Source organism: Candoia aspera, chromosome 12, assembly GCF_035149785.1.
Source record: "Candoia aspera isolate rCanAsp1 chromosome 12, rCanAsp1.hap2, whole genome shotgun sequence".
Classification (NCBI taxonomy): Eukaryota; Metazoa; Chordata; class Lepidosauria; order Squamata; family Boidae; genus Candoia; species Candoia aspera.
Window position 1 is genome coordinate 17,736,600 of NC_086164.1, and position 144,179 is coordinate 17,880,778.

Here is a 144,179-nt window from a genome sequence, read left to right on the forward strand (position 1 = left end):
TATCATATGGAAATCTGGATAATTCAGGAGTTGGATCCTAACCATCAGGGACCTGTAAAGCTTTCCCCAAATTAATATCTTCCAAAAGGTTGTGGTATAACTTCATTCATGTTGCAACAATATTTGGCTGGCGTATGCTGGGACTTGCAATCCAACTGATTTGGAGGCCTGAATGCTAAAGAACTCTGCTAAATTATTAAATTTTATTTTATGGCCGTTTTCTTCTCCATTCATGCCATAAATACACCTTCTCTTCTGTTCGGCCCATCCAACATTCATTCATTCACATTCATTCATTCAGCTTGCTTACCACCCAATCTTAAAGTCCTTTGTTTTTGAATGGCTGCAGTCAGACAGAAATGTGACCCCCATCATATTCTGCAACCAGCACTTCTCTATGTACAAAGAAAGGCTGGCCATTGTCAAATGTCTACATTTCACTGACACTGATAAAAAATGTAAAACATCTGCTGGTGGAAGGTGGGGATCAGGATTACATCTTTTAAATTGTGTTCCTTAAATGAGGAAGAGAAGAAATCCAGACTGATTAGCTTTTTAGCTGTGGGAACATATTTCCCACTGGGAAAAGACAATTAACAAAAACAATCAATACCAAATACGCTGTTGTATTCTGCTCAGGTTTTTCCACAGAAAACAAAGTAGAAGAAAAAAATGGGCTTTAGTCCAATGCATTGTAATGGTTTCAATGGGTTCATAATCAGAGGACATTCACTTGGCTTGAATGTGACATAAATGAATGGGATTTTCTTCTGGGTGGTGGAGTAGACATTAATATACAGTTTATCCTTTAGATGTCAATTAGGTGAGCAGAGTGTGTTCTTGAGCTTTGAATAGTCTACCAAGGATACATTTCCAAAAACGTTGGGGCCAGAACAAAGAAGCGGCCAAGGCCACATCAAAAGTTTGTTAGATTTACATCCCACCTTTAGTTCTGGCGCTAAAGTTCTGGATAATTCAGGAGTTGGATCCTAACCATCAGGGACCTGTAAAGCTTTCCCCAAATTAATATCTTCCAAAAGGGTTGTGGTATAACTTCTTTCATGTTGCAACAATATTTGGCTGGAGTATTCTGGGACTTGCAATCCAACTGATTTGGAGGCCTGAATGCTGAAGAACTCTGATAAATTATTAAATTTATTTTTATTTAAAAAGGTGGTGGCATGCATAGTGCTCCCTCCTCCCATTTTTCCACATAACAAACCTGGGCTAAGAGAGAGGGACTGGCCCAAATTCTACAGACTGGTCTGGGTCTCCCTAGGCCTAATCCAACATCTTAGCCACCACACCACACACCCCTGTCAGCCCTTCCTCCTGGATCTCAGTATTTAGGCAGCAACATACTAGGAAAAACTCGCCTACAGGCATAGGTGACATGAATAATTAAGGATCTTAAATGCCATTACTTGAACCACCAACTCCAATCAGCAATGTATTGCCAGCCAGTACAATTCTTGGTTGGGCTGGGGAAAAGTGGCTGGTCCAGAATCACTCAGTGAGGCTTTGCAGCTGAGAAGGGGGGACTGGAACCTGAGTCTCCTGATTCCTAGTCCAGCATCTTCACCACTATACCACACTGGCATGCGATCTTCTGTTTTATGGGACCAGTAATCAGAGTCAGTCTAAGGCAGCTTTATACAATTGTACCATGGGGGGAGGACTATGCCAAGGAACACTTGAATCTCTCTCTATCGTGGCTTAGTCAATAAGAAGAATATAGTTTTGTCAGGGCTGAAGGGTCACTGTCTTCAGAAAAATCTCACACCATGATACATGGCTTGGTGCATCTGCCTCATCCAAGAACCATGGAAGGTGTGCTTTTCTCCCATGGTGGAAGACAACAGAGAATGATATTACCCACCATGGCTGTGTTCACACAGCATGCTAGGCTAGGCTAACCGAGTCAAGCAGATGATCTTCAGCAAGTTGCAGAACCATTGATAGCTTTAGCAAACCAGGGCATTATGCTAAGCTATCATATGGTTTATTGGGAGGCATCACAGTTTACCTGAACACAGCCATGGTGTTTTGTTAACACCAGGAGTTGGGTGAAACCAGCCTGTGAGTGGGCAAATGGTTGGCCTCAAGCTGCTCCAAGATACAGAAAGTGACATTTGTGGTTTCTGTGTGCATGTAGAAGAAGGGAAGTGGGTATGACTTGTGCATCGGTGCATTTATGCCCTGCTGCAATCAGTGCCCACTCATGCAGCCTTCAGTGCAGAAGACTTATCTGTCTTTAATCCACCCACCACAGGGTCTGCACAATGCTCTTTTTGCCCTTGTCACATAGACCTCCTTTCTTCTTTAAATGTATATGTTTGCAGCTCACTCCAGCGAAAGGAAACAGCCGGGTTGGGTCAAAGGAAACCATTTTCCCTCTTCCTTCCTTCCTTTTTTGTTTGGCACTGCATTTACAAAAAGCACATTTGGTTGTTAACATCACTGGTGTGTGTGTGTGTGTGTGTAGCCACCTCAGGGGTCAGCTTTCCAAGCAGTCCTGCTGAGAAACGGCTCCATTAGTCATCCTCGTGTGGCACGGAGGTGTCAACGTCTTGTGGGCACAGCACAAAGGGACTATTGAGAGACAAAGCCCAAGGCCCTTGCATTTCTGAAAAGAACAGTTGAAGTGCAAAACCCTCTGAAACGTTCATTTCAAATAACAAGGAGAAATTATACATCGATATTAAACCATCAGACAGAAATGGAGCGTTAATGCCAGCAATAGAACACCAAACCATTTCATTACTGGCATTTATCAACATAATACTAAAATTATAAAGGGAGCTTTTAGTGAGGAACAAAACACAGTTGAATGTTCCGTCCACACGCTGGCAGAGGGGGAAAAAGGGGGGGTGGACAATAATTACTCCTTATCGCATTAAATAAACTGCTGCAAGGGTTCAATAACTGCCAGAAGCTTGCTTTTCTGAAAAAAAAAATACTTCCACTGAACAGGTTTCAAAAGTATACACACTGTTTATGCAAGAAGCAGACACAAAATAGTAGAGATCCAGGATGCTTGTCTCAAAGGTGAGTGCCTATTCCCATTTTTCTCCTTTTCCTGCTGTCAGCTCAAGAGACAAATTGAGTGATGGCTCCCTCACTAGAACAGGAGTCAGATGGCTCCAAATTTCCAATCAGAGCTAAAATAAGCAGCTCTCTGGATTCTAACAGCCGGTCTTTGAGGGTTTGAGAGACTGAACTAAAACCCAACAACATTTAGCCTGCAGGAATGAAGTCTCTCTCAGCTGACTGTGCTCAGTCCAGAGCATGCTAGGCAATAACAGTGAATCTTAAGGAGGTGTGAAATCAATACAGCCAGATTTATCTGAGATTAAGAGTCAGGATGCCTATTTTTTATTTAGATAGTACTTATGCATGCTTTTTGCATACCACCCATCAGTCAAAGAGTTCCTTGGGCAGTTTACTGGGGATTGAAATGAAAAAGTAAAATCAATACACCACCTAGATCAGACATCACATTAAACTGTAATGACCAATAATTCAGAATGGTAGGTTAGAACAGATGAAATGTGGAAGTTGGGAAGCCTGGAGGACAGTTAGAGCTCTCCATGGTGCTGAAAGGAGAGTGAGGTATACGCCATGTAAAGGTCTCTAAGAAGGAAATTGTAGGGTGGTCCTTCTGTTGAGCACAATGACCCAATGGGTCACGGGTTGCCTAGTTTAATATAAAATCATATTATGTATCAATCATCAAATCCTTTAAAGCATAGCATACCAATGTCTTTCATACAAGATTCTTTTTTGGAACCTAGAGCTTTTTTTAAAAATCTGTTTTTGGAAGGCTCTGTGTTCTTAAGTGAAAAATACACCTGAAAGGATGATTAAAGCAAATGTTCTTTGTGGCCATAGGTGTCCAATAACATCATGGGCATTATGATCATTATGCAAATCATCGTGCAAATGATGTTACTATATGATTTGCATGAGTCATGATGCACATAATGTCACTTTCCCTTTCCTTCCTCCCCTGCAGATAACCATGTCTGTGATCCTGTTGCATGACAGAGGTTAGTGTGTTGTGCTAATTAACCATAAAGGGAGTTATTAGGCATATATTGTATCTATTTACTACGCTAACATACTGCCTTTAATTCAGGAGCTCCAAGTGGCATATTTTGCAATATCTCCTGTTTTTCCCAAATATCTCCTGTTTTAGACCCACAGTCTAACTGTGAGTTAGACTGAACTGAAAGAGGAGACAATGGCCTACCCAAAGTCGCCTGGTGGCTGAGAGTGGACTAGAATCTGGATTCCAATAGCATCTTCAGGGGATGATAAAAATCAGCCAAATTGTGCAAGGGGCAAACCCTGCCCCTTCTGAATATTCATGGGATATTGACATTTATTTATTCATCATCAAATTTATATGGCCACCCATCTCACAAAAAAGTGGGGGGGGGGTTGCCTTGCTTTCTGTGATAGAAACCAAATCCTATGGAGTCTCTGTGAAAATGGGTACTTTGTACCCTGGTTATTCCAGTTTCCACCCTACTGTGGCTCGAATGTTGGTTCAAGAGAAGCATAAGAAGTGAGGTTGGACATGACCCTTTCTATCCTGTTTTCTGTGTCCTCAATCCCAATTCCTCTGGGGATGAGCCAATAAAACAGCAAAAAGGGTCATTGATAAGGAAGTGACAGCTTCCCTGACTCAGCTATCTCAGCTGTAGTGTGGCATGCCAGCTTAATGAAGTAGCTCGATGACACAACTCATAGGACAATGGCTATGTTTTCATAGCACGTGGAATCCCAAACTTCCTAACCCCACTCAAGTCAAGTCAAGCCTGCTCAACATTTGGAATGGAGGAGAATCAGCATAACTTCATTCAAATCGCCCAGGACTTTGGGAGGATCAATAATGTTCCTCACAGATGATTGGCTGAGTTCACTCAAAAGATCAGAATCAAAGAAAATACCAACACTGTATGAGAACCAGTCATAGAACATTAGGTAGCAGAGTGTGCCTAAACTGGCAAGGAGGAGGAGGAGGAGAGAGAGTTGCGGTGCAAGGCCTATCTCTTTTCAATGTCTGTGTGATGTTGATGCATAAAGATGCCCCATTTTCCCTCTTGCTGTTTGGGAGTTCCCCCTTCAGACACTGCTAATATTAGTGAATATCTGGAGAAGCTCCTGCTTATTAATGAAGACTTGGAGTTTCAAAATGATTAGTTTAGGTATGCATAGTTTATTCCTATATCTATTGAGAATGTAAGAAAGAATTCCCCAATGTAAAAGCAATCTACATTTAAACAAGTGCAGGACAAAAGTTCAAAACAAAACTGGAAAGACAACAAAGAAGGGTGTTGATTAGAAAATCACAGAAATAATTCAACACAGTAGGGAAGCAACCAGCCTTCTACAATTAAGAAGCATTCTTCCAGAATTTGGCCAACCATTAAGAGGGCCAAACGGGGAGGAAGATTAATTGGCATCTGTAACAAGAGGGCTCACTCTCTTGATTTTTGTTAGACAGCTTTCTGGTGTGTTTAACAGGGGCCCCACATTCTTTTGTACCGGGAAGAGGATCACTATGGTAACAGGGAGTAACTAGAACATGTATTTTCCTACCATCATACTGTAAATTAAAAAACAACAACAACAGTTAAGTATTCTGGAGTTGCTGAAACAAGAACAGTGTAAGAAACAGTGAAGAGACTGATCCAAACGTGCCTGCCAAATGTTCCTGTTTAATGCCTGTGGGATCATCTTGGGATATTATTAAGCACACGGTGCAAATGAAAACAAATTGAAAGATTAAGTAGTAGCATACAGTATAAGGTCTGAATCTCGCTTGGTGGGTGGGAGAGAACTGAAGAAGGTCCATCTAATCCAGCTTCCTTTGTTACAGAGTGACCAACCAACCAGATTTATTTAGGAGGTTCAAAAAGTGTGGATAGGAAAGAAAAAGCTTCTTCTGCTATGTCTCTCTAACTCTAGTAACTAAGCGATGTTGCCTGAGATTCTGGAAATATGGTACAGCCATCTCAAGCAGGAATTATTGCTAACCCCATTCTTCATGAATTGGTCCAAACACTATGAAAAACATCTGAACTGGTGATGTGACCATCCTCACTTTTCATGGCAGCAAATCTCCCCATTTAACTTTAAGGGGTTTGTGTGTGTGTGTGTGCGCGCACATGCATGTGCCATTGAGTCAGTGTTGACTCCTGGCAACTGCCTGGACAAGTCCCTGCAGTTTTCTTGGCAAGATTTTTTGCAAGTGGTTTGCCCTTGCCTTCTTTCTAGAAGTGACTGAGAGAGAGGGACTGGCCCAAGGTCACCCAGCTGGCTTCGTGTCTAAGGCAGGACTAGAGCTCCCAGTCTCCTGGTTTCTAGCCTGATGCCTCAACAGCTACACCCAAATAGCTCTTATTAAAGGAATGCTTCCTCTCATTTATCCTAAACTCTCCACTCTACACAACTGGGGGGTTAGGGGAGACAGTGACAAAATGGGCATCCACATCACAATGCAAACTCCACTCCTTCCATTCTCTTAAGGAGAACGGATATTTTAATGGTGACAGAAGAATCTATGTGGTGAGCTGTTGGGATAGAGCAATGTTGGCTGGGGAATTCTGGGAGCTGGAGTCCACCCATCTTAAAGTTTCCAAGGTTGAGAAACACTGGGTTAGAGGAGTGGATGGGAGATGACATAAAAAAGAATAATAAACAGCAGTGACTTCAAACTGAAATTTTTTGGTACAATTCCCTACTTGCCATAACAAGGATCCTTCATTTTGAAAGAGCATATTGCAGACTCAAAGCACTTCCCATGCAATGCTCAGCTGGACTCCCTGAGGTTATCCTGCATGTAATTCAGTCATATTATCCTCAGTATTACAGAACTGGGAGTAAGGAACTGAAGCTTTCAGGAACCTGCCAAAGGGGACCTCGTCTGTCCGTAATACTGTAGAAGTGAATTTGAAGTAGTGATTTCCTGATTTACCACTCCGTCTCTTACCCATCATGGCACATCTGCTCTATGACACCTGAAAAACAAAAATGATAAAGAAGAGTCTTCGTTGGCTTTGCCCTAAGAAATGAGGATTGTGCAAAGCAATTATCTCTCTCCAGATGTTACTTCAACCAAGACCGTGGCTAGTGGTGGTGTTTCACTTGGCAAATCTGGTTACTCAACACAGCTCAGATTAGAGGTCAAAGTGAGCCAACTCAGTTTGGCTGGTTGCTGCAGACTGGTGGGAAAAGGGCCATTTAGCATCCAGAACCAAGTAAGGAACAATACCTATCCTGTGCTTTGAGATTGAGCACTACTGTAATTCAGGGTTTCAAGTCAAGAGACCACAGGCTGAAGTTTTATTGAATCCAAACCTGCATCATCTCACATCCATTTCAAGTCTTTCTCATTTAAAGACTTCTTCAAGCCAACTTCAGCTTCTGGAGACTAGATATGGGTAGTCCTTGCTTAATGACCACAATTGGGACTGAAATTTTGGTTGCTAAACAAGGCAGTCATTAAGCAAATCCAATCTGATTTTACAACCTTTTTTCTGGCAGTCTCTGAGCCAATCACCATGGGCGTTAAGCGAACCACATGGTTGTTAAGCAAATCACGTGGTTCCTCATTGATTTTGCTTGCCAGAAGCTGGCTAGGAAGGTCAAAAATGATGATCACGTGACCACAGGATGCTGCGATGGTCATAAATGCAAACCGGTTGTCAAGCACCCAAATCGTGATCACGTGACCATGGGGTTGCTGCAACAGTCATAAGTGTGAGAACCGGTCATAAGTCATTTGTTCCAACACTTTTGTAAGTCTGAACCATCACTAAACGAACAATTGTTAAGTGAGAAGTGCCTGTAGACATGCTCTTTTTTGTTTTAAGATGTGGTTTGAAATTGCCCTCCTTCGCAGTTTCCCAGTCTTGCCCATAGCTCTAGGATTTCCTGGCAGTGTCCCATCCAGGTCCAACCCTGCTGAACTTTTCAAAATCAGTTAAGGTTGGCAAAATAGAGATTCTTTCAAGTTGAGCTTGACTCCTGGTGACCACCTGGCAAAACCCATGTTGTTTCTTGGGCAGCTGTTCAAAAGTGACTTGCCATTGCCTTCTTCTAGGATGTTTTTCACTTCCCTGTCTAACTCATAGCCCTGGGATATTCTGGCGATCTCCTGTCCAGGGGCTAACTGGGTCTGATCCTGCTTAGCTTTTAAAAAAAAGCTTTAAAAGTCCAGGAAAGGTTAGATGCTTTCATATACTTTCAAGGTAGAACATCCCCCTATAATCTCACCACCTCTTTTTAATTAGCCTGGCATTTCTGATCTGCATGTACCAGTCCAGGAATGTGTACCACAAGACAAGATGCAGAAGCTTCTTTTCATCCATTTATCACTGCTGACTGGGGAATTCTGGGAGTTGAAGTCCACACATCTTAGAGCTGCCAAGTTTGAAAAACACTGCTCCAGAACATGCCTGTAAGATGGAATGGATTTCAGCTTCTTGGGAAGCATTTCTCAATCCTCTGGTAGCATTTTTCTCCACCAGGATCACTTTGCCTCACCTGTCCAATCCAAAGATCCTCAAAGTGGACTTACAAAAAACAAAAGCCAAAACAAAACCAGAACTGTTCCTCTTCGGTTTGATGGAGAAGGAACTTGAGAAACAATACGGGACTCTGCTTTTATATATGATTGCAGCAGCAAGACTTTTATCTGCACAATGATGGAAAGATTCACAAATGCCTACAGTGGAAGGTTAGATTGTTAAACTAATGGACTTGGCCCAAATGGCTAAGCCAACAGTGTTAATAAGAGAAAACATTGTTTCTGGATTTATTTCTGCTTGACAACCACTTTTAGATTACTTGCTTGTGCTAGAAAAAAATGAAGCTTTGATTTTGGGTTTTAGTGATTAAATGGCTTGTTTTGATAGAAACAATGTTACTAAGGTTTAATTAATGGTAAGAGATTATATTTGTAAACGGATTCATATCTGTATCGGAGAAAGTCAGAAGTCACTCTCTGTTTCTGTTTTCTGTCCATTTTGCACTTCTATAGTTTTTTTCTTTTTTCTTTAGTCCTACATTCTAGCTTTTCTATATTCTATATTCTATATTTTGCATTTTAATTTTAATTTTACTTTGCAAATTAATAAAGTTCTTATTTTAAAAAGATCACTTCTTCTTTGGAGCCGCTACGGCTCTTAATAAGGAAAGAAGAATCTAAATTAATCAAACTTCAAAACAAGTCCTTTTTCAAAAGCTAACCAAGTAAGCACATGAGGCTGCTCATTCAGCAGAAATGGATAACCTGGCCCCTTCCCACACAGATATCCAACTCCTACCTCATTCCTACCTGAATCATGAAAAAAGTGCTTCTATCTGAATTCTGAAATTGCTTTTTCTACCATTCTGAACTTAAAGAAGGCCCTAGGGTGGAACAGTGGCTATCATGTCCCCCAAGAACCATAACCATTAATTGATTCATCTATCGCTGGTGTTTAATACCACATCCATGAAGACTTTGCCTGCAGACTTTACCAGCTGGTCAGTGCTAATAAATGTGTTATTCTATTAACATCTTGACTGTTTCAATCAGTTGGATTAATCTGTTAAAGTCCCACTGAACCTGCCAAAAAGCCATTTTAATCAGGCAACTCATTTCCAAATGTTTAAAAATAGATGCAGATCTTAAGGTGAGCAACGCTGCCTTCCCCTTCCATATTTTTACACAAGAAACACTTTCAGTCTTAGTGGGACTTACTCCTGTGTTACGATGTACAAGCGTGTGTCACTAGGAAGGTAGCTTTGTATCATACACGTGCAATTACGTATCGCAAGTGTGCATCTTAATACAAAAGCTGCGCTCTTCTTCCTTTCCAAGCTTCTGCTTGTGCTCACATGTGCCAATGTATGCAGAGATAATTGATGAATGAGTAAAAATCTCATTGACTCATTGGTAGTGTCATCCCTTATGAATGCTGGGGGAGGGGGGTGGAATTCTCCTGCATTGGTTTTCCTACTGATTCACTTTGAGAACCAAGAATTGTTCTTTCAGCATTCTTTCACCACACCTATGTAGTGATGGGGTGGGCAAAGTGTGTGTGAATGTCTTCCCTTCCATTGCACAATCCTCTCTCCATAAGCCTGTGCAGCCTTCTTGGCCTCCCATGCTTCCATTCAGTCCTGAGGGAAGAGATCAAGAGAGGACCCACCAGTTTACCCAATTTCTCTGCTCACCCATTGAGGAAAGGATTTTGAAAGGCCATTGGTGCCTAGCTGTAATGTTGTGAAATAGTCACCTTTTCTGTCAATATCCCTTCTCACAATAGCTTAATTGGGACTTGTTAGAAAAGAAATTCTGGGGAACAGAGATAGAGAGATGGAGATGGAGATGGAGATGGAGATGGAGATGGAGATGGAGATAGAGAGATGGAGATGGAGATGGAGATGGAGATGGAGATGGAAATGGAGATGGAGATGGAGATGGAGATGGAGATGGAGATGGAGATGGAGATGGAGATGGAGGGAGATGGAGATGGAGATGGAGATGGAGATGGAGATGGAGATGGAGATGGAGATGGAGATGGAGATGGAGATGGAGATGGATAGAGATAAAGAATCTTATGCTCCATCACAAAGTTACTAGAAGAGATCAAGCGACAAATGGACAGTCCCATAAATTGTTAACTGGGTTCATATGTCGCTCTTGAACAAAATCAAACAAACTACATGATGACTTAGTAACCCAATCCCTGCGGTAGTGCTCAGGGAGTCTCAGCACGTCCATAGCTGTCTTCTAATGTCTGCTAAGCTACCTGCTTCCTTTAATGTTTCATATTTTTGGCAAAGTTCTTTTAATCATAAGACAATAAGACCATTAAAGAAGCCTGTTGCAGGGCAAACGCCCTATGTCCAACATTATTTCTGAGAATTCCCTTGGCTCAGACTAAGATTTTCCAGAAAACAAAAATGATGCAGACCTGGACAGTTTTGGACAGTTGGAAGGAGAAGGAGAAGGAGAAGGAGAAGAAAAGAGGAGGAGGAGGAGGAGGAGGGGGTGGTGGAGGAGGAGGAGGAGGAAGGAGGAGTGTCCTATGGAGAGAAAGCTGGGGGAAACAAGAATTTTGATTAAGTCACAACTTTGTAACTAGTTATGTTCTGCCTGGCAGCATTTCTGTGAATGAACACATTCCCCAAAATTTGGTTGGAGAGAGCATCCAAAATTTGTGTTTCTTTCAAATTCCAAAAGTGTCCATCAGCCCCAAATGGTGGCTATCCTTGGTTTAGCTCAGTGTCACTTGCTCCTATTTGATGAAAATAACCAAGCCATGGTAGAAATGGAGAAGAGCAGTCTTCTCCAACTTTATACTCTCTATGTGTTTTGGACTACAACATGCATCTTCCAATACTGGGGCAAACCAACTAAGAGTGATGAGAATTATAAGCCATATATTAGAGGGGGAATTTGTCCTAATGAGTATTATAAATATGGTGAAAAGGTGAAAGGTCCCCTGTGCCAGCACCGAGTCATGTCTGACCCTTTTGGGGGATGCTGCTTTCATGATGTTTTCTTGGCAGACTATAGAGCAGGGTGGTTTGCCATTGCCTTCCACGGTCATCACTGTGCCTCGTGTGGCGCAGAGTGGCAGGTGGCAGCATTGCAACCAAAACTCTCCCTGTGACCCGAGTTTGATCCCAGCAGAATCTGGATTCTCTCTCGGGTAGCCGGCTCAGGTCAACTCAGCCTCCCATCCTTCCCAGGTCAGTAAAATGAGCACCAGCTTGCTGGGGAAGGTGACGACTGGGGATTATAAATATATTTAGACTAAGTATTTTTCCCATTTAAGAATTCTACAAATAAGAGCTGGGATAGCTGAATTATCACATCATGCTAACCCATTGTTGTGGGAAAATGTTTAAATGCTATGAAATGTCCACACCGTGCTTTGCTTTAACCATGGTTTGTTGAACAAGTCTAGTTAACCTTACACACTAAAACTATAAACCACAATTTAGGGGGTTCCATACTGATGGGGTTCATATATGAGACTAAGGACAACCCAAGCAATTATATCTTCATGCAAATTGTGGTTCGGCTCAAAATGTATTGTAGTATTTGCAAAGAAAAGTCTGACTTCAGCGTTGGGTTGGGAGTCGATGCTCTGAATGTGTACAGCTAGTAAAGTACAAAGTTTGTTTTCAATTTCTAGGCATTGTCATCACACTTTCCAGGTGTCAGACAGATGTGATGTTGCCACTGTTTTGCAGCATCCAGCTCCCAGTGCAATGTACATTGGCAGAGAAGGAATTTGATTAACCTTGATCAATTATTTTGTACCCATTGAAGTCATTAGTGGACAGCTAGGACCACTGAATGGAGCAGAGCTTAACACAGCAGAGAAGCTGCACACAGAAAAAAGAATATTATCTTAAATAGCTTTAATGAGCATGTCAGAGAAATACAGATTATTGATCTTACACACTTAGCCCTCCCAAGCATAAAGAATCACATGCTTAGACAAAGTAGGTTTAAAAGTAAAAAGAGTCTTACTGATTTTATTCTTGGTTCAGTTATATCCATCTTCGGTGGAAAAATGAAGATTCTTTGTTTCTTCTGTTCCCTAAACTTAATGAACTCTTAGCCCTCTAGCTGTTAAGAGCTGCATGGAGAAAACAGGAAAAAGTCCTTCTTCAAAGTCCAAGCATGTGGCCATAATGGAGGGAGAGAGAGCAGAGTGCATGCTGCCTCCTTGGTCAGTGGAAGAAGGAAGGAAGAGAAGAGACAGAGGAAGTGGGAGTGGGAGTGGCAACAAACAGCTTCCTCGCACATACATATGCTAAATGAGGCATGCTGATTTGTTAATATCTCCAACACCCATTTGGTCAGAACAGAACAAGGAGAAGCCATGTTCCTTTGCTCACCTACCATTGCCAAACAAAATAGGGAAACATTAGAGCCATGATCCAAGTGTGATAATTAAATGTGGAAGCATAGGGGGGATAAAATAACCTCAGGTATGTTTACCTCCAAGGCTTTGAATCCACTAATGTTCGCATGCAGATATATACTGTATGCTTTCCTCCATCCTGGTGTTACTGTAAGGGAGGGCATGAAAGTTAGCCACTGAACTTACAAGAGCAGTTGGTGCCTGCTGAACTTCAGCACAAGCACAAGGAATGGTCTCCTGCTAGGCTGCACTTTACAGTAGCATTTCCTCATCTCCCCAAATTTTCCACATAGAACAATAGAACTCCTGGTGGGAATGATTGGAATTGGAGCTCCAAGATCTGGATAGAGTGACAGGTTGGGGAAGTCTGTTTTAAGGAAATTCTATGTGACTAGAGAGTCCCAAAGGTCAGTTGCATTTTGAGTAAAGTCATGCCAACATCTACCTTGCCATTCTGCCAAGGTTTTATTTCACTTTGAAATAGTTGTGTAATGTCAGCCAATTGTGGCTTATCATCTAACCATCATTTTATTTATTTACTTATTTATTTACATAGATTTAAAGAAGGCCCAACTCCAAACAACTCTGGGAGATTAACATTATAGAAGGCCATAAATTGATCTCAACCCCTTCAGGGTAGGCCAGATCAAGAAACAGGCAGGATAGAGATTCCAGGAATGCCCTTTTTTGTATTAAGATAGAAGAATGAAACCTTGGAAACTGGTCCAACTTTCTCTCTGTCTTATTAGATACTAAACAAAATCAAGGCAGGGTTATTTTGAGTTTCTGTCTCACTCTTCCCTCACTCTTGGATTGTGTAATCTGTTCTCCAAGTCCCTCCTTAATGACTTGCTCATACCTTCCCCAAGGTCAGCTCTAAATATCTTGACAGAACTTTATTTTAGGAAGAACATTGACAAACTGAAGCATATCCAGAGGAGAGTTACATAAGGGACCTGGAAGGACAATCATGATGAACTGTTGGAACCACCTGGCAGGTTTAGCCTGTGGAAAAAAATGACAATATGCAGACATGATCTTTTTCTTTGAATATCTGAAGAGCTAAAAACTGACATGGAGTCAACAGGAAATGAGACACCACTGCAAATAGATGGAGAATAAATAGTAAGACACTTTGTATTTCCATGCTTGAAAATTCATACGGATAGCCATGACATAAAGAGATATCGGCTTCCTGGGAGAAAGATTATGACAAATCTAGACAAAATATCAAAATGCAGAGCCATCACACTGACAGCAAAGGTACATATTGTCAAGGCTATGGTTTTCTGAGTCACAAGTTATGGCAGTGAAAGCTGGATTATCAGAAAGGCTGAAGGAGGAACATTAATGTCTTTGAATTATGAAGCTGAGGAAGATTATAGAGAATACCTTGGACTGCAAGAAGAACATATAATTCAAGACAAGCGGGTGTAAAACCAGACAACTCATTGGACGCACTAAAAATGAAGCTAAATCTTAATATGTTGGACATGTAATGTGAAGGCAATCATCACTGGAGAAGATCCCAATGCTTAGAAAAATGGAAGGCAATCAGAACAGAGGCTGACAGAAGACAAGGTGGTGAGATACTATCGCTAGTAACACAAGCAGGTGTTTTCAAGAACTCAAAGAAACAGGCGCTGACAGATAATCTTGGCAAACTGAGGATCATCAGGGCACAGAGTGGGAAGCCACAGAATGATTGAAAAACAGTAACATATAGAAGACAGGCAGAACGGTTCCATTGCTTCAGAAGACAGGACAAGAAACATTGGCTTAAATTATAAGGAAGTAAATTTTAGTTGAACATCAGGAAAGCATTCTAATGATAATTGGAATGTGGTGGAAGTTGGAGAGTCCCCTTTGCTGGAGGTCTTGAAACAGAGCCTGGGTGGGCCTCCATCTGGGATGCTGTCATAATGGATTTCTGCACTGGGCAGGGAGTTGGACTTGGAGATCATCTTTTCCAACCCTTCCCTTCGATGAATTGTTGATACTTCAACATATGACAAGAAGGTAAAGTATCAGCTGCTGGGAGTTTTCTAGGACTGCTTTGCATCATGCTTTAGATAGCAGTCAAGAGTAGATCTCTCCTCTGGAGAAATTGTTAAGAATAATCTGGTATCAATAGTCTTTTTAGTGAGCTATACTGATATACTTCATACTCTATTAAGTTCTGAACATCATCCACAAGTGTTAAGACTCTTGTCATCAAAGTTTTCTCTTTTTTTGTTCTTTGTTTCCTCTCCTTTTCTTTTCAAGGGAGAAATAACGTTTGGTGTTTGCAGAGCAAGATTCAGACATCTGTCAAAACTATTTGTGTAATTATCTCTTCTTTAGAGCAGCTGCATTTATATAAATTTTATTGTGCATTCTTTGCACTGGAGAAAGGAGACTTGCCTTGCCAGACAATGAAGTTTGCAATCAGGAGCAGCAATAATAGAAATCCAGAATAGCCAGCATATAGAAGTTACAATAGATTGTAAGAAGAAATCAAGATCTCTCTCCCCCTCCATAATGTCTTCCCCAAATACTGTTTTTCACACCATACAGTTTTCCCTCATCAAGCAAGGCAAAAGGTTAAAAATGTAACAGGAAGCACCAAGCTGTTTAGACAAAATATTCCTTTCCAACTTAAATAAAAGATCTCTCCTCCCAAAGAAAGGTAAACAATCTTCACAGGTGGAACAGATCTCCATAATCGAATAAAGAAAGATTTCTTCCCCAGGAAAGTTAACATTCCAATCTAGCAGCTCAGTAGGAAGCCTAACTGCCCTAGCCCAGGGTTTCTCCACCAGGGTTCCGTGGCACCCTCGGGTTCCGTGAGAGGTCACTAGGGGTCCCCTGGGAGATCACAGTTTATTTAGAAAATTATTTCAAATTCGGGCAACTTCACATTCAAGAAGTCAGTTTCATTCTTAATTTTCAGTTTAAGAACACTGTGAATACATAGATACAGGACTACCCATGAAACAAATAGAATAATTTTGTAATTTCTGGCCTATATTTGAGCCTGAATGGGCAGGGCTTCCCCAAGGCCTGAAAAATTGGTCAAAAAATGGAGAAAGGCTGTCCTAAACAAAGTAAACCACAACTCAGCAGGCTGCCTGACCACAGAGCGCCTCCCTTCTGAACTCCAGGGAATTGCACTTTCCTGGAATTCCGAGCGAGCGCCCCCTTCTAAGAAATCAGGAAAGTGTGCTTTCTCAGAAATTCCTACAGGGTGGGAACAGTTTCACATAATAGCAAAGGTTTTCTATATAAAGGGCTTCCAGGAAATTTCTAAGTGTGGCCATCTCTGACCAGCAGACTTTGTACCACGCTCTCGGAAAATAAAACTTCAACCTCTGTTCAAGCAATTGCCCAGGCATTTTTTATCCCTGGCTCAGAACAAACTTGGAAGATTTTCTTTCAACAAGATTGATTTTTTTTTAATTGACAGTTATCTTTTCCTATAGCCAGACACAGTACCGAAGACTATTTCTGGAAACCACTAGCACATCCTGTATATGGGGATTTTTTGCTCTATTATATTATTTTTAAATATTTTATTTTGAAGCATAGACCAAAATGGGAAAGTCAAAGATAGCAATGAGATAATATAACAAGCAGAAATTCATAGATCAGCATAAAACAAAACAAAATTAAATTAAACTGAATTAGAATTAAATTAAAAGAGGCCAAATTCTAACCCAGAACTTCCTAATGGAGATAGCTAGCTACCAGCCACGGGATAATAGATTACAATTACCAGAAGCCTGAGCCAGGATGTTAAAGGGTTGTATAGTCCAAAAATGACTAGAGGCCAGAGATTTGCAGTCCTTCTTCTGTAGATGGTGACCTTTACAGCAGCCAAAACATGACATGAGCTTGATCTGTGATCTTCAGAAAAATGTTCTAAAAGTCAGTATGGTGGACTAGGGCTGTGAAGATCTAGGTCCGAGTCCATGTTCAGCTACAGAAGCTCACTGTCTTTGAACCAGTCACTCTCATTCAGCCCAGCCTATGTCAAAGGGTTCCTAGTATGAGATGAAGTGAAATGAAATCTCCATGTAAACTGCTTGAACTTTTGATGAAAAGCCAAGACCGTAAACTGAATAAAATAAATGTTGCACATATAATGAAAGCTTCTGCCGGTCAATACTCTACAACCCAATTTCCTTTTTTAATGCGAAATCTGATCATAATCATTCACAACATGTAATGCAAATTGCATTTAAAATCCTATTTCACACATTAATATATTTACTTCCTATTAAATTATCCTTCAGAAGTAACTAAAGATAAACGTCCATGATTTATTACCAGCAGTCCTTATGGGTAGATACAGTTCTCTTTCATAAGTTCTCCATTTCTCCAAAGCTATTATATCCGCAATTTAAATAAAAGCTTTGTGGCTGATGATTTGTGTTGGCTGTCCCAGTGTGGGTGAGTAATAGCCCTACTTGGAAGTGCCAGGCAAGACTCACTGCTTATATAGAAGCCTCTTCTAGGAAGTGCCAAGGAGACTGTAGCAAATTCCGTCCATGCTGTCTCTCGAGGTGAATTGCAGCCGCCCCATTCAGGTCTAAGTTATAACATTGCTGAGAAAACTCTGAATTCAGAAATAATTGAGATATAATGAGTGGTAAATGGGGAGAATTTATTTATTTATTTATTTATTTATTTATTTATTTATTTATTTATTTATTTATTTGAATGCATTAGCTGCCCAATCAATCAATCAATCATATTTATTTGGTCAATGACCAGCAAAATTTAAAAACAGAACCAGAGAGAAACAAATAGATGCAATAATATACTATTGACTGACAAAATAAATCACATAATAATATAGCATTCACTATTACTATATTGATACATTTGTTACCCAAGCAATGTAAATCTAAAACATTAATAAGTATAAAATAAAAATATATACAGTATATACCCTAACAATTTATTAATTAAGATATATCAATTTAAAAGTAATATTTAAAACAAAAGTGATTACTTCTTTAACCGGGTTTGTCTTACTTTCATTGTGGCAACGCAAAATTTGGCTACTGCACACGTAATGTATGGCTTTAGATCCTGAAGAAGATGGTTCATGTAAAAACTATCTGGACTCCCAGGGAATTTATCTATTGGGGCAAAATGTAGATTGACCTAATGTCCCTGTAAAAGTTCAACAAGTCCAACAGACTTTTGGTGGCAGTCCTGAGTGTTCCTGAGCACGGCACCCCAAAATCTATCTATCTATCTATCTATCTATCTATCTATCTATCTATCTATCTATCTATCTATCTATCTATCTATCTATCTATTAATCTATCTAATGTATAGAGCTGCCTATCTCACAGTTGTGACTCTGGGTGGCACACAATAAAACCAACAAAATAGCCATTTAAAAACTCTTGCTGGGATTGATGGATAGACAACTGGAAAAGACTCACAAAAGATTGTTTTTGTACATTGCAACTGCAGCAAGATTATTATATGCACAAAGATGGAAAGGCTCTGAAATACCCACAACGGAGGAATGGCTGGTGAAGATGATAGAATTAGCAGAGACGGCAAAACTGACTTGTTTGATTAGGGAAAAGACAATAACAACATTTGTCAATGACTGAAACCCCTTTATGGACTTTTTGCTGAAAATAGAAAAAAAACCGAACTTGTGATTTATGGGTTTAATGATTAGAAGGGGTGGAATATGGGAAAAAAAGGAGCCATGATGTAACCTTAGAGGGAGAGGATAAAATATAAATGCATTTATAACTTCTGTAAAGAAGATCAAAAGCCACTCCTTTGTATCTTTTTTCTTTTTCTTGCTTCCTTGTCTTTTTTCTTTCATTGCTTTCTTATGCATTTATCATTTTTGTTTACCTTACTTTCTTTTTTCCTTTAAATTTGCACTGTTTTTACTTGGCAAAAAAACCCCTTCTTTAATAAAAATTAATTAAAAAATAAAAAGTAACCATTAAAAAACCATTAGACATAAGTATATACAGGATCATGGGAGAATGCCTCAGAATCTTACACATAATCCAACCAACTCAGATCTCTTCCTTCCCCTCCCCTTCTTTTGAGTCCTCCTTAGATTTTTTTTCCCCTAAAGAGAAGTTAACTCCTGCCAACAGGGGTGTCTGTGGGGAGGTGGTTGTCAAAAAAGTCAAGATGGCAGCTGTGACTGCAATCAAAGCCCCACCTCTTTTTATGTGTGTTGTGCATGCAAAGCACTCAAAATGGAATGATGTTTTGATCATACCTGTCAGCCTTCCCAGGTAGACCAGACAAGAAACATGCCCAGATAAGCTAATTCTACTTTATTGTAAAGCTACTTTAACAAAACCCAGAAGTCTGAAAGTACAATTCTCCCTCCCCACCATCTCCTTTATAGTCCAAGAAACCAGGGAGGGTCCCTTCTGAGCCTCTTGTCCCACCCACTATCCAGCTGGGGGCTGTGCCCCCTCTTATCTGACCATTCTCCAGCCAGCATCTCTTTGCCCCTTCTCCCAAGGTCTTTCCCACATACCATTGCAATATTGTCATGACTGCTGCCTTTTTGACGTTTTTACCCCTCAGCCCCATCATGCACACCCTGCCTGCAAATCTAATAACTTCCAGAAGCCAGGTGTTAATCCTCTAGCTACAGAAGCACTGGCACACTATCGAATTAGAAAGAAATGTAATAATAATGGATTGTTGATCTTGGTTATTTGAAGACCAGATGTGAATCTAAATTGCTCTGGAGTAACTCTCTGTTGTGAGCTGCCCAGAGTCACTGGTTGAGATGGGCAGCTGTAGAAATTGAATAAATTGAATGAATGAATGAATTAAATAGATAGATAGATAGATAGATAGATAGATAGATAGATAGATAGATAGATAAATAAATAAATAAATAAATAAATTTCTTCTCCATCCTTCAGACACCCCCACCCCCCTACCTTTCAGTATTATGCCTAGTTCTGGGCATCTCCCACTTTGTGATAGTTTCAGTTAAGGTGAAACACTGGACCATCCATGTGTGTGTGTGTCTGTGTGTGTGTGTCAAAAAGGTGATGATGGGGACTGCATTGAAGCCCGTTCCTTTTTAGGTGTGTTGACCTAATTGTTTGTGAGCTGCTAGAGTCTTCTATTGAGATGGGCAGCAATACAAATTTAATAAACAAGTAATATTTTTAAAAGAGGTGGGGCACTGATCACACTCTCTTGACTTTTTTGACACCCCCCCAGTGACACCCCTGATAGAACAAATACAAAGAATGGATATAAAGGGGCTAAAAACTAAGACCTGTTGGCGTGGGGGAGGAAGGATGCATGTTTCCCCTTGAGAAAAGAGGGCAGTCTGATTGTCTTCTTGAGAATGACAGAAGCAGGGTCTCTCACAGAAGAGGGCCATGATCTGTCCTCCATCATCGCAGGGTGGAGGAAGCAGGTTACGCAGAAACGCAGGCATACCTAATTTTATTGGCGCCATTTTTCCAATTGATTAGAATTGTTTAGCAACGAAATATTTTTAATTAAGGTATCTACATTGTTTTTTCAGGCATAATGCCACTGCACACTTAATAGACTACAGTATCATGTAAACATAACTTTTATATGCACTGGGAAACCAAAACCATCCGTGTGACTCACTTTACTGCGATTCTTGCTTTAGTGCGGTGGTCTGGAACCGAACCTGCAGTATCTCCGCGGGGTGCCTGTGTTTCCTCATGCTAAGAGAAATGGGATAGCGGACTCTGTTACTAGGAGGGTGTGGACTAGCTCCATTCCAGTTCAGATTGTCAGTCTGATCCAGTACTGTCGGCCCTTTGTGATAGGTCAAGTCAAGAAATAGATACTGCAGGGACACCAAAAATGCTTCCTTACCTTTGTGGAGTACCATAAGGAAGGCTGAGCGAAGGAAGACAGATGCTTTGGAACTGGGGTGTTGGAGGAAAATTCTGAGAGTGCCTTGGACTGCAAGAAGATCAAACCAGTCCATACTCCAGGAAATAAAGCCAGACTGCTCACTTGCGGGAATGATATTAAAGGCAAAATTGAAGTACTTTGGCCACATAATGAGAAGACAGGACACCCTGGAGAAGATGCTGATGCCAGGGAGAGAGGAAGGCAGAAGGAAGAGGGGCCGACCAAGGGCAAGATGGATGGATGATATTCTAGAGGTGACGGACTCGTCCCTGGGGGAGCTGGGGGTGTTGACGACCGACAGGAAGCTCTGGCGTGGGCTGGTCCATGAAGTTACGAAGAGTCAGAAGTGACTGAACGAATAAACAACAACACCTTTGTGGAGTACAATAATGGAATCTCGGAGGCCCCCCAGAATCTTCACTGCCTCTTTTGAAGGGTAACTGTTTGGTGTAGGGGTGAAGGTCTGGGCTAGAAACCAGGGGCTCCATGAATTCTACTTCTGCCTTAGCAGGAAACCCAGTTGGGTGAATCTAGGCCAGTCCTTCTCCCTTGGTCCAACCCATCTTACAAGGTGGTTGTTGTGGGGAAAATAGGGGGTGAGAGTGTTATGAACACTGCCTTGAATTGTACAAAATGAAGGTGGGATATACATCTGGCATAGAAATAAATCAATAACAAGGTCAAGGTGGTGCTCATCTGAACCGCTTTCTCGTGCTGTCTACTTTCCCAGGGCTGAGCAACCATTTCACCTCTCCCAGCCAGAACCGGTTTTCCAAGGCCAGAACTACATTCCTCTACAAATATGGAGATTCAGATTGAAGAGTCAGAAAAGGGTTTTGCTTCAATTCAGTTTTCCAGATGGATTGAGGAAAAAGAAGCCCTTCTCTTGAATTGATTTGGAAGCATGCAATCTGGCTCAACAAACGGATCTCTCAGTTTATTTCAGAGTGCCAATCAGATCGGCTACAAATCGGATTTCCAGATGGAAGCTTCACATAGACCTACCACTTATTGGCATAGCAGGGGGGGGGCTCTCTTTCCCTGGATGAATCCAAGCAGAGGCTGGACTGCCACAACTGGATTTTGCACATAGCATAGGGTAGAACTCATATTGTCCCTTTCTATCTGAGATTCTGTGAAATTATCAACACCCAACAGTGCCACCAGGTCAGGACCAGAAGACCAGGGATGAAAAGTCTCCTGGGAGATCTCCCAATTCAGACCCTGGATATACCCCCTCCACTCTCCCATCTGTGCTTAATACATTGCCAGTTTTAATCCCTTATACATCATACTGCACACTGGGTCAGTGAGGCTTTAATCTTCCCTTTTATATAGCAACAGGAATTAAAAGGGTCCAGATGGTTCACAAACCTCAAGAAAGAAGCAGATTTCTCTATATCTTGTATGTGGGGTCTCTGTGTGTGTGTGTGTGTCTGTGTGTGTGTGTGTCTGTGTGTGTGAAGGAGTGTGAAGGAGAGGGAGGATGTGTCCACATAGTATTTTAAGTCAACCTGTGGTTTAGCATGTTGAAGCAAGCAAATGTGGTTTACAAATTGTGGCTTACAGTTTGGCATTTAGATACAAAACTTAGATTGAGCTGACAGCTGTCCCAACCTTGGTAGGTGTCAGCCCTTCAAGGTAGGCCAGGTCAGGAAACAAACACTGTATGAACTACTAGAACTTGATTGTTAAAGAGCATAATCTTGAAAGCCTGTCAGCAATTCTCTCTCTGTGCTCTAATACCAAAGAGAATCAAGATGCGGTAATCTTGAGTTTCTTTCTCACTCCCTCCTTGCTTCAGGCCTTCAGCTAACTTCTGTTGAGTTCTTTCTTCAAGGCCCTCTCCATACTCCTCTGCTGAATGGCATGTTGGGACTCCACTAGCAGACAGAGCAGGGCCACATCAATTGATTTAAAAAGCAGTAGTGTAATGATTGCCTATCCTAACATACTCAGACTCACAAGCAGAAGCTTAATAATATCTGATTTATTAAAGAATAGCATGCAAATACAAAGAAAGCTGAGAATGAGCAAAAGCGCACCAAATACAAACTAAAAACCCTCGGTGCAAACGTAATCCCTCCCCTCTCCCAACCGTTTCAAATCCCCCACCCCAGGTGCTGGTAACGAGTTCCGCTGATCTCCTGGGAAGAAAACCTTGAACACACTGGATAACCCAAACACATTCCATTCCCCTGAAGACAGACAACAAACCCAGCAGAAAGAGTCCGCACAGCCCCCCCCAAACAGAACACGCATCAGCAACTTAACTTGACATGCGAAACGTTATGATGTACAATGCACATTGAAACGGTGAACATGACAAGTAGGAAATGAAAAATAATGACCTAGCCTTAGCATGTTATACAGTCCTCTGCACCTGTGGCTCATTCAACAAACCTCTGTTAGGTCAACCAAGCAATGCAAACTTAATTAAAGTATCTGTATTGGGGAAGAATTAATTGTATGTCTAAATGTATTTGTTATGTGTTAAATGTTTGAGAGAGGAAGAATAAGACAGACCCATCATGGATGATAATCCCTGAGGGAGTGCAGATCTCGGCTTCAAGGCAAAAGGAAAGATGCATGACCATTTGTAAGGAGACTGCAGGAATCCTCTACTGCATCTGCTCCCACAAATGCGGTCTGTTCTGGATTCTGGAGCCTGGCTAAGAGAAAACGTCTTATATAGACAGTCTGGTCAACAAAAAGACAATCTTACATATGGCCGAGGATGGGTTGAAAAGGGTCACACAGGCAGAATGGTTCCCATACACAACAGCTTCTCCAACGGCATGGAGATAAATACCTGCTGTCAGGGAGAGATAAGAAATGAAGTGGGTGGAGAAGAAGTATCAGATTCAGAAGGAAGGAAATGAATTAAACCGTTCCGAGACTGAATAACTGAGTCCTCAGATTTCATTGGTAAATGTGAGGCGCAGTAGGAAACCTTGAGTTTTTGAACTGGATGATATAATAAAAGGTTTATTTCCCATGAAATGAATAGTTGATTGGACATGTTTGTTTCTTTTCTATACATTTGTTGCTTCCAATAGTCTTTCAAGGGAGTCACTTGGCTGCTTCATGCAAGAATTACAATTACAATTCTTAGCTGGTAGCTGGAAGCTGGAAGCTTGGCCTCATTAGATATTGGATTCCAGTGCCCCTTAGTCACAGCCAGCAAGTCTATGGTCATGGACTATCAGCATTGCATTCCAGCATTTAAAAAGCTACAGGTTTGCCACCCATACCCTGCTGCAGCATTCCATTCCTCGAGTTCAAAAGCTGGTAACTTTAATATAAAAATGTAAAGGATCGCACAGTTTGTGATTCGTAGGAATGAGCAGATTGGGCCCCATCTTTCTAATCATCAGTTCAATCCAGTCTGAGTATTTGAACTGGTTCAGAAAATTGGTTCAATCTGATTGATTTTCCAGATTAATTGTGGGGGGGGGGGAAGCCCTCGTCTCTAAGTTAGATTGGTTGCATCAGATTTGACTCAAGGACTCCGTTCCATTACCAATTAGATTCAGAAAGTTACTTTGATTTGGAGATTTGAGCAGAGAGACTCTGATCAAATCCAGACCCTCCTTGTCTTTCTATGCCATGACATTCCAACTCCACCCAAAATTGTGTGGTGATAATGGCCACGTTCAGGGATGGCAGGAGCAAAGAATGTGGCAACAGTGTCACAGCGCTCATTTTTAAGAAATAAAACACCTCTAGTTCCTTTTACTGTAAGCATACTCTAGAGCTAGTCTGGTGTAGTGGTTAAGGCATCAGGCTAAAATCCAGGGGACTCTGAGTTCTAGTCTTGCATTAGGCACAAAGCCAGTGGGTGACCCTGGGCCAGTCCCTCTCTCAGCCCTAGGAAAGAAGCAATGGCAAACCACTTCTGAAAAATCTTGCCAAGAAAACTGCAGGGACTCATCCAGGCAGTCACCAGGAGTCAACACTGACTTGAAGACACACACACACAAAAAAAAAACCCTGCTGTCAGGAACTCTGGGAATTTAAGTTCCAAATCTTTCAATGGGTGAACCTGCAAAAATTTGAGGACTCCATTTCCCATGCTAATTTGTGTCAGTCTGCACCTTTCAGATTTTTTTTTCCCTTGGTAAAAGCTCAGAAAGATCATGGGTTGTGAATAGACTTATTCATATTCAAGGCTGGCTGTCCAAATCAGTGGAATTTGGATTTTGAAAGGGAAGGCCATGCTGTATGTACAAAAATACAGTATACAAAAATACATATTGTAACTGTCTTTTCTTTGGTGTGAAAGGTCCCCTGTGCCAGCACCAAGTCATGTCTGACCCTTTGGGGGGACGCTGCTTTCGTGACGTTTTCTTGGCAGACTATAGAGCGGGGTGGTTTGCCATTGCCTTCCCCAGTCGTCACCTTCCCCAGCAAGCAAGCCGGGTGCTCCTTTTACCAACCTGGGAAGGATGGGAGGCTGAGTCGACCTGAGCCAGCCACCCGAGAGAGAATCCAGCTTTCACTGGAACCAAACTCAGGTCACGGGGAGAGTTTCGGTTGCAGTACTGCCACCTACCCCTCTGCGCCACACAAGGCTGCTCCTTGTCTTTTGTTTAGTCCAGTGTGAAATCATGGAGTTCACTCTTCCAAATATTTTCTTCCAGTGTCTTTTTTTTTTTTTAAGAAAAATTCAGTTCTACAAAAAGTCCCAGCTAAAATAATGTCTCCACTGATGCCAATTGAGGGTTTTGTTTTTAAATGAGCTAGCAAGATTTGTGCACAACTGTTTCTAAACAAGAGACCTGCAAAGCGGGGGGGGGGGGAATCTTGGCTCTCCCATCCTCACACGTAGGGATACCACTCCAGATCAAGCCTTTATGCATTTCACCAAGTGTAAACAAAAACTGGAAGAGCTGCTTCACCTCATGTGCCTCATATATTTCATAATTCATTCCTAAATCTGGAAAGCATTTGTAAGGTAACCTGGGGCGATTTAACTATACAATCATGCTAATTCAATTGCCTTGGGAAATATTTCTTCTGTGCTTAAGAGGGACTGGGACACAGACAAGATCCTACAAAACAGACATCCTTTTTCCTGGTTGATAAAGAAACGGCTTCCATAGAGAAGAAAGCTTTTAAGTACTATAGAATTGGATTCACATATCCTCTTACGGCTGCATCAAATCGCTCAAACATCCCTAAAGGTTAAGCTCCCAGTATTATGAGAGAAGGATTAGAAGGATTATGTCTATGGCTTTTGGTGCATACTTATAATAAAATAGACAATGTAAAAAAAAACACCCCTCCTTCTAGAACCCTATTAAAAATACTGCTTATTTACTGAAGATTTTGAGATTTTTTAAATTTGCTATTGTGTTATGAGTTTTCTAGTTCTTCTATAAAGAGCTGTCCCAACAGCCAACAGCAACGATTTTAAAAAGTAATAATAAAACTCAGAGTTTTAAAAATGAAATGAAACATTAAGCTCAAATGCTAATAAAGTCAGCTGCAAGGAAGAAGGGAAAACTGGATCATTCAGGTCTCAATCAACAGGGAATCCATTTTTTTCCACCTAAAACAAATTGTATCTGTAATTTCCCACCACTAATGACTTAAACTGAATCAATGCCAAGGGTACCAATCATTTTTATATATTATATATTATATGCTTTATATATTAATTGCTTTTTATTGTGTTTTCTGCGGGTACTGTTTTTATATCACAAAGCCAGCCTGGGTTGCAAGGAGTAGGTGAATTAATTAATCTACCCCTGTGACTGGATGTTTATGCATTAATTATGCATGGATTAATTAATTAATTGACAGGATACCAAAGGAGAATATCTAGCCATACATTCATGAGGTACAGTACATCTGTTAAGAATTGAATGAACTCTTGCTCAGCCTCATTGGAGGATCTTCAGCCCCACTGGCCCATTGGACAGCTCCCTGTGGGAACAATCGTTGCATCCTATCAGGAGAAGACCTTAGGAGACATCTGCCCAAACCTCCCTCTCCTTCTATAGAACAGGAATGGCCAACCATGATTAAGAGGAGACAGAAGATTTGGGGGAGCTTCTCCTCAATAGAGTTTTTTCCTCAAACATCCCTGGGTTTTTGAGGAAGTACTGGCAGCACCACTCCATGTGATGATTCTGAGTTCAGGAATTTGTACACCTCAAGATGTCATGAGTACTGATGGTGAGCAGGAGGGAGCCTCTATCCAGGGGGGAAAAACGCATGCGTAGTACTGAGGAGTTAAGCAGCCATTCAAAGAGACACAGATCGGACCCACCTTAACCTTTGGGGTTGATCTGTCTGGGTTTTTCCCACGCTTCTTCAGTTTGTTAGGATTTTCTGTCTAATGTAGCAGTAATAAAGCACTAGAGACCTAATCCTTGTCTCAGCGTGGTTCCTGGCTGTTAGGACACAAGGTCTTGTTTTGGTTTGTTTTCCTAAAGATAGATCCTCCAGGGATTTCATGAGATGAACTATCCTAGGCATATGCAGAAGTGGAGTCCAACAGCTATAGGCTATATTCGCTTGACACAAACCACAATAAACCACAACTGGCTGGGTTCATACAATGTATTAAACCACAGTCATGATTTACAAATCCCAATGGAAGGCTTTCACAATTTGCTGGATGGTCCTGTGGTTCTTTCCAGCTCCACAGTTCTATGAGTCTATGAACCAAGCCATCCTTTTCCACAGATAAATCCACCAATGTACATGAAATAGGGTGGCTGCATTTGTCATATGGCAGCTATTTTATTAATCGTCTTAGCCACCTTAAGAATGGCAGTTCCCTCCCAACTTCCTGCCTTTATGTTATGTTATGTTATGTTATTATATGTTATTTTTTAATGATGATAGTGCAATTGAGTTTGGCAGCAGCATGGATGGACTGCAGGGACCTGACTCACCTCAATCATTTCTACACCATTTTCATTTCTGTGTATTGTTGCAGAGATAAAAACTACTAATGAAAGAGAAATAGACATTCCTAGAAAAGCCTCATCTTTGGGGAGTGAGGATGTCCACTACCTAATTTACCAGTAATTTTCATGACATAGCGAGGACCAATAATAGGGACTTTATTTAGCCTCAAACAAAACTAGGCCTTTGGGGGCCCAAATCAAGCCTTCTTTGAATTAGCCATGCAGGTTATTTATCCATGTCAGAGGGTTAGTTTATCACTACCAACCACATTTCAATAACCCCATGAAAGTGGGGCTAAGTGAGATTGGAGTGTGGAATCTCTTGGCCGCCATCTAGTGGTCATCCAGTGTTTTGAAGCCCAGACCTGGTCATTCTTTAACGTGTCATGCAAGCAAGATTGTAAAGCAGGGTTTCTCAACTGGGGTTCTGTGAAACCCTAGGGTTCCGCTAGAGGTCACTTGGGGTTCCCTAGGAGATCATGATTTATTTTAAAAAATTATTTCAGATTTGGGCAACTTGACATTCAAGAGGTAAGTTTCATTCTTTGTTTTCAGGTTAAGAACACTGTTAATGCATAGAGACAGGCCTACCCATGGAACAAAGAGAATAATTTGGTAACGTATGGCCTGTATGTGAGCCTGAAGGTGCAGGGGTTCCCCGAGGCCTGAAAAATATTTCAAAGGTTCCTCCAGGGTCAAAAGGTTGAGAAAGGCTGCTGTAAAGAATGGTTATACATCTAGAGGAACAGGTTTATAACAGGAATAACTGGAAGGTGAAAGCATATAGATAAGGGGTACATGAACATTGTATGGTACACAAAACACTTTCTCTGCTCATACAAGCAAGCTATAGTACCGGAATTCAGATAAGTCTTCCTGGGAAAGTCTTTTAAGCTTCTCTTTAGCTGATTGGTTTATTTCTTTCAGCTCATTTAAGGTTGGCCAATAAGGCAATATTCTTGCAAATGGGCACCGAGTCAGGTTTTTAATTAACAAAAAGTGCTTACAGGGAAATCAAAACTGATTCAAATGTACAGAACTCTTGGGTATTTTGACAAGATGATTGTTTCTCTCACAAAATAAAGTTGTCCCCTGCTATGCAATTAATAAAACCAAAATTGAATGTGAACTTTATCTGAGGTGCATTACACTGCCTCCAAGAGACACTCGTGAGACTAAGAATTTCCAGGAAATTGTGTCAGCAACCAGAGAGGGCTGATTTCTTAATATCCCATATAATATGAATTTCTGCCCATGTTGTAAGAAAATTAGAGAAGTTTTTACACATTAGTTATTGTGCTGACCTATTTCCACTTCCTTCAGCAAAGGATTGTTACCTTGTCGTGGTGCTGGAGCTTGAGCACCTCAATGATGCCATGAGCTAAACCGTGAAGGGCCACCCAAGACGGGAAGGTCATGACAGAGAGGTCAGACTAAATGCGATCCCTGAGGAAGGTAATGGCAACCCACCTCAGTATTCTTGCCGTGAAAACTAAATGGATCAGTACAACCAGAGATATGTCGGTATACCATCGGAAGATGAGACCCCCAGGTCGGAAGATGGTCAAAATGCTACTGGGGAGGAACGGAGGATGAGCTCAACTAGCCCCAGACGTGATGACGCAGCTAGCTCAAAGCCGAAAGGACGGCTAGCGGCCGACGGTGCTGGTGGTGAACGGTGAATCCGACGTTCTAAGGATCAACACACCATTGGAACCTGGAATGTAAGATCTATGAGCCAGGGCAAATTGGATGTGGTTATGGGTGAGATGTCAAGATTAAAGATAGACATTTTGGGCATCAGTGAACTGAAATGGACTGGAATGGGCCACTTCACATCAAATGACCACCAGATCTACTACTGTGGACAAGAGGACCACAGAAGAAATGGAGTAGCCTTCATAATTAATAGTAAAGTGGCTAAAGCAGTGCTTGGATACAACCCAAAAAACGACAGAATGATCTCAATTCGAATTCAGGGCAAGCCATCTAACATCACAGTGATCCAAATATACGCCCCAACCACAAATGCTGAAGAAGCTGAAGTAGAGCAGTTCTATGAGGATCTGCAGCACCTACTGGACAACACGCCTAAAAGAGATGTTATTTTCATCACAGGAGACTGGAATGCTAAGGTGGGCAGTCAAATGACACCTCGAATTACAGGTAAGTATGGCCTGGGAGAACAAAATGAAGCAGGACATAGGCTGATAGAATTTTGCCAAGACAACTCACTCTGCATAACAAATACTCTCTTCCAACAACCTAAGAGACGGCTTTATACATGGACTTCACCAGATGGACAACACCGAAATCAGATTGATTACATCCTTTGCAGCCAAAGGTGGCGGACATCTGTACAGTCGGTAAAAACAAGGCCTGGAGCTGACTGTAGTTCAGATCACAAACTTCTTCTTGCACAATTTAGGATCAGACTAAAGAGATTAGGGAAGACCCACAGATCAGCTAGATATGAGCTCACTAATATTCCTAACGAATATGCAGTGGAGGTGAGGAATCAATTTAAGGGACTGGACTTAGTAGATAGGGTCCCAGAGGAACTCTGGACAGAAGTTGGCAGCATTGTTCAGGAGGCGGCAACAAAATACATCCCAAAGAAAGAGAAAACCAAGAAGGCAAAATGGCTGTCTGCTGAGACACTAGAAGTAGCCCAAGAAAGAAGGAAAGCAAAAGGCAACAGTGATAGGGGGAGATATGCCCAATTAAATGCAAAATTCCAGAGATTAGCCAGAAGAGATAAGGAATTATTTTTAAACAAGCAATGAGCGGAAGTGGAAGAAGACAATAGAATAGGAAGGACAAGAGACCTCTTCCAGAAAATTAGAAACATTGGAGGTAAATTCCAGGCCAAAATGGGTATGATCAAAAACAAAGATGGCAAGGACCTAACAGAAGAAGAAGAGATCAAGAAAAGGTGGCAAGAATATACAGAAGACCTGTATAGGAAGGATAACAATATCAGGGATAGCTTTGACGGTGTGGTCAGTGAGCTAGAGCCAGACATCCTGAAGAGTGAGGTTGAGTGGGCCTTAAGAAGCATTGCTAATAACAAGGCAGCAGGAGACGACGGCATCCCAGCTGAACTGTTCAAAATCTTGCAAGATGATGCTGTCAAGGTAATGCATGCTATATGCCAGCAAATTTGGAAAACACAAGAATGGCCATCAGATTGGAAAAAATCAATTTATATCCCCATACCAAAAAAGAGAAACACTAAAGAATGTTCAAACTATCGAACAGTGGCACTCATTTCACATGCCAGTAAGGTAATGCTCAAGATCCTGCAAGGTAGACTTCAGCAATTCATGGAGCGAGAATTGCCAGATGTACAATCTGGGTTTAGAAAAGGCAGAGGAACTAGAGACCAAATTGCCAATATCCGCTGGATAATGGAAAAAGCCAGGGAGTTTCAGAAAAACATCTATTTCTGTTTTATTGACTATTCTAAAGCCTTTGACTGTGTGGACCATAACAAATTGTGGCAAGTTCTTAGCGGTATGGGGATACCAAGTCATCTTGTATGCCTCCTGAAGAATCTGTATAACGACCACGTAGCAACAGTAAGAACAGACCACGGAACAACGGACTGGTTTAAGATTGGGAAAGGAGTATGGCAGGGCTGTATCCTCTCACCCTACCTATTCAACTTGTATGCAGAACACATCATGCGACAAGCTGGCCTTGAGGAATCCAAGGCTGGAGTTAAAATCTCTGGAAGAAACATTAACAATCTCAGATATGCAGATGATACCACTTTGATGGCTGAAAGTGAAGAGGAACTGAGGAGCCTTATGATGAAGGTGAAAGAAGAAAGTGCAAAAGCTGGCTTGCAGCTAAACCTCAAAAAAACCAAGATTATGGCAACCAGCTTGATTGATAACTGGCAAATAGAGGGAGAAAATGTAGAAGCAGTGAAAGACTTTGTATTCCTAGGTGCAAAGATTACTGCAGATGCTGACTGCAGTCAGGAAATCAGAAGACGCTTAATCCTTGGAAGAAGAGCAATGACAAATCTCGATAAAATAGTGAAGAGCAGAGACATCACACTGACAACAAAGGCCCGCATAGTTAAAGCAATGGTGTTCCCTGTAGTAACATATGGCTGTGAGAGCTGGACCATAAGGAAGGCTGAGCGAAGGAAGATCGATGCTTTTGAACTGTGGTGTTGGAGGAAAATTCTGAGAGTGCCTTGGGCTGCAAGAAGATCAAACCAGTCCATCCTCCAGGAAATAAAGCCAGACTGCTCACTTGAGGGAATGATATTAAAGGCAAAACTGAAATACTTTGGCCACATAATGAGAAGACAGGACACCCTGGAGAAGATGCTGATGCTGGGGAGAGTGGAAGGCAAAAGGAAGAGGGGCCGACCAAGGGCAAGATGGATGGATGATATTCTAGAGGTGACGGACTCGTCCCTGGGGGAGCTGGGGGTGTTGACGACTGACAGGAAGCTCTGGCGTGGGCTGGTCCATGAAGTCACGAAGAGTCGGAAGCGACTAAACGAATAAACAACAATTTCCACTTCAGCACGCTGAAAATTTTTGGAGCCTCTCTTAATTGGAAAATAATTTTAGCCTGATTCAGATAAAATTGAATATTTGATGAATTTAGACAAGGAGACACCACTACAGAGGTGAACAAGCTTTGCACAGGCTGCTGCTAAATAGAGAGATGATTTTATCAAAAGTTCCTAATGTTTCTCCATTATTTTATCTGCTGTAATAACAATGTTTTAATGTTCTTACCAATTTTGACATGTTTTAAATCAAATCAAATCTTTATTACGGTCAAAGACCAGCATATTGCATGTACTAATGTTCGGCCACTTTTATGTAAGTTTTATCTCATTTGTTACAACTGGCAGTCAAAACAATAATATTGAATTGAATTGACTCTTTCCGCTCCTTTAAGCTTGGCCAATAAGTGCACAAAAGTGCAGCATGCCAGGTTTTTAATTAACAAAGAATGCTTACAGGGAAATCAACAGTGATCCAAATGTACAGGACTCTTGAGTATTTTGAAAAGATTACTGTCTCTCTTGCTCTTTTTTTAACCAAGTTTATGAGTACGTTTTATTTTTAACAACACAGTCTATTAAAGCTAGAAAAAGTGTAGCTAAAAATGTACAAGGGTAAGCTCTAATTCACTGTGTAAATAAACAGGACTTTCTCTTGCCCTCCCCGCCCCCATGCTGAAGACTATCGCCCTTCTGAATACAAAATATCCTTCTCCCCCCAGCTCTCCATCAAATCAAATCAGAGGTTGCTTGATTAGCTGCTTAGGGTCAATAATTAATTGCCTAAGAGTAAACACCATGACCCTTAAAAGAACTATGGGGCAACTGCCAGGACCCACATGCTCAAGGATGGAGAATAACCTTAAAGTGGACATACAGTTGAAACCAGACCTGTTTCTCTTGGGTTTGATGGACCACCAGCTTGAGATGCAGCCTGGGACATTCTTCTTATTATGATAACAGCAGCAAGACTTCTATATGCACAGATGGAAAGATCCACAAATTCCCACAATGGAAGAATGGATGGTGAAATTAATGGAGCTGGCACAAATGGCTAAGTTAACAGCATTGATAAGAGAAAATACCATGTCTGGACTTGTTACTATTTGGAACCCACTTGTATCTGAAAAAAAGTTTTGATTTTGGGTTTTGATGATTAAATGGTTTGATTTTATAGAAATAATGTTACAAAAGGTTTAACTAATGGTAAGGGGTTACATTTGTATAATACATATTTATATCCGTGCTGGAGAAGGTTGGAAGTAATTTTCCTTCTATGTTTTCTATCTATTTCTGCACTTTTATCATTTTTATTCTTTTCTTTAGTTCTGTATTCTATCTTGTCTGTATTCTACCTTTTCTATTTTAACCATACTTTGAAAATTAATAAAGTTCTATTTTAAAAAAAAGGATGAAGAATCACCAAAGCCTACTTGAGCATTACTTTTTAATTGCCTTTTTTCTATTTTTTTAAACTTATAATTGGTTGCCACCAATTCAAAGGGCTGGTTTTCAGTCTTGGAGACCCAAAATACCTGTTGTTGATGAAGACCTACTCCACCTTGACTGCAGGAAGACATAACTCTGTCCTTGGAAAAATTATATTCAGGAGCAAACATGTCTGTTACACAACACATTTTTAGAGATCTATCTGGCTTTTTTCTTTGAGGTTCGATAGTTGATAAATTTGTTTTCCCTTTATTTATTTTGTTTATTTATTATCCTGCCTTTATTATTTTTATAAATAACTCAAGGCGGTGAACTTACCTAATACTCCTTCCTCCTCCTCTTTTCCTCACAACAACAACCCTGTGAGGTGAGTTGGGCTGAGAGAGAGGGACTGGCCCAAGGTCACCCAGCCGGCTTTCAGGCCTAAGGCGGGACTAGAATTCTCCTACCACGCCTGATTGGCTCTTGGGCTGAGAGAGAGGGACTGGCCCAAGGGCACCCAGCCGGCTTTCATGCCTAAGGCGGGACTAGAACTCTCATACCATGCCTGATTGGCTCTTGGGCTGAGAGAGAGGGACTGGCCCAAGGTCGCCCAGCCAGCTTTCAGGCCTAAGGCGGGACTAGAACTCTCATACCATGCCTGATTGGCTCTTGCGCTGAGAGAGAGGGACTGGCCCAAGGTCGCCCAGCCGGCTTTCAGGCCTAAGGCGGGACTAGAACTCTCATACCATGCCTGATTGGCTCTTGCGCTGAGAGAGAGGGACTGGCCCAAGGTCGCCCAGCCGGCTTTCAGGCCTAAGGCGGGACTAGAACTCTCATACCATGCCTGATTGGCTCTTGCGCTGAGAGAGAGGGACTGGCCCAAGGTCACCCAGCCGGCTTCCATGCCCAAGGCGGGACTAGAACTCTCCTACCACACCTGATTGGCTCTTGGGCTGAGAGAGAGGGACTGGCCCAAGGTCACCCAGCCGGCTTTCGTGCCTAAGGTGGGACTAGAACTCTCCTACCACGCCTGATTGGCTCTTGGGCTGAGAGAGAGGGACTGGCCCAAGGTCACCCAGCTGGCTTTCAGGCCTAAGGCGGGACTAGAACTCTCCTACCACGCCTGATTGGCTCTTGCGCTGAGAGAGAGGGACTGGCCCAAGGTCACCCAGCTGGCTTTCATGCCTAAGGCAGGACTAGAACTCACCGTCTCCTGGTTTCTAGCCCAGCACCTTAACCACTAGACCAAACTGGCTCTCTTATAATAGGCATTATCATCATCATATCATCATCAAAGAAAAAAGAAAAAGAAAGAATGCTGAAACAAATACACATTTAAAAGAATACAGGAAGGAAGGAAGGAAGGAAGGAAGGAAGGAAGGAAGGAAGGAAGGAAGGAAGGAAGGAAGGAAGGAAGGAAGGAAGGAAGGAAGGAAGGAAGGAAGGAAGGAAGGAAGGAGAAAAACAATACAGTATGAGCAACCAAATAAGGATAACCAACAAATTTTGGATAACCAACAGATATGAAATATCGTATCATATAGTACTCATTAAGAGAGTAAGACATTTCATACCCAATTTCTATTGAACTGTAAAAGTATTTGGTTAATGCAATGATTCTTATTGGAATCAATAAGAGGAAGAAGAAAAGCTATAAATAGCAAATAAGACACTGAAAGAATACCGTAAATAATGTGTAGGCTGTATGTCAAAATAAAAACAAACTCTAGAACCCAAATTTGGGATGTGGCACAATTCCATGTATAGAACTGTAGTCTAGAATTGGTTTCCAAATAAGACTGAATTGCATATATGATTTACTTTTTAAATATGAAGTTATTCTAGACATCAAAGCATATTCCCACAATTTAGTTAGCTGTTCTCCCATAAAGGGGCTCACTGACCTTTTCCATTACAAAGCATATAAAACCCTTGCAGATGTCTATTTTTGAAGAAATGTATGGTTTAATGAGGTTCAATTTTAAAAAATCTCAGGCTGAAATGGAATTATGACTTTCAACATGTGTTCCATTCAACAATGAATTAATTTCCAATATTGATGAGCTTTGCAACATTGCTACCACACATGGGAGAAAGATCCAGTCTGTTCACTGGATTTCCAGCACTCTGCAGAAAAGGAGTCACTTATTTTAGCAGTAATGACTGGACTGGACTAACGGGAAAACGTCTTATACGAATTCTGTGTAAACATAACATTCGAAGTAAATTTCATACTCTGCTGAAATCCCATTGTTCCATCTCTATCACTGGGTTCAGGTTTTGCACCGAAAATCTGGTTTCCCCTTCCAACAGACTTCTCGTGGTTCTTCATTATTAGATTATATTTCTTTTTGCATAAACACTTGTCTGGGAGCAGGATTTTTAAAGTCTTTATTTAAAATAGATTTTGTTTTGCCTCCAGACTTCTTGTGATTTAGAAGGCTTTATTTTCTGATGGCTATCCTATCAGAAGACACCTCTTAGAAAATGGAAGTAATTCCAGGTGTAATTGCAGGGAGAAAGTGGCCTCAATCGAAACGGTTTGCACTAACTTGAGTATCCCAATAAAACGATTAAGGATGACGAGAACGGGAGATACAGCGCCAGGTGAAGCAATCCCAAAATATATTAACAGGAATAGTAGTAACAGAAGTCATAAATCAGCTAAGCAGTTCAGCTGCCTGCCGAAATAAAGGCCTTCTGAAGATGAGGACAATGTGGGTTGATAAGCATGCACACATATGCGGGCTGGTAATCACATTAATGGCTTTTTCAAACTGCTCCGCTCTTAAAAGTTCAAATGGATTCTGGAAGAGGTAGATTGTGAAGCAATTTGCAGGGCAACTGATCCACAGGGCAAAAAAAAAAAAGGTACAATAGTTTTCATGCTGCAATTTATTAGGTCAGGTTGTCATCCACTCAGCTACTGATGTCAGCGAGTTAAGTCATCAGAGAATTTGGATGGTGCCAGAGTTGCTCCTACACATGCCTCACTGCCTTCCTTCCTTCCTCCCACCACCACCTTCTTTGTGCTGAGGTTATTAAATTAGATTCTTAAGTGCATCAGTGTTTTATGTATCTTCTGGATGTGATTGGCACTTTCTCAGTCTATTTGGAAAGCAGCGTTTAAGTGGTGACAAGCCAGTTCTTTTCCTGGGTGGGATCCCTAAATCTTGGTCTGCACGAAAGGCAGAGGTTTTGCAAGGGAAGCTCAGTTGGTCTCCAACATTTAACCCATGGTCTGTGAAAGTTTCACTGGCTATATTTCTGTCTTTCATGAAATGGGAGGGAAGTCAAATGTCCACGCAGTGTTTCTAGTCTGATCCCTGCCAAGTTCAATTACTGCACAAGCCTGGGAAAAGTCACAGCTACTTTCAAGTGTGGCAAAACAAACTTTGTACAATTCACTCAAAGTGCTGCACAGATAGTCCTCGCTTAACAACCACAATTGGGACCAGAATTTTGGTTGCTAAGCGAAGTGGTCATTAAGCAAATCCAACCCGATTTTAAGACCTTTTTCATGGTGGTCATTAAGTGAACCATGTGGTTGTTAAGCGAATCATGCAGTTCCCCATTGATTTTGCTTGCCAGAAGCCAGCCGGGAAGGTTGAAAATGGTGATCAGGTGACTGTGGGATGCTGTGACAGTCGTAAGTGTGAGGACTGGTCATAAGTCGTTTTTTTCAGCACCATTATATGTCCAAGAAGGGACGCAGTGGCGCTGCGGGTTAAACCGCTGAGCTGTCGATCGGAAGGTCGGCGGTTCGAAACCGCGCGGCGGGGTGAGCTCCCGTTGCTCGTCCCAGCTTCTGCACACCAAGCAGTTCGAAAACATGCAAATGTGAGTAGATTAATTGGTACCACTTCAGCGGGAAGGTAACGGCGTTCCGTGAGTCATGCTGGCCACATGACCCGGAAGTGTCCTATGGACAACGCCGGCTCCAAGGCTTTGAAACGGAGATGAGCACCGCCCCCTAGAGTCGGACTCGACTGGACTTTACGTCAAGGGAAACCTTTACCTTTACCTTATATGTCCAAACTGTCACTAACTGAATGGTTATTAAGCGAGGACTACCTGTATGCTGGTTGGAGACCTAGTGCAGTAGCATGCTTAGATTTTTGGTTCTCTCGAGTAGGATGTGCTGAACATTCAGGGAGCTTTCTATTTTGGGAAATGTTGGATTGAAGCGTACCTTCAAAGCAGTGCCTCAGAACAGAGCAGTATTAAAGGGCAGGCATGATCTTTTGATTTCGCCCCAAAAAGGAACTTCTGCTCATGGGTAAAGGCAAATTCCCAACGGCACAAGATGGCTGGATAGATCAACTCGGCCCACTGTAACTCCTTGTCCTGATTTGTTGAATGGAGGGACTTTGTGGTGTAGAGAAATACCAAATACACCGTTTGCAAAGGCCTTATTTTCAGGCCTCAGTAACGCCCTCTAACAAATAGTCTAATTTGGTCAAGTTAAGCATTTGCAAAAATGCAAGGGACTTGGGAAGGCGCTCTGCCCCTGATAGAAATTCAGTTAAATTCACTGAATGTCTGCTGAAACCAATAGTGCAGAAGTGCATAAGACAGGAAAGAAGCTCGCGTCTCACGCTCGGAACAGTCCAGCACCCAGAGAGAAAAACAGCCAGCATTTCAAACGGTGGGCTACAGAGCACTTTGGGTAGAAACTTGGTGGAGTTACTACTATGGTGAACCCAGTAGAATTTAATGAGTATCCATCATCGGGTGGGAGGTCAAAGATGATGAGGCCAAGACCGGCTGGGGTTTGAAAGTCTCCTTTGGGTTTTGTTTAGAGGAATTTGTTTTTAAGGAGAAGGGGTTGGCTGCTGATGATCCAGAGGCCTGGCTCATGGACTGGGTTATTATATACCCCAGTAGGTAGACCGCGCCAGGAAATCAATTCCACTGGAAGGTTAAAATTACATTTATTGAGATATGCTACAGTACCAGAATCTTGCTAGTCTGATCGTGCTGTGCCTCCTCAGTGAATTTGTCTGCCTAAGTTATTTCCAAATGTTCTCTCATCATTCTCGACTTAAAACATGCTACGGCCCCTTTTGCCAAGGTAACAGTTCTTGTATATTCCCATCAGGGTCATCTTCCTTACTCTCCATGCCTGTCAACAAGCCCAGCTTGAAGAACAGGCTTCATTTGTGTACTTGATCACTTGTAACCCCTGGTTTGTTGGAAGCACTTCTAATGGTTGGCTCACAGACTGATGAAGATTTAGGAGAGCATTATGCCAGCAGCCCGCAGCAAGCGTCTCCATTATCAGTGAAGAGACCCATTCATTGGAAGGCTATTAGAGAGAGAATAAAAAATTCACTGTCCTAATGCATATGAGGATATATTGGTTCTAAATGGGAAAGAGCTCAGGTGCTGAAATTCTTGTAAGCCCACTGCTTTTATCTCAATAAAACTTGCTAAAAAGAACTCTGTCACAATCATGCTTGGGGATATTAGAGTCTAACAGCATATGTGAGTTTTAAGTATGTGTGTGTGTACATGTATAAGTGTGTGTGTGTTTGTGTGTGTGTATGTATACATATACATATATTGTTGTTTATTCGTTTCGTCGCTTCCGACTCTTCGTGACTTCATGGACCAGCCCACGCCAGAGCCTCCTGTCGGTCGTCAACACCCCCAGCTCCCCCAGGGACGAGTCCGTCACTTCCAGAATATCATCCATCCATCTTGCCCTTGGTCGGCCCCTCTTCCTTTTGCCCTCCACTCTCCCTAGCATCAGCATCTTCTCCAGGGTGTCCTGTCTTCTCATTGTGTGGCCACAGTATTTCAGTTTTGCCTTGAATATCATTCCCTCAAGTGAGCAGTCTGGCTTTATTTCCTGGAGGATGGACTGGTTCGATCTTCTCGCAGTCCAAGGCACCCTCAGAATTTTCCTCCAGCACCACAGTTCAAAAGCATCGATCTTCCTTCTCTCAGCCTTCCTTATGGTCCAGCTCTCGCAGCCATATGTTACTACAGGGAACACCATTGCTTTAACTATGCGGACCTTTGTTGTCAGTGTGATGTCTCTGCTCTTAACTATTTTATCGAGATTTGTATATATATATATATACAAACATATATATATATATATATATATATATATATATATATATATATATTTGATATATATCTATCTATCCTCATTCCGATGGCATCTCAGTCACGTCATCCAGTGGCAAGGGCATCACACAATCCCAGATGTGATGCATTCTAACTCACGCGATGGCAGTTTGAGGAAGCTGTCCTTCATAGCGGAAATTCTGAAAGCCCCTGGATCTAGTGGATCTGCAGGCTCGTGCCTGCTTGGACAGATGGCACCAGGTGCTGCCTTGATTATGCTTGTAAACCCTGCCAGATTTGCTGTGTTTCTAACATCTTCAGAGGGGAAGCAGAACAACATGGATCTTGATTCCGTCTAGGTCTACATGGCATGAGATCATCATTGCCAGTCTGGACTAATTAGGGTAAGGGGAGTGGGGAGTGTGTCCAGGGGCACTGACAATCTGTCTGTCAATTGTATACTGATATATAAGCTATGTATGTATGTATGTATATAATCAGTATACAATTGACAGACACACTGCCAGTGTGGACATGGACACACACACACACAGAGAGGACACACACAGAGGACACACACACACAGAGAAGCTAACCTTGTCATTCCCGATGATGGATATTCCCCAGCTGAAGATCCATATGATACCATGGGCCATTCCACCAGCACAATAATAGTGTATCCTTCTCCCCACCTCCTACATGATTCTCCTGTTAATTGGATGTTTATTAAATTTGAATTTATGGTGTAGTAAAGCACAATCCAAGGGACGCGGTGGCGCTGCGGGTTAAACCGCTGAGCTGTCGATCGGAAGGTCGGCGGTTCGAAACCGCGCGGCGGGGTGAGCTCCCGTTGCTCGTCCCAGCTTCTGCACACCAAGCAGTTCGAAAACATGCAAATGTGAGTAGATTAATTGGTACCGCTTCGGCGGGAAGGTAACGGCGTTCCGTGAGTCATGCTGGCCACATGACCCGGAAGTGTCTATGACAACGCCGGCTCCAAGGCTTTGAAACGGAGATGAGCACCGCCCCCTAGAGTCGGACTCGACTGGACTTTACGTCAAGGGAAACCTTTACCTTTAAAGCACAATCCACCTTGAAACGGAGGAAATGGGAAGACAGGGTCCAACCATCAGCCTGATTAACTGTTAAATCAGATCAGTAAGCAGACCCCAGCTCCTCTTGGACTTTTTGCATGAAACAGAAAAGAATGAAATTATGATATATGGATTTGATGATTAATAATATTAATTGACAATAGAAAAAAAGGTGTTACGTTGTAACCTTAGAGTAAGAATTTAATGTAAGTTTTACTTGTATCTGTTGTAAAAGAAATTGGGAGTTTTCCCGTTTTCTGTTCTCTTCTTTTTCTCTTCTACTTCTGCACTTCTCTTTCTCTTTCTTTATTAGTTTCTGTTAGATTTTATCTTTTTGTTTTAAAATTTGATGAAGTTACTATAAAAAAAGAGAAAGTGACTTTTTCAAACTGCAGCTTCAGCATTACGGATTAGAAAGGATTTGCTACGGGTACTGTGCCCCCCTTTTTTCTGCATATTTTGGACATCTCAGTCAGTTGGAAAAGAAGATGCTGCCAATTTGTTTTACCTACAGCAACCTTTCTCAAACTTTTGACCCTGGAGGAACCCCTGAAATATTTTCCAGGCCTCGGGGAACCCCTGCACATTCAGGCTCAAAGATAGGCTGAAAGTTACATTTGTTTCATGGGTAGGCCTGTATAGATGCATTCACAGTGTTCTTAAACTGAAAATGAAGAATGAAACTTGCCTCTTTAATTCAAAATGGTCTGAATTTGAGATAATTTTTAAAATAAATCATGATCGCCCAGGGAACCCCTAGGGACCTCTTACGGAAACCAAGGGTACCATGGAACCCTGGCGGAGGAGCCCTGCCCTAGAGGGATGGTGCTCAGAGATTTATATAAGTGCAGCATTCCAGGCTCTAGTAAGTTCTAATAAGATTCAGGGATGTGTCGCTTGCTTCAGCGAAATCCTAAGAGGAGGACATCAGGAGGGAAGCCCCAGCAGGGCTTAAGTTAAGAGTAGCCAGAAGGCAAGCAGTGAGATGCATAACAGGAAGCAACAGCAGTGCTCTCTGCCCTGTCACAACCATAAGTACAGGTAGTCCTTGCTTAATGACCACAATCGGGACCAGAATTTCAGTCACTAAGCAATGTGGGTGTTAAGTGAATCTGACCTGATTTTACGACCATTTTGCAGCAGTTGTTAAGCAAATCACCACAGCCATTAAGCAAATCACATGGTTGTTAAGTGAACCACATGGTCATTAAGTGAATCATGTGGTCATTAAGTGAATCATGTGGTTCCTCATTGATTTTGCTTGCCAGAAGCAGGCTGGGAAGGTCGAAAATGGCAAATACATGACCACGGGATGCTGTTATGATTGTAAATGCAAACCGGTTGCCAAATGCCTGAATCATGATCACATGACGGCAGTGATGGGGCAATGGTCATAAGTGTGAGGAATGCTCACAAGCTGGGTTTTAGTGCCGTTGTAAGTCCAAACTGTTGCTGAACAAATGGTCATTAAGCAAGGACTACCTGTAAGCCTAACAATATTACCAAAAGAAAGTTTAAAATATGTTAAAGCACACCAGAATGAAATAGAAAAACAAATTTATTTTACATGGGGAAAAAAAAAGATTTTGGAAGTTGGAAGGGGAAAAAATCAGCATATAATTGTTACAAACATGAAACATGCATTTCACTGAACTCTCCCAGAATCCTAGAATCCTAGAGTTGGAAGAGACCATTAAAACTCCTGAAGTGGAAATAAAATGGCATTAGGTAAGGCAAGTAAATTGCTCCCTCCTCAAATCTACTTTCCCAGGGGAAATAAACTATTAGCTCAGCCATAACACATTTAGATGCAAAGAGTGTTGATTAGGGCACTAAGAGACAAGAACAAGGAAAAGTGTTGGCAAGCAAGGCCACAGGAAGATAGAACAAAAGACCTAGAGGAAAGTAACACATTAATAATAACTTATTCAGAGAACACCATCTCTGTGTAACGCAATCAGTTGTTGTTTTTGTAGTTCTATCCCATTATCTCATGGAATCCAACCCACATCTGACATCACTGAACATATGCTGTGTTGGAAACTGGCGAACATTTTACCCTAGATCGATCTATCTATCTATCTATCTATCTATCTATCTATCTATCTATCTCTATCTATCTATCTATCTATCTATCTCTCTATCTCTCTATCTATCTATCTCTATCTCTATCTCTATCTCTATCTCTATCTCTATCTATCTATCTATCTATCTATCTATCTATTTATCTATCTATCTCTATCTCTATCTCTATCTCTATCTATCTATCTATCTCTATCTATCTATCTCTATCTATCTCTATCTATCTATCTATCTATCTATCTCTATCTCTATCTCTATCTCTATCTATCTATCTATCTATCTATCTATCTATCTATCTATCTATCTATCTATCTATCTCTCTATCTCTATCTTATCTATCTATCTATCTATCTCTATCTCTATCTATCTCTATCTATCTATCTATATCTATCTATCTATCTCTATCTATCTATCTATCTATCTATCTATCTATCTATCTATCTCTATCTCTCTCTATCTCTATCTATCTCTATCTCTATCTCTATCTCTATCTATCTATCTATCTCTATCTATCTCTATCTATCTATCTATCTATCTCTATCTATCTCTATCTATCTATCTCTATCTATCTCTATCTCTATCTCTATCTATCTATCTCCATCTATCTCTATCTCTATCTATCTCTATCTCTATCTCTATCTCTATCTATCTCTATCTATCTATCTATCTCTATCTATCTATCTCTATCTATCTATCTCTATCTATCTATCTATCTATCTATCTATCTATCTATCTATCGTAAGTAGAATAATTCTGTAAATATATTTATTTTTATTTATTTAAGAAATTTATATGGCTATCCATCTTAACAAATAAACCTGGGCTGTGTTTCCACCAGTCTAAGTATGCTTTTGCTGCTGTAGGGAGTAAGGAAGACGACCCATCCATGGTACCTGTGATGGATGGTGACCTGGTCTCTGCTTACAAACTGGAGTGGGAAATTTCTCCCAGGCCATCAAGTCCAACCGTCTCCTCAGTTCAGTTCATTTACAATTCAAGGATATCTGGTGTAAACATAAGTTGATACAAATTTCAAAAACATGGCAGTTAATATTTTGGTGGTGGTAGCCTAAAAAAATTGGCTTGATTCTTTACCAGTAGAATATGAACACAACAAGGGATGACTGTGCAGTTATCTCTATATTTATCATATCTCTATTGTCTCTCTCTCTCTCTCCATACACATGTACAACCACACATAGATGGTATAAACTGGTATGGTATATGGTATATATACCATATAAACCGAGAGCAAGGCCCCCTCCCTCTTCGCACTGAAGACGTTGCCCAGTCTGGCAATGAAATGTCTGCAGGAAAACAACAAGGCTCAGGGAGCACCAAGGACTCCACAGAATAACATCTATATGAGAAGACCTATCAATGTGGAGGGTGGACACTTGTGTATAGGATATGTTTTTATGTCTGTATAACGTGTGTGTGTGTGTTCATGTGTGTAGTATATGTGTTTCTATGTATATATACACACATACAAGTTACACAAAGAAGCATGAAATGTTATATGTGTACGTGGATAGGTGTCTGTATATAAAATAATAATGTAATATAATAATGTAACGTAACGTAACGTAACATAATAGGCAGAGCCAGTTTGGTGCAGTGGTTAAGCCACCAGGCTAGAAATCAGGAGGCCATGAGTTCTAGTCCTGCCTTGGGTACAAAGCTGGGTGACCTTGGGCCAGTCACACACTCTCAGCCCTAGGAAGGAGGCACAGGCAAACCACTTCTGAAGAACCTTGCCAAGAAAACTGCAGGGACTTGTGCAGGCAGTCTCCGAGAATCAGACACGATTGAACAGATTATTTTTTTTAATGTCATATGCAGCAAGGCAAACTTAAGCGTTAAAGTATGGTTTTTAAGGGGAAAAACAACAGAGGAAAGAACTGAAATCAGAAATATATTGAAACTTTAAATGCTTATAAATATTGTATATCTGTCAGAGGACAGCAAAGGGGGAGTTAGAAACTCAGTATTTACTGATAATGTTTTAGTAACTTTTCTACTTTTCCTGTGTGTATGTATATGTGTGTGTGTGTGTGTGTGTGTGTGTATGTATGTATGTATGTATGTGTGTATATATATATATATATATATATATATATACATACATACACATACGTACATACATACATACATATCTATAGGAAATGGCAAATGCTTAACATAATGTGACAAGGAAAAAAATTCATGGCTCCGTGAATAAACAGGAGTATGTTATATCATGGAGCAGGTGACCTCACGGAAATGGGAATGAGCTGATCATATTGCACAATGAACAGATCAGCACTAGACAAGGACAATCCTTAACTGAACACTAACAGGCCTTAAAAGACACATAATCCACCTAAAGAAATGATGGGCAAATTATATAACACACAAAATAACAAACAAGCAATTTGTGGCATGTTGAAGCAATTGGAAAACAGCTGAAGAGGCCTTTATTTAGCAGTGGATTAATTTGGGGAAAGAAAGAAAGAAAGAAAGAAAGAAAGAAAGAAAGAAAGAAAGAAAGAAAGAAAGAAAGAAAGAAAGAAAGAAAGAAAGAAAGAATGAATTTCATATATATATATATATGTATTTCAATCAATCAATTGTCTGGTCTGGAATCACATCCCTTGGAGGAGTATTAATCCATTGGTGGGCTCTAAGTGTCCGTAAAGTTTGAAGGGTTCAGCTTGCACAGAGTGACAGATGCCACAAGCCAAACCAACTTTTCTAGAACCCAGCAGAATCTTAGAGCTCAAGCAGGTGGCCCAGTTGTGCACATTTCATATAACTTTGCAGAATTATTTTCAAGCAAATTGTGACTTGCAAGGAAGAAGAAGCATTTGTAAATATGAGCAACGATAGCCTCTTCAAGGAAAAAACCCAAAGTGTATGTCCGCCTCAAGAAAGGGCCTGTCTGTGGTCAGATCAACTGAGCAACCTCCAAGAAGGGCATGAGAGAAATTTCCATTCCAGATCATTCCTTCATTTCTTTATTCATCCTTCCATTCATCCACACATTTCTGCTTTCTTTAAACTTCCACTCACAGATCTAGAAAATCAAAAGAATCCCCCCACCCAATCTCCCCCTCAGCTTCTGATAAGTTCAGATGCAAGTGACGTAGAACCTGGTAGCATACAAAGAAACACGATTTGACTGACAGGCGTGTATTGAAACAAGCATTTAATTTCTGCCTATTTTGTGAGCTGCAAAATGGATTATGACTTCTTAAGGTAATTTGACACGCTGAGATCCATAGTAATGATTTTCAACACGCCAGACTTCCAAATGCTATTTCTTAAAATAATAATAATATTATCCATTTTTCTTTTACATAACAGAATTGGGAGGGGTGGAAAGTGAGACTGGAATAGCCAATGCTTCTATTCCCTTTTCATGCTTCACTCAATAAGAATACCCCATTGTACTGATGTTGCTGGTCCCCCCATAGAGGCCCCAGATTTGGGATTTGCAACTCTTTGGGGATAAAGAGAGATTTGGAATTTGAAGAGTCTGGGATGAGTGCTTTCACAACATGGTTGCCCCAAGAGGCAAATTAGCTACCCTGGGGCTGTTGCCAATGATAAAATAATGATTGTGTTGTGAGGCAAACTAATGAGAATGTGCCCACAAGCCTCTCTCGCTCCCCTTAGCCCCATAGTTTAACTTTTTTTCCTTGGATAGGTCAACACATGTCCACATATACAGCAGTACTGGGCTGCATCAATGTACTATTTAAAAAATAGCCTACATGGGTCAGCCCTCCCAGGTAGACCAGACAGGAAACACGACCAGATGAGCTAATTCTACTTTATTGTAAGGCTACAGTAACAGAATCTTGCAAGTCTGAAAGTATAAATTTCCCATCATCTCTTTTCGCAGCCTGATAAGGTAGGCAGGTCCCTTTCTGAGTTTCTTTCTCTCTCCATTATGCAGCTGAGGACTCCTTCCTCTTTTATCTGATTGTTCCCTGGGCAGCATCTCTTCTCCCCATCTCCCAAGGTCATTCCCACATACCATTACAACATGGAAGGAGAGAGCCAGTGTGATGTAGTGGTTAAAGGCACTGTTGTGGCCAAAACCTGGCTCAACTAAAGCAACCAAATAATGTGAAGTCACAACACAATTTTATTGCACACATAAAGTAAACAGTATATATTGGGCTCCCAGCAAAGCTGAGCAGCCTGAGCAAAAGCAGAACCACAGCTTATATATCCTTGGCCCACTGCATTGCAAAATTAAGACAAAGAAAAGGGCAGAGTGGACATTACAGCATGACGTTGGGGTGATAAACCCACCTGGGTGACCTCATTATTATTTATCCCTTCCTCCTAGGTCAGCATGGCAGCCATGCTGTCTCTGAGATGTGGCCGGTGAACATCAACCATCTGGTTTACTGGGCCCCTGTCCCCTGTCTGACTCCTCCCCCTGTCACCCCTCAGAGTCAATTCAGCTTGCTGTGAAGGCTTTCTTACAAGGGCAATTTAAGCAGTTCCTATGGATGGAGGTAGGGGGCATCTCATAGGTTTGATAGTGAATGCAGCTCACACGCCTATGGGAACCTTTTATGACCACAGCACTAAGCTAGAAACCAGGAGGCCATGAGTTCTAGTCCCAGCTTAGGCATGAAGCCAGCTGGGTGACCTTGGACGGGCCACTCCCTCTCAGCCCTAGGAAGGAGGCAATGGCAAACCATTTCTGAAAAACCTGCCAAGAAAACTGCAGGGACTTGTCCAGGCAGTCGCCAGGAGTCAAGAATGATTTTTTAAAAAATAACTTTATTAGGATTTCAAACAAGAAAGGTTAAAAACCAACAGAAACTAATATTTAGAATAAAGGAAAGAAAGAAGTAAAGAAAGAAAAAAGAGACAAAGCTGAAAGTGCAGAAAAAAAAAGAAAGAAAATATAAAGAAGTAACTTTGGATTTACTTTTACAGCAGTTATAAGTGTAAATTAACCTCTTAACTCTATGGTTACAGCATGACTCTCATTTTTTCTATAATCTATTATTTTTTCTAATCCTCAAAACCATATATCAAAAGTTCCTTTCTTTCTGTTTCATGCAAAAAGTCTATTAGGGGGCCAGGAGTCAGGAATGACTTAAAGGCATGCATGTGCGCACACACACCCACACACATACATACAAAACTGGAGGAGAAACATTCTTTGAAACTATGATGATACTGGAAACTGGCATTTTGCAGCGTGCCAACAATCCCTTTAGTTTTAGCAAGACCAAAAATTTAAAGGAGAAAAGATGCCGGAATGTGGCAAGGAGGGTATCTGCAGTGGATGAGCACTTCATAGATCCCTTGATTTCAGTCCAAATTCCTCTCCTGCTAGGTGGTTCTATATCCCAGGAAGGAGATTTATTCTTCAATAAATATACATTTTACAAGCATACAATTCATAGAAAAATTTCCCCCCTTGTGTGTTATATTCGACCACTGGGGTTTTCCTCCATCTGCCCTTGCCAAGTGAATTTTAGCATGTATCTGCTAGGAACAAAACCTTTTCAGTCTTGGCTCAAACATTGTGGGAATACATTTTTCCAGTGAGCTCTGCAGGTCCTGACCCAACATCAAGGTCCATCTGAGGTCTTTAAAAAGCACTGGGGCTTTAATAATGTTCCTGCTTCTTCATTTTGGTTTTGCTTCATTTTATTTAGTTGATAGATGCCTTAACAATCAAAGCAAATGCTCTTCTACAAAATATTTTGTCAGTGATGCCAAACTCATCTCTTCCACTGTTAGTCCCCATCTCGATCATTTTTGCTGCAAGCAAAAACTGCACCCCCCTGTTTTAAATGTTGGGGTGGCATTTTGATGTGTTGGAGTTTAAATGCTTTGGATGCTGTCATTTATAAAACAAATGACCAATGAGATTAAGGGAAACAAGCTGGTATAGAATGATTTCAGGGGGTGAGGGAACCAATGTGCTGGGGAGATCTGCACCCTGAAATATTACATAAAATTGGGGGGGAAATACATGAAATCAGAAGTTTCTTTTTTTATTTAGAACTTTATTAATTTTCAGAATATAATTAAAATACAAAAGATAGAATATAGAAAAGATAGAACTAAAGAAAAAAGAAAGAACTATAAAAGTGCAAAATAGACAGAGAACAGAAAAAGTGACTTCCGACCTTCTCAGATACAGATATGAATACATTTACAAATACAATCTCTTACCATTAGTTAAATCTTAGTAACATTATCTCTATCATGAAAACCCAAAATCAAAGTTTCATTTTTTTCTGACACAAGCAAGTAGTCTAAAAGTGGTTGCCAAGTAGAAACAAATCCAGAAACAGTATTTTCTCTTATCAACACTGTTAACTTGGCCATTTGGGTAGCTCCACCAGTTTAATAACCCAGCCTTCCACTGTAGGTATTTGTGGATCTTTCCATCATTGTGCATATAAAAGTCTTGCTGCTGTAATCATGTATAAAAGCAAAGTCCCATGTTGTTTCTCAAGCTGCCTCTCCATCATGCCCAAGAGAAGCAGTTCTGATTTTTTTTTTTTTTTTGTAAATCCACTTTAAGGATCTTTTGAACGTTAGCACATATTTGATCCCAATTTTTTTTGGCTTTCTCACAAGTCTACCAAAGATGATAAAATGTTCCTTCACCAAGAGAACATTTCCAACAAACATTTGTTATACTCCATTATACATTTTTGACAACTTAAGGTAAAGGTAAAGGTTTCCCTTGACATGAAGTCCAGTCGTGTCCGACCCTAGGGGGTGGTGCTCATCTCCGTTTCAAAGCCGAAGAGCTGGCATTTGTATGTAGACACTTCCATGGTCATGTGGCTGGCATGACTACACGGAATGCCGTTACCCGCCCGCTGAAGCGATACCTATTGATCTACTCACATTTGCATGTTTTCAAACTGCTCGGTTGGCAGGAGCTGGGACTAGCCACGGGAGCTCACCCTGTCATGCGGATTCGAACCGCCGACCTTCCGATCGGCAAGCTCAGCGGTTTAACCTGCAGCGCCACTGTGTCCCATATTTTTGACAACTTATCAGCAGTTAAATACCAGTGATACATCATTTTATAAAAATTCTCTTTTAAGTTATAGCTCAAAGTAAATTTCAAACCTTTGTTCCACATGACCTCCCATTGCTCCAACATAATATTGTACCCAAAATTCTTAGCCCATTTAATTATACATTCGTTAACTTGTCCGTCTCCTAAATTCATCTGTAACAACAGTTTGTACATCTCTGTCATCAGAAGTTTCAATGGCTGCCATCTGTCACTGAAATGCCCTCCCACACCTGGGCTTTAATGGGGTCACAGTCCCCAAGACCAAACTCATACCACCCAATGGCCCTTGAGTCAGACATTACAGTCGAAGCTGTGCCCTGCTAATCTGTTAAACTCGTCGAGTTGTCCGTTCAGCACTATGGATAAACTGAGACGACTGACAGCCCACGAACATGTGCCTGGGCTGCCTCAGAGTGATTGTCAGACCAATGAGCAAAGCTGTGATGGAATCGCTTGTTTCAAGACAGCCACCACCAAGGCAGAAGATGAAAAGGGTGTCTCGGACGGAACAGAACAGCAAGAACTGGTGAGGGAAGCTGAAGGGGCAGGCAGCAGCCTTCTCCAACTGGGAGCTCTTCAGGTACGTTGATGACAACATCTGGAATCCCCTGCCATTTCACGTTAAATTGGGACCGCGGTCACCATGCATATAGCACAGCCCACCAAGGAGTACTGGCAGGCGCTGTAGGTCACTAAGATGCGCACGTTGCTCTAAGTTGTTGCTCATTTTCCCATAGTTTATTGAATAAACTATCGTATGCTGAATTCTCATGACATGCCGAGCTAGGTAAATGCCAGAAGTGGGCAATCTTTTTCGACTAAGAAGGTCTTTCTCCTCCTCCTCCTCTTCTTCTCCCCTTTCTCCTCTTCCTCCTCCTTTGTTCTTGTCCATTATTTACAGTTGTTTCTTTCTCCAGGACCCACAGGTTTTGTCCAATGATGCATGGCTATGAACCTTTGCGGGAATAATTTTAATCTTAAAATGCCAACTATGTATTTTAAGCCTTGCAGAGACTTAATGTATCTACTTTGCATTTCTGTTAGGTAAGCAAAAAGGCAGGAAGATGTGCTGCTTTGCAAGGGTGAATTTTGCCATGACCTTTCAGTACTACAATCTGGGGTTGCTTTGGAGGCCAAAGCGAAGGGGTGGGTGGGGACTGAGAAAGGCTCCTGGGCCATTCTACCCACTACAGTAATAACTAAGGGTCTAACACCAGGTGAGACTATACAGTATAACACACGAAACCCAAAATTAGGCTACAATCCTCAGTTTCCACATATCTGGAAACAAGCCCCAGTGAACTCAAAGGACTTTTTCAATGGGCAGATATCAAAGTATTGCACTGGCAGTGGCTGAGGAGTTGAGTTTTAACTGACCTATTTCTTTTTTGGCCCCCATGTCACATTTTCTTCATGACTCCTACAATTCCATCTGGGTAAATTATTTTATGACGACTGGAAAGCTTAGACTCCAGAAACGTGCAGGAGTCCCTGGTGATGGGACCCATGGCAACCCGTTCCGTTTATTCATCAACCAAATCCAATTAGCAGCCCTTCAAATTACCACCTGTCCCTCAAGAAGGATGCCAGGCTCCCGAACCCCTTGCCAGGGCTAGTGCTTACCCAGAACAACATTGCAGAGAGCCGAAAGAGGTGGCCAAGTGGATTCCAAACATCCCAATCCCCTTCTAAAGAAGGACTGACAGCCTTGGGGTTCATCAAAGGGGTTTTAAAATCAGAAAGTGGTGCCCACCACTAATTTTGGAAGAGTATGTATCAACGCAGTCTAGCTCCATTGCATGAATTAACCCAGAACTTAGCAACAGCAACTGAGATGCTTCTGGTAAGGTTAGACAGTTGTTTTCAGCTAAATTTATTAGTTCCTCATGACTCCCATGAGAGTCTGGCCTACGGTTATGTGCAGGGGCACTGCTGGTACACAATGTGCCTGTGTGACGAATTCCACTTAGCATCCCCCCAAAAACCTTTTCTTTTCATATTCCAGCCGTGCACGTGGACACCGGCCCGCTGTTAATCCTTTTATTGTGCAACTGGTGCCCTCTTATGTGGCACCCTTGTGAAGTGCACAATTTGTGCACTGATGTCAGCCTTGCAAGGTAGTCCAGGCAAGAAACACACCCAGAAGTTCTAGTTCTAACTTTACCGTAAAGTTACATTAACAGAATCTTGCAAGTCTGAAAGTACATTTCTCCCCGTCAAGTTTACAGTCCCAGAAACTAGGGAGGGTCCCTTCCGAGGTGTTTGCCACACCCCCATTCCTGCTGCAGACTCAGCTGCCTCTTGTCTGACCATTGCATATTCTTCAGTTCTTCCTCCTGTCTCCCAAGGTCATTCCCACATACCACTACACCTGGGTTGCAGCAGCCCTGCAGCTACATGCTAGTTTAAGAGGTGGGTTTACAGAAGTATAGAAATAAGGAAGCTAAGTTGAAGGTTTTCCAGGGAACAGTGGCACAGCTGGGCCTGGTCCTTACAGCAGAAACCCTGCACCTATCACTCAGTTGTGGCTCAGCTGTGGCACTGATGGAATGAAAAGTAATCAGGCCCAATATTAACAATCTTTCTTTTTTAGAAACACGTTATAGTCATGGGCCTGTCTAAAAGGAGACTTCCAGTAAGTTCTAAAATAATATTAGGGTCTAAAATAACATTCTAATATGTGCATTTGATGGAACAGTTGTAGGGAATCTGAGCCACATGAACCATTATCTTCTCTTTTTCTTAGCCTTTCACCCCTTAATTCCAAGGAAACTGAGCTACATGGTGAGGTAGGATTATACAGGATTAGGTATACAGGAACTTGGGCATCTTGGAAGCAGGGGGGACAAGAAGGGAAAATAGCTATGTGCATGATGACGCAATCATGTACAGGTAGTCCTCACTTAACAACCATTCATTTAGTGATGGTTCAGACTTACAACAGTATTGAAAAAAACGAATTATGACTGGTCCTCACATTTATGATTGTCACAGTGTCCCTGTGGTCACATGATCATGATTTGGGTGCTTGGCAACTGGTTCACATTTATGACCATTGTAGTGTCCCATGGTCATTTGATCACCATTTTGTACCTTCCCGGCCCGCTTCTCGCAAGCAAAATCAATGGGAAACTATGTGAGTCACTTAATGACCACGTGGCTCGCTTAACGCCTGTGGTGATTCACTTAATGACTGCTGCAAAAAGGGTCATAAAATCAGGTCGGATTTGCTTAATGACCACTTCGCTTAGAAACCAAAATTCCAGTCCCAGTTGCGGTTGTTAAGCGAGGACCACCTGTAAATGTTGCAGTGATTGTACTTGTGTCAGACACTGAGATGCAAGTATATCATGGTGGCATTTGTGAAAATATACTGAAGTTTTGGCATTGTGTTTTGTTACTGGCACTGCTGCATGGGAATTAAAGCCACAACATTACTGATAAGTTTTAATTACCAATTTTGATTTCCTCTTTACTGTGTATACTTTTTAAAAATAATTGGGAAGTCTTCTATGTGTATGTGAGAGTCTAGAATCCATAATTTAGTAATAAATCAAGAAGTCTCCCTCCATCAACAACTAGGGTGTTGCACAATACTTTTTCAGATCGAGGGCTACACTTCCCTTTTGAGTAGTGTGCTCAGGGGCCTGGTTCCAAAAACTGACCCAGTCCCTGGGAACAAAGAGCGACGGGCAAAACCAAAATTAATTTAATGAAATGAAAGACAGTTCATGTTATCACTCCCTCTAAGCTTCCTCTCTTCTTTTTCTTCCTCTCTCTTTTTTTAACGTCCCATGGCATTAAGACGCTAGTCAGCAACTCTCAGCCCACACAGTGCAAAAATGGCTGGATTTAATAGCACACTTTCCAGTGTCTCTCCTGCCCCCTGAGAAAATTAAAAATGCGGATGGGAGACTTCAGGCAACATGTATCTCTCAGTCTGTATGAAAAGCAGCTGTCAAGATGGGGGCTGACTTCAGATGAGGTCCATAAAACTAGAGAAAGTGTTTGCTTTTTCCCAGCATCCTGCTGAGCTGGTGTTATTTACTTACTAGATTTCTACCCTGCCTTTATTTTATTCAGCTGATGATGGCATCCATAACGCGCTCTCTTTCCATTTTCCACAGAACAACAGTGGGCCGGATTGGCCTGAGAGAGGGACTGTCCCAAAGTCACCCAGCTGGCTTTCATGCTCAAGGGGGACTAGAATAATAGAATTATAGGGTTGGAAGGGTCCTTGGAGGTCTTGTAGTCCAACCCCCTGCCTAAGCTGGTCTCCTGGTTTCTAGTCCAGCACCAGCACCGCGACACCAAACTGGGTCTCATAATTTGCCCCATGTCAGGAAAACCATTAATTAGTGAAAACAGACAGGTACACAAAGCAAATAGAAAGATGGATGATGAGCATGATTTCAAGTGATCTTTGGAAAGCAGACGTGAAATCTAATTTAAGGCAGAGATCGCAACAAATGGAGGATAAGATCGGCACGTCCAGGGATATTCCCTGTTCTCAGCTGGAATGCTTTTGCACATTATTTACTATCGCTGTAATGGCAGATTTAGTAAGAGGAGGAAAAAAAGGTAAATCACACTTATGCTACATATGAAAAATTGTCAGTAAACATGAGTGGGAAGTGATAATTTCCTTGCAGGCTTTGCCACCAATTTTTCTTTCCCCAGTTCTATAAGCAGCAAAACAACTTGGAGAGTATTCCTTCTCATCATATTACATTCATACTTTGGAGAGCCACCATTTTCTCTCTCCCCTGCTCCCCTGCTTAAAAAGAAGTGATTCGAAGATGATGACACAATGTGGCATGGCCAAGTAACCTTTGGGTCATCCTTCGGTAATTACAGAAGGTGTTGAAAATGGTGGGTGCTGTCCATATCAGATGTGGTACACATGAAGCCAATTTAGTGGCCTGCTAGAACCACTGAAATGGAGAACAGCTTATAACACAGCTGAGAAGCTGGCACAGAAAAAAGAAAATTATCTTAGATAGCTTCAGTGAGCATGCCAGAGAAATACAAGGTATGGATCTTACACACTCAGCCCTCCCAAGCATAAAGAATCACACGGTTAGACATATTAGGTTAAGAAGTAAAAAGAATTTCTTACTGACTTTATTGTTGCTTGTTCTGTTACATCCATCTTGGTGGAAAAGATGACGTTCCTTTGTTCTTCTTTCCTTTCTAACTACTTAGTTTTGCCCTAAACACTCAGCCCTACAGCTGCCAAGAGCTGCGTGGAAGAAAGGGGAATTCCAGGCCCACCACATGGTGCCCAGAATGGAGGAGAGCAGCACACATCCTGTGCTTGCTTCTGGTGGAAAAGAAGGAAGAGAGAGAGAGGAAGTGGGAGTGGCAGCAAACAGCTTCCTCAGAGTTGCATTGTGGGACAACTCAATTTACATGTTAATTCACATGCAAATGAGGCATGCTGGATTTGCCAGGACTTCCAACAACACTCTGTTTCTGATCCTCATTCCCAAGCAGACACAAGAAGGCTGGATCAGTAGAGATATTGCAGCAAATTTGGAGGTTCTCCACTGAATCCTAGAATCCTTTCCTCCGTATCAGTTAGTCTCCAGGTTTAAATCCTTTGTATCTGCTTTTCTCCCTTGTTTACCTTACGGTTTTCTGTGGAATGAGAAGCAGAGATTACCTTCCCACCTCATCACTTTAAACCTTACAAGTGTAAGTAGGAAGCTCTCACACCTCCTTTTCTGCCCCTCAGGGTGGGAATGTGGTGGGGGGGGTCTTCTTTAATTTTTGAAGCCAGGGCTTCCATTTGGTCCAACATTTGCTCATACATGATTTTGTTCCCATTTCTCAATGCCATGGAAAATACCCAGTGGCAGCGGGTACCGTATTCCCTTGAAAACAAGAACAGAAATTTACCCTTGAAATCTATTGGTCAATGACCAAAATAAAGTTTCTCTCTGTCTGTCCCTTAAAATCTGAAATGAAGCCCTAAGTGAGTACAGCAACTTTAATTATAATACCTTAATCAAAAGTGTGCTGGATATTTCTTCCCATATGACTGTCAGTCTCAAGCCTGCCTCTGACTCAGAAAGCAAAACTCCTTCTGAGTCAGAGGAGGAAATAGAAACTCACCAGGCTGAAACCGGGAAAACAAAACTCAAGGATGAGCCAGCAGCATGGGAAGAGTCCAAGGTGCTGATTGGCCAGGATTCGGGGGAGGATTCCAATCAGCGCGCACCAACGATGGGCAGAAAAGCGTGTGAAAGAGAAGGCAGCCCGATTGGCTGCAGAAGGGTCCAGGCACGCGAAGGATCGGGATAAAAGGCAGACGCACAAAGAGCGAGCTGCTGGAGACAACCGATCCTCCAAGCCTGCAGCTTCAGCAGAAGAGTCCCTACCTGCATCGGCGTCAGCATCTGTTGCCGAAGAGGAATCAGTGCCTTTTCTCCTCTCTGAAGAGGACTTGAATCCTGCCTCTGCTGCCATCAAGGATTCTGTATCCACCGTGCCCAGCGATCTCAGCCTTGCATGCAGCCTTGAGACTCCTCAATCTTCCACGCAGCTTCTTTGTGCCTTTGATTTTCAGTCCTGTGGTGTGCCTTCGGTGCAGTCCAACCATGCTTCGGGTGCTCAGCCTTGCTCCATTTCACACTTATCTTGTTGTGAACCTGTATCCCAGTCCGGCCTTGCTCCGAGTTCCAGCCTTGCTCCAGGTCTCCAGTCCAGAGAATCCAGCCTAGTCCAGGGTTTCCAGCCGAGTCCGGCCTTGCTCCGAGTTCCAGCCTTGCTCCAGGTCTCCAACCTAGTCCAGAATTTCTAATCGAGTCCAGCCTCATTTCCAGTTTGTCGTCTTGCTTCAGGACTCCAGTTACCGGCTTCCAGTCTGGCATGGGTCATCAGCCCACCCAGTATTCCAGTGCCGGGGCAACTCAAGTACTGTTCCAGTTTGAGATCTGTGTCCTCAGCTTCAGCAGCACTTTGCGTTCCAGTCTCTTCCAGCCTCCCAGTTCCCGTTCTGCTGCCTTGTTGTGGCCCAGTTGGGCTTGTTGAACCCAGCTCTTCGTACTTCAAGGACTTACTTATTGTAAATAGTTATTTAATAAAGAGCATTTTTGATATTACTCTGCCTGGTTGCATAGTCTGAACAGGACAATGACCCTATCATTCTCCTTCAACTTCAATCTTTTTTTTAAATAGAGAAATATCCATAAGAGTGAATTGTGCCATCATTCTACTTAGCTACGAAATAGCCAGGCCAGATTAGTGCGTATTTCCTGCTTTTCCATGGCATAATATTTTCTCCTTGGTGTTCTGCGGCCTCTCCGGTTTACTACACTCCCATTAAATCTCAAGATATCATCAGTGAACACCTCATTCCAGAAAGAATGGATCGTTACAAGAGCTGCAAAGCAGTGGGAAAATATTTCACAGGGTACTTGGAAATCTCACTTTGCAACAATAAAGCGAGCTCAAAACCATTTCCGAAAGAAATCCTAGATTAGAAAATCCACAGACAAGTCAAGAAAGCTTTCAGGAAATTGGTGAATGGACTGCAGCATAATGTGAACAGAGCTAGACATTTTAAGATATTCAGCTAGAACTAGGAAGATCCAGATTCAAATCCACCCTCAGCCATGGAAGATCACTGGGTGATAATTTAATCTCAGCATAATTTACCCCTTAGGGTTGATGCTATGAAACAAACTGGAAGAGGGTATGCCATATATATTCTGCAGAGCTCCTGGAGGGAATGTGGGATAAAAATCTAATAAAAAAATAAATATATATATTTTATATTTTAGAGTTTTTAATATATTTGTATATGTATATTTTGTAATGTATCTCTTTTAATTGATATTTAAATTTTTACTGTTTTAAATTCACTTGTAAATGGCCCTGAGTCGTCATTGAGATGGGCAGTGAAGAAATGCGATAAATAATAAATAAAAACAACCAAAATGATTCTACCTTTTTCTCCTCTCAACACAACCTTCAATCCTGTCTTACTTACATTCCTCCAAATCTATTTTCTTTCACCTACATACCTGGCTGTTGTTAGACGGATGGAGGGGTAGCTGGATCATTACGGTGGTAAATTTGGGGATAGCTAGTCTGGAACACGCAGGGATCAGGCTTTTTTATTACAGCAAACCAAGTTTGCAAATCACATCAGATCTGCCCTGAACTCTTTTGCATATTGGGGTTATGGAGTAAACCTGCTTAGGCCAACGCAATCCATCTTAAAATCAAATTGTAATGTACTTTGCAGCAGGACTCTTGAAGTGATCTTTGGATTTACATTAGGATATTTCATTTCGGAAGAGTTGGGTTGCAAACTTGCAGGCAATATGGAATGGCCATCAAACTGGTAAACGTTCATTGTTAGATTTATCTATCCAGAAGCTCAAAGCTCAGACTAAAATTAGCCAGTAAGATTCCATGCCTGAGGAAGAACTGGAACCTGGTCTCCCTACCCTTAGCCTAGTCCTAGTCTACTACTGACTCACAACAAAATGAAAGATTTAATTTATTCAATGATTAAGTTGTTCATTAGCTACCAAATATACCTAAAGAGATAGGAAGGTTTCTACCAACTGTTCCTTCTTCAAGGCTTTGCACCATATTGGAGAACTTTGCAGTTCTCGTCACCTACTATTTTTCCAGCATTTTCTCTCTCAGTCTTGATTTTCTTTTTCATTAGGAAGAAATTGTCACATAGCCAATCAAATTAGGCTCCATGATGAAATTATCAAGAGAAAACAAAACTAAGTCTGAGTGAAGATCATGCCAGTGACCCTGTTAATCTTCAAATCCAAGTCCATTTATGCTATCTCTTTTATCTAGGAGAAAAGAAGACTGCAGAGATAATCCAAGTGCTGAGGATGGGTAATGAGGCCATGCAGATCTTCAAAGGGGCATTTTGCTTCTGTGAAGTCTCAACTCATTTGCAAAACAGTGGGGCCCCATACTTCTAAGAGCGAAGCAATGGTTTGACTTTGCTTCACCTTTATTTTGAGGCCTCCTTCATTGCTTACCAATAGTTCATATAGACTCTTTATCTGTGTTATGGATGCACATCAGTTCCTAACATTTCCATCCAGGAAGAGAATATCTGGGCAAAAGCCTTTTCTGGCTACTGGAACAGCTGAGCAAGAATTCAAGGGATCATGTTCTGTCTTCATCCCAACAAGGATTACCTCCAAAGCACAAAGCATCTCATAGAGGTATATCCAAGATGAATTACAAAAACGTTTATTAAAACCAACCAAACAACCCTAAAGAATATGAAGACTTTTGAGGTCTTCAGAATGCTTCATCAGACAAGATGTTACTTTCCATATGATCTAGATTTAACAATAATCTTAAGAACTTAATTAAATTAATTCTATATTGAGGTTACATGGATAGCATATAAGTCTTTTCCCTTTTTTTTTTCTTTAATGGGTTTTACCTTCTTTTCTTGTTATATTTGGTTAATTTTAATCACCACAAATATATATAGATTCTTTTCTCACTGCATACAGGTAGTCCTTGCTTAACAACCACAACTGGGACTGGAATTTAGGTTGCTAAGCAATGTGGTCATTAAGCAAATCCAGACCAATTTTACAACCATTTTTGTGGTGGTCGTTAAGCAAATCACTGTTGTCCTAACAACCAGGAAACACACTGAGACAATGAACTGGTCTCTAATATTTATTGCTAGTACTTAACAGGAATCCTAACAAACTGAAGAAGCGTGGGAAAAACCCAGACATATAACCCCCAAGGGTTAAGGCGGTCCCGATCTGTGTCTCTTTGAATGGCTGAACAATTCATCAGTGCTACGCATGCGCTTGACAGTCTGGATGGGAGCCCCCTGCTCGCCATCCTTACTCATGACAACTGTGGTCATTAAGCAAATAATGCAGTTCCCTATTGATTTTGCTTATCAGAAGCTGACTGGGAAGATCGAAAATGTTGATCACGTGACCACAGGAGGCTGCAACCATCGTAAATGTATGATGGTTGCCGAGCCCCTGAATCACAATCACATGACCAGTGGGAATACTGCAATGGTCATAAGTGCGAGGAATGGTTGTAAGTCATTTTTTTCAGCACCTTTGTAACTCTGGTCAGTTGCTAAACAAACAGTTGTTAAGTGAGGACAACCTGTAATCATTACTCTTTTTGATTGGTGTGGTAGTTGTTTGTATTTCACTATTAAAAATAATTTTAAAAATTAAAGAAAATCAAACAAGGTGTTACCACCACCACCCAAAACAAAACAGAACAAAATGGGGGAGCCATCTGGAAGAAGAGAATCCCAAAATTAGGCAGTTGCTTAAGCCATGAGGTATTTTCAAAGTTGGGACAGAAAGAAACCACTTCCTTGGTCCCTAAAGATTATATATAGCCTGGTGACACCAGCTAACACTGATTCTGCATTCAATCCACAATTTTCTTCTTGACCTTGAGTTTGAACTTCAGAATGCTTGGCTTAAACGTCTGGTTTAATTCTGATTTTTCTCACTTTTCCCTTATCCTACTCCCCGCTTTTCATAACATCTTGCCTAAGGAAGAATTCTGGAAAACTCAGAGGCTTATAAATTCTTTTATGTCACTGATTATTTATGTTATCCCCAGTTGCCGTTGTGTATGTCACATTTTGTTTATGAGTCCTTAACCCCTTAGGTTAGCCACCCAGAGTTGCTATTGTGAGATGGAGCCGTATCAATTGATTTAAGTATTTAATTGATTAAAATGAATTAATTAATCAAGTAAAAGTAGCTATTACTTTTGGTTTCTCCCCCCGCCCTTCCCCAGAGAAACTACAATTACCTTTTTATGAAACAGAGGATAGTTTCCAATTTTTGGAAAACTTAGGAATATAGCAGCAAAGAACCAAATCAGTCATTGGTAATTCTTTACAATATCAGTCATCAGTCTGATGTTGCTATGAGATCTATATGATTACTCTTAGAAAAGGGGGGGATCAACCAGGCAATCCATATTGCATTGGAATGCTGAGCAAGGTTAAACGTATATTTTTTAAAAAGTACTCCCTTGATTTTATAGGTTTTGTATAACCAGCTCAGTTCAAGGAGATCCAAATGAACTGAATCCTAAACTACCCCTCCAAGTCTACAAAGCTTGTAGCAAAGATGGTGTAAGGCCACTGAGGGCACAGAAGGTTCTAATGTCTAGCTACTCCCCAGAGTAAAGGAGAATTCCTTTCCTCCAATCTCCAACTGGCTTTAACATATTGGAGATGCAAAGGGTCACAGAGGAACCAATGAGAAAGCCTACTATAACTTTCTATGCAACAGGTCCCGGTCCCAAGTCTGGTATCCCCATTTTCAACATAATCATAGAAGAGACGAAAGGTCTCTGACTGAGTCCCTGAAAATGCTATTGCTAACTGGAGTAAACAGTGTGTCAATGAAGATTCTCAGTCATCCAGGTGGAATTGTCTGTAGGTTGGGTCATGGCAACTGGATTTCTTTCTTTTTGGTAGAAATGTTTCGCTGCTTGTCCAAGCAGCTTCTTCAGTCTGGGCAAAGGTGGGTGAGGGGACCCCATATATGTCCTCCAGTGTGGCTGCATTGTCCCTACACCTGAATGGCTTGTTAATTGTGCCATGGAGGTGTGGATTGTCTTTGGGATGTCTTACTCCTAAAATCCCTCGCTCATCCCCAAGTGGATCATTAAGAGTGGCTTTCCTGGTGAACTCGTGAAGTGGTCTTAATCTTCCTGGGGACTAATGAAAGAGCAGCATGAAAAATGGGGGACCAGTTGTGTCTGAGGCCTCTACCTCTACTGAGGGAAAGTAAACAATATAGACCTGAATAGATTGTCCAGTTCAGGGCAAGGAAGCTTCAGATATTCCTTATGGTGTTCCATCTTCTCCTGTTCTTCTTCATTTGGCCAGAGGGGAGGCAGAGATATGGCAGGTCTCTCTCAGCAGTCCTTGAGATTGCCAATTCAAGACCACATGGTAGCTTTTGATTCTGAGGTATATCACTATCAGCATAAGTAAAGTCAGTGGTTATGTACATACGTTGGTGTAATAATGGCAACCAATGGTTCTTAGCACACTAGAAACTGTTGCACGCAGCCATTCAGAATGATCTACCCCCAGCAACACAGGATGCATAAGTCCCTTCTTGTGTGGCTTGTTTAATATAGCTTTGGACTGGTCTGGGAAGATGAACAAGATTCCTTACAAGAATCAGAACATTAAGCCAAACCAAACAGAAGAATGATGGAAGGAAAGTCATTAGTATCCTTGTTTGCCAAACAAGTCAATTTAAGTATGACTAATGTTTCATTTGACTATATAACTGCCATAAGTGTTGGGGGCTCACTGCCAGGCCCAAATGTTCAAAAATCATGTCAGGTTTCATGGGAAAAAAAATTAAAATTACTTCACCCATTTTAACCATTAACCTTTGATACCTTTTGCCTACAGGGGTCCTGGGTAAACAACCCTACAGGGAATTGTGGGAGTTTTTTATTCTCAAGATACAAGGATGAGGATGATAGGACAGGGAAGAACAAGGCTAAATACCCAAACAGAATCTCCAAAGAATCCATACAATCAATTACAAGAATACAATAAAGCCCCAGTGTAGGACAGCAATTCCAGTGATGTGTCTATCAAGCTCCCACAAATGGTTTTCATCTTTCTCAGGAAGAGTTATTTATTGGATCCCAGTCCGAGCTACTAGTCAGCAATCCTCCCTCAAAAGATTTTTGTAATAAAATACAGACCTTCTAATTTGCGATGTTATCCTTAACATTAACAAAAAATGACTTCTGAAAAAGTATAGAACATATTTTTTGTTACTTATCATGCTCCATATCAAATGAGAAAGATCAGACTGTAATTTCAGTTGCTACTTCCTGGTTACAGACAGTATTTCTACGTGCAGTACAAGCTGTCTGGAGTTACATGTTTCCTTTCTGAGCCAGAGAAAATAATTGCTTTACTCAATATTATCTCTAGAGTTTAGGCCATGACAGGTACCAAACTTGTAGTCCTGACCTTTTCTAAGGCAGCAAAATTTTGCAGTGTGTTGAGATATTGGATTCTCCATTGAGGAAGAGTTTGGATAGTCATTTCTTCCATAGGAATTGGATTGCCCAGTCAAGAATCCTAGTCAGGGAGTCAATGTTCTACAGTAGCAGAATATGATCTTCAATCAACATGTCCAATATGGAATTTGCATCCTATCCAGTCCCTATAAATTGACCCACCGTGTATTTCAGAGGATAGACTTGAGAAGCTACCTGAAAAAACAGTTGGAATCACTTGTGGGAACCCTGCACCTGTATCCATATTTAAATGATAGTTGATCATCTTGAACAAAATGGGGGCATACTCATAGGTGATCCACCATAATTTATTTTATTTTTATTTATTGTCATATTTCTCCCTGCCCAACTTGTACTACAACAACTCTGGGTGGTTTACAGACAATTAAAAATAGAAGAATAAAATGTCATTAAAACAATGTAATATAAAGATATAAAAAGATATAAAATAAGTAATATAGAATAAAAAGTATAAAATTCAAGATGGGAGTAGTGATGTTATCATTGGCCCCATCAGGGAGCCAACCCCCCCCCCACCCCCCATTTTAATAATTTCAGTTTTAATAATTTCAGTCATTTCATGCACAAAGAAAATCACAACCAACCACCACTGGAAGATGCTGGCTGGGGAATTCTAGGAGTTGAAGACCACACATCTTAAAGTTGCCAAGTTTGAAGGACACTGCAGAGTTCTGACTGCAGAGACAGAATGGTCCTACTCAGTCATATGAGTCCATTCCCTCAATTCTTTTTGTTCTTTAACGGCTTAAAAATATTCATTCCTTGTCACAAATTTGCCCACTATTCATGGATGCGTCTTCCTCCCTCAGGACCTTTCTCTAAGGCAATTTTCCCCAAGATGCATATTTTTGTATGCAGCGTGTTTCCCCAAACATACACTTCTTTGCTTGAATTTTTGCAAGGAGAATGACAGTTACTAATGGGCTCAATTTATTGCTATTCATCTTAAGTTTCATAAAGCAGGTGTATTGGGGGGGGTGATGTTTAAAAAATCGAGATAGAAGCTATGACTGTATGATTGAAGCCCTGCCTGTTTGCATGTTGTAGCCACCATCTTGATTTTTTTTGACAATCCTCCATTGATGCCAGCTATAAAGTCCATTTCAGAGGATTACAACATTTCACATCCACTGAAATTCATGGCACCTTTCTTTGTCCATCATTTAACTTGCATTATCAATTGTCTGGCATTTATCCGCCATTTTAAATATATATTTTAACTCTGTTATGTTGACCCATTCATGGAAGACATGGGGATCAATGGCTGTTCGTGGGACTGCCTCTGAAGGCCATCTGCTGGGAGACCAATGGGCTTCCTTGGGCAGTTGGCTGGGAGAACAGACCGGACGATTAGGTGGGCCAGGGCACTGCTTATGTTTTTATGACCCATATTTAAAACAATAAAAACATTATTATTACTACTAAAACTATTAATTTGAAATGAGTGAAATAAGGCACACTACTATCTAACCCAATGAAATTTAACCTAGGGCCCTCAAAAGCCTTGGCTAGAGAGCCTCTGGGTCTCTTGGAAGTCTATTTTGTTTTTTGTTTTAATGTGATAGAGGGAGATGATTATTAAATATATGGAGAGTAATCACACTAGTTGTATTCTGTTCTTTTAAATTGATTTTAATTATATGTTCACAGTTCAGCTAAATTAAATTTAGTTTCTCCCTGACTCAGCCCACTTCTTTCTCCTGGCCCCACCCACATTTTAGAGTGCAGGAATGGAATCAGATCTAGGCTCCAAAATCTGTATGACTCTAGGATAGCAGCAGAGGCTTTTCCGTAGCTACTTCCTGCCATCTAGTGGTCATCCATAACTTTGCAACCCAGAACTGATAGCTCTATAGCACAGCTCCCCAAATGTCCTTGAAGGATGGAGTATTTTGTTATGGGTGTTGCCATTAATTAAATTTGTTTTGCCATTAAGACAAACAGGAAAAAAAGAAAAGGGGAAGGGGAGGGGAAAGGGGAAGGGTATACAAGCATCTCATGCATGTATACATGTATGTAGAATTTAGTCAAAAGTTTCAATAAAGAGTGACCATATTTCATTATAATTGTCCATACACAATTTAGTCTGTATTCATATGTCTCAAGTAACTTCAGGATTTCAGTCCATTGAGTAATATATGAGACGAACAAGGATCCTCAACCTAAAAGAAGTTGGGCATCCTTTATCTAATATCTTCATAGGATATTTAAATCCAGAATCCGCTTATAACCCAATTATCCCGCTGAAGTATGCATTAGCCGCCCATCTCTTCTCTACATTGATTGACTAAAGGACCTGTGTTGTATTATTACTGTAAGGTAACACTTGTCAAATGTCAAACCTATTCAGACCCATTTGGGGAAAAGAAGCAGAAGGCCGGAGGACATGGCTTCAAATCTTCCCGCTTATGTCAAGTGTGTGATTGCTGGTTTGCAGGCTCTTGTGGGCTGTTTGTGCATTTAATATGGATGACATGTCATGTTTATGTCAGGGTGCTGGCAGTTAATGATGCTCTAGATAATGAGCCTTTATTTAAAATAATAATAATAATAAAACAGACAAAAGCATGCGGAATTGGAAGGCATTCCTCAAAGCACAACTTAATGGAAACCAGGTGCTCTTCAGCTGTCATCAAATGTTTTTGAGCTCTTATTTCTCTTTTTTCCAGCAGGCTTTAGAGTTTTCCCTTCTGCCCCAGGTTGAAAAACAGGTTTTTTTCTCTCCTTCCCCTCCCAACTCATCTCCATTTCTCTTTCATAATATATGATAGCAGAAGGACTGTGGGTCGCTGATGCAAGCAAATGTTAGCTGCAAGGAAATAGCAATTAATCATTTCTCTGCAGTCAAAAAGCCATCTTTCTGGCAAGAGTACATTGCAATAAGATTACCCACATCCTATTGAGGCTTCTTTTAAAACCTACTTATCAGAAGAAGAGGGGAAAAAAGCCAAAACAAATTTATTGGAACAAACTCATATTACTAAGCAGACTGTAAAGGACTTTTTTTTTAATCCCAATTCAGAACCCCACCAAAACATTTTGGGGTTGTGGTTAAAATTAAATGCCATTCAGTCGTGCAGATCGTCTTTGGAAATAAGATTTTTTGATACCGGTATTTTTGCTTCCTTTGGTTTTGCAACCTGGTCCAGGACTTAACCATCTTCTAATTTGGATAGCAGCAGGCCCAGATTTGCATGAAAAAGGTATATGTTGATTTGAAATGCATAGATATTTTTAAGCAAGAATTAGGGCTACGCACCAAGGAGTGGTTTGCTTTAACAAGGGCTTGAGGGGAGTGTGTGATCCTCTACTTCTAAGAACCAGTGAAGTTGCTGTATTGCCCCCACACATCTTAGAGCTGGAAGAGATTTATATGATTAAACATGTACAGTAACCACTTCTGAGATTTCAGCAACTCACTAGAAGACCTAGAAGGTGACCTTGGGCCGGTCCCTCTCTCTCAGCCCAATCCACCTCACAGGGTTGTTGTAGGGAAAATAGGAGGAGGAAGGAGTATTAGGTATGTTCGCCGCCTTGAGTTATTTATACAAATAATAATAAAGGCAGGATAAATAAAATGAAATAAATAAATAAAACAAAATAAATAAGTTTCTGCAAGTGTACAGCATCAGATGTTCCAGGTGAGGCTCCAGAAACCACAGACATCCTCAAGGAGGCAAACAGTATCACCTCCGCAATACGATGTGCTACCCAAAAGGCAACAATCCAGTACAAGGCTAGAAAGAACTAATTGAAACAGAACCATAATAGCTGAGCTCAACAACAATTTAATCAGGAAAATGAAATCTAGAGACTGGGTCTACTGACACAACACACTAAGTTTGGGTTCTGTTGTTGTTGTTGTTGTTGTTGTTGTTTTAAAGGTGTTGTTTGGACCATAGTCTTTTGAATAAAACAGAAATCTGAGGTTCACCCATTTGACTAAAACTGCCCTTATTAACATTAACAATCTCAGATATGCAGATGATACCACTTTGATGGCTGAAAGTGAGGAGGAACTGAGGTGCCTTATGATGAAGGTGAAAGAAGGAAGTGTAAAAGCTGGCCTGCAGCTAAACCTCAAAAAAACTAAGATTATGGCAACCAACTTGATTGATAACTGGCAAATAGAGGGAGAAAATGTAGAAGCAGTGAAAGACTTTGTATTCCTAGGTGCAAAGATTACTGCAGGTGCTGACTGCAGCCAGGAAATCAGAAGAGGTTTAATCCTTGGGAGGAGAGCAATTACAAATCTTGATAAAATAGTTACGAGCAGAGACATCACACTGACAACAAAGGTCTGCATAGTTAAAGCAATTGTGTTCCCCATAGCAACATATGGCTGCGAGAGCTGGACCACAAGGAAGGCTGAGAGAAGGAAGATCGATGCTTTGGAACTGTGGTGCTGGAGGAAAATTCTGAGAGTGCCTTGGACTGCAAGAAAATCAAACCAGTCCATCCTCCGGGAAATAAAGCCAGACTGCTCACTTGAGGGAATGATATTAAAGGCAAAACTGAAGTACTTTGGCCACATAATGAGAAGACAGGACACCCTGGAGAAGATGATGATGTTAGGGAAAGTGGAGGGCAAAAGGAAGAGGGGATGACCAAGGGCAAGATGGATAGATGATATTCTAAGGGTGATGGATTTGACCTTGGGGGAGCTGGGGGTGGCGATGACCAACAGGAAGCTCTGGCGTGGGCTGGTCCATGAATGTTAAGATACACAACGTTCCTAAGCTCAGGATCTGAACTGACCTTAGTGAGCAGAGTCAGACCAAACTACATTTGATTTGATTTTGTTCATATCAAATTGTAATTAAAATGCCATAGAGTCCAGTCATATATGTATTTTTCAGGCCTATGAAGCTATAATTTGGTCATTCTGGGAGTTTCTGGAATTTAACAGTCCTGTGTCTTCTGTGCCTACTGGTTGTATCTGAATTATGTTTTATTCAAAAGACCATGGTTCAAACCAATGTTAGGTTAGTAGATATATGACCTTAGCCACTGTACAATACCCATCCTTGTCAGCTTTATCTACAAGATGCATTCTGATGGACTGAGTTTCATGCTGTCCATAACCAGTACACTGTTGAGTTTTTACCAGCCCATATCTCAACAGGGGTAAATTTTAGCCCGTTTTGGCCGATCTTGGAAGCTAAGCCAGGTTGGCCATGATTTTAAGCCTGCATTTGACTAGACTTGGAAGTTGAAAAACATTCTGGAACCAAGAAATGGCCAATACATCTGTAACACTACAAGAAAACTGTGTGGATCGTGCTCAGCTCCACCTGAGGACATCTTCACTTTTTTTATGGGTCTAAATTTCATTTTATGAATGAAGTTGGCTGTCTTGTTTATCAGAATTCCTACTGTCTTTACCTGGTGATGGGGTGTCAGCAATACAGCATTCTCCAACAGCTGCTCAACCACACCAAATTGTCACAATCTCCCCTATCTCTGGCTTTTGGAGAATGACACCTAAAACAATGTTTTGGAACAATTTACCATGATGTGTTTAGGTTGTAGATGCAAACAGGCCACAGGATGATGTGCAGAATTATGGAAGGTAATTGGTTAGAACAGCTATAAGCAACATGACCTCCATAAATATGGTCTGATAGTAGAACAAATTTCTACATTTTGATGTATTGTTGTACTTGGATGCACATTCCCTTGATCACATTCTCTTGCAAAGTCATCCAGAATCTAATCTGATTTTTTAAAAAAACAACAGCTGAAGAATATTATTTTCAGTTCTTAGGGATTTGTAGTGCTCCTGTGTCATTCTCTCTGTGTCAGCATCCCCAGCATCTCTCTGCTACAGAAAAGATTAAACTCTCATTGGTATTCTGAAGACAGAATGTGTGGATTGCTTTTGTTCTGATGGCAGGAGTAGCAGGACTAAATCCTTTAAAATGTGAATCTGTTAAGATAAGAGCTTAGAATCAACCCCCTTTTAAGCCCAGCTTGCAAAAAAAAATGCTTCAGCAAATTAATGGCAGTCAACCCTGGATTTTGCTTTATACGTGACCATCAAGGACATGGTTGGTGCAGAATTTCAGAGCAGATGAGGATTCTCTCCCTACAACAGCTGTTCAAAGCTGAGGACCGAGAGAAGGTGGTAATGGGAAGGAAGATGCTTGGCTGCTACTGTGCATTAATTAATCAGGATAATTCAGCAGAGCTTCCATATGCAAAGGCAGTTAACCTCTGAATATCAGATGCTTTCAGAGCAGCCTTTCTCAACCTTTTGACCCCGGAATAATCCTTGAAATATTTTTCAGGCCTCGGGGAACCCCTGCACATTCAAGCTCAAAGACAGGGCAGAAGTTACAAAATTACTGTATTTGTTTCATGTGTAGGCCTGTATATATGCATTAACAGTGTTCTTAAACTCAAAATAAAGAATGAAACTTACCTCTCTAAATGCAAAGTTGCTCAAATATGAAATGATTTTTTAAATAAATTGTGATCTCTCAGGGAACCCCTAGTGACCTCTCACAGAACCCGAGGGTGCCACAGAACCCTGGTTGAGAAACCCTGCTTTAGAGGAAGTAGCCGGAGAACCGTTGCCTTTGTGCCTTGCTTCTAAGTTTTAATCCCCTTCAACCACTAGGTTGAAGATAATTGGGAAAGAATTAGACCAAAAAGGGCAATTCTCCAGACAATACATAATTAATTCATGGAATTTGTTGCCACAAGTTGTGGTGAAAGCCACTAACTTGGATAGGTTTAAAAGGGGATTGGATAGATTCATGGGGGACAGATCTATCAAGGGATATCAGTTTTGAAGGTTCAATGTTACCTCCAGATTTCAGGCAGCATTGAATTGCAAGAAAGAGGTATGTCTCCAACATCTGGTTGTGGGTATGAGGCATCTGGTTGGCCACTGTGAGAAAAAAAATGCTGGACTAAGGTGGGCCTTGGACTGATCCAGTGGGTCTCTTCTTATGGTCTTACATAGGTAAGACTATGCTATTTAACCAGATCAGCTTTTTAGTCAGATCACCGCCCAAGATTAGTCTCTGGTTGGATTAATGATAAGATTGTGATGCTCCTTCCTTCCTTCCTTCCTTCCTTCCTTCCTTCCTTCCTTCCTTTCCTTCCTTCCTTCCTTCCTTCCTTCCTTCCTTCCTTCCTCCTTGTGAAGTAGTCCAGACAAGAAGCATGCCCAGATGAACAATTTCTACAGTATTGTAATTGTACGTTAACTGAATCTTGCAAGTCTGAAAGTACATCTCTCCCCTCCTTGCCTTTACAGCCAAAGAAACTAGGGAGGGTCCCTTCTGAGACATTTGCCACACCCACATTCCTGCTGCAGGCTAAGCTGCCTCTTACATTTGGCCAGTCCCCTGGCTGTGGCTCTTCCCTCTGTCTCCCCAGGCCAGATGCTTGTGAACTTTGCCTGGGGTGGGGTGGGAGGGAAGAGACCAATTGAAGAGTAATGGGCTTTGTGTTTTCAGAGTTGGTGAGAGAACAACCATTTTCTCTGGGCTCAGTGTAACATGTCACAGACTGCACTAATAAGTTTCATTCAGTCTACAGTCTCTATCTTGAGGCTGACTTGAAGTGCACATGGCAAAAACTCTTGGGCTTCATTTTGAAACCTTCTCACCTCTGCTTTCTCAGTTTCTGTAACTTCTTGTCTGATTAAGAACCTTGGAGAATTTGAATGTGCATACTTTGTTACCCTTTGGGTTGGCCCTCAAAACGACACTATCCAAAGGCAGAATTTGGATTACTTTTTTCTCAGATGAAAACCACCATATTTGTTTTCTGTGCAGAAACAAAATATGGAATGTATCTCTGGCCAAGCCTCACAGGCTTTGAAACTCCTTGTTTCACATCTGCCATCCAAAACATGATGGTCTATCATTTGTTACCAGCTGTTGAATGTTGGCTACTAAACATAATTCTATGTCAACTATCTAATACAGTTAAACACTGAAAAATGCTAAATGCCATTCTAGGGGTGTCTGCAGGAAGGATGAAAAGAGTCAAGATGGCTGTTGGCACCGCGTGATTGAAGCCTCACCCCTTTTTATATATAACATTCATAACACATGTTAAAAACGGGCCTGGTTTCAATCACATGGTTGCAACAATTATTTGACTTTTTTTACCTCACTGCAGACAACCCTTTGCTATTTCATACCAACTTTTAAAGACTGCTGGTGAATTTTATTATATGATACTGTTAAATACTGGGAAATCCTAGACTGCCTTGTAAAAAAAACCACCCAGAGTCCTTCTTTTGGGAGAGATGGGCGGTAATTAAATTTGAATAATAAATAATAAATAAAAGGAAAAGACACCCTGAAATGATGCTCAGGTGCTACTGAATACTTCCATGAAGGAAGTAGCTATCTAGCAAACTCCTTGTAACTGTCAAATAAAGTGAACTAATCCATAGCATGACTATTTGAGCTGCTAAATGAGGTTCCCATAACTTATCAGCCATTAATTACAGTAAGTTGCAATATATTATTGCTGGACATTGATAAAGTATTGTGAAATATGAGCTTGGGGGGTATAGGGAGAAGATGGAGTGGTCAGGTTGATGCCCCAGGATCTGTAGAACAGAATTTATGCTAAGTCTTAACTCAGAGGTTCTTGTAAGCTGAGGCATTAGAATGTGTCCTTCAAGTTGAACTTGACTCCCAATGATTCCATGGAAACAGGAATGTGGCTTCCTTGGCAACAGGAAATGGTGTGCTATTGTCTTAATCTAGGATGTTTTTTTGGACTTCTCAAGCTAACTTACAGACTGGGGTGACAGATAGATGCCTGTTGGCCTCTTGTAAGAATCCTCTTACTGGAACGGGGCATTTTCACGTGAAATCTGGACTTGATTTAGATAAAATATGGAAGCAAGCAATTACAGAAAGATGAAGAACCCTATCTAACAAGCTAGGAATCTGATGGTATTTATAAGCATGCCCCAAGACACTAACCCTAAGCTTCTTTCTTCTGCTCTTTTGCAAAAGACTGCTGGCAGACTTTTTTCAAGCTGGCTATCCATTTAACCTTCATTTACAAAACAGTTCATTCTATTCCCACGAGTGTTGTTTCCTGCATTTCCAGCTCCAACTCTTACACTGCTAATCACTGGAAGTCTCCCATCCAAATACTAACCAGACCTGAACCTGTTTAGTTTCCAGGCCTGGCCAAGGTAAGTCAGGTGCTGTCATCTGCACAGGTGGAATTTGTGGTGATGTTTCAGAAAGCCAAAGAGACACTTGATGGTTATGATTGTTTTTCCAATGTCTTCTGAAGGAAGCCATTGTAACAAGAAGTGAATGTAAGAAAGTTCAAAATGGATAAAGAGGACAGTTATTTTGAAAGATTTGGGGTGTGTGTGAAAGTGCTTTTGAATAAATTGGAATTAAAATAGACAAATGAACTGGACTTTTTTGGGAATGTTTTTTGTTTGCTATTAAAGAGCACAGACAATTGTTGGTTTTTACAAATCAAAAGATAAAGGTAATGTGAGCCAGACTGTGATGCTGATGGTAACTATGGAGTGGTACTTGAGGTGAAATATTAAGGGGAAGGGAAGGGAAGGGGGTCTATAGGTATTACACATGCATATGTGCATGAAAAAAACATTGTGTGAGAGTGAAGAAGGGAGAAATATGAAATAATCTTCATTTAAGACCATCACCACCTTCACCAATTCTCTCCTGGGCATCCAGCAAATGCCTGAAAGTCCAAATGCGGTGTGACTCTTGCTCCAGAAATAAAAGGCACAGCCTTCCCATCAATTATGGTTTACAAGTCAGAATGGATGGGTTTACACAAAGTGATAAACCAAAATTAAGCCCATTTGTGTGAATTTAGCAACGCTCTGCTGGTCTATCATATAACAAAGGCGATGTTATCACGGGACATTCCTTTGTCTCAGACCTCCGTGTGAAGTCACACAGATGTCTTCATGTGCAGGACCTGCCTATGATTGAATTACAGCCCAGCTGCCTGATCTGGAGGGCTGTATTAAGAAAAAGTCAACAGGAAAAAGATTTAGTTGGCACTTTTTTTCCTTTAAAAGAAAGCAAAGCCAGCTGAAATTGCTCTATAGAGTTTGTTTGGTACTTCCAAATTATAACGTTCCCACTGTGATGATATGAAAGAGCTACTTATACAGCTGGTGACTTATTAATCCCTAACTCCAGACTATATTTGGGTAGCAGCTGCCATGCATCTATCCTCCTAACATGTCTCAGGGCATTGTTTCTGTAACTTTCTATTTTATCACACCTGTTCCAGACTCAGGGGGAAATCAGATCCCTGCAAATTGGATCACTTAATGTCTTTCCTAAAATGTCATTTGTCTAAAGCTCCACCATTTAGCTTTTCTCTGAGCAAGACAAAAAACAGGGAAAGCTTTTTGAACTTTTACATGTTTTTTAACTTAAATGTATACTTTTCCACATAACTGACATTCTCTCTCTCCCAAGAGTTTCATGAACATCAGTCTCAGTCCCTGTGCTTGAATACAGATAAATCTGGCATGGGATACATACTGTTGCAAAATAGCTCAACATAGCTCAGTGCATTCTGATGCACTGAAACCTCGTTGGACCAAAGTTAGGTTTGCCCCTACCTGGTTTGATTTCCAGAAACTTATTAAAACTTAGCTTTTCTCGGCTAGACTGACCATGTTTCCTTGAGACAAAAACGGGACATTGGGATGGCAAAACGGGACGGGATTAAACTTATGTAATATTCCATATTCATGAAAAAGATGATAAAAAAGGTTATCGACAGTAAACGGGAAGGTGCGGCAGTGGTTGGGTCCCGAGAGGCTGATGCAGGGGTGGTGTTGGGTGGAGAGGTGGCAGGAGGGGTGAGGGCAGCGGCACACTGGGACGGGAAGACAGGAATGGAGGAGTCTAGTGAACGGCTGTCCCCAACAACCTGTTCCTCTCTGGCGTACCCTTTTATTTTATTTTCTTCCCGCCATTTTGGCCTGAGAGCCAATCGGCTTCTTTCCTGCTGGGTGCACTTTTCTGACCGGCTGCCACTGCACTGATTGGTGGCAGCGACTCTCCCTCTTGCTCTCCGCCAATCAGCTGTTCCTGCCGTTCCGCTCTGGGTTTCCCACCGGATTGAGAACTGCTGCCAAGTCAGCCTCCTTTTCAATTTCAATTTCAATTTTTTCCTGCTTTTCCCAATAACGGCTCCAACATTTTTAAAAATGGGACAAAATTGACATTCATATCAAAATGATGGGATGGTTGGGCAATGTTAAAAAAACGGGACTGTCCCATTCAAAACGGGATGTATGGTCAGCCTATTCTAAGCAGAATTTGGAGATTAATTGGGTGACACCATTTGTTTTGGTTTTTTGCTCCATGAGTTTATTATTATTATTATTATTATTATTATTAGAATAACTTAAAAAAAATAGAATAACTTTTATTGTCATTCCTCTATACACCAAGGTGCACATAAAAATGAAATTTTGTTGCAGTTAGCTCACTAAAAATAATAATTATTATATATAATACATATTCTTTACCATTCCACTCCCCTAATCATTATCCCTAATAAATACCCTGGTCCTACATACAACATGTGCCACAATGAAATAAGAGGGGATTATTAAGAGCCCAGGGGACAAAACTATCACCCAGTCTGGCTGTTCTGGATCAAATGCAGCGGAAACTTTTCCCAGAGGGCGGCAAGGAGAACAAGCCACGGTGAGGGCGGGAGGGTCTCTGACAATATTTTGGGCTCTGGACAGGCAGTGTGTATGCGCCATGTCCTGAATGAGAGGAAGTGAGATCCCAATTATCTTCCCTGCTGCCCTCACCACCCTCTGCACAGATTTCCTACCAAGGCACTACAACCTCCAAACCGGATAGAAATCCAGTTGGTCAATACACCCTCTCTAGTGCCTCTATAGAAAGTAAGAAGGATGAGGGGTGGAAGATGTGCCTTCCTCATCCGGCACAAAAAATACAGATGCTGCTGTGCTCATCTTACCAAAGATGCAGTATTAAGAGACCAAGCCAGACTGTTCATTATCTGCACCCCCAGATACCTGATGCTACTAACTGACTCCACAGCTGTGTCATTAATAAAGAGTGGGGTGTGGCTGGGCCGGTTTGTTCTGAAGTTGAGGATAATCTCCTTGGTTTTTTCAACATTTAGAACCAAGCTATTTATATTATACCAATGCACCAAACGCTTCACCTCCTCCCTGTAAGTCCAATCATTGTCATCCCTGATAAGACACACCACCGGTTAACAAAACCATGGTTAATTATTATTATTAACCATGGTTTTGTTAACTACTGGAAATCTTAGGGATTAGGATAGTATATGAGATAGATAGATAGATAGATAGATAGATAGATAGATAGATAGATAGATAGATAGATAGATAGATAGATTTTGAGTGGCTAAAATGCATATGAATCTGCCTGCTTTACAATAACTAACAATGGTTGCAACCTCTTAGCAAATGTGATTTCCTGTTTCTGGAAAATACTTTTACAGAGCCAGCCTTTTGCTGTCTGTGATAGAAGCCAGGGTGAGGTTTTGGCTCAGTAAGACCTGTGAGTCAGTTGTGTTAAACTATGGTGAACGAAAGTGTATCTTAGGCCTACATGTGTATCCAAATCATGTTGCTGTTTATTCGTTTAGTCGCTTCCGACTCTTCGTGACTTCATGGACCAGCCCACGCCAGAGCTTCCTGTCGGTCGTCAACACCCCCAGCTCCCCCAGGGACGAGTCCGTCACCTCTAGAATATCATCCATCCATCTTGCCCTTGGTCGACCCCTCTTCCTTTTGCCTTCCACTCTCCCTAGCATCAGCATCTTCTCCAGGCTGTCCTGTCTTCTCATTATGTGGCCAAAGTATTTCAGTTTTGCCTTTAATATCATTCCCTCCAGTGAGCAGTCTGGCTTTATTTCCTGGAGGATGGACTGGTTTGATCTTCTTGCAGTCCAAGGCACTCTCAGAATTTTCCTCCAACACCCCAGTTCAAAAGCATCGATCTTCCTTCGCTCAGCATTCCTTATGGTCCAGCTCTCGCAGCCATATGTTACTACAGGGAACATCATTGCTTTAACTATGCGGGCCTTTGTTGTCAGTGTGATGTCTCTGCTCTTAACTATTTTATCAAGATTTGTCATTGCTCTTCTCCCAAGGATTAAGCGTCTTCTGATTTCCTGACTGCAGTCAGCATCTGCAGTAATCTTTGCACCTAGGAATACAAAGTCTTTCACTGCTTCTACATTTTCTCCCTCTATTTGCCAGTTATCAATCAAGCTGGTTGCCATAATCTTGGTTTTTTGAGGTTTAGCTGCAGGCCAGCTTTTGCACTTTCTTCTTTCACCTTCATCATAAGGCTCCTCAGTTCCTCTTCACTTTCAGCCATCAAAGTGGTATCATCTGCATATCTGAGATTGTTAATGTTTCTTCCAGAGATTTTAACTCCAGCCTTGGATTCCTCAAGGCCAGCTTGTCGCATGATGTGTTCTGCATACAAGTTGAATAGGTAGGGTGAGAGTATACAGCCCTGCCGTACTCCTTTCCCAATCTTAAACCAGTCCGTTGTTCCGTGGTCTGTTCTTACTGTTGCTACTTGGTCGTTATACAGATTCTTCAGGAGGCATACAAGATGACTTGGTATCCCCATACCACTAAGGACTTGCCACAATTTGTTATGGTCCACACAGTCAAAGGCTTTAGAATAGTCAATAAAACAGAAATAGATGTTTTTCTGAAACTCCCTGGCTTTTTCCATTATCCAGCGGATATTGGCAATTTGGTCTCTAGTTCCTCTGCCTTTTCTAAACCCAGCTTGTACATCTGGCAATTCTCGCTCCATGAACTGCTGAAGTCTACCTTGCAGGATCTTGAGCATTACCTTACTGGCATGTGAAATGAGTGCCACTGTTCGATAGTTTGAACATTCTTTAGTGTTTCCCTTTTTTGGTATGGGGATATAAGTTGATTTTTTCCAGTCTGATGGCCATTCTTGTGTTTTCCAAATTTGCTGGCATATAGCATGCATTACCTTGACAGCATCATCTTGCAAGATTTTGAACAGTTCAGCTGGGATGCCGTCGTCTCCTGCTGCCTTGTTATTAGCAATGCTTCTTAAGGCCCATTCAACCTCACTCTTCAGGATGTCTGGCTCTAGCTCACTGACCACACCGTCAAAGCTATCCCCGATATTGTTATCCTTCCTATACAGGTCTTCTGTATATTCTTGCCACCTTTTCTTGATCTCTTCTTCTTCTGTTAGGTCCTTGCCATCTTTGTTTTTGATCATACCCATTTTTGCCTGGAATTTACCTCCAATGTTTCTAATTTTCTGGAAGAGGTCTCTTGTCCTTCCTATTCTATTGTCTTCTTCCACTTCCGCACATTGCTTGTTTAAAAATAATTCCTTATCTCTTCTGGCTAACCTCTGGAATTTTGCATTTAATTGGGCATATCTCCCCCTATCACTGTTGCCTTTTGCTTTCCTTCTTTCTTGGGCTACTTCTAGTGTCTCAGCAGACAGCCATTTTGCCTTCTTGGTTTTCTCTTTCTTTGGGATGTATTTTGTTGCTGCCTCCTGAACAATGCTGCCAACTTCTGTCCAGAGTTCTTCCGGGACCCTATCTACTAAGTCCAGTCCCTTAAATCTATTCTTCACCTCCACTGCGTATTCCTTAGGAATATTAGTGAGCTCATATCTAGCTGATCTGTGGGTCTTCCCTAATCTCTTTAGTCTGATTCTGAATTGTGCAAGAAGAAGTTTGTGATCTGAAGTACAGTCAGCTCCAGGTCTTGTTTTTACCGACTTTATAGATGTCCACCACCTTTGGCTGCAAAGGATGTAATCAATCTGATTTCGGTGTTGTCCATCTGGTGAAGTCCATGTATCAAGCCGTCTCTTAGGTTGTTGGAAGAGAGTGTTTGTTATGCAGAGTGAATTGTCTTGGCAAAATTCTATCAGCCTATGTCCTGCTTCATTTTGTTCTCCCAGGCCATACTTACCTGTAATTCCAGGTGTCATTTGACTGCCCACCTTAGCATTCCAGTCTCCTGTGATGAAAATAACATCTCTTTTAGGCGTGTTGTCCAGTAGGTGCTGCAGATCCTCATAGAACTGCTCTACTTCAGCTTCTTCAGCATCTGTGGTTGGGGCGTATATTTGGATCACTGTGATGTTAGATGGCTTGCCCTGAATTCGAATTGAGATCATTCTGTCGTTTTTTGGATTGTATCCGAGCACTGCTTTAGCCACTTTACTATTAATTATGAAGGCTACTCCATTTCTCCTGTGGTCCTCTTGTCCACAGTAGTAGATCTGGTGGTCATTTGATGTGAAGTGGCCCATTCCAGTCCATTTCAGTTCACTGATGCCCAAAATGTCTATCTTTAATCTTGACATCTCCCCAATAACCACATCCAATTTGCCCTGGCTCATAGATCTTACATTCCAGGCTCCAATGGCGTGTTGATCCTTAGAACATCGGATTCGCCGTTCACCACCAGCACCGTCGGCCGCTAGCCGTCCTTTCGGCTTTGAGCTAGCTGCGTCATCACGTCTGGGGCTAGTTGAGCTCATCCTCTGTTCCTCCCCAGTAGCATTTTGACCATCTTCCGACCTGGGGGTCTCATCTTCCGATGGTATACCGACATATCTCTGGTTGTACTGATCCATTTAGTTTTCACGGCAAGAATACTGGGGTGGGTTGCCATTACCTTCCCCAGGGATCGCGTTTAGTCTGACCTCTCTGTCATGACCTTCCCGTCTTGGGTGGCCCTTCACGGTTTAGCTCATGGCATCATCGAGGTGCTCAAGCTCCAGCACCACGACAAGGTAACGATCCTTTGCTGAAGATCCAAATCATAGGCTAGGAAATTTTTGGATGATGATGTATTTGTCCTAATCCTATCAAATAATATTCCAAATAGTGAAATATCTTTGCCTCAGACTTGAGGAAATCCACACCAACTATCTCTTCTGTGCTATTTTTACAGATGTAATCTGGGATTTATAGTACCATATCCTATTACAATCCCCTGCAGAGAACAGAGTTGATTGGTTTAGCAGTGTAGCCATCCAGAACAAATAATGTGATAGAGAAAGAATGTCACTGCAGAATTTTTTACTGATTCTCTTCTGTCTTTTGCTCTGCCCAGGGGTGTCAGCAGCATATGATCAAGAAGACTGAAATGGTAGCCACAACTGTGCAATCAATGCTCTGCCCCCTTTTAATGTGTCTCACCCATGCAACACAAAAACAGGCAGGACTTTGATCACACAGTCTGGCCATTTTGGCACCCCATGGACATCCCTGTGCATCAGTCTTCCAGAAACTAGTAGGTGTGGGGTTTTTTCCTGAAAATATATCAAAGAAACAAAAATAAACCACAAAGAAGAAGAAGAAATCCATAGTTGAGTAACATCTTTATTAGGACCAACCAAAGTCTTCACAAAGCAGGATGGAATAATTTTAGTTCCCCTGAGCTTTTAAGGAGCCAGGAAGGTACAAAAAGGAGAAGGTAGAAAGAAATCCCACAAGTAGCAGCTGTTATAGCCATCCAGGAGGTCTTCAAAGTCGGCCTGAGGATGAAGATTGCAAAGTTGCCAGCATGCACCTATCTTTCAGGGTTCAAGAAGCAATGGGAAACAAGCATATCTGCTTATTTCATAAAAATGCAAAGCTGTAACTGTAAGTGCAGGGCTGTAACTCCAACATGAGCAAGGGCTGAAGCCCACTGGCCTCTTGCTGGCAGAGTTAAAACCTCAAGAGGAACATAAGAGGAGTCTTGATATCATCAAGGCTGCAAATCAATTTCAGGTGGCACATCAGACAGAAAGTCAAGACCACGTAGGGCAGTATTTTCTAGTGGCCAGACCAAATAGAAGGAAAAGCTTATGCTGAGGACACAGCAAACCACCTTCATGGGCAGGAGCCAATCAAGTGCGCGATTCATCTCTGTAACCGGATCGGCCACCACCTTTGCTCTGTGAAACAAAAACTGCTCTCAAAACATCTTGTTTATATTGGAATGGAGGAGATGCCCTGCTCAATTTCTCAGCCTATATTGCTTCCAATGAAGCTGCATTTGACAGAGAATTTTACACACACACACACACACACACACCTTCTACAAACCAGAGTATCAAAGAAGCACATGACTGAGCATCTGCTGACAGATGACTCGCTTTGTCAGATGAAAGGAGTTCTTGGTAAACGTTGGTCATGGCCAGAATGTCATGATACCCAGTACATTACAGATCTGTTTTGGCCTGTTGAATCTAGTCGATTAGTTTTGCTTTTGTTTTTAACTAGAACTCCTCTGTGGTCACTGATGAGTGGACTGCAGCTTGAAGTCCAGAAAAGCCAAATAGGATTGTACATTCTGTTTCCTGGTGATGAAATAGATCACCACAAAATTTTTGATGTGTTGTCCGTTGCTGTTTTTTTCCAGGGCAGGTGCCTGCTTCAAAGTATCTGGATTCATATAATCAATTAATTCCACTGAACATTCAGAACAGGGAGATCTTTCAAGTCTAGTGATGCGACTTTCAAGCAGCCCTCTCTAAGTTTCTCAGATCCTTTGAGGAATGGGATGATCTCAAGGGATCCTTTTTAGAAAGCATACATGCCTGATTTCTTGTGTGATTGGCTCCAAAATTCTTTATAATGCTCATGTAACCAATGGTGTTGGTGGCCAATGACAATCATAATTTCTCCTAAACAGAATTTGCTTCCTTTTCTATGAAGAATTCATTCTAGAATTGTGCTCCAGTGACACAGATTTGTCTCAAATTTCAAAAACAAAAACTGTGTTTCACCTTACCTATCAAGAACCACTTGAGGGATAGCACTTCATTACTTTTAGCTCAAACACAATAGATGCAAGAAATGTACCCTGTCAAATTTCATGGTTAGAAAAAATGTGGGGAGAGAGATACTGATTGCAGACCGACATTGTTTTCTGTCCTAGTTGCCAGCAGCAGATACGGTAGTAAAGCCACGTGGGTCATTTTCAAATATTTTGTCTGCAGACTCTGACAATGTGATATTGGCTGGTTGCACACATTGTGCAAAGCCATGAATCATTCTAACCATGGTTGTACAATAGATCGCAACGGTTGGGTTGATACACTGTGTTGAACTAGCAGGCTTGTTTTGCATAATATGCTAAAACAGAACACCAAAAAAGGAGTGGGGTTAGCACCAAACTCACACGAGAAGGGGAAAAACACTCCGAGGTTCAGCGCAGCTCCTGGTGGCTGCATCTGTACAGTTTTCCTGGCAGTTTTAAGGAAGTGGTTTGCTGTGACCATTTTCTGAGATATTTGGGGGCAGGCAGGGTGGGGAAGACTTCCCAATCTAGACAAAGTCTGGAGTTCCTAGTAGTTAATTGACTCCTATCCAAAGACTAGTAGTTAGTTGATGCCCATCCAAGTCTAGTAGTTAGTTGACACCTACCCAAAGATTAGTAGTTAGTTGACTCCTATCCAAAGACTAGTAGTTAGTTGATGCCCATCCAAGTCTAGTAGTTAGTTGACACCTACCCAAAGATTAATAGTTAGTTGACTCCTATCCAAAGACTAATCATTATGTTCGTATCTTTTTCCCCATGGAAACGGGTTTCTCTTTGAAGGTTTTATGCTCTGATTTGGAGGTCTTGCTGATATAACAACAACAACAATTTCTTCAATTTATATGCCACCCAACTCTCAGTGACTCTGGGCAGCTCGCAACAATCAAAGAAATTACAATAAAATAAATGATTTTATTATTTATTTATTTATTGGTGCCTTCAAGTGAGTGTTGACTCCTGGCAATTGCCTTAAGAAGTCCCTGCAGTTTTCTTGGCAAGGTTTTCAGAAGTGGTTTGCCATTGCCTCCTTCCTAGGGCTGAGAGGGAGTGACTGGCCCAAGGTCCCCCAGCTGGCTTTGTGCCTAAGGTGGGACTAGAACTCCTGGTCTCCTGGTTTCTAGCCTGATGTCTTAACCACTACACCAAACTGGGTCTCTCCTTTTATTTTATTTTATTTTATTTTATTTATTTTTATTATTATTTTTAAACATGATTTTTAAACTGCAGTGATTTCTCAGCTAATCTTCCAAACTGTGATATGAGACCTGACAGCTACAACACACTGTCCTTCAGAGATTAAACCGAGGGGCATCCAGATATTGACAAACTTCATAGGAAAGTGAATGGATGATTGGGAGAAAGAAGAATGGCTGGTATCCCATGATGTTATTAATGTTCTTTCCATGGCAATTAAAAGCAGCATTAGCTCAGCCATTTCCCGGGAGGGGCAGCTCATCAATAATCCCTTTTGTACCCCCTAGGCGATCATTAAGCCATCTTGGGAACATGACTCTGCTAAGCATTTCCTTGCCAAACACAATATGTTATTTATTTATTTATTATTCAAATTTAATTACCGCCCATCTCCCCCAAAAGAGGGACTCTGGGCAGTTATGTACTCCATATTCAAAAATCCCAAACTTTGCCAGCATCAATGCTTTAATTAATGCAGCCAAATGTTACATCAGTTTAATCCCTTTTTTAAATAAAGAATTTTATTAAGCTTGAAGAAAGATAAAAACTACAAAACAAAAAACTACAAATAACTACAAAAAGAAAAAAACTAAAAAAGTGTGAAACACAAGAAAAAAAGAGTTTTGAAGATTACATAAAGAAGTAGTCAGTTTAATTCCTTTAAGGCAAGCACCTCAGCCATTTCCACCAACATACAGGTAGTCTTTGCTTAGTGCCTGCCTTGTTTAGTGACTGTTCGCAGCTACATCTGTGATGAAAAAGTAACTTTGTGACCAATCCTCGCACTGAGGACCTTCGCAGGTCTGTAAAGCAAAGGAAAGCTGAAGTCAGATCATAAGCACAGCCATGGTTTCACCTAGCGATCCCTTCGCTTAACAACCAGGTGGACGGTCCGACTTGTGGTCATTAAATGAGGATTAGCTGTACTACTCTCTCACACACTGACACCCACGGTAATTTCTACTGTTTTAAAGTGAAAGACACTTTGAAGAAAGAAACAATTCTTCAAAGTAATAATTCTCATACTATGTTCTTACATAGACCTCATCAGTGAGGCCTTATTTGGACACATTGGGACTAGAACTCCTAAAATTCCCAGCCAGCATTTAACCATAGTAGGGTTAAATGCCTGTATGTAGCCCATACATAGGGTAGTGGGTTTCAAAGGAGGCATAGAATCAGACCCCTGTGGTATAGAGGCAGTGTGGTCTAGTGGTTAAGGCAATGGGCTCAAAACTAGGAGACAGTGAGTTCTAGTCCTGCCTTAGGCATGAAAGCCAGCTGGGTGACCTTGAGCAGTCCCCCTCTCTTAGCCCATCTCTCCTCACAGGATTGCTGTTGTCAGGAAAATAGGAGGAGGAAAGAGTAATAGCTATGTTCCCCACCTTGTAAAAATAATAAAGGTGGAATTAAAAAATTAAATAAATAAACAAACCAAAGCACCATACGCAGACTTCAATGCCTTCCAAACATTGCTGCAAATTAGTTTAGATAGTGATCAATGAAGGAAATTAATCAATGCCTGGAGAGTAATCACAATAACTGAAAATTGATGTAATTTTAAGTTGATGTGCATTACATTAAATGGGTTTATGTTTTTGTTCTTGCTCCATGCGCTTCGTCAAAGTTCTCCTGAGGGGACATGACTGAAGGATGTCACTTAAGCAAATGTAGGAGCATCCATATTTTGAAGTATCAGTGCCAAAACTTGAAAAAACAAAACAAAACAAACAAAATTTAAGAACTTAAACAAAAATCAGAGCTGTTGTTTAAAGTGCTGAGGACCCATCTGATTTCTTTTTAGCCATGAAAAATACTATATAAACTTGGGAGATGAAATGATGGAAGATGCTACAACTTCTCGCTTGACCCGATTCTGTAGGAAGTCTATCCAGTGTCCAGATTCTGCAATGAAGTCTTGTAATTCTCAAATGCTGCTTTTCCCAACTTGATTCCCTCCATCATTATTAGCCAACATGGCAATCAACCAGTACATCTAAAGGGCAAAACATTATGGAAGGCTTCTCTAGTTGTGTTTATGCCTCAAAGATAGTAAAATAGGCATTAAGAAATGGATTTATGGACATTTCTTAACGCCTATTAAGAAATGGACAAAAATTAAATATCAGGGCAAACCTCTTCTAGAGCTATAAAACAGTGTCTTCCCATCTCAGTAGAGCCATATTTCTACATTTGCTGGTCAATCCAAGGTTAATCTAAATCAGGGGTGAGCAGCCAGAATTCTCAGAGGCCCCAGAACCACCTCCTTTGGCCTGCTGTTCTCCAGTCATGATCTTAAAAACAAACAAACAAACAAACAAACCTTGGCCGCACACAATCTCCTGGTGTTGAGGCAGGACACACGTAAAAACTCCAAGGCAGGCTTCATGTAATTGTTTAAAAATTGTGCCTAACAACTCTTGCCCATGAATCATGGTTATTCCATCAATGTGGAGTATCAGCTACCGAAAAGGTTGTCCACCTTGATTTAATAATGGGTGTGAAAACAAGTGTATAGTGTACTTTTGCCATAGGACTCTGCTCACCTACCCTTCGGTATAAACTCTGCAATGTCTTCTCCTGTTAATAAAAAGGTGTGATCATTCTGAACCTGGGATTTTGTCTTTTCAACCAACTGACTATCAGAAATCTGGTGTGCAGGAGAATTCCTCATTGTTCATGTGGGAGAGCAAGGGAAAAATGCAATCAGACAGTTCCACCACTGAACTCAAAAATTTGCAATGACATGCTGAAGCTTTCTTTAAAAACAGATTATTTCCTCCATTGCTCTGTCCCTCAGATGAATGCAAATTAAGCTCATGACAAAAGGGAGATGATGGTTTGATACTGATGCAATGAGTAATGAAGGGTTTTTGTTTCATTGATTTGTTTTCCCCCCTAAGCAAATATTTAGTTTCTTCCTAGATCATGGGTTGATCATACAGTAACTAAAATCAGTCCCAATTCCGGCCAGGCAAAAAGATTTAAATCTGTGAATCAACTAGGGTTACATTTCAAAGCATCTGGTTTTTTTTAATGTCAGAGATGAGCAATGGAAGGCACATGCCCACTGAACCATTTAAATGTGGCTCTCAAAAAAGCACAGTTTCCCACCATTTTGAGCTTGGAAATTAAAACCTGTTTCTTTGTGGCTGCAAGGAATGTGACTCTTGGTGGCTTGCACAGAAAAAATGCAACTTAAGACATACCCAGCACAAAAGGAAAAAGACACAATGGCAATACAACAATACAGAGAAAAGAAAGAATAAAGGAAGCTAGCTGCTTCAAATGGAATCAGGAAAACCAAGTACACCAGACAGGGAACACGACCAGATCAACTAATTCTACTTATTGTAAGGCTACATTAACAGAATCTTGCAAGTCTGAAAGTACAATTCTCCCATCCTTTCCTTTACAGCCCAAGAAATTAGGGACGGTCCCTTCTGAGCCTCTTGCCCCACCCGCTATCCAGCTGAGGGCTAAGCTCTCTTTTATCTGACCGTTCCCTAGACAACAACTCTTTGCCCCATCTCCCCCATACCATTTCAAAGGCTCTCTGAAACAGCTCAGTCTTCAAGGACTTCTGAAAAACCAGTAAAGAAGGAGCAAGCATGATCCTCACAGGGGAAGCTATTGCACAGCATCGGCACTGGGACAGAAAACCAGCTTCTCCTTGACTCAGCCCCCTGAATCTCCTGAAAGTGTGTGATTTGCAGCAGTTTCTCCCTGGTAGATCTAATTAGTTGTACCAGTACTGATTGGAGAAGGTGGTCCTGTGAGTAATATAGGTCATCAAATAGATTTTATTAGGGACCACTGTGAGAGAGCCAGTTTGGCATAGTGGTTAAGGGTACTAGGTTAGAAACCAGGAGACTGTGAATTCTAGTCCTGCCTTAGGCACAAAGCCAGCTGAGTGACTATGGGCCAATCCCTCTTTCTCAGGCCTAGGAAGAAGAAGGCAAGGGCAAACCACATCTGAAAATGTTGCTGAGAAAAGTGCAGGGACTCCTCACTCAGGCAAAGAGCTCAGATGGCCATCAGTGACCCCAAACTGCAAACAGTCAGAAGATGCTCTCTGGCAACCAGCATGCTGTTTATTCAGGGTTTCCAAATATATGGAGCCAGCCCAGTGAAGAGATTGTGCAGCTCTGGATAGAAATTACACATAAGTCTGGAGGAGAGGCAACGGGCTCTGACTCCATCCTCCATGATGAAAGATTGCTGAGATAGGACCAGGTGATGCACCTTCACTGCACTGCTCCAGATGCAACCCCAGCATAGTGGGTCAGCAAACAAAGGAGAAGAACATCTACTGATTGAGCCAGCAATGCAATTTCTTCCTTTTCAGTTGCCTGTTGCCTGAATGCCTTTCTTCTCTTCTACCTGTCAGTTGATCATTGCTGCAAAGAAGGATGAGAAGGCAGGATGTTCTCTTGCCAATGGGTTTTTAAGACTGAAAACAAATAAATAAAAATGAGATCATGCAAAATTAGGCCTTTATACATGTGGTAATACAGAGCTAACCTCAGAATACTTGTGCTTGCGATGATGCACCAGTAATTCTTGTACGGAACTTACTTGCTTGAAAATGAGGTCTAACTTTTACAAAGGGATTAGTGGGACTACATGCCACGTTAATGTATCATCCTTGCAGCAAGTGGGTAGTTCCTTTGGCTGTCAATCTGCTGACTTCAGGACTTTGGATGCATGAATATTTTGATGGAAAAATTACAGGTACCAGATTTTTTCCATGACTCCCATTTCTGAATTGGAGGATCCCAGTCAAGTAGGTTTGAGTCAACTGGCAGCCCAGAGTGATGGCCATGATAGAATAGATACATTCCTCATGAAATTTAATATTCTCTTTCTCCAAACTTCAAGAAGGGTGAAGTACTAGAATTCCTATAATCCAACATTTATTCCCACATTCTGCTCATAAAAACAAGGCCTCTCGTATTCACAAATCTCTAATATCCAATGCTTAATGGGTGTCACATGACTTAAAGGCACATCCTGAACTATCTAGGGAAAAGGATGAGTCACAAGCATAGCAAAAACAGATAGTTGACCATGCTGGGAAGCGATGGAGCTTTGCCAGATGACATGAATACTTGCCTGAGATTCCTGCCGATCAAAGGGGTCATCCATTTGGAATTAATCAACGAAAGGGGGTGAAAGTTGTTCACCTCTTAGGATATTTTCCATGTCAGCAATTCTGGGCCAGATTTCCAGAATAATTCCCTTTCTGTTGTTCTCTAAAGTTTCTTCAGGAGACTGTGTTGCTTGTTTTTGGAAGGACCCCTGACAATATGCAGAGCCAATGCATGGACGTCCTTTGCACACAGGAGGGAACTTTGCAGGAAATCTAGATCACAGAATTGCTCCATCTAGATCAGGATTATTTTCTGCCCTGACTGGCAGCAGATCCTCAGAATCTCGTCTAGAAAATGTGCACATTAAGCATGGGACTTCCTTCAGCTACTGCCACCCCATCCCTGTCATTCAACAGATGCTTCACTCACTTGAATGAGATTATAGGACCCTCCTTCAGCCTGGTTGCTTCCAGATGTGCTAAGGCCCTTCTGGCTTGGAATCCTGATACCTCTGGTGAGCACCAGGTTGGGAAAGGGCTGATGGAACTCAATGTTCCAAATCCAAGATTCCTAACTGGGTTAGGAGTGTTAATTTTTTTTCAAGGTCATCAAATGTACGGATTCCCTTTTCTTTTACTGACCAAACGTATTTCATCTTCTGAAATGCAAGCATTTCCTCTAAATATAAGGAAAATAGACTCTTTCTGAACATGTTCCCCCTTATATGCTAGTTAATGCAAAGATAGTAAATTAATTCACACTTTCTTCAATAAATTAATTAGTTGACACTTTCTCCAATTTTTCTTCCTTAATAAGGTCCTTGTGATATATTCATTAGGGACTTAATAGAATTCTGGCATGGATCGTGTTGCAAGTGAATGTAGGCATTTGGCTTTCAGTAGATCCATGGAGAGGAATAACTTCTGGTTCATATTTATCCTTCTGCAGAGTTAAAAATGGCATGCAGTGACATGCAGAAAGGGTTGTTAGCTCACTTTCTGAAATGTCTGAAACTCATTCAAATTTAATTTTAAAAAATCAGCTTTCTGCCTTTTATAAAGGCTGGAGGCTTCTTCATTAGTGTTTCCTGGAAAGGCTGCATGACCAAGTGTGGATCATCCCAGGATGCACCAACAAAGAAAGAAGCCTCTTTGCAAAATACCTGAACCTTCTGTAAGCCCACCAGCATGTTTAAATCTTAGAAAAAGCTATAAAAAAATCCCTCAGCACCTTGTACACTTTTTAGAAATCAAGGGCATTCCTCATCTGCTTCAGTCCAATCTAGCAAATATTTTTCCTGATTTTAAAAACAAGATCCTTAGAACAATACATATCCTGGATTGGAAATCTAGACTGCCCCTATAAACTCTCATAAAGGTTACTCCTATTTGAAGCAAGCAGTCCCCCCCCCACCACCACCAGTACTGCAAGCCTATCATTATTTCAGCTTTCAAGCCGTAAATACAAATATTGTCAGCTTCATTAGTCAGTGGTGCAATTAGTTACAGCTTTGTAGTTTGCTTTTGAGATTAAAATACTGAAATGGCTAATTGAAAAATGGAAAGGAGGGAACGTAAGTCAGCCTGAATCTACTTACTGTATTATTACTTATTAATGGGCCTTTTGCAGAGCTTTGCATTCAACAACAAGAGAGTGCTTCTGGACACAGGGCACCTCTCTACAGCTCTTTAACACAAAGGCCTCTTCTGCTGTTCCATAGGAGAATGGTGTGATCCTGGGAAAAGATGCAGCTGTTTGAAGGAATTACAGAGAAGAACTCTGTCCATCCCATGACATGCTTCAAAGAACCTTCTTGGCTTTGAACCTGAAGCCCTGCCAAGCTCAGCTCTATTTATTATGACCTCAGACATTTGTCACAAAGCTGTGTATTCTTCCATAGGGGGCAAATGTTGCCCCCTATGGAACAACAGTACCAACAACAGTAATCTCTGCCTCCCCTGAATGAGCTTTGGAAAACCCATCACAGGTAAGGACCAGGACACCTGTCACAACAGATGACATCTCCTTCCAGGCTTATTTGCAGGTTCAAACCATCACTTGCATTCAAGAGGGATTTGAGCCAAAACAGCTCTGGAAAAACACCTCTTTTTTTTTTTTAGCTGGAAATCTGGCCTCCTAAAAGGATTTTGAACTTACTCAGAAGAAAATTTCCACTCGTTCGATCAGGCCTGAGCAGCAGCAGTTGTTGTTGTTGTTTTAAAAAACGATGTGTCAATATTTAATTTAGAATAGCTTGCATGCCTACAATGGAACAATAAAAAGAGGGTTGTTTGAGGAGGCTCAATGCCTCTAGGGGGAAAAAAGGCGTCCTTAAATTATTCAAATGCAATTTGTCTTGTAAGCAAAATACGAATGGTGTTGACATTCTTTTCAACTGCTTTAGTTTCAGCTTTAGGGTTTGGTGAAATGAGGAATATAAGCTGCATGTCACACTGTGCATCAGAGATGGAAACCCAAATTTGCTGGTACCCATGTTGTTTTTATTACATTGAACCGCCAAAGTCCAAGAAAAAATCAGGAAAACATTAATTCTCAAAAGTTAAATTGGCCTGGATGAAAACCAGCCCCCAAGATTAAAAGCAAAACAAAACAAAATCAGTGCCCAGGACTCAGATCTTTTCAGGTCCATAATAACTCAGCAAACAGAAAAAGCAGAACAAGAATCAATCAATGACAAATTATATATCAGATGTGCATTGCAGTCTATCATTTATAAACAGGTATGCAATTTATAAGAATATCTTCTTCATCCAGTGCCTTCCACGTGTTTTGGACTACCCCTCCAATTGGGCCAACATCCATGGAATTTGTAGTCCATCCTTCTGGATGATACTGGTTTGAGTAAGGTTGGTCTATATAAAATATGGAGAACTGTACAATGGACTTAGAATATATCATACAGTACTCTGCAAAAGAGAGCCAGTTTGGTGTGGTGGTGAAGGCACCAGGCCAGAAACCAGGAGACTTGAATTCTAGTCCTGCCTTAGGCATGAAAGCCGGCTGGGTGACCTTGGGCCAGTCCCTCTCTCTCAGCCCAAGAGCCAATCAGGCGTGGTATGAGAGTTCTAGACCCGCCTTAGGCACGAAGCCAGCTGGGTGACCTTGGGCCAGTCCCTCTCTCTCAGCCCTAGGAAGCCCTAGGAATGGCAACCACTTCTGAAAAACCTTGCCAAGAAAACTGCAGGGACTCGTCCAAGCAGTCTCCAAGAATCAGACATGGTTGAATGGATTAAAAAAAAACTTCTCAAAAAGTAAACACTGCCCCAGTCTGTCTCTTGACTGGTCTTTTGGATTGCAACCAACCAGGCTTCACATCATCTCTGGCTTGAAACGACCAACTACAGAATAAGACCTATGGCCATTTTCATTCCCTGCGTGATTCAAACCTATGCATGTTTCACAAAACCATTGAATGCGTGTGTTGAGAAGGACCATAGGGGCAGAAGGGTCCACGGGGGTGGGGAGTCTTGGGGAGGAAAGTGATGAATGCAGCATATTGCCATCGTGATGCAAAAGCCACCCCTTTTGTATGTGCCCAGTGACATCACACACACATACAAAAAGGATGGAGCTTGCTGCCCAATGGCACAATTCTGCTTTTGCCATTTTGAGGAAAGCATCCGATCCTGGAGATGGCTCTGCTTGAGTGTGAAGGGACAATATACAATAGAACACAACCGTCCTAACAATCCCACTCTCTGCCACTTTCAACAATACAATAAGCAAAAAAATCTTAGCAAGAGAAATTGGAAATAAATTCTCAAGCCTTCTGGGAGTGATGGAAAAAAAACAGAAACTTCCCTCTGAAGGGAAGGAAACTGGATAAATTGAATATTGGATTTCAGCCTAGCATTACTGTGTATTGCTTTCTCTGGAAAGCTTCTGTGGCTCTAACACTTGCATGTGGTTTGAGCACGCTAGGTGACATCCCAGCATAGCATCTATTTCCCAATTCTTTTTCTGGAATTCTTTACAGTTTCTTTCACCTGGATAACTGTTTCCCTCCTTGCACACCCACGAGCGTGCTGCTAAGCAGTATGAACCATGATCAATAAAAGCATTTATCTCCTAACTGGAATCCTCTTATAGACTTTTTGCGTGAAACAGAAAAAAATGATTTATGGATCTGAAGATTAGACAGGATAGATGGTAGAAAGAAAAGGGTTATGTTGTAACCATAGAGTAAGAGCTACGTAAATTTATAATTGTCCTGCTGCAAAGAAGATCGGATGCTACTTCTTTGGATCTTTTTTCTTTCTTTTCTGTTTTTTCCCTTTTCTTGTACCTTTAGCTTTCTCTTTGATTTCTTTTTCTTTTCATTTTCTTACTTCATATTAATTTGTATTAGAGTTTTTGTCTTCCTTTTTAAAAAACCTTTAATAAAAATCACACACACACACATAAAAGAAAAGAGTTTATCTCAACTGACTGCACAGTCACTTTGAACATTACATTTATAGAAATCCACTGACTGCTAGCTAGACCTCATTGGCTCACCAAGCTCTAGGCTGCCTTATGGATTGATGGGGGCTTTGAAAGAAACAAGGGCTTTTACTGTCTCCTTGAAGCACTCAAGGAGCATGAGCAGAGAGGCATGGATTCCTCATTTAGAAGATCATGGCTGATTTGTGATCTCAGCCACCTATATAAAGTCCTACAGGGCCTAGTTACTTGAGGGACCATCTGTGGATTTTGCATCTCTGTAAGATCTGACAGAGTTTGCTCATTGCTACTCTCATCAGTTAAGCCAGAGTTTTTCAAACTTGGCAACTTTAAGATGTGTGGATTTCAACTCCCAGAATTCCCTAGCCAGTTCTGGGAGTTGAAGTCCTCACATGCTGGCTGGGGAATTTTGGGAGTTGAAGTCCACACATCTTAAAGTTACCAAGTTTGAAAAACCTGAGTTAAGCAATATCATCTAGCAGAACCTAGGAAGGGCTCTTCCCTGTCACAGCACCTGTCCTCTGGATCCCCCTGGAGAGTCACATGATTCCCATCATACCAGCCTTCAAAAGAGGACTAAAATATTGTTCTTCCCCCAAACTTTGGTTTACAGTGGCTGGGGTGGGAGGGTTGTTTCTTTTTGTTTCTGTGGGTAGGGTAGAGAATTGCCTGTTGCTCTCTTGAGATGACACCGTCTTTGGGGCATTTTTGATTTTTACTGTTTTATACATCAACCACCCCAGAGTCATTGGAATTGGCCAGCCTAGAAATTTGAAAAAATAATGAACATATGAGTAAATAAGGTCCCTGTGTATGAAAGGAACCTGGACTTTTCAGATTTCTAACTAAGGCATCATTTGCACAATATGCTTCACCTCAATTACTTTAATTCTTTAATTTTAATTCCTTCCTTATTTTGCAAAATAATGAACTAGGCAGGCAGGCCGGGTCCACCCAACATGTGAAGCCTTCAAAGAAGCATAACCAAGGTTAATGAGATCTGAGTTTCACTTCTGGTACAAATGCAGCCCTGGCCTGGCTGAGCCTCTTTCATGAAACCCAGTCATTGTAAAATCCCGAACAAAATTCACTTGAGTCTCTTTCTAAGATGCATCTCAGTACTATGCTGGAAGACGTACAATGGCAAGTGTGCAGATTGATGAACGTAAAGCACAAAAGCTACGTGATCCAGATCTCACAGGGTTGGATTCCATTTATAGCAACTGCACACAGCAACTAAGTCAGTACCCAACAATGTTCTTCCAAGCCGTCACCATTTCACGGTGTTAGACAAGGTCTAAAAATAGAATCTCCTGGGAACCTGCTGTTTCTGCTTTGTAAATCAGAACAAAGACAGCACAGACAGGCCTTTTCTGAGGCTCTTCTGAGTATCCAGAAGGGTTTAGTTCCACTGGTTGACCATCCTAATTCCCAAGATGGAGCCAAGTTTGGACATAATATGGCTATATCTCTGAAAAGGGTGTAACCTCTTTAAATAGGTTTGATTGGATCTGAGAGAAGTTGACAACAGCTTTCTCAACCCATTTAAAGATGGTAGGCCACTTTTGGACAGAGCTGTCAAAGCACTGAGGAACATTACACGTTCAATATGGAAAATGGGTGTCTTTAATGATATGTGGGAATGACCTTGGGAGACAGGAGGAAGAGCCACAGCCTAGACAACTGTCATGCAAAGGGTGTCTCAGCCCACAGAAGCAGAAAGGTTGTGGAAGTGTCTTAGAAGGGACCTCCCTAGTTTTCTGGAGAGTAAAAGTAAAGGACGGGAGAAATACTTTCAGACTTGCAAGATTCTGTTAATTCAACCTTACAGTAAAGGTAGTGTTAATACTCATGGTTTCTGCTTCTTGTTTGAACTACCTCAAAGGGCTGACCTCAATCTTGCAAGCTTATAAATGGTTCCTTTCTACAATCATTTGGAATGTGAAATAACACACATTACCATCTAAATCCACCTTTGTATTAAGTCCAGAGTTGGATCTAAAATGATCTAAATCCATAGCTGCATCTCTGCCTTAAGTGGTTTCAGCTGCCATTAGTAAGAATCTTTGCCTTTTCTTGACATTTCTATCAAGCCAATGACCATAAAGTGAATTAATTGGACATCACACCTGTGTCCTCTCTTCCTGTATGTTCAAAGCGGACATTTTGGGCAGAGAGGCACATTTGTAATTTTGAGAGCACGTCTTAGGAAGTCTTACAAAATGGCTGCTGTGGTGGGGGTAACATTCATTCATTGGATGGCAGACTGGTAAACTTGCTCCCTACCTTTCTGGCTCCCCAAGATATTTCCTATTACCACCAATTATATATTTTTGATGTATCTAGCCTAAACTAGAGCTGCTACATCTGAGCTGCAAATGTCTAGATACCTAGTAGAGAGCAACAAACAGTTAAGAGTTTTCTGAACCACTTTGTTTCCATTTAGTGCAGTGTTTTTCAAACTTGGCAATTTTAAGATGTGTGGACTTCAACTCCCAGAATTCCCCCACCAACATGCTGCCCTGGTCCTTCAGGTCTTCCAACAGTGCAAAGTGCACTCATCACAACTGTACCTGAGCCTGCTGGTCATTCTCTTCTTCTTTTTCCTTCCACCTTTCCCAGCATTAGAGACTTTTCCAGAGAGCTCAGTCTTTCCATAATGTGTCCCAAGTCGGATAATCATGGCATTTGAATATCTTTTCCAAGGCCTTCATGGCTGCTCTACCAAGTGCTAGACTGTGGCGTATTTCTTTACTGCTTCTTCTTTTACTTCTGGTGGTTGATCCTAATACAGTAGGCAGAAGCGATCCACCACTTCAGCATCTTCATTGTCAACTCTAAGGCTGATTGTTCTACCTGTTGTCATTAGTTTGATCTTCTTTATGTTTAATCTTCATCCCATTTTTCCCACTGTGCTCTTTGACTTTTATTACTAGAGTTTACAGATCCTTTGCATTTTCTGCTATCAGGGTAATGCTGACACATAATCTACATGTAATCTATACATAATTGCCTTAATGTACTGTTTATCACGACGCGGTGGCACTGCGGGTTAAACCGCTGAGCTGCCGATCGGAAGGTCGGCGGTTCGAAACCGCGCGGTGGGGTGAGCTCCCGTTGCTCGTCCCAGCTCCTGCTCACCTAGCAGTTCGAAAACATGCAAATGTGAGTAGATCAATAGGTACCGCTTCGGCGGGCAGGTAACGGCGTTCCGAGTCGTCATGCTGGCCACATGACCCGGAAGTGTATGACAACGCCGCTCTAAGGCTTAGAAACGGAGATGAGCACCGCCCCCTAGAGTCGGACACGACTGGACTTTACGTCAAGGGAACTGTTTATCACCTATTATTTCTCTTCTCTTTTTCCCCTTCTTTTTTAATGATTTGAAAAGTGTTAACCAAGTATCTTAAGTTTAATAGGGACATGTTTTGATTAGAAAATGAGTATGACATGTTTTATAGGATTATAACTTTTAATGATGTATTGAAATATATTAGTCATACGGTACTTCAGATTTGTTGGTTGTTTGCCCATATTTCACTATTTACATTTGGCTCTTTATCTATAGCGCCTATTTTTTATATTACATATAATGACACTTGTTTTTTTTTTAAAAAGATTTAAAAAAAAAACAATATAAATGGGGATATATTGGTTTCAAAGAAAAAAGCATTCAGTTGCTGGAACTCTTACATTCTTTTCATATCAGTAAATGTTGATAATATGAACTCTGTGAAAAAAATCATGCTTGGAAGAGAATCCCTTTTGGTTTCAGGCAATTGAGAAACAACCTGACATTTCAGGTTAAATTGTAGCTGTTTATGTAAAACAGTTGAATTAAAAAAACAGGAGAGTTTTGCTATTTCTGCCATGGTTAGGTATCTCAAAAGACCAAAATCAGGGAATGGGGGTCTTGTTGTTGCCCACTCACTCATACTTCTCAGTAACTAGTATTCAGGGTTATACCAGTCTCAACATTGAGGTTGATGCATTGGCATTATAATTGGCCACTGATAGCCAGCTTTTCAGTTAGTCCACATCTGATCCATGCTTAGAGGATAGAAAAACAGAACAAATGATTTTGCATAAAACAAATGCTTGGGAAACCAAGCGGGAAGCATTAGATTGGCTGGACATGATTGGTCCAGCATACCAAGAATTTGAAATGTCTACAAAGGACTCTTTCATGTAGGGATCAGAGGGATGCTTCCAAAGCAAACCAGTAGAGCAATGATGATTAAGCACCATTAATCCTTATTTGATCTACTAATTATACTGTCAGCTCTGATTTAGATCCTGATTACAGTCAACGTTTTAGGAGTTTATTTGCATTTAGCCCTGACTGACTGAAATGACTGACCTCTTTCCCTCCTGATTTTCACCCAATGGGATTATTGAAGGGGGTGGGGGGAGGAAGTGGGGGGGGGGTTTCAAAGCAGAGTGCAAAAGATTTTTTTTTAAAATAGAGGTATTCAAGAAGCACTAGCAAAATACAGAAAGTGTAATTAAAATCCCAAAAAAATGATATAATTTTAAAACTATATGGTATAGAACATCACCATCACCATTGCTCACTCTCTCTCTCTCCTATCTCTATCTATCTATCTATCTATCTATCTATCTATCTATCTATCTATCTATCTATCTATCTATCATCTATCTCAGTGTTTCTCAACCTTGGCTTCTCAACTTTAAGATGGGTGGACTTCAACTCCCAGAATTCCCCAGACAGCATGCTGGCCAGGGAACACTGGGAGTTGAAGTCCACCCATCTAAAGTTACCAAGGCTGAGAAACACTGACTTGGGGTCTTCCAGATATTGGCTGGTACAATAGGATTTGTAGCTCCAAACTTCTAAAGGTTACCAAGTTGGGGATTGTTATACATAAATTCATTAATCACCTATCCTTTTGGTTTTTCTTCTGAATATAGTTGGGTCTCCAATCCAAACAGGCTGACAACCATCACTTTGAATTCCAGCCAGTTATCAACAGAAGAAAGAGAGAAGTGTCACTGAGCCAGACTGAAGAAACCACATGAAATCTTTACTCAGCCATGAAGTAAGGCTACATGTCGGATTGTTTTTCTTCATCCTGGTTGACATTACTGTAATCTTCAACATGAAGTAGGATGCACTTGAGTGTCTGCAGTAATAAACATACTCCTGAATATACATATGTTCTGTAAGGAAGACCTGTTTTCTTCTTTGTCTCTCTAGCTCAATACAGTTTTTCGGTTTTTTTAAACACAATGTCGTTTAGTTTAAGAAGAATTAAAGATTGATTCTTAGAAATGGCTGATAGGCATGGAAAGCTACCCATTATTTTCTTTTAAACCTTGTTACCAGTTCCAAGTCCTTTCCATCTCTCCCTGGGATTGAGCATCACACAGATATAACTGAATGTCTTCAAACATTGATTTATGTGACATACATATGTCTGGAATGAGTTAAGAAAGATGGTGTGCTGTCACAGTTCTTAGATTATCCAGGTGTATTACCCTCCTACCTGGAGCTTTATAGAGTTATTAACCACCTTGCATTTCAATGAACAGCAGCTAAGAATGTGCAGATCATTAAAAATATATAAATCTGTGACTTTAAATCACATTAGTAGGCAGTATTCCAATTCAGTGGTTTCCTGGATTTTGTACACATTTACATTTCATTGCTGTAATTTCCAATTTTAGGAAAAGTTATGTGAAGTTAAAACAATGTGAGCATTGTGTTTGTACAGAGATTGCACATTTGTGGCCTGTTGGCTAGCTGCAACAGGTGCATCTTAGCATACTTTACTGGTGTTCAATTTTTAGCCCCAAAAGAAAAGAACATATGGTTTACATCTCACAAGGTTATAATGGAGTGGCAAATTATGTAAGTTCTCCAGAGAACGCAACATTTACAATCTGGCTTTAAAAACCACAGAAATGGTTTCCCAGCCAATAATCCGGGACAGCAGGCAGCTGATTTCACATAAACCAGCAACCAGTAACATGAGTCTGGCCAAATGAAGGAAGATCAGAAATCCAGCATCAATTCTTCATGATCCATTTTATATTCTGTTTTCACATCCTGAAAAGTAGAACTTGACTTCCATTTTCTGTTTCCAAGCTAGTAATATTGAGTGAATGGATAGATTCGTGTTTCAAAATGGAGCATTATCCTCGGGCTTGAAGCACAATAATGAGAAGTTGTAATGGTCCCAGGGAATTAGGATCAACATTTCTTGCTTTCTGCTTGCTAAACTTGTAAGCTTCAAAGGCACAACAGCTGTCCATCAGTCTGGTTCATGTCTGCAGAAGGTCAGGACATTTAAATGACTTGATTGTTCCTCTTGTCACCTACAGTGGAGGTGTGGGTTGAAATCCCAGTAACACCATATTATGTTTGATATCACTACAAAGATAGAAAATATTTATTTATTTATTATTCACATTTCTATCACCGCCCATCTCCCCCTAAAAGGGGGACTCTGGGCGGTTTACAATAAAATTCACCTTAAAACCTCACATCATAAAATCACCAATTGTTGTTTATTCGTTTAGTCGCTTCCGACTCTTCGTGACTTCATGGACCAGCCCACGCCAGAGCTTCCTGTCAGTCGTCAACAGCCCCAGCTCCCCCAGGGACGAGTCCGTCACCTCTAGAATATAAAATCACCAATACTAAAATAATAAAGATATAAATATAAAATCCAAGTGGGAGATTTCCATTCCGTCGGGAGAACTCTACATCACCAGCCGACCCCAGGAAGAGCTATTGCCCTTCCCATCCCAGGCGAGGCGGCAAAACCAGGTCTTCAAGCCCCTCTGGAAGGACGGGAGTGAAGGGGCCTGCCTCACCTCGGGGGGTAGAATGTTCCACAGGGCAGGCGCCACTGCAGAGAAGGCCCGACTCCTGGACCCCACCAGATGAAATTCTCTTACAGACGGGGTCCGCAACATGCCCTCTTTGCATGATCGGGTGTGGCGGGTCGATGTTATAGGGACGAGATGGTCCCTCAGGTAGCCTGGGCCCATGCCATGTAGGGCTTTAAAGGTGATAACCAACATCTTGAACTGGACCCAGAAGCAAACTGGAACCCAATGCAGCTCACGCAGTAGAGAAAGCCAATACATAGGTAAGCTTGCAAGTCACATCAGAAGTAGAAAGCCACTCACACATACCCAGCTGACTCCTTTTAGGCACTCACTGTATTCTACTCACAAGGAATACAATGCATTACAACTTGTACCACCCACTGTACCATTCAGATCATCACCCACTTCTGTGGCAACTTCTGCAAATGGCCCAACTTCCCATCCTTCCTTTTCTGCATGCTCATGGAGAAAATTAATGCCGTTAACTTTCCTACAAATTGATTGATAAGTAAAGAAACGGACCCTCCACTGATGGTAAAGAAATTAAGGTGGTGAATCGTTCTGCTTTTGGGGGCTCAGGAATAGATGAAGATGAGCATTGTGCTGCAGAAGTCTGGAGGAGACTTCATCTAAAGGAGGTACATCCTAAGAAGGAAGGCAAGGACAGACATACACAAGGACAGACTTATGCAAGATCACGAAGGAGAAGGATATTGCTAAAAATCAGAATGGTTAGAGCAATGGCCCTGCAATAGTGATGTGTGGCTGTGAAATCTGGACATTGAGAAGAAGTGGGGGAAAGTAGACAGACACTTTGGATTATGGATTTGAAGATGATTGCTAAGAGCACTCTGGACCACATGAAGAACCAATCAATTCCTCCTGGAACAAAGTGCTCCCTTGAGGCCATACTTAGGAAGCAAAAATGTCACAAGCTTTGCCTATTGGGATGCAAGAAGATGATCATCAGCCCTTCAGGGTGGATCAGACTAGGAATCCTATGTCATGTAGGTCAGGACTACTTTTATTGTAAAACTATAGTAACAGAACCTTGCAGAAGTCTGGATGGGCTTCCCCCTCAATCCCTTTATCTTCATGTGAATTAGGGATGCTTGTCTGAGATGCTTTCTCAAATTACATTTCTGCCCTGGACTCAGTCCTCTTTTATCTGACCATTGTCTTGGTGGCGACTCTTCCTCCTGTCCCTCAAGGTCATTCCCTCTTCCCCCTACAATGATAAACGACAAAACAATGGCTGAGCATGGCAAAGCTGAGGGGTGTAGAAGGGAGAGACCAGTGGCATTTGCAAGGGATGGCAAGGGGGCAGGATAAAAGCAGCATAGTGCCTTTGTGATGCAAGCCTCTCTCTCTCTCTCTCTCTTTTTGGTACATGTGGCATGACACACATGGACAAAAGGGGGATTTGATTTTCTTTTTATTGATTCTGTGCCATCAAGTCATTCTGGACTCCTAGCAACCACATAGATATTCCCTGTGACAATCTGTCCCTAACTTGGTCTTTCAGGTTTTCTAACAGTGTACCCATTGCTGCTGGTGGTCCTCTTCTTCTCTTTCCTTCCACCTTTCCCAGCATTAGAGCCTTCTCCAGAGAGGTGGGTCTTTACATAATGTGCCCAAAATAAGAATTTGAGCCTGGTCCTTTGTGCCTCGAGTGAGAACTCCAGGTTGATGTGTTTGAAGATCCATCAGTTTGTTTTCTTGGTAGTCCACAGTATTCTCAGGCATCTTCTCCAACACCCAAGTTCAAAGGCATCAATACTCTTCCTATATTGGTTCTTCAAAGTCCAACTTTCATTTCCATGGAATGTCACAGAAAATGCCATGGCTTACACAATTCTCATTTTTGTAGGGATGGAAGTATTCAAGATACTTTACTGAAATCTGTATAGTTCTTACTCCCTTGATGCTGCCCAGCTGTGTGGAGCTTTGCACACAGAAACCAATGGGAAGATAAAGACAAGGTAGATAGATCATTGCATCTCTCTGGAAGAGCTATGGACTGCCACCAGGTACAGGTTAAGATGGAAGACATTTGTCCAATCAGTCACCCAGAGTTGGGCCCAGCTCAATGGGACTTAACAAAATAAGTAGAAAATCTATACACAAAATCATAGAATGAAGTAAGAATTGGTGACCTTTCATTCCTCCCTCCACTATTCCACTGAAATCTTGCTCAAGAGTGCCAAAACCTTTCAAGACTTCTACCTCCTTCCATAATATCTTAAACTATTTCACCCATTTTTTAAAAAAAGAATGGAGACCACGTGCCTCTCTCAAATGCCTCTACATTGCTTGGGTAAAGGTAAAGGTTTCCCTTGACATTAAGTCCAGTCGTGTCCGACTCTAGGGGGCAGTGCTCATCTCCGTTTCAAAGCTGAAGAGCCGGCATTTGACCGTAGACACTTCTGTGGTCATGTGGCCGGCATGACTACATGGAACGCTGTTACCTGCCCGCTGAAGCAGTACCTATTAATCTACTCACATTTGCATGTTTTCGAACTGCTAGGTTGGCAGGAGCTGGGACTAGACACGGGAGCTCACCCCATCACGCGGATTCGAACCGCCGACCTTCCGATCGGCAAGCTCAGCAGCTCAGCGGTTTAACCCGCAGTGCCACCGCGTCCCTACATTGCTTACCCCATGCTTAAAACAAATCAAGCATTGGGTTATGTTTAAGAACAAAAAGCAAAATCCCAGTTCTAGGTTTGGTTGGTGCCTATATTGGACACCATTCCCAGAACCTACCTATGCTATTGGGAAAAAGGGTGGCAAAAGAATAAATATTCCACTGAGGACAGCAGCCCTTGGACATGTGAGAGAGAGCTGTGGATCCTGGCCAGCTTCTGTTCAGCATCCTGTAGGTCACACTTACCAACTATATCTGCCAGTTCCTAAATCATGCTGCTATATCAGGAAGAGCAGAAGGAGAAACATATTTGGGGCCTTAAAATGATGGGTCTCAGATCCAACTAGCTAACACTGAATGGAGGCCCCAGGGTGGCATCAGTAATCTTGCTTGATGAGGTGCTGTGACCTTGAGAATGCCAGTGCCAAGATTGGGCATTACTGTAACAGAAGTATTACTTCAATTCCATTCTCCAAACTGCAGACTGTCAAGGATTATACAAAGGGGGCTGTATTAATTCTGTCCCTCTTGAAATTCAAACTGTGCTCAAGAGCTATTCCAGAAAACTTAAGGACTCGATGTGAGTCGACAAGTTTTTTCTTGCAGACACTAAGTAACTATAAAGATAGGCTTCTACACATAAGTGTACGTCTCTAACCATGGTGACCCCACAGTGATGGAATGTGTGTTTCCAAGTCCCCACACCAACTTGACTCCTTATGTCCTTTGGTGCAATACATAAGGGGTACATTTTGCGTCATGAAGTCACAACACATGGTTGGTCACTTGCCCCCATTTTCCACTCCGGGGACACCGATGTTCCTACAGCATGTGTATATGAGTGCCCCTAAGTTTGAATTTTTATTTATTTATTTATTCAATTTGTATGGCCGCCCATCTCAAAGAGGTGGTGAACAATCATAAAATCAATTAAAAACCGAGTAATAATCACAATACTAAAAATTAAATACAGTACATACAACGGCTGAGAAAAAAAATTATAATCCATAGATGTTAACATAACCAGGAAATGGGGCCCTTTGCAAACTTGGGACCCCAGGCCAGGCACACAACCAGGTCTTCAAGGCCTTCTGAAAGGCCGACAGGGCCGGGGCCATCCTAATCTTCGGAGGGAGGAGGTTCCAGAGGGTGTGTGCTACAGCAGAAAAGGCATGTCTCCTGGTCCCTGCCAGCTGACATTCCTTGGCTGATGGGACCTGGAGCATGCCTATCCTGCCAGACCAGATTGGATGGGTAGAAACAACTGGGAAAAGATGATTCCTCAGGTAACTCAAGCCATGAAGGGCATTAAAGGTGACAACCAGCACCTTGAATTGCACCTGGAAACACATTACTAACTAATGCAGCTCACGAAGCAGTGGTGTTACATGTGCCAAGTAACAGACACCATTCACTACCCACGAAGCTGCATTCTGCACCAGCTGAAGCTCCCGAATGCTCTTCAAGGCAGTGCTGAGTTTCTTTCTCTTTTATTGTAACAAACTGCTGACAGCGCTTTTTTCAGACTGGACTGCTAAGGGCACTTGGTGTTTTCATAATCTCTAGTTTTGTTTCCTTCCGGAACCTAATGCATGAAAAAAAAAGTCCCAGGAGTTCATTCCCAGATCTCACGTGCCATTTTGACATTTTTAACCCTCCCCTGCAGATGCCCTCGCTGCTTGCTTTCCCCCCAGCCCTCATACAGATGGAACAGCTGTGGCATTACAGATGGTTTTCCTGACAAACGGGCTCCTCTGCGCAGCGAATTCTACTACGTGAAGGAAGAATCCGTCCCATCAACTTTTCTCCTTGCCTGCGCTCTTTGGAGAAAGCCAAGACTTAGTTTTAAGCAGAGACGTGAAGAAATAGGTTGAGCCTATATAAACCAACGTCCTCTGTCAAATTGCAAGACTTCTCTTGAAGGAAGACCAGTTGGCTTGAAAATGAATGGCCTTGCATGATGATTTATAAGGATCAATAGCTGTCATATCATTTTAGCATCCTTTTGTGGACTGCAATCAATTGAATACGCACACACAAACACCCTTTATTAAAAGAGGGAGGAGCAAAAGTGTTCCCTTTACATAAAAGTTGTGGGGAACATTTGTCCCCTATAAAATTGTCAGCCGTTCCCTCTCTGAGCCATTGCTCCTTCAGAAGAAATAAGGCATTTGCACTCCACAGAGCGCTTCTTTTTCCTCCAAATGTGGCTCAGCCCCTGGAAGCACAGTTGTTACAAAAATGCAATAGAGGCTGTATGTTTTTTTTTAAGATAAATAAAGAACTGCTTGAGATTCCAGGTGTCATCCATGCAGAGATTATTTTGTAACTGTTCAGAAGTGTCAACAGGACGCAGTCAAAAAGGTCGAGTTGGTAGCCGAGATACTGCAATCAAAGGCCTACGACGTGCATAAAAGAGGCGGGGCTTCAATCACACTGTTGTGGCCGTCATCTTAACTTTTTTGACCTCATCCCATGGATACCCTTGTCTTGTGACTACTTGGCACAAGTCCATACAATGATCTTGGCAATAGAATGGAAGTGGTTTGTGTTAGCTTCTTCCTGGATGAACTTCCCAATCTAGCAATTTTAGGATTTCCTGAGATGTTCCCATCCAAGCATTGATCAGGTCTGACCCTGCTTAGCCTTTTAGCAAGATGTTGCCACTTGAGTTGAACTACTGACAGCAAGACACGCTGGTGTGTTTCAAAATGATAAAAAGTCTGGCTCTTGGATACCTTTGGAGATCCCTGATCTTCAGGCACAGCTGGATTGGGCATTCTAGTGGCTTTCCTTGCTACTTTCTCTTGTTCTGACTGAGAGGTTTCTCCAGCTGAGAAGAAAGTAAGGAAAACGCTGATCTGCCAGCTATGCAGATGTTCTCCCTTCTCCAGAGGGTTGGAAAATAGCCTCTAACTCCCAAAGTGTTAACTCCAAGTCCTCTCAGAAACCAAGCAGCTCTGGCTTGGAGAAAGATCCCATATTACGATAACCATGTTTAGAAGTCACCATTGCTAAAGGGCAATGGGGCTTGCCTTTATCATTATGTGAGTGGGGGGCAAGGTGAAGAAAAACCCCTCTATGTGCCTCAAACTCATGAAAAGGGAAATATGCCACCGGACCCTGAACTGAAGGGGGAATGGAGGACATGGGTGTTAGATAAAGTTATTTAGGTTAGAAATTTGTAGTTAATTGTGTATAAACTGCTGGCTGGCACCAGCAAAGATATGCTTGAGTAGGATGAGACCCTGAAACAAGTAGGTGATAAGAGTTGCAGGAACATCCTGCTGACATGTAAAATCCAGCAATCAAGGATACTTGTGAAGTAAGATTGTGAGCTGAGCCCCCGGAGAGGGGGAGGATTGATAGGGTATAAAAGTTTTGTGTTAACTTCGTTCAGGGTTCCTTCTTGCACGGAGGGACCCGCCTTTGCAAACGCGTTACAAATAAACTCTTTTCTCTGCATCATCGAACCTTGTGGATTGGAATTCTTCTGGGAGGTTTTTCCCGCTGACAATTACTTGTGTATATATTGCAAATCTAGTGGGCTGTGGAATGTCTGGTCAATGTTCCTGTAGATTTTGGGATGAGGAGTTTAGGCTTCTGTTCCCCAAATGATGCTGCTTTCAGAATTCTGCAGGCATTCTGCAGCCAGAAGTGGGATTCGGAACAGTGACTTTTTTCTCAGAAGCAACACCTGGAAATCTAACTTTTGGATAGCAGCAGAGACCAGCTTACAAAACCTTCTACAAACTCTATCATGACAAGACCAGGTTGAGTTTGCAGGTCACATGCTTTGCTTGGTTTATTTTAAAGTATTGAGGGAGTCCAGCCGTTGTGGGATTTGAGCCATTTTGTAGGACTTAGCAAAATATGTGAACCCAGCCAGTCGTGGCTAATTCAAGAAAGCATATTTAAACAAACCATGGCTTTGTGTAGACTGTGAGCCCCGCCTCAGTCATAAAGAAAAGGCGCCCAAGTATTGAGAAGGGGAAAATATAGGTTGGGAATAAAACATACCAAAGGCATTCAGACACCTCTGGGCATCTTTTGCACCCTTCTCCTCTTTGATTCCTGGGCTGGTTGTCACAACAGTGAACACTGACATGTATCTATAAAACTGTGCATGAAATATGGAATTTGTGAGCTCCAGAATGCAGGCTATCACCTGATAATCATCTGCCACCATTCCCCAGCTTGACAATTTAGGTGGAAGTGTTGACTATGAGCATCAGCTGGGAGAGAATTACCAGACAAAAGCTTTCTTCCCAGGAAGTAATTAAGAAGAGAAGGCAACAGGGAGGCTTCACCCAACATTCTCTCAGGCCACTTTCCAAAGACAAAAAGGCTCTAAAATTCAAGGTTAGTCTCCTTGATAAATCAAAAGCGATGGATTAGGAGGACGTGGAAAAGTCCAGAACACAAATCACCCCAACCCACTAGAGGCCACACACTTTTGGCATGCATAAAAAGCAAGAGAAGATGAATTGATGTCACCCAACCAAGGCCCTCCATCATTGCTTTTGTGCAGCACAGAAAGCAAAAAACAAACAAGCAGACAAAATCAAGAGTGGGCCAAGTTCTTTTCTGCATCTATTGAATTAGAAGGCCAAACCCTTCTTTTCCATGGGCTTCTACTCCAACCGGACAAGTAGTTGAATCTTTATTCCACTCTGGTGGTACGTGGTACTCCACTGAACCAGAAGACAGTGACTTAGCTTGGGGCAGACATTCTCTTCTCCAGCATCTTACTGCTGCTTCCCAACATCTACTGCTTGAAGCAACATCTACTGCTTGAAGCAACTGTCACACCATCTGATGAAAGGACCGGTCCTTAGAGCAGTGTTTCTCAACCTTAAACGCTTTAAGATAGGGGGACTACAACTCCCAGAATTCCCCAGCCAGCATTTAGAAACATTGCCTTAGAGGAAAAGCTAGACAGCCAAAAATCTGGATGTCCTCTTAAGGATAGTACAGAGATACAGAAAATTCTGTTTGCTGCCATCTGGTGATCATTTCAATTTCTTGGCATCCCCAAGACACATATATCCACATAATTGAATGCAAACAAACAAACAAACACAAAGAAAAATAAGAACTCGCAAAGGAAAGACAAAAATAATAAAATTAAAGAAAACGTTTTAAAAAGACACCATATATTGCCTTAGAGGAATGCCAGGGCTTATACTCATGGATACACATACATACATAAATATTCTACATAAGCATTTCAATTTATTTATTTATTTATTTATTTATTTATTTATTTATTTATTTATTTATTTATTTATTTATGTGTTTACGTATTTATTTATAAGTAAGGCTATCCAACAATGCCATGACTCTAGGTGGCATACAATGAAATCAGCCCTAAAATGCAATTAAACATATTCTAAAACAATAAAACCGATAGAACCTACCATTCAATTTAACCCAATGCTTTGGGGAAAAGCCATGTTTTTAGGGCTCTCTTAAAGGGGTAGGGGGCTGATAAATCTCAGGGGGCATAGTATTACACAGGGCAGGTGCCATATTTCATTATTTCATTATAGTCTTCCATGCCTGATCTACACTGATAAGTGAATTGCTAACAACAGCTCTGTAGGCCACTGAGTAGCTGGATCATACATTTATCTTTCCAGCACTGGAGAATCCAACATACGTTTCTATATGCCAATCTCCATGCAATAGGAATGTAATTCAAAGAATATGAATAACTGAAAAAATTAAATCTCGTCTCCAAGTTGAGTTGAAAACTTCCTCCCCAGATGGAGAAATTATAGGAAACAAATCTAAGTTTGAAAGAAGTATGATTATGTAATGGTATGTAGGAAAGACCTTGGGAGACAGAGTGAAGAAACACTGCCAATGGAACAGTCAGATAAGAGACGGCATAGCCCACAGCTAGACAGTGGGAAGGGCAAGAGGCTCAGAAGGGATTCTCCCTAATTTCTCAGGCTGTAAAGGAGATGGTGGAAGAATTACACTTTCAGGCTTGCAAGATTCTGTTAAGGTAGCCTTACAATAAAGTAGACTTAGCTTATATGGCCATGTTTCTTATCAGGTCTACCTGGTAAGGCTGACAGACTACTATTGATCTCCCAATAAGGTAGCCAGTGCTGTTGCATATTTGTATTATATCCAGGGATCAGAGAGTTGGAAAGAAATCTAAATCAAATGTAGACCAACAAACTAATCCTCTTCACACAAACTGACTGCCACTGTAAACTGAATTCAACCCTTCCCCTCCTTTAACAACCTTAAGAAAGGGTAGGCTTACCAGATCTTTGATGAGCTCTTAGACTTGCTGGCAAAATGAGGCTCAGCGGACCACAGACTCAAGTTAAAGTGTGAAGCAGTTAACCTTGACAGAGGCACTTACACAACATGATGCCTCCATCACACCATGAAAATAAGTTTCTTTTTAGGTACACAACTGGGTGCATTTCAGAGAAGAGGAAAGAGAAAGAAAGAAAAATCCATAACTTTCTTCTGCCTAGCAGGACATGAAAATGCACTGGCTAAGGAGTGACTGAGACCAGACAGAAGAGAAGCAATCTCTATGAATCAAGTTGGTCTGAAACATTTTCAGACAGACCTTAAAAGTGGATCCCAAAGGTTTTTGGCCAGGCATTCTTCATGAGGGATCAGCAGAGATACGGAGTGTTTGCTCAGCTTCTACTCTTGCAAAAAGGGACTTGTGCAACCAGGATTTCCTTCCATGCAACTGGAAGCAGAAATGTTTCATGTCATGTCTTTTAAATTCACAGTTCCCTTAACAATGATAAATCTGTACAGAAGAGACAGTGCCTGCCTTGGCAGCCTGACAGGCACTTAATGTGCAGAAATGAATAAAAGATAAATCACCACTTGTGGGATGAAAGAATCAAGCTGTCAGTCAACACAAACTGGAGATGGGGGATGTCTCTAAGGAGGCAGCTATGACTAGCAGCAAAGGAGTGGGAAGGATAAATAATGAGGAATTAACAAATATTTGAAAAGAAGAAACATCTAAGGTTGCCATCCTTAGGAATGCCCAAAGGTAAGCTGGAAAAACAGGAGAATGAGGACAAACATCTATTTAAGGGTGGTAAATCTTTCTTGTAGGATCTTTGGATTTCATTCAGAGGGTTTGGTTGATGGCATTTACTCTTCCTAACATCCTGCTCAACATTTTAAAAAATTATGATGTCTCCTATTCTACCCCTCTACTTTTCCTGATTTAAATCACAAATATTTAGTACTAACATCCCTCTTCCTTCCCATAAAAGGTTGATTTTTAGGGTGGGAAAGAACCATTTTTCAGCGATGCAGAAGGTTGTAGGGCTTTTCGTAAGGTGTGTAATGAATCCTGTTGGAGCTTTCTGAAGTCATTAGAAGCAACAGAAGAATCTTATCACACCTGCTGGAAGTACCATTGGGAAGTGTGATTGGCAAAAACCAAGCAAGAATTCACTCAGTGAGACAAGAAACCACTTTATTTCTTGTCAGGAAAGGACCGGAGCGATGGACCTCAGCACATAATTTAGGAATTCCTGGGCAAAATGTATGGTGTTGGGAAGGAATTCCCTTCTAGGATAAATTGGGTAGGGGGCCCTGCTTATGATTTAAAAAATTGATTAAAATTAAAAATTGATTAAAAACAAGGACTTCCACATCTTCCCTTAGGCTGCGCATGACTGAAGCTCAAGGCCATTATGCTAACTTCCAAGTTCTAGAACATCTCCTGAACAATATTAGGTTCTGCCCTGTTCCAACCATCTCAAGTTTTATAAAGTTGTAATAGTTTGTTAATTGATTAGTCTAATGGCCATATCAAATAAAATAAAATAAAGGTAAAATACAGGATCTAAATCCAGGGTAAAATAGATAAAAGAAAAAACAGTAATGAAATACATATGTGGAAATGCAAAAAATCAGCATTCATACAAATACATCACCTTTACACGATACCCCAATCTGTTCAATATGATGGGTTCTTAGCTGAATTGCCTTGTCTATAAATTTTGCTTCTTGGCCTTTTGGCTAAGACCAAGTATAGTATCAATTTTTATAAAGAAAAAAAAGGTTTCTCTTATTCTGCCTGCTTTCAATCAGTTTTAATTTTGTTGCCATTTTTGATCCATTTTCAAATTAATGGACTCATTTTATGCCTCTTTATGGTGCTGTTATAATGATTTAATTAATATATCACAAGTCTAACCCCCTCTTCACTTTTTTTTTACATTTTGTTAGCAGAGTAAGAGATTCTCACAATATCAAAACATTACAATACAATTAAAATTGTTCTCCCAAGTATCTAAGAAAATTAATACAAAAAAAATGAGAATTGTTTTAATGATTTCCCATAAGTTTTGCTCACTTACTATCACATCAAAATGCCCAGCTGACTCATTATGCTTCAGGCTGCAATTGTAATCACAATTAAATGGGATTAATTATATTGAATGTACTAGAGCTTAAGCCCAGACTGACATAGATAGGATTTCCTTTTGTCTTCCAATTTAAGTTCAGCTTGGCTGTTTGTTCTAAGACCATTGTTTCATATCTGTTGTTTGAAGAGTCTATCATTATTTTTCTCACTCTTTTATACCAGGGAGTAAGTATTGATTTTAGGTTGTTAAACACATTCAACATGGCACTCGCACTCCAAGATTTATAGAACCTTAGCTCCCTCACAACAAATATTGTGCTATTTAATTTCTGATCACAATCAAAGGATGATAGATTCTCGTAGCCTCTGGAATGACCGAAGCGCTAAAGGTAGAATTCAGAGATATTTCCAGAACTGAACCAAAACACAAAACATTTTTCCAGTTAAGGCACAGCCACCATTTACTTTAAAACACCTTTTCTCCAAAAATCAAGCACTGGTCCCAATATTTGCTTCAAATTTACTACTGGGGTAAAAAGATTTCCTGTAACTAAGTGGCGGGGGGGACTTGTCTTTTCTCTGCTAGAGATGGGAGAGAAACCTGTTTAGTTTGCAGCTGAATACAAGCACTTATTAGATCTAATTTCCCAATCTGAAACTGGTTAAGGCACCAGGCTAGAAACCAGGAGAGAGTGAATTCTAGTCCCACCTTGGGCACAAAGCCAGCTGGGTGACCTTGGGCCAGTCCAAAATCTCTTCAGGGCAAACTTTCCAACAGTTTCCCTTGATGGATTTGATGGAAACCAGGGAGGCTGCAGGCTGCTAGAGGAATGATTAAGCAATGAAAGATAAGACTTTCTCTCAGATACACAAAACCTTTGGCCACCTCAGGATTAAATAAAGAACCCCACATGTATCTTGAGAATTTTTCCTTCATGCTTTTCCTCTTTAAAACAATTCCTAAAGCAAAGTTTCTTTCATCGCACTGAATGAAAACCAGTAGGGATAAGGGGGGAAATGCAGGAGGATTTCTCTGCCTAGCCTATTTTTTATTTGCACCCAAAATGAGCGATACTGCCTGCCTCAAAACAGGCTAGACTTAACTTCACCACAGCTGAAGTCACCCACCCTTTTTTTGAGCCAGAAGGAATATCTCTGCCCACTCTGGCTGTGGATCAATCAGACATTATCATCCCTGGACTGAATGATGTCACCACCCATTGAAAGTCCAGTTCAATGTCTCTCCAGGAAATGAATTAAAACTTTCTTTTGAGCCTTTTTAAACACTACTCAGGCAAAAGAATTCAATAGCGAGTTTCTGGACAGCATCCATCATCCAGCCTTGAGTCAGTGTTATTAGAGTCATTTCTGATTGTTGTGGAGGTTTTTTTCCTGAAGCAAAAAGTGTTTACATCCACCAACTGCCTGGTTAGGAAGACAGATCCAAGCAGCTTGGACTTGTTGTTTTATACTTATTTTAACAGGCATTGAATTGGCTCTTTCACCTGCTTTGCAGGACAAAAAAAATCCATGATGCCCAAGAAGTGTATCTGGGCTGTATAATTGGAGTATCTTTTAAAACAGAAGGTAGGTAAAGGTAAAGGTTTCCCTTGACATTAAGTCCAGTCGTGTCCGACTCTAGGGGGCGGTGCTCATCTCCGTTTCAAAGCCAAAGAGCCGGCGTTTGTCCGTAGACACTTCCGTGGTCATGTGGCCGGCATGACTAAACAGAACGCCGTTACCTGCCCGCCGAAGCGGTACCTATTAATCTACTCACATTTGCATGTTTTCGAACTGCTACGTTGACAGGAGCGTAGCCTGATGAATACCCCATGGCCTGAGTGCCTACTTTAGAAAACAGTTCTGTGTGCTCCAAGATACATACTGGTTCTTCTTTCTGGTCCCAGGGGGACTTCTCCTCAATATCTCCTACTGCAACAAGTCAAGGGCAGTTGGAAATGGGCAACAAATCTTCATGCAGCAGGGAATTAAGTACTCTCACCATCACCCAAGAATGGGTTAGTAAGGCTAACTTTCTCACTAAATGCCACTAATATGCATTGATGCATGTTTCTAGATAGACAGACAGACGATAGACAGAAGACAGACAGACAGACAGATACTATGCCTGCCAACATCCAGAAGACCACTTCTTGGCAGTAAAGAGATAAACTGACTCTTGCCTGCTATCTAGTGGTCATCCACATGTTTGCAGCCCAGATACGACATACCTAAAAAAGACAATGCATGTCACCATAGCAGGGCATGTCGATGACCATCATCCCCCCTTAGGTCAGCCTGGCCTCACCCTTGCTGTTCTTCTGGAAGGGGCTGGAGACGTGGCTTTGCCAACTGGCCTGCAGATCCAGTAATGTGGGTAGGGAGCCTGCCAAGTGGCTGTATTGCTAGGGCAATTGAGTGTGGTTATTTTCTGAGGTTTTTTTGTACTGTTTTTGGGATTTTTAACTTTGCAAGCCACCCAGAGTCACTGTAGTGGGATGGGCAGCTATATAAATTAGATGGATGGATGGATGGATGGAAAGGAAGGAGGAGGGAGGAGGGAGGAGGGAGGGAGGGAGGGAGGGAGGGAAGGAAGGAAGGAAGGAAGGAAGGAAGGAAGGAAGGAAGGAAGGAAGGAAGGAAGAATGGAATGAGGAAGGAAGGGGGAAGGAAGGAAGGAAGGAAGGAAGGAAGGAAGGAAGGAAGGAAGGAAGGAAGGAAGGAAGGAAGGAAGGAAAGGGTCATCATTCCCCCCAAGGTGAGGTTGGCCCCAACCTTGCTGGCCTTCTGGAAGTGCCTGAAGACATGGCTTTGCCATCTGGCCTGGGGATCTGGTGATGTTGGTGTGAAAGCCTGCTAAGTAGTTTTACTTTTAGGAAAATGAATGGTGCTCTCCCACTGATTATGTTTTTATGTTTTAAATAGTTTTATTGTTTTTAATTACTTTTCCATTATTTTTGGTTGTGTGTGTGTATACACACATATACATATACATATATTTTTAACTTTGTAAACTGCCTAGAGTCACGGCCGTGGGAGGGGTGGCTATATAAATTTAATAAATAAATAAAGTCTGAGAGCTACATGCCTTTATGCTTCATCTAGATGATCATCCAGATGTTGATCATGATGGGCTATACAGAACAAAGATGTGCAGGTCAAAAACCATGACACCAGGAATAGATTTCCCCCCAGAATCTGGGCTTAGAGATCTGCCCCCCCCCCAAAAAAAATCTTCCTATATCGAGAGGTTACATTTTTGCATTTCCCTGGTACTGAGTTGCTGAAATGGATCAAAATGTTTTTCTTATAATATATATTGCCAAGCCAGTATCTTTCTCCTCACCTCCCATCTATCACCATTTTGGTGGGCAACATTTTAGTAACCTGTTGTTTTTTTTAATGTATCTGACAGTGTTAAATCCACTGGTTCCATTTAATAAATACTAAAATATTCTCACAATAGCACTTGGAGCGTTATAGCACTAATTAAAAAGATGCTTTTGAGAAAACACAGCTTCCTTTCGAGTCTCCACATTTTAGCAAATATTCTTCTTCAATAACTTCAGATTGAAAAAAATGAACCAAGCACATTTTTTTAAAAAAAAGCATTTTTCCAAATCACAAAAAAATCACATATTTTACAAAACAATTATTTTATAGAGAACAACAACGGTAATAATACAAAGGAATTACATTTTTCATTACAAGATAAACGTACTTCTTTCACTCAGCATCTCATCTGAACCAGTGTCATGCGCTGCCTGCCTCTGAATAAGACTCAGACACTGGTTCGTGGATCAGGCTCTGATTTATTCACAGCGCAGTTACCGCGTCGGAAGAAAAAAGCTGAGAGTGACAGGAGCGCGCTGGTGCGGGGTTTAAATACCCCGCGCCGGTCAGCGCCCCCTCACTCGCGGTCACGTCACCCCCCTTTGTCCAATACGTTGCCCTGCCGGTGGGTGAGGGGTTCCGGGGTCGCCCATCATCAGGTTTTCTATTCCTCTGGTGATTGCTCTCAGCTGGGCGATCTCCGATGTATTGGCGCTGATGGCTTGGGTGTGCTCCGTGATCCGTTTAGTTATTGTTTGTTGGCCGTTAGTCGTTGTGGGTTGATGGCTACTTATCTTGAGCCCCTTCACCTATTTCCTTGCTATTGTCATGTGTGCCATTGCGCTGATGACTTCAGCTCAACGGCACTGCCCCCTTTCTGAATAGTGCTCCCCCCCGGTTTTCTGGTTTTTTTTTTTTTTTTTTTTGAAATTCCCGCCGGAGTACTTGTCGCCCCTCCCTTTGCCCCTCCCTCTACCACGTGCCTTCCCAGGGTGTGTCCATGGTGCGCATGCCCGGGTCCCGTCCTGGCGTGCACATGCTCCAGCCACACCCTGTTTGTTTGGCTCAGTTCGGCGAGGAGAGAGGCGTGGCTGGTCGGGTGCTTATCAGCTCCAGGTAGGGCCCTTCTTTTTTTTCCAATTTAAAGTGCGTCGCCTTTGTTGTATCTCCTGGGCGTTGCCCCCAGGTTGCCCTGTTGACTTGCTTGCCACTCCCCCGCGGCCGGGGGGGCGGGGGGAGGGTGCTGGTGAACGCTTGTCATCACCTCGTGGGCCCGGGGTGGGGGGAGTGAGTCCCGGGGGGGGAGGTCCACCCAAGTCGCGGGCTTGGGGGGGCCCTTTCCCTTGGGGCACGGGAGGCGGGGGGGCCTGCGGGGGGGGGGTTTGGCTTGCTGACCTTGGTTGTGGCTTGTCGGGGTATGCCCGGTGAAATGCTCTGGTTAGGTCAGGCGCGTTAACGTTGTGCGCCGCCACCCATTCCGGGTGGGGGAAGTGTTTCCACCTGACCAGATAGTGTAGAGTTCCTCGTTGCTTGCGGGAGTCGAGAATGTCCCTTATCTCGAAGTGGTGTTGCCCGTCGATCATCAGCGGTGCGGGCTGTGGCGTGCTTGGGTGCCATCGGGAGGTGGTTGCCGGTTTCAGGAGGCTGGTGTGGAACACCGGGTGGAGTCTCCGGAGGTTGTGTGGCAGGTCCAAGCGTATTGCTACCGGGTTCACTATTTGCGTGACTCGGAACGGCCCGATGTACTTAGGCCCCAGTTTTTTCGAGGGTTGGGTTGACTTTAGGAACTTGGTGGATAGGTAGGCCATATCCCCCGCTTGGAACGTCGGTTGTTGGCGCCGGTGCTTGTCGGCCTGCTCTTTGTAGGCTGCCTGTGCATCCTTCAGCGCCGCCGTGATTACTGGCCATGCTTCCGCGATCTTCCGTCCCCAGTCGCTAGCATCCACCTGGGGTTCCGGGGGTTGAGGTAGCTCCGGTATGGGGACGAAGTCGCGCCCCGAGACTACTTCAAACGGAGTTTTCCCCGTGCTCGTGTGGACGGCGTTGTTGTATGCGACTTCGGCGAACGGGAGCAGTTCAGCCCAGTCGTCTTGGTGGTAGTTAGTATATGATCGTATGAATTGCTCTAAGGTGGCATTAAGAACCTCTGTGGCTCCGTCCGTCTGGGGGTGCCAAGCCGTAGATAGGGCCTGTTGGGTCCCCGTCAGCTTTAGGAAGGCCCACCAGAATTTGGAGGTGAACTGTGTGCCCCTGTCGGTCACCACACGTGCGGGACATCCGTGTAGCCTGTACACGTGGATGAGGAAAAGTTTGGCTAGCTGTTGTGAGGATGGGACCGACGTGCAGGGGATGAAGTGGGCCTGCTTTGAGAAGTAGTCCTTCACCACCCAAATGGCCGTTTTCTTCTGGCTGGGTGGGAGGTCCACTATAAAATCCATAGAGATTTCCTCCCATGGGCGGGAGGGTTCTGCCACCCGTTGTAATAGCCCCGCGGGTTTGCCTGGTGCCCGTTTGGCCCTAGCGCACGTTGGGCAGGACGCCACGTAGGCTTTTACGTCTCGCCTGAGCGCGGGCCACCAGAATTGACGCCGTGTTAGGTGTAGGGTCTTGAGGAACCCAAAGTGTCCCGCTTGTTTGGCGTCGTGTGACCTATGCAAGATCGCCTGGCGTTGCGAGTCCGGGACGTAGATTCTGCCTTCCCCCCATGCCAGGTCCTGTGCCATCGTTACCTTGTCGGGGTTTGCCAGGAACCAGGGGTCGGTTTTGAGGGCGGCGGCGAGGTCCGTGCGCATTCCCCCTGGTAGTTGCGGTTGGCTTCTTCCGGTCGCCGGTTGTCCCGCCGTCGGCTGCGCCGTAGAGTCGAGCTGCCTCCGCGCGCCGCTTCGGGTGGTCACGGCCATCCCCAGTTGCGAGGCGGATAGGACCGTCCCAATGGTGTCTGGGGCGGGCTCTTCGTCTTGGGGCAGTCGGGAGAGGGCGTCGGCCAGGAAGTTCTTTTTGCCCGGCATGAACTTCAGCTGGAAATTAAAGCGGCTGAAGAATTGGGCCCATCGGACCTGTTTTGGGCTAAGGCGTCTAGGCGTTCGTAGGGCCTCGAGGTTCCGGTGGTCAGTCCATACCTCGAATGGCTGGGTGGCTCCCTCGAGTAGGTGTCGCCATGTCTCTAGCGCTGATTTCACCGCGAAGGCTTCTTTCTCCCAGACGTGCCATCGCCTTTCTGTCTCGGAGAACTTCCTTGACAGGTAGGCGCATGGTTTCAGGAGTCCCGTGGGGTCTTTCTGTAGCAGGATGGCTCCCAGGGAGAAGTCTGAGGCGTCGGCTTGGACCACGAACGGCCGTTCTGGGTCCGGGTGCGCGAGGATTGGCTCCGTAGTGAACAGCGCTTTCAGCTTGTTGAATGCGGTCTGGCACGCGGGAGTCCAATTCAGCACTGTGCCTGGGTTCTTGGCGTGTCGGGTGTCCCCCACCCCTTTGGTTTTGAGGAGGTCCGTTAGGGGGAGGGCTATCTCTGCGAACCCCCGGGCGAATGACCTGTAAAAATTCGCGAATCCGAGGAAGCTCTGTAGTTGGCGTCTGTTGCGGGGGCGCTCCCAGTTTAGCACCGCTTCGACTTTTGCGGGGTCCATTTCGATGCCGTCCCCGGAGATTCGGTACCCCAGGTAGTCTAGGCGCTCTTTGTGAAACTCACACTTTGTAGGCTTGGCATAGAGCTGCGCCCTTCTGAGCTTGTCGAGGACTTGCCTGACTAGGGTCACATGTTCCTCGTGCGTTTTTGTGTAAATGAGGACGTCGTTGATGTAGACCAGGACCCCTTTGAACAGATGTTCATGCAGTACCTCATTGATGAGCTGCATGAACACCCCAGGGGCCCCCGCGAGTCCGAAGGGCAGTACTTTGTACTGGAAGGCGCCTAGGGGGCAGTTGAACGCCGTCTTCCATTCGTCCCCTTCCCTGATTCGGATGCGATAGTACGCCTCGCGAAGGTCCAGTTTGGAAAAGACTTTGCCCGTGGACAGGTGGGCGAGCATGTCCTTCACCAGGGGTAAGGGGTATTTGTTGGACAGGGAAGCCGCGTTTAGGCCCCGGTAGTCGGTGCAGAGCCGTAGGGTGCCGTCTTTCTTCTCCCGGAATAAGACGGGGGCTCCGACCGGTGAGCATGCTGGCTCTATGAATCCCCTGTCAAGGTTTTTATCGATGAACTCCCGGAGGGTTGCCATCTCCTTCGGGGTCATCGAGTAGATCTTTGGTCTAGGTAAGGGGACGTCGGGCAGTAGGTCGATCCGGCAATCCGTCTTGCGGTGGGGGGGTAGTTGGTCAGCTTCTGCCTCTCCGAAGACCTCGGAGAAGTCGGCGTATTGTTCCGGTAGGTCTGCGGTGGTAGCGGCGTTGTCTTGTGTGGTCGCCTCCGCTCGTCCTACAGTGGGGTTGGTTCTGCCTGCTGGAACTGGTGCTCGATACTCGCCGTCGCCGAATGTGAAGGTGCGGGTCTCCCAGTTGATCCGCGGGTTGTTTGTCGCGAGCCATGGCATCCCCAGGACTGCAATGGGCCGTCCGATGTGCGTGACGACGAACGATGTGCGCTCGGTGTGAGTGCCCATTTGCAGGGTGACCGGCTCGGTTTGTAGCGTGGCTGGTTTCCCTCCCGCTGTGGAGCCGTCCAGCTGGTGGAATGCCAGCGGCGTGGGGAGGGGGAAGCAGCGGAGGTCGAGTTTGGCGACTAGGTCGGGGTGGATGAGGTTTTTTGAGCACCCCGAGTCCACTAGTGCCGCGGCCGTGGTGGCTCCGTTGCCGGCAGAAAGTTTGATTGCTGCCATTATTACGGGGCTTTCGTCGTTCCGTCGAGGTGGTCCGCGCTGCTGTCCCACCGCCTGCCTCGCCACGCGTTTCAGGGCAGGCGGGGAGCTTTTCCCGCCGGCTGTTCGGGGTCTGCGTTATCCTCTTCCCCCCAGTAAGCGTCCCAGCCTTCCTCTGGTGTCGCTGTGGCCACGGTCATTCGGCGGTGAGGGGGCGGCCCCAGGTTGAGTGGTTTGGGGCTAATTTTCGGGGTGGGTTTGGGCGCGCTGGTCGGCGGTCGGTTGGCGAAGCAATCCACCATCTTGTGCCCTAATTTGCCACACCTCCCGCAGGGCTCCCGGTTGAATTTCTTTTTTGGGTATATGGGGCCGGCCATCCCCACGTGTGGTGCGGGTACCTTTTTTCCGGCATAGTTTGTGTCTTCCGTGGTTGTCATGAGGAAGGTGCGGTGCGCGTGTTCGGCTTTCCCCGCAAGGTGGATCCACCCGTGTAGCGTTTCTGGGTCGTCGCGGTAGAGGGCCCATTGGAGAACGTTGCGGTTGAGCCCCCTTTTGAACATTTCCAGCAGGGTGGTCTCGGACCAGTCGCTGACCTTCCCCGCGAGGGCTTTGAACTCCAGGGCGTAGTCAGGGACCGTGCGTGTGCCCTGTTTAAGTCTTTGGAGTGCGCTTTTCGCCCTTACTTTGGCTAGGGGGTCTTCGAAGTAGTTTTTCATCTCATTGATGAAAGCAGGGAAGGTGGCGAGGGCGGGGGAGCTGGACTCGTACAGTTGGACGTACCAGTCCGCCGCCCTGTCTTGGAGTTTGATCGCCACGGCGGCGATCTTGTCGGCCTCGGAGTCGTAGGAGTGTCCGTGCCTCCCCATGAACTCCCTAGCGTTCGTGACAAAGAACGAGAGTTTCGTGGGGGTCCCATCGAAGAAGATGGGGAAGTCCTTTGGGGCCCGGGCGTTTTGCGCGGCCCTGCCTCTCGCTTCCCGGTCTGTGGTGTCGTCCGCCTGTGCCGTCTGCTGACCCTCCGCTGGCCCGTGGGGGTTCGGTGCTTCGCTCGGGGTGTGGGCCTGTGCGGGGACGTCGTTGGGTGGCGCGGGGGGCATAAGTGACTGGAGCATGGTCCGGAGTTCCGTCAGTTGAGCCCGCATGGCCGCGAGTTCAGCTCGTGCCTCCTCGTCCACAGCCCGCGCCGCCGCTGGGGCCGGTTCCGCTGGCGCGTCCTCGGGGGTGGGTTGCCGGCGGGGTTCCTCCTCCCTCTGCCGCGGGTCCGCTTGCTCCGCCATCTGCTGGGTGTCTCCATCGTCCTCCTCCGTGTTGACCGCCGTTGGGCTGTCGCTCCACGCCCGTTGCTGGGGTGCGATGTGGGGCGCGGGGTCCTCCGCTGGTTTCGGAAGTCGTGCTGCTCCCTCCTGCGGTCGGGTTGCCTCCGTCGCCATCTCCCCTTGGGGTTGGAGCTGAGGCTCAGGTCGGGTGGGGTGGGCGTCCATGGCTCCGGGAGTCCGTGGTGCCTCTGGCCTTGGTCGGTCCTCCTCTGTCTCTTGCCGCGCGGCTCGCCCTCCTTGCCCGCGCCGCTCCAGCCTCATCTTGCTGGTCTTCTCGCCGTCTACTCCTCCCGCGGCTCGTTGTCGTCCGGTGGGGCTCGGCGAGGCTGAGTTTATGACTCTCAGCTTTATGTCATGCGCTGCCTGCCTCTGAATAAGACTCAGACACTGGTTCGTGGATCAGGCTCTGATTTATTCACAGCGCAGTTACAGCATCGGAAGAAAAAAGCTGAGAGTGACAGGAGCGCGCCGGTGCGGGGTTTAAATACCCCGCGCTGGTCAGCGCCCCCTCACTCGCAGTCACGTCACCCCCCTTTGTCCAATACGTTGCCCTGCCGGTGGGTGAGGGGTTCCGGGGTCGCCCATCATCAGGTTTTCTATTCCTCTGGTGATTGCTCTCAGCTGGGCGATCTCCGATGTATTGGCGCTGATGGCTTGGGTGTGCTCCGTGATCCGTTTAGTTATTGTTTGTTGGCCGTTAGTCGTTGTGGGTTGATGGCTACTTATCTTGAGCCCCTTCACCTATTTCCTTGCTATTGTCATGTGTGCCATTGCGCTGATGACTTCAGCTCAACGGCACTCATGACAACCAGACCTTCTTGTTACTTAAGAACCAGACCACTATACTGTCCTGAGCAAGTTATGGTGAAAGCAAGCCATGATTCAGCATATTCAGAAGTCACTCTGCAGTCTTGTGTTTATCCTAATTTAAATATTTAAGGATGGCACCTAAGTATTGACATTCAGTAATACGTTGTTGAAGATGTTTTGTCTGATGCACTAAAAATGTCACAGTGATTATTATTAATAAGAAAAATAATAAGATTTTTACATTGCCCGACTCCCAGCAACTCTGGGCAGTTCACAGATAAAAACACAGGAAACAATAAAACAGTACAATAGTAAAAAAAAAACAAGGAACACAATATAGCAAAAAAACAGGAAACAGCAAGGAGGTCCAGGTCTAGAGAACTAGTTTGGTGCCATAGTCAGAGCCACCTTGTAATGGTTGCCTAACCTAACAAAACCAGGCTCACCAGTAGACTCTAGGAAATCTGGTTTATTGAAGGATTAGTATGCAAGTACAGAGAAAGCTGAGAATGAGCAAAAGCGCGCCAAATACAAATTAAGAACCCTCGGCTCAAAACGTAAGACTGGCCGTTCTAACCACCACCACCCCAGGTGCCAGTAACTGTCTTCACCATCCCTGGGAAAGCCACCTTGAACATTTGAGAAAACCCAAACACATTCCATTCCCTCAGCCCAGAGATAACGGTCCAGGGTATGGAAGTCTCCCTTCCCTGCAAATCAAACACGCAATTAACAACTGACACGTGAAGTGTTACAAATCAAATACAGGAGTAGCAAATGACATGTGAAGTGTTACGATGTACCAGGCAGATTGAAACAGTGAACATGACACACCTGGATGACTCTGGACCAGTGACTCTTCCTCAACCCTAGATGGGGAAGTCAAAAAATATCCGGGAAGATGTCTGTAGGTTGAGTCAAGGTAACTGGATTTCTTTCTTTTTGGTAGGAATGTTTCGCTGCTTGTCCAAGCAGCTTCTTCAGTCTGGGCAAAGGTGGGTGAGGGGACCCCATATATGTCCTCCAGTGTGGCTGCATTGTCCCTACACCTGAATGGCTGTTGATTGTGCCATGGAGGTGTGGATTGTCTTTGGGATGTCTTACTCCTAGATCCTTTGTTCATGCTCATGTTTCTTCTACAGACAGAAACATGGCTGTGCCATGGGTTCCCCTGTGTCACCCATTGTTGCCAACCTATACATGGAAGAAGTGGAGAAGAAAACACTCAGCACGTTCCAGGGAATGACACCCACCCTCTGGTTCAGGTATGTGTATGACACCTGGGTTAAAATTAAGGCTCAGGAGGTACAGGCTTTCACAGACCATGTAAACACCATCGGTACAAACATTAGGTTCACCAGGGAAGACACCAAGGACAACAGGCTGGCATTCCTAGACTGTGAGAATCTTATTGGGACCGGTGGCCAGCTAGAAATAGAGATTTACAGGAAACCCACACACACAGACCAATACCTGGTGTTTGACTCCCACCATCCACTGCAACACAAACTAGGAGTCATCAGGACAGTACTTCACAGGGCAGAAACCATCCCCACCTCCATGGATACCAAAAAGAAAGAAAACCAGCGCCTGAGGACAGCCCTGGAGGCCTGTGGGTATCCAAATTGGGCCTTCATTAAATCTAAGTCTACCCCTAGACCTAAAACAATGGCAGACAGGGCTGAGACCCAAAGTCAATGGAAGTGGACAAGCAGCGAAATGTTTCTACCGAAAAGAAAGCAATCCAGTTGCCATGACTCAACTTACAGACAATTCCACCTGGATGACTGAGAATCTTCATCGACATCTGGGAAGATGGTGCTGGCAAGCCATTCCTGAAAACGTTGCCAAGAAAACTGCATGACCTGTCCATGGGGTTCCCAGGAATCAAGATTAACTCAAAAGAAGTAACAACAACTAAGTTCAGGGCTGCTGTGGGATAGTTTAAGCTTTGGTTTCTGGTTATAAACTGGGCCATGAAACTTGCTGAGTTCTTTAGCAAGATGTTTGCAGTTGGTAGAACCATGAAGCTTTCCCTGGTTATTTGGTGATAACTAAGAGAAGATGGATGGGAAATTATCTGTATGGGGTTCTTTAATGCCTAAGACATAACTTTCAGAGCTAGGATTTTTGCTGGTTCACACCTCTTACCATAAAATGGCTTAGGAGACTTTGTGAACCCAGGCAATTGGGGTTTCATCTTCCTGGCCTCACAGAGAGTGAGTGTTTGCTCCTTGGGAGAAAGACTATGACAAGAACTCAAAGAAAGAGTGACTGATGAATAGTCGTATCTTCGTATCAAATATGCTCAAAATAAATATAAAATTATATTTATAATTTATAATTTATATAAAATAATATAGCCTTCAGAATACATAAAAATATTCAGCGACATGATCAGATAAGGTCATCTCCTTGCCAGTTGATCCCAATCTGTTCTAGGTAGGAACCTCTCAGTTGGATTGCTTTAGCTATAATCTTGCAGTCTTTCTTACCCCTCATGTGTTTGTACCTTGGAGGACGGAAGAGACCCTGTTGGTGGGGTCCCAGTGGGCTGGCCTGTTGATCAGTGACTTTAAAAACTGTGCTCTGGCTGAAGCAAATGGCTGGCAGTCCAATAGGAGATGTCCTCTATTTGTGGTGTATAGTCATAGCAAAACTGTCCAACAGTTACAACCACCACCACAATTCATCATTAAGCAAATCTGCATGGCTCAGCATGTGACTTCAGCCTTAGTCTTGATAATGTAGTTGTCCAGTCAATGCTGTCAATTTATAGTAGCTAATTGCTCTATTCCCAGGAAATAAAGCCAGACTGCTCACTTGAGGGAATGATATTAAAGGCAAAACTGAAGTACTTTGGCCACATAATGAGAAGACAGGACACCCTGGAGAAGATGCTGATGCTAGGGAGAGTGGAGGGCAAAAGGAAGAGGGGCCGACCAAGAGCAAGGTGGATGGATGATATTCTAGAGGTGGCGGACTCATCCCTGGGGGAGCTGGGGGTGTTGACGACCGACAGGAAGCTCTGGCGTGGGCTGGTCCATGAAGTCACGAAGAGTCGGAAGCGACTAAACGAATAAACAACAACAATTGCTCTATTCAAGAATTCAGAAACCAATATCCACCAAGAGATTGTTACTGTGGAACTTAGTGCCCTGCCAAAATTGCTCAGATAATACAAGCCACCACAAAATGTTCATGGACATCTACAAAAGGAGGATCCATGGACAGCTGTGCCTGGGTGAGATAAATAAAGAGCCTGAGGGATCTTCCTTGCCTGGAATCCAACTCCTTACAACTCAGAGGGTGTGATGGAATGTGAGGGTGACCTTGGAAGACGAGGGAAGAGATGCTGCCTAGGGAATGATGAGATAAGAGAGAAAGGGGACAGAGTAATGGCCAGAGAAAGAAACTTAGGAAGGACCCATCCTAACTACTCAGGGAGGGCAGGAGATTTCTACTATCAGACTTCCAAGATTCTGTTAATGTAGCCTTACAATAAAGTAGAATTATTTCATCTTGTCATGTTTCCTGTCTGGTCCACCTGGGAGGGCTGACAGAGGGGAAGGCTCATACCCCATCCCATGAATGAGGTTTTCGCTTGCAGGCTTTTGCCCAGCAGTAATATAAAAGATAACGAGAACAAATGGGTTTTGAAAAAGAAACAGAGGTAAGGCAACCACAATTCCAAGTGCAGAAGAGGTCAAAGAAATCTACTGAAGGCTAGGAAGATCGGAGAAGAAGCCTGAAGTGTTGTTGTTGTTGTTCAGTTGTTCAGTCATTAAGTCGTGTCCGACTCTTCGTGACCCCATGGACCACAGCATGCCAGGCCTTCCTGTCCTCCACTGTCTCCTGGAATTTACTCAAATTCATGTTCATTGCATCGGTGATGCTATCTAACCATCTCATCCTTTGCCATCCCCTTCTCCTTTTGCCTTCAGTCTTTCCCAGCATCAGGGTCTTTCCCAGTGAGTCCTCTCTTCGCATTAGGTGGCCAAAGTATTTGAGCTTCAGCTTCAGTACCTGTCCTTCCAATGAGCAGTCAGGGTTGATTCCTGTAGGATTGACTGATTTGACCTCCTTGCATTCTCAAGAGTCTTCTCCAGCACCACAGTTCGAAAGCATCAATTCTTTGGTGCTCAGCCTTCCTTATGGTCCAACTCTCACAGCCATACATCACGACTGGGAAAACCATAGCTCTGATTGTATGGACCTTTGTTGGCAAGGTGATGTCTCTGCTTTTTAACATGCTGTTTAGGATTGCCAGAGCTTTCCTCCCAAGGAGCAAGCGTCTTTTAATTTCATGGCTGCAGTCACCATCTGCGGTGATCTTGGAGCCCAAGAATATAAAATCTGTTGCTGCTTCCATTTCTTCCCCTTCTCTTTGCCAGGAAGTGATGGGACCAGATGCCATGATCTTAGTTTTTTTAATGTTGAGTTTCAAGCCAGTTTTTGCACTCTCCTCTTTCACCCTCATCAAGAGGCTCTTTAGTTCCTCTTCACTTTCTGCCATTAGGGTGGTGCCATTAGCCTTAAGGGAGCAGAGTGTAAAGGACAAGTGGAGACTTAAGGAGAATATATAGGAAAAAGTAACTAGAAGGTTATAATGACTGAATGCCAAAAAAAGAAGAAAAAAGCTAATCAAGAGAAAGCAGCTGATGCATACTCAGAATAATACTTCTTCCTTGTGTATGAATATATTATTATTAAAATATGCCAGAGTATGGCGATGTTATCTGATTTAACTGCAAACATCCAGGTCTGTTATTTAAGATTACCTATAAATAAGGGTTTCTTGTTTATAGTCCCTACCCTCCAAAAAATGGGCAAGGACCAGAAAAAAGAAGTGGGCAGAACAAGACAACTTAGATGCCACTACAATTATTTGATTGATTGATTGATTGACTGATTGACTGATTGACTGATTGACTGATTGACTGATCATATACCATCAAGTTGGTGTTGACTCCTAGTGACCACATAGATAGATTTTTTTCCATGACAAACTGTCCTTAACCTGGTCCTTCAGGTTTTCCACTCTTCACCACTGTTACTGAGTCTGGCCACCTTGCTGTTGATTGTCCTCTTCTTCTCTTTACCTCCACCTTTCCCAGCATCTTCCAGAAAGCTAGGTCTTCACATAATGTATCCAAAGTAGTATAATACTAATATGATAACTTTCCTGTATTTTAAACTTCCTCCTTCTATCATATTAATAATCACCATTTGAAGCAACCTTTGGATGGTTCCTAGGGTCTCTTTCAGTCATGATCCCCTGTCCTGTGTGTTGCAAAGTCAGACTATAGAAGAAGCAAAGCGTTTGCATAAGTGGTTCCCAATCTATCACCACAGAGCCAAACTACGTATTACACTTAATGCATCCTTTGCAATCATCTCTGAAAGGGGGGCATCAACTTCCTTCCTTTAATGTAGCATGAAGCCACACTTACAAATGAGCTTGCTAATCCTGGTCAAACTGAAGATTGCCCCTACCTACATCAGGGCAGGGCAGCCTCCTGCAATTGACATCTTCCAGGATTGGTGGACTAACTAGGTAGCACAGACATTTGGGGGGAGCAGGGAAAGGTTCTGTTACCCACCTCCAGCTTTGGGCAGAAGATTGTCCAATCCTCTGTTGCCCATCTTGGGAAAAGAGACTATCTTGAAAGTTTAGAAAGATGGTGACACTGCAGTTCCAACATCCATCGCTACTGATCATCCTGCAGGTCTGCTGGGGCCTATAGCTCAATAACATCTGGTGAGCCATCTTTGATTGACAGACTCCTCTTGTTCTTTGTGTGTTTCTGGCCCCACCAGTCTAGAGTGCAGTGTGCTGGCAGCTTTTAAAGATCAGCTCCTATTCTGTTGGGAAGCTGGCAAAGTAACTGATGAGAAGGGCTGGAACACCAAGGCAAGAAGCAGAAGTGGTGTCCCTATGCTCCTGACAAGATTAAATCCTGTAAGGGCATCACACTGTGCAGTTACTTTTGATCTCACCTGTCCTATTCCCTCTGACTGTCATGTCATTCATGTCACCATTCTGGCTTCTACATGCAGGGCAAAGAAATCAGATGTACAATGAGAAAGGCATCCAAGAGCCAATTGCAAGGCTTACACCACCTGTTCTACCCCAGCATTGTTCCTTAGCTCCTGCTGGATTGCTTCCGAAAAGCAAAATTAGCCGAACAGGTGTGCACACACACACACACATTCACAAAAATATTGCAGTGTGATTATAGGTCTGTCATTTTCCTGGCCTTATGTGGCATCTGTTGCAAGTCACTTCAGCTTAAGGAGCCATACTTTGAGACAAAAACTCCTATTGAGAGAAATTAGTCTCTTATTTATTAAGGGTGATGAGCAAGGGAATAATTGCAAGCTGACGCTGGGGAGGGGCAGAGAAGCAAGATTCACAAAGCCTTTCTTTGACAAGTCTGAATGCCAAGAATTAAGGGATGAAGTACAGAATCTTGAAAACTGAGATAGAAATGCTATCTAGAGATCCTCCTCCTTTTCTCTCAGCCTCAGCACAATCCCTCGCCCTCTCAAAAACCAGAGCTGTGTGAATTAGCCAAGAGCCAACTTAAATCATAATTCAAAGTAAGACTTGATCTGAACCAACTGCAGATCTGACTTGACAAAATATTTAATCTTCAGCTATAACCGAAAGCTTCAACCATGTTCCATATTTGTCGAAGCCAGCAAGCCCGTTGAACTTCTGAATTGTCCTCTTATATCTCAGAAGCAGTTGATTTGATCCAACGTGTCCAACTGATAAGATCTGATTTGAAAATTCAATTCAAAAAGGGAGTTCAGCTCATTCTCATTTGAACCCATTCAGAGCTTGAATCGCTCCTTGAAAGCTTTCAGCCCTTAAAAAACCTCTGTCTCCACTAATAACCCTCCAGTTGGTTTTGCAAATATTCCCTTGACATTCACAGAGTCAGAATATATCAGAAACAGTTGCTGTTCTGTAATAGCTGGCATTTCACAGGGTTAAATTATTGACATGTCATATATGAAAAGTACAGACTATGACTGTAATTAGTAATTGACATGCTAGGAGATTTAGCATATGGTGACATTTGACAGAGAGGTCATGCTTGCATGTCACATTAAGCCAGAATGTCTCATAAATTATACTGATCATTGATTGGCTTCTATCTGTGGAAGGAGCTAAATACAGTGCATTCATCCTTCTATAAATTGCTTAGCATGATTTAGGAACCAGGTTATCTGTTTTTTCTCTCTCAAACCAGCTAGGGATTCAAAGCCAAGAACTACCTATGGCCCCCAACTCTAGCTTGTTAGGAAGGTAACCGGTCACACTAAATGTTGGTTTAGTAGCAGCAGAACACTTTACTACAATCATTGACCAAAACCCAAAAGGCTGAAGGCTTTCTATTCAACCTGATCATCAGGTTTCTCAATTTGCTATGTCAGAGCTGGAAAGCAATCAAGCAGGAGCTAAGTTGGTGAGAGAACTTGGGGTCCTCTTGATCTTCCAGGGAGTTGAAGAAGTTAATTGAGAAGAACAGGTTCATCCCCAAGAAGCAAGACAAAGGTTTTTGAATTTTGGTTGACTTTTAGGGGGATTTTAGATGGGGATCTGAGGAGATCCCACAAATTTTGCTGCTAGGGTTGGCTTCCTTTCAGAGGCTCATTCTCAGAGAGAGAGGAACCTGAATGAGGCTCTGGATTTACTCAGGCAGGTTGTGATTGATCTTCATACCTGGCATGTGGATATGTTGGTGTCTACAGTACATTGATACATAGAGCTATAAGATTCTGGCAACTACTGTTTTCTATGTTTCATACTTTATTGAGTATCAGCAGGGATGTCTGCAGAGACAACCCCTACAGACACCCCAAAGTGTTGGCCACTTTTGGATTGAATATTAGTGTTTTAGACCTCCAACTGAGTAGAAAGGCAGGCTACAAATCAACTGAATCATTATAATCATAATGTTGCAAAGCAAAGAGTACACAGAAAATTAGAAAATCTTGGACCATCTAAGGGGAGGGGGTCTGTAGCTGAGGGTCTTCTCTGAAAGCACATTTGCCCAGAAAAAAAAGAGAGGCGGAATTAGCTGGACTAGTGAAGAGGGAGGTGTTGGAAGCCATCTCAACACTTTGCATTCAAGCTTATAGGAGTTTTGGAACTGGGTTCACCCTCCCCAGCAGCAGTTTTAGGAATCAGGAAAGCTGTCCATGATAGCCATTTTGTGAGAGTGCCCACAAGGATTCCCTCAAAGTTCTGTCAGGACCACTGGCCTAGGATGTTTGCCTACATCACTCACAGCTGATGGAACCCAGATCATCTGATTCTTTCTTAGAGGTTCTCCTAACTCAGGCTATGAATATATACACTTACCATATCCATGCAATAGTTTTGCTATTCCTACATCCTGAAAATTACACCACCCTAAATCTTGCTGCCCCCACAGGGCAATTTTACCATGCACCCAAAATGGTCTGTGCTGCTCTCCATACAGCTTCAATGCCCAACATTTAAAAGACCATGACTGGTAGTTCTGCCTGCTCACCTTCTAGACCAGTGTTTCTCAACCTTGGCAGCTTGAAGATGCGTGGACTTCAACTCCCAGAATTCCCCAGCCTTCTGGGAGTTGAAGTCCACGCATCTTCAAGTTGACAAGGTTGAGAAACACTGGTCCAGAATATGATGGTACTGCATATTTCTTGATTTTTTAAATATTATTATGGTTGTCTACTACCAAATAGCTGATGATTATTCCCATCCTCCTTGCTTTTATCTCTTTGGATATCTTGTCCCCATATGCTGGCTGGGGAATTCTGGGAGTTGAAGTCCACGCATCTTCAAGCTGCCAAGGTTAAGAAACACTGGTCTAGACCCACCTAAGATCATCCTCCTTGTGAAAAGCTTTCTCCAGCTGGTACGTGCAATGCTCTGGTTATTCCATGCTCTGCATTTTTTCCTTCTTTCCCATCCTACCGTGGACCAAATGAGCTTTTTTTTCTTTTAAGTTCACTCAGACTGTAGGTCAACTGACTGTTCAACCACAAAGTGGCAGCAGTGAGTTAATTACTCTTAGCTGCCATCTAGTGGTCAGCTGGCTTTGCACAGTTGCCATGCAGCCGTTGGTAAGTGTTGCCGAAGATCTGGAGTTGGAGAAACGGGTTTGCTGTGGGAATTAGTGTGGAAGAGGTAAAGTACTCTAAGAACATTATATGAGAAGAAAGGGCGCTGTCTGGAGACAATCAGTGGGGGGTCTTCAGCTGGGGCAAGGAGGCTGTGGATGTGGCCTGAGCCCTTTGAACGGGATGGCCATGATGACTGGGTCAATATCTGAGTCTCATTCCTTCCTCTTGGTGATGGGATTCCTCTATTCCTCACCTTTCCAGCTATTCTGAAGATTGGCACACACACTCAGGCTACTGAGATTGACACCACGGGCATGTCCTTTCCACAAAACGTAAATCCTTATATGTAGAAAACCCAGCAGTTGTGCCAAGTCCAGAGTGAGCTTTCTATTGGCTCTGGTGGATGATTTGATACATGTCCAGATGGTGGCTCCCTACATAAACAGCCACTTCAAAAAGTGGGCCAGATCAGGGGTGGTGGGCCAGGCCTGGTAAGACGTCACATCAACATCCTCAAAATAACATCAACTCCTGCTCACAAAAGCTAGTTAAAACAAACTAACTAAGAATCCAAAACAAAGATTGCTGGAACTGACCTCAATTCAGGCAAGAACAAACATTCTCAATTAATCCGAATCTTTCCTTGATGTAATTACACAGCCAGAGATTCTTTTCATACTTCTTACCAGGAAAGCAAGGGGCAGGAGGGGCTGAGGGAAAGGATAGAAATTAGGAACTCTACAAAAAGCAGCAACTAAATGAGGGCAGTGCTGTTGTTAACGCTCCCCAGTCCCTCTTGCACATTAGATATGCGAGCTTGCGTAGCACATCATTTGCCTAATCATGTAGTACTATTGAAATGCTTTCCGAAAATTATAAGCATTAACCAGCATGAAAAATCATACAGTAGAGTTCCTGTCAATGATAATTTCACAGCCTTTCAAGACAAATCAGCCCGCTTTCTTTTTTTTCTCCTTTAATCCTCCACCCCTTCATTATGTCAAGAAGGTTCTCTCTTATTGGGTCAAAAGATTTAGTTTTAAGGTCACCAAGTGATGCTTCCAGATAAGGCTTTCATTGTGCCATGGTGCTTCCATTGGGCAGGGTATTTCACAAGGATTCCAGATATTCTGTCCAGAAATGTTGAGTTTTCCCATCATTTTTCTCACCATAAAGAGAGAGAGGGAGACTCAGAGCTAGAGAGAGAGATGCAATCTCTAGGAACCCTCCATCCTGAAGTCCTCAATCACAGAGGGGTGAGATCAAAGAATAAATGTGGGAATAAGTAAAGGGGATGGGTAGCAATGTACTCTCCTAGAAGGAGTCAAGAAAGATAAGTGAAGCCAAGACAGACTTTCTTGAGAGAATGACAGTAAGAAACAGGACCTTGGATAGCTCCAAATAGTGCTGGCCAGAGATGTCATACATTTTCTGTCCCCAGTTCTCATTCAAAGAGGTTTACCCGCTCACCCACCCTGCAAAAAAGGAGAACATAAGTTCTCATGGTTATATTCTTGCACTTATTTAGTTACACTCTAGGATCACCAAAGATAAGCATGGCCCACTCCAGAAGCCATTCTGTCCTCCAGAGTGAAGGGACAGAGGATAGGAGTGGGTTCTGCTACAACAACCTAAACTCTTCCCAGGTGATCTGGCTGTATAATAAAACATCTTCTACATAAGACTACAAGACCAGGTCAGCTAGATGTGCCTACCTGTTGAGAGGTTTCTCAGGGTTCATGCTTTAAACCAGGTCTACTCAAGTCTGGGCTTATTCGGCTCCTAGAATTCTCAGCATGGTGGCTAGAGAAAGCTGGGCATTGAAATCCATAATCTAGAGAGAGTGGCTAGTTTGAGGAGAGCTGGTTTCAAGGAATGACTAAGAACTAAATTCAGATGACACCAAAAAGGATGCAGAGGATGGGGCAGAATTCACACATCACACTAGATTATAATAGTGTCTGGTTTTACTTTTGTTTGTTTTGAAGACTGCCTTTCCTCTAAGGACTTCAACACAACTTAGAACTCTTTTTAAAAAAATAAAGCTGCACAGATTTGCAAATCCACATTGAAAAGGATCCATCTGCTGATGATGTAGAGGAATTTAGCTCTGACCTGAGAAGAGGAGGGAGAGGGGAAATGGTCACTCAGCCCTGGGAGAGTAGAAAGTGTGAAAAAGAGACTTCGAATGGCCCTGCCTTGACCTTGTTCTCCTTAGAAAAGATGCAGTGAAAGTTCTGGACAGGCTTTCAAGATTCTATTAACCTACCCTACAACAATAAAGTTATGCATTTATTGATCCCTGAGTATCCATTTCTTGGCCTGGCCTACCTTGAATGGCTGACATCAGTCTTGACAGCTTCTCCAAAACTTTCCCTACCCTTTTCAAGGATGACAAAGTCAAAGCAGGCTGTTTTCTTTTTTCACGCTTTCTACTGTCTCAGGGCTGAGCGACCATTTCCCCTCTCCCTCCTCCTTCTCAAGGCCAGAGTTACATCCCTCTCCAGACTGAGACATCCTTAGGGACAGTGAAAATCTGCATGATGACTGGCATGGTGTCATGACTGAAGCCTGCCTTGCTGACCAGTTTCACAATAATATTTTTCTAACTCTGGACTGTGTCTCAGCTTTGTATCATGCATTATATATTCTGTCTGAAAAAAAAAGCAGTACTCAAAAAGGTTATATTTTGTATTTCTGATATACTCTTAACATTAAAGCTTAATATTTTATTGTTTGAGAGGATGCTGAGGTCACATGTCTTATTTTTAGAACCCAAGTGGAATTTATAGCCACTGGAAGCCAGCTCTCAATCTTCCTTGGCCAAAGCAGAGCGCAAGGGAACAATTTTAGCCCTCTCTGAAAAATTAAATTTTGTTGGTGAATCGCAGAGTCCAGAACAGTGTTCCTCAACCTTATCAACTTTCAAGATGTGTGGACTTCAACTCCCAGAATTCTGTCCACACATCTTAAAGTTGACAAGGTTGAGAAACACTAGTCCAGAATATGATGGTACTGCATATTTCTTGATTTTTAAAATATTATTATGGTTGTCTACTACCAAATATCTGGTGGTTCTTCCCATCTTCCTTGCCTTTATCTCTTTGGAAAGACATCATCTAGATCATCCATTAATCTTTTTTAAGCCAAACGGTTTCATTTTGTTGTAACATTTTGGTAGGTGGTTTTTTTTTTGGTTAACTAATAATGAAAAGGAAATATGGTTTTAGCAGGAAAGAGGTAAATGGTGGCTGTCCTTTGCTATCTCATCTCTCTGCCTGAGAAAGGTAGGTAGAAGATTATGTTCCAGTCACTTAGCTGTAACCTGAATTTTTAAAAGGATAATTCAGATCCAGGAATCTGCTTCAAACCCTCACCTGGACACAATCCTAGATCAGAGCCTCAGGTGTTCTAGGGTTTTTTTTTTCACCCCCTTGTTATTCAAAACTCCCAATGGAGGCAAATATTTCAAATGCAAGATTACATTTTGTTATGCACATGAAAAGAACTAGTCTTGCGTGTTTTAATGAGCTCCTGTTCATACACCTAAAGGTCGTGAAAAGCACAGAATGGCCTCCAGCTGAAAATTAATTGAGCAATACAGGAGAGGGAACTTGCCAGAAAATACATCGCAAACAACTACGTTGCCTCACTTTCACAGACAGAAAGGGAACTTGATGAGATGGGTGAAATAAGCTATGCAGAAAGAAAGAGAAGGGGCCCTAGAATTCAGCAGAAGGAGGAAATAAGGAGGGAAAATCAATTTTTAACAAAGATCCTGGAGGGGGGAAAATAACTATTACTCATTTCTTCTGTGGTGGTATGGCTCAAAATCTGAATTCCCTTCTTCACATTCAGCCAACTTGCTCTACTACTTACTTACTTGGGAAAGGTGAAAGGTCCCCTGTGCAAGCACCGAGTCATGTCTGACCCTTTGGGGGGATGCCGCTTTCGCGACATTTTCTTGGCAGACTATAGAGCGGGGTGGTTTGCCAGTGCCTTCCCCAGCCTTCCCCTTCCCCAGCAAGCAAGCCAGGTGCTCATTTTACCGACCTTGAAAGGATGGGAGGCTGAGTTGACCTGAGCCGGCCACCCGAGAGAGAATCCGGCTTCTTCTGGGATCGAACTCGGGTCGCGGGGAGAGTTTCAGTTGCAATGCTGCCGCCTACCACCCTGCGCCACACGAGGCTCCTACTTACTTACTTACCATACTACTAAATTCCGATGATGCAGTTGTTGGAAATTGCTGGTGTGATTTCCTGCCATTTTGGAGGGTAGAAATCTGCAAAATAAGCTTAACATTTAAAGAAAAAAGGAAAAGACTAAAAACTGTGGCTTTCTGATTCATACAGCCATAACTAATGGTATCCGTTGTCCCAGTCGCTATGGTTATCATCAGTTCTTAAAACACATTAAGCAAAAATGTTGTACATGTTGAGGTGAAGGAATGAGCACTAACTATCTTGGGATAGTTGGTTGGAAGGATCTGAAGAACAGTCATCATGACCTCACGGTGACTGTGAAGAGGGTGACTGGGGAAGGGCTGTATACTGGCCAGATGATCTACTGATCTACTGGATGCCCGGATGAAGTCTTCTGTGCTGGGCATTGTTAGAATTATGACACTATGGGCTATTGTTTGATGTACCTAGAACAGTCTTGATGTGATGCCCATGTGTTGGACTTCAGGTCCCATAATCCCAGTTAGTATGTCCAGGTAGGAAAAAGTTGTTCAGTAGAGATGGACCACTTCTGAATTTAGTCCCAATTATCTTTCCTCAGTCCAAGGGCAGCCTGAAAAGAATGGTTTTCTCATATTGAGTCATATATAAGGAGGATCAATGTTGTCTGTGGCCTGCATTCAGTCTTCAACCTTCATCCATAAAAGACCATTCTTCTCTGAATTTATGTTTTTTTTTAAAGTTATTGAAGCCAATTGAAGCAAAATTGTCAAGCATCAGCTGGCTGTCTCTCTTCTGTTAGGTTCTAATCTTCATTTCCTTAGTATTAGATTTTAGTTGCTGGTTTTGGTCCTTGAGTTTCATTAGCTAACATTACGCTGCTGCAAGGGAGGGAGGGAGGGAGGGAGGGAGGAAATGGGGGGCTGGAGCAAACTATGAATGACATGATACGTTAGAGTACAAGTAAATAAAGGTGGGAGTTGTGTCATGACACCAACATGTATAGATTATTGTTTAATTTAATAAAGCAGAAATAGAGAGAAAAAAAGAACACACACACAAACATGTACACACACACATATCTATCTTCTACCCATATACTACTGAAATTCTTGTGTCTGCTTGACATTTTGTAACCTTTCACTGGGCAAAATGCTGCATCGTAGGGCAACCATTTTTGAATCAAGGTACTTCCAATGAGCTAACTTACAGAATGGGTCCAAAATCCAGAACCCATGGCTCCTATGGAATAGAAATTTGGCAAATTTTATAAAACATTTTATGACATAAAAATTGTCATAAAACATTTAACGACGTAATCCAAAATGTCATAAAATGTTTCCTGTGGCCAACTCCTGATATTTGACTGGGCTATACAGTTCAACATTGGCTACTTTCAAGGCAGATGCATCTCTGAATGTCTCCCTGGATTTTTAACAACTTTTCCAGGGAAGGCAGAACATTAGAAGCTCTGCCCTTGTCAAAGGCATTGGGGAATCTGGTAAGGAAATATCTCTGTTGGAGGATGTACAAACAGGTTACGGGGTTGTATGTGTATGTCTGTGTGTGCGGTATATGTATATGTATAAGTTTTCTTGACAGTTTATGTAAAAACAATTAGTTCTCTTTTTAAAAAAATTATTCTGTACTCTTTTAAAAGATACTAAATATTAAAATAACACTCTAAACATTTGCTACTTTAAAGATTTCCACCTTTAGCTATGAGATGCAAGGAGCAGGCTTGAAATTATAAGGCATTTAAAATTTGAGGTAAGCCTCAAATCCAGGTGTGAGCTACCTAACTGATGTCACAACTATTTTCCTTCTAACCCATTAGCGTATATTAGCATATTAAGATATTAATAAAGTAAATTACTGTTGGCAATACCCAGAGCATATTCTCCCTACCAATTTCCTGCGATCAGTATAAACAGAATTATTCAGATAATAGGAAAATCATATTTTGTTGCAATTGGATTTCTGACTACAGAAATAGAGAGGAAATATCTACATCTATCTATATCTATATCGTCTGTATCTACAGTATATCTATATCTATCCATCATCCATACAGTATAACCAGATTTAGTTGAAGGGAAAGTAGGACTCCAATGTGGCTTCAGAAAGATGTCCAAGTTGGCATTCACTGGTTCTCTCCAGTGGCCTCCAGCCTTCCTGACGATTCACTCTTCCGTGACGCCCCTGGAGAAGATTCAGGAGGAAACTTCCCCCATCAGTATTTTCAGAGTGCTATGGATTTAGGCAACTTAGGCATGCTCTAGCTGACATGTGCACTGAGCTGGACATACCCAGTGTGCAGGTGTGCATCACAAGGTCAAGACTGGATCAAATGGGCAAGGACAAAAGAGGGCAAAATAGGGAATGTCAGCAAGAAATGGTCTCAGCAAGTTGAGAGAAAATGCAAAGAAGAATGCAAGATTCTTATCATGCAGGCAATACACTGAGATGGGTTGTTCATGACAAAGGATCTTCTAGAACATAACACCATCTTCCCAAGCCGCCTTCTTTCTTTTTCTTTTTTTTTTGGAGGGTTTTTTTTTTGTATCTTTATTTTTGAACAGAACATTTTTAATCTTGAAGAAAAAGAAAACTAAAAAAATTATACCAACTGAAAATGCAAACTAAGAAGGAAATTTTTTAAAATTATTGTATTTTATACTTATCAATATTCGCTGGGTTTACTAATAAATTCATCACTATGATATGAACAATATAAGATATTATTGTTAGATAACAACAGGGCATAATTAGGGTATAATAACAGATTTTGAAAGCCTACTAGAGTTTCCCTCTGCTCCTTCTAATACCAAACAGAATGAAGATGGAGTTATTTTTAGATTCTTCCAGAATTCCCCAGCCAGCATGTGGAATTCTGGGAGTTGAAGTCCACACATCTCAAAGCTGCCAAGTTTGAAAAACATTGATCTAAGTTCATCTGTTGGAGTTGGCCAAGCGTAAGTCCACTGAAGTCCAGAAATAGGCCATAGAGGACAGAGAAAGAAGGATGGAAATGAGAAGTTAGTATTTTTACTTTTCTTAGTGTGAGACTATTTTGCCCACCCAGGAATTAAATTTGCTCTTGCGCAACATGAAGATTACTTTCAAGCATCTACAGACTTTTGCAAGGATTGCATCCATTCCTCCACAATCAGATCCCTAGGACTGTGAAAAAGGGATTTCTATAAATGTCATTTGCTATTTAGCACACACCTGGATCTGAATTTTCTTCAAATTAAGCACTGAATACATTGAATCCAGATTTGAAGCTAAATTGAAATTCCCCTGAAAGACAAGAAAGATAATACAACACACATTTGATTAAATTAAGGTCTTTGTCAGAATTACTTTTTAAAAAATTTTTGGGGGGGAGGAATTTAAAATTAAACATTCTAACGTTCTCTCTTTTCACAAATAAGGGATAATGAGCAACCAGGTAAGGACATACAATTAGATCCCAATGGGTTATAATTTATGTCTTATTCTCCAGGGTGAAACAATTAATGTAGTGTTCAGATGGCTTATATAAGAACAGTTGCTTTGGGGACAGAGTGAGCTCTCCTGACATCTGGAACAAATTCCATTGCATGGTTACCCCAATAAACACCCTTACCTTTCCTTCTTTAGTACAGAACAGACCAAATGGAGAAAGGAATGGTTTGGATTGGCAGGCCAAACATACTTTGTTGCACACACAATTAGTTTAGCTCCCAGCAACACTACAGGTAGTCCTCGCTTAACAGCCATTCGTTTAGTGATGGTTCGGACTTACGACGGTGCTGAAAAAACTGACCTACAGCCAGTCCTCACATTTACAGCCATTGCAGCATCCCCTCAGTCACATGATCATAATCTGGGCACTTGGCAACTGGTTCACATCTATGACCATCGCAGTGCCCCATGGTCACGTGATCGCCATTTTCGACCTTCCTGGCCAGCTTCTGGCAAGCAAAATCAATGGGGAACCACGTGATTTGCTTAACGACCATGTGGTTTGCTTAACGCCATGGTGATTTGCTCAACAACCACAGCAAAAAGGGTCATAAAACTGGGTCAGATTCGCTTAATGACTGCTTCACTTAGCAACCAAAATTCCGGTCCCAATTGTGGTCATTAAGCAAGGACTACCTGTACTACAATACCTAAGCACCTGCAAACTCTGAACTTTTTCGCAGAAGCACAAGTAGGTATACTGTTTGTTTTGCAGTTATATGCATTGTTGTTGCGGTTGTGAAGGCAGCTGTTGGACAGTGACAGAGATGTAACAGGAATGCAATTTATTACCTAATCCTGTTTTATGCTTTTTCTTTGTGCGTTTTTTTACTACAATCAGGATGCTTACTGATGCAGATTTGGCAAAAGGGAGGGAGGGAGGGAGGGAGGGGGCAGATACATGCTAAAAATCCACAGATGAAGTATCTTGGAAGCTGTGATCCATACCAAAACCAAATTTATGGGTCTTTTTACACACAGATCCAACCGTGGTTTTCTTTTTCAGCAACTTTATCTCAGGTCAGGTTCTGCAGCAGGAAATGAGAGATTAGCTGCTATTTTTAGCAGTGTTTCTCTGAAACACTTTGCTGCCTAAAGTGGAGTAGGAAATGATGGTTTACCCTTTCCCCTAAAAGCAACTTGCATAACAGCTAAGGCTGGCTAAAATGCTTTGTGGTTGCTGGAGAAAAATCCTACCACCTCGGAGAATAAAAATGCATCTGGAAACGAAAACTAAACTAAACAGTAAATACACTCTTATACTGGAAAATACTCTTCCATGACAGCCCCAATCGGCTGCTTCAAGTGGGTACTCCATTTTCCCTAAAGGTAGGCTAATGGCCTTTGGAGTCTGAATGCCATGGAAATCTACCACAGTAACCTGCAGGTGCACTTGTAGGCCTCATTTAACCCTTTGCTCATCCCAGTTTAGCGGACCCTGCCAAGGCAAAATGGAACTCAGAGAAGATGGTCCTCAGCGCTGCATTCTCGTGACCCACAAAATTGTATTAGAATGAGGTGGGCCAGCTTGTGCTTCATGAGTCGCAGAAGCCCAGCTGTTGCCTGAGGATGTTGCATAAAAGGGCTTTACAGGTAGTCCTCCCTTAATGACCGTAACTGAAACTGGAATTTCAGTTGCTAACCAAAGCAGTCATTAAGCAAATCTGACCCACTTTTACAACCTTTTTTGCAGTGGTCGTTAAGTGAATCATGTGGTTCCCCATTGATTTGCTTGCCAAAAGCCAGCTGGGAAGGTTGAAAATGGCAATCATGTGACCACATAACACCACAACAGTCTTAAATGTGAACCTGTTGCCAAGTGCCCAAATCGTGATCACATGACCGCAGGGATGCTGTGATGGTCATAAGTGTGAGGACCAGCCATAAGTTGGTTTTTTTCAGCCCCAGTGTAAATCTGAACCATCACTAAACAAATGTTGTTAAGCAAGGATGGCTGGTATTTCTTTGACCAAAGCATCCTATGGGAATTCAGCAAAGGTGTTTGCTTAATCCATGGTGAGGGATTATCATGTCTTGTTTATTTGTTTATCTGTTTGTTTATCATATTTATATGCCACCCATCTCACAAAGCGTGACTCTGGGCAGCATACAATAAAACCATTAAAAACTGTAATTACAAAAAGCACTCTACAATTGAAACATTAATATTATTATTGTATGAAGGGCTAAGGGAGAGCGCAGTGCAGACACTGCATTAAATCCCCATTTCCGTGAGACGCCCCAAGCCTGTTGACAAAACCACATTTTTTTTCCAAATAATTTTATTAAGAATGTTGAATGAAAGGAATAAAAGCCAATACAAAATACAAAAAGAAAAAGAAAAAAGAAACATACAAATGAAAGAAAAAAAAAGGAAAAAGAAGGGAGGGGTGTGGAAAAGAAAAAAGAGAGAGGAAATAAAGAGAGAAAAGAAGAAGCAACTTCTCCCTTCATCCTAGCAAGTAAAGACAATTTTAATAAGCCATCACCATCTCTAAATACGACATAATCTCCCCATAGCTCATCTCTTAGTTAAAAGAACAAAGTCCACATGCTTTGTCGGTCATTCTTTATCAGCAAAAGTCCAGTAAGGGCAGCCAGATATAACTATTTTCCTCTTTTAGCCCTGATCAAACAAACAAACCTTGTATTCTTTCCCAGAGTTTTAAAAAATATTCTTTAACCCCTTTAAAGAGAGTCCCAGAGGTAGTTTGCTGGTCATCAGTGTTTCAAGGTGAAAATCTTTCAGAACTTGAACAGGTTTCTTTTGTATATCCAATAAGTAAAGTTTTTCCTTTTGCTTGTCTCTTGTAATAAAATCCTTCAAAACCTTAACAGAACTCTTTTGCATATTGAGTAAGGAAAAACTATCCTTGGCATAACCACATTTTGAGGGACTGCCGGTTGCGTGAACCCGGCTAGTCTGTTTTTTATTAGTGTCCAGTTCTACTCACCAACTCCTTCTGGCAGATGCAAAGGATGCCTGCTCTCCAACTGCCAGCTGTATGCATGGGCAGGCATGCAGAAGTGTCTTCCTTTCTCTTGCCAGCCTTCAGCACAAGACCAATTTTCATTTGCAGGCTTTAATCCTTATGGATGCTTGTTCAGCAAAACGCGCAGTTCTGTGGAGGAAAGGAAAGGAAAGGAAAGGAAAGGAAAGGAAAGGAAAGGAAAGGAAAGGAAAGGAAAGGAAAGGAAAGGAAAGGAAAGGAAAGGAAGAGAGAGAGAGAGAGAGAAATCATGCCTAATGTTTACATGTGCATCTGGTTTACTAATAGTTTTATCAGTAGTCAAAAAACTGTGCTGAAGTGAGGTATTTGCTGGACAGCATATTATTGTTTGTTTGTTCGTTTGTTTGTTTATACACCATTTACCAAATAGTTCTGACTGGCTTCAACCTTGACTGACCAAAGTAGAATTTGCACAAACTTGTGGGTTTTGTTTTTGTTTCAATCCTTCTTGCTCACATTCTACGACTACAAGCTGAGGATGATTTTTGGAGATGATCCTTGGTTGACTTTAGGGGAAGGTAACCGGTGCAAATCCAAATGATTACGTCTGATTCGAAACCATCGTGGTGATCCAAGCCATAGTGTCAAGCCCCACCTAGCTGGGCAAGATCAAGGGACCAAGGACTACCCATATTTCAGAAATATCTTTAATGCTACACCTGGAGTGAATACAGAATCTTGGGAAATTGAAGAGGAATTTCTAAGCTTCATACACCATTAAAGCAGAGTCTCTTTGAATAAGTGAAATGTTTCTTCACAGATTTCTTTCCACCTGGACTAAGTTGCCATTTATGCAACAAGCCACCAACAGGTCTCCTTTCCATGACTTCCTAACCTTCACTCCCACATGGTGTGTGAACCCAGTCTAGGAATCATGGGGTTGACTTTGTTGAGGTTTTCCTACTAACGATTAAGACTGCTATTATACCTAATCATTTGGCCTGGTGAAGGGGTTGTATTTGATTGTCTCCTTGCGCGTGCTTCATGCAAATTACATAGGGGGAGGAAACCTGCCCGGACTTGTTCTTACTTCCTCTTTTTCTCTCTGCCGGCAATGTAGCCAAGCAAGGCTTGCTCCAAGGGAGCTAAGTCCTTTAAATGTTTTGCTTTTGTTTTTGCTTTCTGTAAATAAATTATTTTTATAGAAATGCTTGGTGTGTGACTTTTTTGACCTCTCCTGGGCTAAAGGCTTTCCCAGCATCTGCCAACAGACTTGCCATGTAGAAGAGGGGAACGGTAGGTAAGTTTATTCCCATCTGCAACTCCAGCTACCCACATCTAGATCTTCAAAACTGCTAATAGATCTGTAGTTTTTCTGGTAGGATCACAAGTGCCCAGGAAGGAAGACATGTTATTAACAAGAGGGGAGTTCTGTGCTTCAAAGGGGTTTAACAAGTCAACAAACCTTTGATTGAAGCAATGCTCCCCTTTAAAACACTGGAATAAAACAGCTCCCCTGCTTCTACCTGAACATAAAAGGGGCATCTGCACCTGCACAGGAACCCCTTTTCACTGAGCTGAAGAGGCTGGCTGAATCAAGTCAACTCATTTCAAGGCTCTGAAGTGAAGCAGAGCAATTCAGCCCCGTCCCAAATCTGGCCAGCGTGTCCATCCAGAGAGAGAAAATACCACTTTGCATAGGCCAGATTCATGAGCACGTCTAAACCAATGAATTATAAATAGAAAGAATCTGTAGTGCATCTGATTCATGTGTCAGAAGAAGTGACTTTTGGGAATCTGAAGTAGCATTGTGCTGGAACCAGCGTAGACACACAGATAGCATCTTTCTGTGTGTGCGTGCCTGTGTGTGTGTACAGTATGTGTGTAGGGAGGGAAGGAGGGAGAGAAAATCAATTTTAAGCACGGAAAAGGGCTGTGCGCTTCTGCTGCAGATCAGACATTGATTTAAGGGTGCACCACCAGCTGTTCCCTTGCAAAGTTTATATACTGATCCAATCAGCAATAATAGCAAATTTAATGACATTCCATTCCAGAAATTGCTGTGCCCGTCGCACGTGTGATGTTTCTGCGGGCAACACAGGCCCCCTGCTGTCTGACCTCCACGTTGCTGCTAATGTGGTTCCCCAGCGCACAGTAAGGTGCTCTGCCAAGCTAGGCACCTCATGATGCTTTCTAACGGTCTCCACCATGATTTCTTTCTTCCCAATATTTGTGACTTGCTTTTCACTATTAAAAACAGGATTCCAAAGCTGGGAATGCATCAAGATTAAAAACACCCAAACCTTATAAAATTAGGGCTGGCTAAAATAGCTTTATGGGGAACGAAGTCAGCAGCAGCTATAAGTAACCGAAGGATGCTCAAATCCAACGCAAAAACCAGAGCAAACTCAACAGGTTTAGGGGAACAGGGGAGTCTGTGGCTGTTCCTGAAAACTGGCAAGGTCTGTAACTGGTTGGGGAAGGAATGATTCAGAGCACTCCTGTCAAAAATGGTTGGAAAGCAAGTTCCTGGGAAAAAGTGCAGCATCAGGGAACATCCATACTCTATCTTGGTAGCCAAGCTGGTTCAAAAAAATAAGAGAGCAATCCATTAGGCATTTCAGTTCTCGGCCACAGAGAATTTTGTGGCATAGTTCACCCATTCAAGCAAACCACAGTCATGCCTCTAAAGAGATATCCTGGGGAGATTGGGCATAAATACAATTTGCAGGTAGGCAGGAAGGAAGGGGAGAGAGAGGAAAGGAAAAGGAAGGGAAGGGAAGGATTTAATCCAGGCAAAGGCTAACTTTGTTTTATTTTATCTATAGGATTTATATCTCAGTATTTTAAAAGCTAAGAAATTTTGGGATGAAATACATATTTTAATTCAGAAGATCTAAAAGATTAATATACAATTGAAACCAGAGACTTTTCTTTTGGGACTGATCGATAAACAGTGGGAAAGAACCCATGGAACTTTGTTCTTAAATATGGTAACAGCAGCGACACTTTTATATGCCCAAAGGTGGAAAGATTCAGTATTACCTACAATGGAAGAATGGATGGTGAAGTGATGGAGTTGGCTGAGATGGCGAAACTGACAGCTTTGACTGGAGAAAAGACACTGACTAATTTTAATGCTACTTGGAAACCCTTTTTGGATTTTTTGCGTGAAACAGAAAAAGATGAAATCATGATATCTGGATTTGATCAGTAGAAATAATAATGGGCAATAGAATTAATGAAAGCTATGTTGTAAGCTTAGAGCAAGAGCTTAATTTATACTTATATCTGCAGCAAAGAAAGCCAGAAGTCATTCTTTTTCTGTATTTTCTTTCTCTTTTTTCTGCACTTTTGACTTTGTTCTTTTTTCTATTTTGCTTTCTTACTTTACTTTTTCTCATTTCTCATTTCTTGTTAGCTTTTATCTTTTTATCTTAAATTTTTAATAAAGATTAATATATCCCAGTATTCACTCCAACAAAAAGATTTAAAGCAATATCACTCTCTTGGACATAATCCAAGCATAAATAAATGAGAACTGTGTCATGTTCATCGTTTCAATGTTCTGAATACATCGTAACGTTTCGCATGTCATTTTCCTGATCCGTGTTCACTGGGTGGAAATTTCCAGCCCTGCCAGGCTGTAATCTTCTTACTGCAACTGTGGGATGTATGTTTGGGTTATTGACTCTGTCCAAGGTTACTTTCTCAGGCCGATGTGGGGAACGGTTGCTAACATCTGGGAGGGGGTGGTTGCTAAGAGGGAGCGAGGGTGGGGTTAGGTTTGAAGCGAGGCTTTTTAGTTTGTATTTGGCGCGCTTTTGCTCATTCTCAGCTTTCTTTGTATTTGCATACTATTCTTTTAATAAATCAGTTATCCTTAAGCACCTGCTTGTGAGACTGAGTCTGTCAGAATAGGCAACCATTACAACTGTGTCTTAGCTTGATATATGATTGAGAATTTTAGATCAGAAGCCAAAGGGGAGAAACCTGTGGTCCTGTTTCCCTGGTCTCAGAAAAATTCTGCCTGACGACTGAATGAGGGTGCTGGGATTTGGAATCCAGCAACCCCTGGAGGCCCACAAGTTTTCTCTATTCTTACTGTGAGTTTATTACACTGGAGCAGAAGGAGGAGAGGAAAGAAGAACAAAAATGGCACCAAGCTACAGTGATAATAATGTTTAATTGACTGAATGTCAGAATATTTTTTGGCAGATAGATGGGAAAAATAAATGCCTTCAGCCCAAAGCCACATCAAGTTAAAACATTACAACTGCAGGTGAAATGAAATGCATGTTCCCAACTTAACTTACTTTTTTGCCTGCTTTGCCCCGCTTCCTTGACTGAAGGCCGGACCGATTGGCAAGATGAGATGCTTCCAAAACACAACTTGAGGGTGCAAGACTCCAGGGAAGCTTAATAAATACAGTTTCTCCCAACAATTCCAAGATTCTAAGTAAGTGTGAACTCCCTCAGCACGAGGCTCGTCTGTCTCAGCAGTTTAACGATAGGAAAACGCTTTCAATCTCTTC